The 144,179-nt window shown below is 45.7% G+C and overlaps 3 protein-coding genes across 5 annotated transcripts; 2 read left to right on the forward strand and 1 right to left on the reverse strand.

Annotated features, from left to right (window-relative positions):
* The first annotated feature begins 6,696 nt into the window (after positions 1 to 6,696).
* LOC141100466 (olfactory receptor 1E16-like) lies at positions 6,697 to 7,611 on the forward strand. Its single transcript, XM_073588973.1, has one exon. It carries the CDS (start codon positions 6,697 to 6,699, stop codon positions 7,609 to 7,611), a length of 915 nt encoding a protein of 304 aa, XP_073445074.1.
* Positions 7,612 to 28,360: 20,749 nt separating this feature from the next.
* On the forward strand, positions 28,361 to 29,302 carry LOC141100443 (olfactory receptor 1E16-like). The gene has a single exon (XM_073588953.1). It carries the CDS (start codon positions 28,361 to 28,363, stop codon positions 29,300 to 29,302), a length of 942 nt encoding a protein of 313 aa, XP_073445054.1.
* Positions 29,303 to 48,350: 19,048 nt separating this feature from the next.
* DDHD2 (DDHD domain containing 2) lies at positions 48,351 to 120,029 on the reverse strand. 3 transcript variants are annotated; one of them, XM_073588823.1, is made up of 19 exons: positions 119,917 to 120,029; positions 98,210 to 98,586; positions 85,438 to 85,648; positions 81,865 to 82,055; positions 81,496 to 81,585; positions 78,500 to 78,625; positions 77,537 to 77,621; positions 77,310 to 77,451; positions 76,012 to 76,220; positions 72,931 to 73,001; positions 72,485 to 72,607; positions 72,269 to 72,364; positions 71,948 to 72,067; positions 69,858 to 70,013; positions 69,638 to 69,740; positions 68,867 to 69,031; positions 67,614 to 67,770; positions 54,991 to 55,086; positions 48,351 to 51,029 (listed from the first exon to the last, which is right to left on the reverse strand). In XM_073588823.1, exons 2-18 carry the CDS (start codon positions 98,543 to 98,545, stop codon positions 55,005 to 55,007), a joined length of 2,463 nt encoding a protein of 820 aa, XP_073444924.1. In that variant the 5' UTR covers positions 98,546 to 98,586; positions 119,917 to 120,029; the 3' UTR covers positions 48,351 to 51,029; positions 54,991 to 55,004. The 3 variants fall into 3 exon arrangements, with proteins under 3 accessions (XP_073444924.1, XP_073444925.1, XP_073444926.1); XM_073588824.1 differs by lacking the exon at positions 54,991 to 55,086; XM_073588825.1 differs by lacking the exon at positions 98,210 to 98,586 and having other exon boundaries at positions 119,917 to 120,018.
* Between the last annotated feature and the right edge of the window lie 24,150 nt (positions 120,030 to 144,179).

Here is a 144,179-nt window from a genome sequence, read left to right on the forward strand (position 1 = left end):
TACTATGTGTTGGTATCTTACATAAAATCCCCAAAAATACATTTAAGTTTGTGGGTGTAACGTTAAAAAAGTCTGGAAAAGTTCACAGGGTAGGAATACTTTTTAAGGCACTGTATATAATCTAATATATAAAGCTCAAGTGTGTGTATGTATGTGTGTGTGTGTCCGGGTTGGCATCCGCACCGTCGCAGCTACAGCCACAAAACTTGGCACAGTCACACGTCTGGACCCCGAGAGCGTCATAGGCTATGTTGTGAGATGAAATTTTAACCCCACGCGTTCCAATTCACCAAACAATTTTGCCCCTATCTACATAATGGGGAAAAAGTGTGTGTGTATCAAGCCCCGCCCCTCATTATGATGTCATAATGGTTGCCATGGCGATGCTGATGTCATCATAGGTTGCAAGCCCCGCCGCTCATTATGATGTCATAATGGTTGACTATGGGATGGAGGATGGGTGATGGGCATATGGGCACTGGACTATGGGATGGAGGATATGTATGACGGGTATATGGGCACGGGACTATGGGATGGAGGATGTGTGATGGGTATATGGGCACTGGACAATGGGATGGAGGATATGTATGACGGGTATATGGGCACGGGACTATGGGATAGCGGTTATGTGTGATGGTTATATGGGACTATGGGATGGAGGATATGTATGATGGGTATATGGGCATGGGACTATGAGATGAAGGATGTGTGATGGGTATATGGGCACTCGACTATGGCATGGCGAATATGTATGATGGGTATATGGGCATGGGACTATGGGATGGAGGATGTGTGATGGGTATATGGGCACTGGACTATGGGATGGAGGATATGTATGACGGGTATATGGGCATGGGACTATGGGATGGCGGATATGTATGATGGGTATATGGGCACGGGTCTATGGGATGGCGGATATGTATGATGGGTATATGGGCATGGGACTATGAGATGAAGGATGTGTGATGGGTATATTGGCACTCGACTATGGGATGGCGAATATGTATGATGCGTATATGGGCATGGGACTATGGGATGGAGAATATGTATGATGGGTATATGGGCACTGGACTATGGGATGGCGGATATGTATGATGGGTATATGGGCACGGGACTATGGGATGGAGGATATGTATGATGGGTATATGGGCATGGGACTATGGGATGGAGGATATGTATGATGGGTATATGGGCATGGGACTATGAGATGAAGGATGTGTGATGGGTATATTGGCACTCGACTATGGGATGGCGAATATGTATGATGGGTATATGGGCATGGGACTATGGGATGGAGAATATGTATGATGGGTATATGGGCATGGGACTATGAGATGATGGATGTATGATGGGTATATGGGCACTGGACTATGGGATGGCGGATATGTAAGATGGGTATATGGGCACGGGACTATGGGTTGGAGGATATGTATGATGGGTATATGGGCATGGGACTATGGGATGGAGGATATGCATGATGGGTATATGGGCTCTCGACTATGGGATAGTGAATATGTATGATGGGTATATGGGCATGGGACTATGGGATGGAGGATGTGTGACGGGGATATGGGCATGGGACTATGGGATGGAGGATGTGTGATGGGTATATGGGCACTCGACTATGGGATGGAGGATATGTATGATGGGTATATGGGCATGGGACTATGGGATGGAGGATATGTATGATGAGTATATGGGCATGGGACTATGGGATGGAGGATATGTATGACGGGTATATGGGCACGGGACTATGGGATGGAGGATGTGTGATGGGTATATGGGCACGGGACTATGGGATGGCGGGTATGTATGATGGGTATATGGGCACGGGACTATGGGATGGAGGATGTGTATGATGGGTATATGGGCTCTCGACTATGGGATAGTGAATATGTATGATGGGTATATGGGCATGGGACTATGGGATGGAGGATGTGTGACGGGGATATGGGCACTCGACTATGGGATGGAGGATATGTAAGATGGGTATATGGGCACGGGACTATGGGTTGGAGGATATGTATGATGGGTATATGGGCATGGGACTATGGGATGGAGGATATGCATGATGGGTATATGGGCTCTCGACTATGGGATAGTGAATATGTATGATGGGTATATGGGCATGGGACTATGGGATGGAGGATGTGTGACGGGGATATGGGCATGGGACTATGGGATGGAGGATGTGTGATGGGTATATGGGCACTCGACTATGGGATGGAGGATATGTATGATGGGTATATGGGCATGGGACTATGGGATGGAGGATATGTATGATGAGTATATGGGCATGGGACTATGGGATGGAGGATATGTATGACGGGTATATGGGCACGGGACTATGGGATGGAGGATGTGTGATGGGTATATGGGCACGGGACTATGGGATGGCGGGTATGTATGATGGGTATATGGGCATGGGACTATGGGATGGAGGATATGTATGATGGGTATATGGGCTCTCGACTATGGGATAGTGAATATGTATGATGGGTATATGGGCATGGGACTATGGGATGGAGGATGTGTGACGGGGATATGGGCACTCGACTATGGGATGGAGGATATGTATGATGGGTATATGGGCATGGGACTATGGGATGGAGGATGTGTGATGGGTATATGGGCATGGGACTATGGGATGGAGGATATGTATGATGGGTATATGGGCTCTCGACTATGGGATAGTGAATATGTATGATGGGTATATGGGCATGGGACTATGGGATGGAGGATGTGTGATGGGTATATGGGCACTCGACTATGGGATGGAGGATATGTATGATGGGTATATGGGCATGGGACTATGGGATGGAGGATGTGTGATGGGTATATGGGCATGGGACTATGGGATGGAGGATGTGTGATGGGTATATAGGTACGGGACTATGGGATGGTGGATATGTATGATGGGCATATGGGCATGGGACTATGGGATGGAGGATGTGTGATGGGTATATGGGCATGGGACTATGGGATGGAGGATGTGTGATGGGTATATGGGAACTCGACTATGGGATGGAGGATATGTATGATGGGTATATGGGCACAGGCCTATGGGATTGTCGATATGTATGATGGGTATATGGGCACGGGACTATGGGATGGAGGATATGTATGATGGGTATATGGGCATGGGACTATGGGATGGAGGATATGTATGATGGGTATATGGGCTCTCGACTATGGGATAGTGAATATGTATGATGGGTATATGGGCATGGGACTATGGGATGGAGGATGTGTGATGGGTATATGGGCACTCGACTATGGGATGGAGGATATGTATGATGGGTATATGGGCATGGGACTATGGGATGGAGGATGTGTGATGGGTATATGGGCATGGGACTATGGGATGGAGGATGTGTGATGGGTATATAGGTACGGGACTATGGGATGGTGGATATGTATGATGGGCATATGGGCATGGGACTATGGGATGGAGGATGTGTGATGGGTATATGGGCATGGGACTATGGGATGGAGGATGTGTGATCGGTATATGGGAACTCGACTATGGGATGGAGGATATGTATGATGGGTATATGGGCACAGGCCTATGGGATTGTCGATATGTATGATGGGTATATGGGCACGGGACTATGGGATGGAGGATAATTATAATTTGCTATAACAAACCACAGTTAGTTACTATGCCAGGGCAGTGCCGGGCTCTTCAGCTAGTTATCATATAAAAAGATTTCTGCTATACCAGAACTAACTTCTATCTACATAATAAAACTCACTATGAAAACACAAGTCCAGTATTGCATAATGCCACTATAACACTTACTACTATATAATGATTGAATTGCACCATCAAACTATTACTAAAAAATAGGTAATAAAAGGATTGATATTGACATCAAACAGTGACCATATAGAAGTAGTTACCAGTCCTGACATCAATACGCGTGATTATGGTAAAGTTTCACAGTATATAGTAAATTGCAGAAAGGTTGAACTTGATGGACCTAGGTCTTTATTCAACCTACGTAATGATGTAACTAACTATATGCAGTTTTTTTTATTTGGGGTCAGTCACTTTTCCAAACTAATTCAACTTGTCCAGACCGCCATTACACGTTCTTCCGGCCACTACTTGTATTTGCAGAGTTTACAACACGGACACATTTGACTCACCATTCTGCTGCTACCTCCAATTCTGTACCTGCACCTGCTGAGGGGCTCAATGACCCCTGTAACATCAAAGATTATTATTATATTTTAATTACCCCTTCCCAAAAAAGTGATATACAGACCGTGTCCTGGAAAATAATAGTGGCAGATAGATAATGCCCATAAAAATACTTGTAGTAAACAGATGATAAATGTGCATCTCACAGTAAGTGCCAAACTCCCTGGTATATATGTCCCCCATTATGGACCCCTTCTTGGTATAGATGTCCCCCATATTGTGTATATGTTACCCATCCTGGGCACCTCCCTCATATATACTGTATGTCCCCCATTATGGGTCCTGTCTGGATATATATGTCCCCCATACTAGTATATATGTTACCCATCCTGAGCACCTCCCTGGTATATATGCCCCCCATTTCGGCTCCCTTCTTGATATATATGTCCCCCATCCTGGTATATATGTTACCCATCCTGGGCACCTCACTAGTATATATGTCCCCCATTATGGACCCCTTCTTTGTATAGATGTCCCCCATATTGTGTATATGTTACCCATCCTGGGCACCTCCCTCATATATACTGTATGTCCCCCATTATGGGCCCTGTCTTGATATATATGTCCCCCCATACTAGTATATATGTTACCCATACTGGGCACCTCCCTGGTATATATGTCCCCCATTACGGCTCCCTTCTTGACATATATGTCCCCTATCCTGGTATATATTACCCATCCTGGGCACCTCCCTGGTATATATATCCCCCATTATGGGCCCCTTCTTGGTATATATGTCCCCCATCCTGGCTCCATCCTGGCATACATATACTGTATGTCCCCCATATTGTGTATATGTTACCCATCCTGGGCACCTCCCTCATATATACTGTATGTCCCCCATTATGGGTCCTGTCTGGATATATATGTCCCCCATACTAGTATATATGTTACCCATCCTGAGCACCTCCCTGGTATATATGCCCCCCATTTCGGCTCCCTTCTTGATATATATGTCCCCCATCCTGGTATATATGTTACCCATCCTGGGCACCTCACTAGTATATATGTCCCCCATTATGGACCCCTTCTTTGTATAGATGTCCCCCATATTGTGTATATGTTACCCATCCTGGGCACCTCCCTCATATATACTGTATGTCCCCCATTATGGGCCCTGTCTTGATATATATGTCCCCCCATACTAGTATATATGTTACCCATACTGGGCACCTCCCTGGTATATATGTCCCCCATTACGGCTCCCTTCTTGACATATATGTCCCCTATCCTGGTATATATTACCCATCCTGAGCACCTCCCTGGTATATATGCCCCCCATTTCGGCTCCCTTCTTGATATATATGTCCCCCATCCTGGTATATATGTTACCCATCCTGGGCACCTCACTAGTATATATGTCCCCCATTATGGACCCCTTCTTTGTATAGATGTCCCCCATATTGTGTATATGTTACCCATCCTGGGCACCTCCCTCATATATACTGTATGTCCCCCATTATGGGCCCTGTCTTGATATATATGTCCCCCATACTAGTATATATGTTACCCATACTGGGCACCTCCCTGGTATATATGTCCCCCATTACGGCTCCCTTCTTGACATATATGTCCCCTATCCTGGTATACAGTATATTACCCATCCTGGGCACCTCCCTGGTATATATATCCCCCATTATGGGCCCCTTCTTGGTATATATGTCCCCCATCCTGGCTCCATCCTGGCATACATATACTGTATGTCCCCCATATTGTGTATATGTTACCCATCCTGGGCACCTCTCTCATATATATGACCCCTATTATGGGCCCTGTCTTGATATATATGTCCTCCCATCCTGGTATATGTGTTACCCATCCTGGGGACCTCCCTGGTATATTTGTCCCCCATTATGGGCCCCTTCTTGGTATATATGTCCACCATCCTGGTGTATATGTTACCCATCCTGGGCACCTCCGTGGTATATATGTCCCCCATCCTGGTATGTATGTTCTCTGTTCTGCTGATGTTCTTTAGCGCATAACAAATAAACCATTCTTCTTACCTCCCTCCATTCCCGCGCTGCGCTTCATCCTCTTCTGTAGCCAGCAGCTGACTTCATCGTGCATGCTTCGGGCAGCGCATGGCGTCAGTGACTTGCACGTCGACATCAGCTGCCTCTGATTGGCCGGTGGCATATTTTAAAGTGCAGGGACCCGGCAGGAACACCACTATCCTATACCATTGTATGCCTAATTAGAGAACATGCTGGGGTGACTGATACATGGTTAATCTTAGAGGTATAAACTTAAGAAAACAAGGGCTCCTCTTGTCTGGGGAGACATTTTCTATTTTATCATAATAAACAAAGAACCTTCTGAGCTGCTTCTCCCGTGTGTGAGAATCCCAGAGGTATATGATGATGAAGATATAAAATATTCTGCGTGATCTTTACCATATATTCATGACACTCAGTCCTCAGGCAAATGCTTCGGATTATTAATGACACTAAACGTAACTTTTTTTTTATTTTAAAAAGTAGGACTTGATGGAGAACCAAACAATCATTCAGCATTTCCAGATTGTGGCTTTTTCCCATTCAATGAAGAACCATCTTTTATTTTTTGCTCTATTTCTCTTCATTTATTTGATTGGATTGCTTGGTAATATCATTATAATCACGTGTGTGATCATTGATGAGCACCTCCATACACCCATGTACATCTTTCTTAGCAACTTGTCAGCGGTGGACATGATTTTTACTTCATCAACCATCCCAAAACTGATGGACATTTTACTCACCGGGAAGAACTCAATATCTTTCGGAGAATGCTTCACCCAAATGTGTTTTTATATATTTGCTGCCAGTATGGAAGATGTGCTGTTGTCTTTAATGTCCTATGACCGATATGTGGCCATCTGTAAACCATTATATTACCACTTGATTATGAAACGTAGGAATTACATATTATATCTATTGAGCATTTGGATGGCGGCCTCTGTTAACGCCTTATTTTTCACGATGACCATTTACCAGCTAGATATTTGCCATTCTAATAAAATACAACAATTTTTTTGTGATATCAAAGCACTCAACAAAATAGCTTGTGCCAATATTAAAATTCATCTGATCATGTTTTTTGAAATCATAATCCTCGGGCTTATCCAATTCATTATCAGTTTATCATCATACATCAAAATAATATCTATTGTTCTTAACATTCCTTCTACAACTGGTAGAAAAAAAGCCTTCTCCACCTGCACCTCACACCTTACAGTTTTGGGTACGTTTTATGGAGCCGGTATGTGTATGTACCTAAAGCCTCCTTCAGAACATCAAGAACTTGACTTAGTGTTCTCAACACTGTATACAGCAGTTGCTCCTATGTTAAATCCAATAGTTTATAGTTTAAGAAATAAAGAGGTAAAAGTGGCCATAAAGAAAATTATTGACTTGAAATAGGGTAATGATAAAAATAATGTTGTGCAATTATAGAAATAACAGGGACTATAGATAGATATGTTAGTGATCTGCAAATTATGGAAAAATGGAAACCTAAAAACGTCTCGATTTATTCAGTATTGAGCATGAGCGCCATGTGCAGTAATCCCCGCACATGCACGTCTTGGCTGCTATCAATTCGATTATTAATGGTTGTTGGAGGAATGTTTTGCCTCGCTGAACGCACTGAAATCAAAAAAATCCGCTGCTGCCATCTCCCTTTGCAATTACTGACCAATGACATCGCAGACGTGCTTGATGGGCGACAAGTCTGGAGACACTGCAGGCCTGTCAGTGTTTCTGGGATGTTTCTGGGATGCAGTTACTGACAGCTAGGCCATCCAATCCAGTACAGGGGCGTCCTGAAGCTGTCAGTACTTTGACAGCTTGGCCATCCAATCTGGTACAGGGGTGTGCTGAGCTGTCAGTGTGTTGATTGACAGCTCGACTATCCAATCTGTGACTGGGAGGAGTCGTCTGTCTCCAAGTGTTCACTATCCCGGGTGATTGCCTTGCCTATTTAAATGATCTGCTTCTCCCAGTCCTCTGCCAGACGTACATTCAACAAGTGAGGTTTGTGGTCCCTGTACCTTGAGTTCTGTATGCTTGATCATTTGCTGCCTGACCTTGGACTTCGTTCTGACCATCCGACTGTTTAATCCATTCTGGCGTGATCCGTTATCCTCCTGGTATTCTGACCTTGGACTCCTTGACCATTCTAACTCACAGCTTGGCCATGAGAAGTGACTAGCGTCACATTATGTCTGGCTGATATTTTTTTCTCATTCGCCAGTATGGATCCTGTTCAGACGCTTTGTGACCAGGTGACGAATTTGACGCAGATGACGGAGGATCTGGCGAAGGATTGCCAGTCTGGAGTTATCGCAATATCAGTTACAGGGACAGATAAATAAATTAATGAAAGCCCCATAACATCCAATTGCCGGCAGAGACTGTGATGTCAGTACTCTCTGATGTACTGTTGGTCTCTCCCGAACCTGTGATATCCCTCCCTGATAAATTTTCAGGAGAGAAAGACCAGTTTAGGGTATTCAGGGAGAGCTGTTATTTTTTACCCTGCTCCCCTGGTCGTCAGGGGTGGAGTTTCAGTGGGTGGGAATAATCATGTCACTACTGCAAGGGGTCCTCAGACCTGGGCATTTCCTTTGTCCCCACAAGCCCCAGAGCGGTTTTCTGTTCATGCCTTTTTTTGACAGTTTAGGTCTGATATATGATGAACTCGACAGAATCCAGGTCGCTGAGGCTAAGTTCATGAACCTGGCACAAGGGGGTCGCACAGCGGAGGTCTGCTATACTGAGTTCCGGCAGTGGTCCACTGAAGTTCTATGGAACGATGCTGCTCTCAGGTGCCAGTTCCAAAGAGGCCTTTCTGAGACAATCAAGGATGCTCTGGTCCTTCATGACGTCACTTGTTCTCTAAAGGAGGCCATGACTTAGGCCATACGAATGGACCACAGAATTCGTGAGAGACATGGTGAGGTTAGAGTTGCCAGTCTTTGTGTTGCGGAAAGAAGACGGAGACAAGATCTCAGACTCCACCTACACTGTGGTCTCTCTGGACATTTTCTTAATAATTGCCCAACTCATCCTCAAGCTATCAGACCATCTGGAGAAGGTCTGAGTCTGAATGATGACTGAGGAAGTCACCCAGACTCTCAGGTACCTTTTTCTTCCTCTGATAAAGTACTGATGAATAAGATGATTTCCTTCGAGAACCAGGTGTTATCAACATTGGTGTTCATTGACTGTGGGTCTGCTGCTAACTATATTGATTCGGGACTGGTTCTGAAGTTAGGGTTAGGGACAGTTAGTTTAGGAAGACATCGCCCTTGACAAGACACCGTTGGCTCACAATTTGGTAATGAGAGCAACTGTGGATTTCACTCTCCAAGTGGAAGCTCTCCAGTCTGAATCCAAATCCTGTTTTGTGTTGGATAATTTACCTGCTGGATTGGTACTGAGGTTTACATGGTTGCAGGTTCACAATCCTGTTATTGATTGGTGTCAGAAGGAGATTCTGAAATGGAGCCCCAAGTGTTACAAAAAATGTCTAAAAAACGTACAAATATGCTCCACTACTCTGAAGGGTCTTCCTGGGTATCTGAAGGACTTCGGAGATGTGTTCTCGGAAAAAAAGGCAGAGATGTTACCTCCCCATCGTCCCTATGATTATGCTATTGATCTTATTGCTAGCATCAAATTGCCAAAAGCTCTCCTTTACAATTTGTCAGGGCCTGAACGGATCACCATGAAAGAATATATTAACGAAAGTTTACGGAAGGGTCATATGCGTCCTTGCTCCTCCCCTATAGCTTCTAAATTTTCTTTGTTAAAAAGAAAGATGGGGGTCTCCGTCCTTGCCTTGATTTTCGAGAACTAAACAAGATCACGGTTAAAAATTCTTACCCACTTCCACTCATCCTCGACCAATATAATCAGCTTCTGGTGGCCAAGGGTGTTTTCTAAACTTGACCTTACAGGGGCTTACAATTTGATTCGCATCCGGTAGGGTGATGAGTGGAAAACAGCGTTTTTAACGTGTGAGGGTCTTTTTGAAAACCTTGTCATGCCTTTTGGATTATCTAATGCACCTGCTGTGTTTCAAAATTTTATTAATTATATTTTCTCTAATTGCATTGGAAGATATGTTGTGATTTTCCTCGATAACATTCTAATTTCTCACCAGATTTGAACACTTACCAGGAACAAGTCCGTGTTGTGTTACAGAGATTGAGGGAGAACTCTTTGTTTGCTAAATTAGAGAAATGTGTTTTTTTGTTCAGGAGATTTCTTTCATGGGGTTTATCTTGTCAGCAAAAGGGTTTAAAATGGACCCAGGGAAGGTCCAAGCCATAATTGAGTGGGTTTAACCTTGTGAGCTTGGCTTTGCAGCGTTTTCTGGGATTCGCCAGCTATTATAGAAAATTTATCAAGGGGTTTACGCAGATTGCTAAACCACTTACGGACCATACACGTAAGGGGGCAAATCTCAAGGTTTGGTTGCCGGGTGCTATCAGGGCTTTTGAAAGAGCGTTTTATGTCCGCACCCATTCTGATCCAACCTGATCTCCAAGAACCATTCATTGTGGAGGTGGATGCTTTGGAGATCGGGGTGGGGTCAGTCTTATTGCATCCATGTGCTTTTTCTCTAAAAAAAATGTCACCGGAGGAGAGAAATTATGATGTCAGGAATCAGGAGTTACTTGCTGTCAAATTGGTCTTTGAAGAATGGAGGCATTTTTTGGAGGAGGAAGTTCGTCCAGTTACAGTGATTGCAAGAATTTAGCTTACATTGAATCGGCTAAAAGGCTAACTCCTAGTCAGGCCAGATGGTCCTTGCTTTTCTCTCAGTTTAATTTTTCTATTACATTCAGGCCAGGGTCTAAGAATGTGAAAGCTGATGCATTATCTTGTAGTCTAGATTCCATTTCTCCTCCAGAACCTCCATCATCCATCATTTCTGAAGGTATTGTGGTGTCTATGGTAATCTCGTAATTGGAAGAGGAGATTTGTAAAGTCCAGTTGTTGGCTCCTTCCGCTTCCCCAGGGTCCAAATAATTTGTGACTGTGTACCTAAGATTGCGGGTGCTACAGGAATATCATGATTCCGTTTTAAGTGGTCATCCTGGGATTACTGCTACACAAATAGCTGTTGCAAGACTTTTTTGGTGGCCCTCAATGCATAATGATATTAAAGATTTTGTATCTGGTTGTGAAGTCTGCGCACGTACCAAAGTCAGTCATAGCCGACCGACTGGGGAATTAGCTCCATTGCCAATTATAGAAAGACTATGGACTAATTTGTCCATGGATTTCATTACAGAATTGCCTCTCTCTGATGGGAAAACTGCTATCTGGGTGGTAGTTGATCAATTCAGCAAACAATCTAATTTTTCTCCTTTGTCAGGATTACCTAATGCAGAGACAGTCTCCAGGTTGTTTATTTCTCATATTGTAAGGTTACATGGGATCTCTCTGAACACTGTGTCTGATAGGGGAGTACAATTTGTCTCTAAATTTTGGAGAGTTTTTTTTCTGTAAACTAGGAATTGACCTGTCATTTTCATCTGCTTATCACCCTGAAACCAATGGTCAGATTGAGAGGACAAATCAGTCTTTGGAATAAATTGTAAGGTGCTTTGTGGCAGCTCGACAGGAGGACTGGTCTTCGTTTTTACCTCTTGCTGAGTTTGCTTTTAACAGTCGAGTACATCAATGAACCGGAACCTCACCATTCTTCTGCACTTATGGTTTTCATCCCCATTTTGGTGAATTTTCTAGGATTAGCTCTGAATGCACTGGTGTATAGGTCGCCGTACAGAGACTTCGGGATGTCTGGAGGGAGGTTCAGAAGAATATTGGGACTGCTGAGATACGCCAAAAATGAAAGGCCGATAGAAGACGTTCGGTGGGTCCTGTTTTTAGGGTTGAAGATAAGGTTTGGTTTTTGTCTAGGAACATTATACTTAAAGTGCCATTGGCAAAGTTGGGTCCAAAATTTATTGGTCCATAGGAGATCCTAGAGGTAGTCAATACTGTGGCATTTAGATTAAAGCTTCCTCCATCCCTTCGCATCCTTAATGTATTCCATAAATCCCTATTAAAAGAGTATGTATCTACTGCATTGTCTCCCTCATCACCGTATCCTCTGCTTTCAGTAGACGGTGGCTTGTAGTATGAGCCTCAGAGGTTTGTGAATTCTCGGAGGGTCCGTAATTCCCTCCACTACCTCATCCACTGGTTAGGATACGGAAAAGAGGAGAGATCCTGGGTCCCTGCTCGAGATGTGAAGGCCAATCGGTTAGTCAGGGCCTTCTATCTAAAATATCCTGGGAAGCCTGAGGGTCCGGTGGCCCCCCTAGAAGAGAGGGTACTGTCACGGTTCCACCCCTCAGTGTTTCGGGGATGCAGTTGCTGACAGCTTGGCCATCCAATCTAGTACAGGGGTGTGCTGAGCTGTCAGTGGGGTGTGCTGAGCTGTCAGTGCGTTGATTGACAGCCCGACTATCCAATCTGTGACTGGGAGGTGTCAGCTGTCTCCAAGCGTTCACTATCCCGGATGATTTACACTCGTAAGCTTATCTTTTGTGTGGGTGTATAAAGCAAGACCCACAGTCTTCCCCTACATATGGGCAGAAAAAGCAGGATTCATAAGCTTTCCCTATAAATGGGCAGAGAAAGCAGGACTCACAAGCTTTCGCTATATGTGGGCAGAGGAAGCAGGACTCACCAGCATTGCATATATGTGGGCAGAGGAAGTCTGATTCCCAAGCTTTCTCTATATGTGGGCGGAGGAAGCAGAACTCACAAGTTTTCCTTATATGTGAGTAAAGAAAAGGCTCATAAGCTTCCCCAATATGTGGGTGGAGGAAGCAGGACTCACAATCTTTCCCTATATGTGAGTAGATAAAGGACTCACAAGCTTTCCCAATATGTGGGTGGAGGAAGCAAGACTCACAATATTTCCCCTTATGGAGGAATCAGGATTCGCTAGCTTTCCCTATATGTGGGTAGGGGAAGGACTCATATGTGGGGTGAAAGGAGCATAACTCCTCAGCAGGAAAGTCAATCTAAAACGCGCGTCGAGGTACATGTGCGCTCAGGACGTTAACCCCAAAAGGTATTTCATTATACATATAATTATACCATCTGGTATTTTCTTTGCACTTTGCACCTTAACTACAATTGACGCGGATATTCACTGATATACTGTACAGTTGTGTGCTCATTAACTATAATTTGCACTTTATATTTTTAACACTTATTTACATTTAGTAACACTTATTTATTTGCTTACATCCTACCAGAGGTGTCCTATATGAATTTCTATTTCCTTTTTGGGCTGCTATATATTTTTATATGAATATTTTTTATATATGGCTCTAATTTGGTCCTGTACACGCATACATTGTTTTAATCTTTTTGAATTTCTATTACTTTTTGTCACTATGTATTTTTGAATATCTTAATAAATATTAATTATTACCTAATTTCCCTGATTGGATTTCTCTGTCACCACGTCCTTACTGTACGCTTTCACTGTTTCTGCGGGGTCTGTTATGATTGAGTCACCGTAGGAGGCAGACACAAAAATAGAAGCTACGTCCAGAAAACCAGAGAAGTTGGCAACTATCAGATTGCAGACCCCTGAACCTATCAACACAACTAGCAGTAGCCGTGGGGGGTTCCTACGGTGCCCTAGACCCCTCGATCACAGCCGGAGAGCTAAATAGCCTAAAGACAGAAAAGGAAATCTAAACTGCCCCAGAGCAGACCCCAAAGTAAAAGACAGCCCCCAACATATAATGACGGTGAAGCAAGATGAAAAAACACTCACACAGATAGAAAGATAGGCTGAGCAAACGATGGGGCCCAAGCTAACTAAACAGAACAGGAAAGGAAGGTTGCTGTCTGCAATCTGCCAAAACCCTATCAAAAACATAAGCCAACAAGCTGATATGGAAAAAGACCCTGAAGCAGCTAGGCTTCAAAAACTAAATCAGCACTCAGGTATTTTCAGAAGACAGAGCTAAAGGAATTCAGCTCACCCCAACAGGGAATGGCAGAAATCCAGAAAAACAAAGCAAAACAAAGACAAAGCACAAATGCAAAAAGCCGAGCAGAAAACTTAGCTTTAGAAGAGCAGGAATTCAGACTGGTCTCCAAGGATCCCACAGAGAAATCACCCGCAGGGCAGAAGGGCGTCGGCGGCCTTATATCCAGTCAGTAACTCCACTCAGCCAGTCATCATCATTAGGCTCAGGTGTTTGATAATCAGGCTCACTACCTTTATTTACCAGAAGAGGGAGTTCATCGGGCCTCAGTAGTGAAGGGGAAAATGAACTCACAACAGTACCTCCCCCTTGAGGAGGGGTCACCGAACCCTCATCCATGCCACCAGGGCGATCCGGGTGAGCCCGATGAAAGGCACGCACCAATCTTTTGGCATGAATATCAGATGCAGAGACCCAGGAATTATCCTCCTGACCATAACCCTTCCACTTAACCAAATACTGGAGTCTCTGTCTAGCCAGACGGGAATCCAGTACTTTCTCTACCTCATATTCCATGTTACCTTCAACCAATACAGGGTCTGGAGGTGCCACCCCCGGAACAACAGGTTCAACAAACCTCTTCAACAAAGATTTATGGAACACATTATGGATTTTAAATGTGACAGGAAGAGCCAAACGAAACGAGACCGGATTAATAATCTCCAAAATCTTGTAAGGTCCAATAAATCTAGGCTTAAACTTAGGAGAAGCCACCTTCATAGCAATATTTTTTGATGATAACCACACCATATCACCAACCTTAAACTGGGGACCAATGGTCCTATGTTGGTTGGAAAACCGCTGGGCCTTTTCCTGGGAGAGAGATAACTTATCCACCACTTGGTCCCAGATCTGGTACATTCTCTCCACCACAGTGTCAACACCTGGGCAGGCAGAGGGCTCCACCTGCCCTGAAGAAAATCAAGGATGAAACCCAAAGGTACAAAAAAAAGGTGACATCAAAGTGGCAGAACTAGCTCTATTATTTAAAGCAAATTCGGCCAAGGGCAAAAATGAAACCCAATCATCCTGATCAGCAGAAATAAAACATCTCAAATATGACTCCAAGGTCTGGTTTGTTCTCTCTGTCTGCCCATTGGTCTGAGGGTGAAAAGCAGAGGAGAAGGACAACTGAATTCCCAGCTTGGAACAGAAAGTTCTCCAAAATCTAGACACAAACTGAACTCCTCTGTCAGATACAATGTTCTCAGGAATCGCGTGCAAGCGAACCACCTGTTGCAAAAACAGGGGCACCAACTCAGAGGAAGACGGCAACTTAGGGAGTGGTACAAGATGAACCATCTTAGAGAACCAATCACAAATCACCCAAATAACAGTCATCCTTTAAGAGACAGGCATATCAGAGATGAAATCCATTGAAATATGGGTCCATGGCCTCTTGGGGACAGGCAAAGGCATCAACGACCCACTAGAGCGAGAACACGATTTAGACCGGGAGCACGTCCCACAGGACTGCACAAAATTCCTGACATCACGAGACAAGGAGGGCCACCAAAAAGACCAACTCACCAGATCTCTAGTACCAAAAATACCTGGATGACCAGCCAAAGCAGAGCAATGAACTTCAGACATCACTCTCTTCTTCCACTTGTCAGGAACATACAACTTTCCACTGGGACAACGCTCAGGTTTGTCCTCCTGGAACTCTTCCAGAGCACGTCTCAAATCGGGCGAGATGGCAGAAAGAACTACCCCTTCGCCTAAGATGGTAGCAGGCTTGGTCACCACAGGAGAATCAGCAAAGAAGCTCCTAGAGAGGGCGTCTGCCTTGACATTCTTAGTTCCAGGAAGAAAAGAAACCACAAAATCAAAACGTGTAAAAAACAAGGCCCACCTAGCCTGTCTAGGGTTCAAGCGCTTAGCCGACTCTAGGTAAATCAAATTCTTGTGGTCAGTGAGGACCACGACTTGATGTTTAGCTCCCTCCAACCAATGTCTCCACTCCTCAAATGCCCATTTCATGGCCAACAGTTCCCGATTCCCCACATCATAGTTACGTTCAGATGGAGAGAACTTTCAGGAAAAGAAAGCACAGGGATTCATTTTAGATGTTACAGGATCCTTTTGGGACAAAACAGCTCCTGCACCAATCTCAGAAGCATCCACCTCTACCTGGAACGGAAGTGAGACAGGTTGCCGCAAAACCGGGGCGGAGGTGAATCTTCGCTTCAGCTCCTGAAAGGAAGAAACAGCCTCCGGAGACCAATTTAACACATCAGCACCCTTCTTAGTCAAATCAGTCAATGGCTTGGAAATACTAGAAAATTTTGCTATAAATTTCCGATAAAAATTAGCAAAACCCAAAAACTTCTGGAGGGCCTTCAAAGAAGTGGGCTGAACCCAATCGTAAATGGCCTGTACCTTGGCCAGGTCCATTTCAATAGTTGACAGGGACAAAATAAATCCCAAAAAAGAAATCCTCTGTACTCCAAAAAGGCATTTAGATCCTTTGACATACAGGGAATTCTCCCTCAAGATCTGGAACACAGTCCGAATATGTTCCACATGAGAATCCCAATCCTTGGAGAAGATCAAAATATCATCCAGATAGATAATCAAAATTTATCGACAAAATCTCGGAAAATATCGTTCATGAAGCACTGGAAGACAGAAGGGGCATTAGTGAGCCCAAAAGGCATCATCAGGTACTCAAAATGTCCCTCCGGAGTATTAAACGCCGTCTTCCATTCATCCCCATGCTTAATGCGAATAAGATTATACGCCCCCCTGAGGTCAAGCTTGGTAAACCAGCAAGCACCTTTAACTCTGGAGAATAGATCAGAAATCAGGGGTAACGGATACTGATATTTAACAGTAATTTTGTTGAGGGCACGATAATCAATACAAGGTCTTAATGATCCATCCTTTTTGGCTACAAAAAAAAAACCGGCACCTAAGGGTGACGAGGATGGTCTAATATGACCCTTCTCCAACGCCTCCTTAATATAGGATCGCATAGCCTCGTGCTCGGGTACAGATAAATTGAAGAGCCGACCCTTGGGAAATTTACACCCCCGGCTCAGTTCAATTGCACAGTCATAACTCCTATGAGGAGGCAGAGACGCAGACTCATTCTCACTAAATACATCATAAAAGTCCGCCAAATAATCAGGAACATCATGCGACTGAGGAGAGGTGGAAAACACCGGAGCCTCACTAAAGGCACACCGACAACCCCAACTCACCACAGACACAGATATCCAATCCAAAACTGGATTATGAATTTGTAACCAGGGAAACCCCAGAACAATAGTATCATGCAGATTATGCAACACCAAAAATCTGCAATTTTCTTGATGGTCTGGGGCGACCCGCATTACCACCTGGGTCCAAAACTGAGGTTTATTTTTAGCCAAAGGAGTAGCATCAATCCCCCTCAAAGGGATAGGCGTCTGCAGAGGTGTCATCGGAAATCCACAACGTTTAGCAAAATCCAAGTCCATTAGGTTTAGGGCTGCTCCCGAATCCACAAAAGCCTTGGCAGAAAATGTGGACAGGGAGCAGATCAGAGTAATAGCCAGAAGAAACTTAGGTTGAACACCACCAACAGAAAACGTGTGTGCAAAGCGTTTCTCTCGTTTAGGACAGACAGAAATAATATGCAGGGCATCTCCACAGAAAAAACACAACTTATTACGGCTTCTGAACTCCTGACGCTGCTCTCTGGAAAAAACTCTATCACATTGCATAGGTTCAGACATTTGTTCAACAGGTGGCAACACCTCTCGTGCAGTTTTGCGTTCGCGCAAACGCCGATCAACCTGAATAGCTAATGACATAGAATCGTCAAGACCAGAGGGAACAGGAAATCCCACCATAGTATCTTTTACGGCTTCTGACAACCCCTTCCGAAAGAGAGCAGCCAAGGCATTATCATTCCAGGTAGTAAGTACTGCCCATTTTCGGAATTTTTGACAGTACAATTCTGCAGAATCTCGACCCTGGTTCAATGCCAGCAGGGTCTTTTCAGCCTGATCAATGGCATTAGGTTCGTCATACAACAACCCCAAGGCTTGAAAAAATGCGTTCACATTAGTCAGAATAGGATCATCTGGTTTCAAAGAAAACGCCCAATCCTGGGGATCGCCACGCAGCAAAGAGATGACAATTTTAACCTGCTGCGCGGAGCTCCCTGACGAGTTAGGCTTCAAGGCAAAAAATAATTTACAATTATTTTTGAAATTCAAAAATTTAGACCGATCCCCAAAAAATACATCAGGTGTAGGAATCTTTGGTTCAGCAGCATGTGAATGAGCAAGGTAGGCGGAAATTCCCCGCACTTCCGCAGCGAGCTGCTCCACACGATCAGACAATTGCTTTATCTCCATTGAGAGAAAAAAAATTCCCCCTACGGCCTCAGAGATATAGAGGAAAAAATATACACACTTTTTTTTTTTTTACAATTCTTTCCTGCTATTGAGTACCCTAGGATCTGCGGTATGGCGGGTGATTCTGTTATGATTGAGTCACCGTAGGAGGCAGACACAAAAATAGAAGCTACGTCCAGAAAACCAGAGAAGTTGGCAACTATCAGATTGCAGACCCCTGAACCTATCAACACAACTAGCAGTAGCCGTGGGGGGTTCCTACGGTGCCCTAGACCCCTCGATCACAGCCGGAGAGCTAAATAGCCTAAAGACAGAAAAGGAAATCTAAACTGCCCCAGAGCAGACCCCAAAGTAAAAGACAGCCCCCAACATATAATGACGGTGAAGCAAGATGAAAAAACACTCACACAGATAGAAAGATAGGCTGAGCAAACGATGGGGCCCAAGCTAACTAAACAGAACAGGAAAGGAAGGTTGCTGTCTGCAATCTGCCAAAACCCTATCAAAAACATAAGCCAACAAGCTGATATGGAAAAAGACCCTGAAGCAGCTAGGCTTCAAAAACTAAATCAGCACTCAGGTATTTTCAGAAGACAGAGCTAAAGGAATTCAGCTCACCCCAACAGGGAATGGCAGAAATCCAGAAAAACAAAGCAAAACAAAGACAAAGCACAAATGCAAAAAGCCGAGCAGAAAACTTAGCTTTAGAAGAGCAGGAATTCAGACTGGTCTCCAAGGATCCCACAGAGAAATCACCCACAGGGCAGAGGGGCGTCGGCGGCCTTATATCCAGTCAGTAACTCCACTCAGCCTGTCATCATCATTAGGCTCAGGTGTTTGATAATCAGGCTCACTACCTTTCTTTACGAGAAGAGGGAGTTCATCGGGCCTCAGTAGTGAAGGGGAAAATGAACTCACAACAGGGGTCCCTGGACTGTTTCGCCCTGGCTCCCAGGGTTTCTGCCCAAACAATGAGGTGCCACATCCTGAGTATTCTCAAACTGTTCTAGCCCACTGATTTTCCTTTTCTGTAGCTGTGGATGGCTGAGCTACACTTCCCTTCTAGTTATGTGACCGTTGCAGCTTCCTGGGCCTATAGCCTGTGTGGACGGTTCGGGTGTCCCTAGCCCTCTACCTAAATCTAACACTGTACACTCTCTTCCTATGCAGCAGCCACTCCTACAATTAGCCATGTACTTGCTAACTATGAAATGTGTGCACTGGGATGTCCCCCATCTAGTGGCCATCCCAAGATCTGCACTTTCCCTATTATAACAGCAGATAAATATACGTATACATTACATATAATACAGTAAAGGTAAAACATCCAATGATGTAGCAGTACCAAGATGACATAGCTAAGGGTAATACACATGGTTGTGTAGCAGTACATCAACATTTCTCTAACCCCTTACATACTTCCTTCCCTTTAACTTGGTCATCCCTGACCAAGGTTATAAGGAAACTTTACTTAAAACAAAGAATACTCCTTGCAGGGAGACAACATGAGGTAGACTACATATATATATATATATATATATATATATACATTTAAGTATAACTTGGCTCAGCAATGCAGCACAGTCCGTGTTGTGCAATGAGGAATCCTGGTTCACAGTCCTCCAGGTGTCACAAAATAAATATACAAAGATTGACCCCGGCTTTGGGTATACAATACTTGAAGATGTGCTCCCCCTTCCCTTGAAGGGAGCACGGTCCACTTCAACAGGACCCAAGAATATTCAAAGCCATAGATAGTCATCAGTTCCTTAAAGAAATGGAAGTGCCAGCTTTTCAGCAGAAGGGGCACAACAGGTGCAACAAAAATATTTAAATATAAAAAATACCTTTCACTTCAGGCCATCTGGCCTCAATTCACCCTACGACTGGGGTGTTTTTTTCTTTAAGGGCTTTCTTGCCCGCAGGGACGCAGGACAGTCCCACAAGTTTTCAAGATGGCGCAACGCGTGAAACAGTTTTTCCATAGTTCAGTTCAAACAGATCAGCGGCGGGTTTCCCGTGCCACTGTAAATGTGGTTGAGTCCCATGCCCGGTTTTGGGCCGTAGACTGTGCAGCCGCAGAGGTCGATGGCTGCCACAACGCCATAGCAGTGAACTGAGTATCCGTTGGTGAACAAGCCCGCTCTGGGACGAGTCCCAGGTCATCCTCACTGCAGAGGGTGACTCCCACTGCAAAATAGCCCTGGGGCAGTCCTCTTTAAAAAAGGACACGTAATCCCCTTCATGCAGGGGCTTGCCGAACTTCACCGACGCCGTGTTTATGTATATTTTGGCCCCGGTCCCATCCTCCTTGATAAACCGCATCCCCGGTCAACGTCGGTATACATTAGCCAGCATCGACCGGCCAGAGCACCCCCCCCGGATTGGCGCAATTCCACCCAATTTTCTCTTTCTCATGCTTTTTCTTCTTTATTACATCCTCTATCCAAGCGGCCTGCTCTGGGGTGGGAAAAGGGCCCTCTGCTGACTGGTGGAAATGGGAGGCATGCAGGGACGTGACAGAGTGAGAGACAGGCCGGCCCTCTAAGGGCTGAAGCTGTGGTGCAGAGGCAGGCGGGACCTCCGTGGATCGAGGCTGTGGTGTAGAACCCCTGCCGCAATGCGTAGGCGAATGACGGCCTCCGACACGGGAGCCCGTGACACGGACCATCCCTCCGGAGTTAGGAGCTGAGGTGCACTCACCCACTCAGACGCAGAAAAGTAGGCCACGGTCGTCCCGGATATGCTGGATCCTTTCGCGGGGACACCTGCGCTGTCCACTGGTAGATAGAGCTCAGGCTCGTTCTCTTCAGGGCAGACGCCAGTTCCAGTCTCCGCTGAACTAACAACAAAAGTTCCGGTCTACAGGGCTCCTGTGCCTGACGTCGTGCCGATGGTTCCACGCGATGTTCTGCCTCCAAAGAGCGTTGAGACGATGGCTCCGCTGATTGTTCCTGCTGCAGAGGACGTCGGGGCACTGACTCCACACTCAGGGGCTCTGGTCTTCAGGATGCTGTCGACTCTGGCAGCCGCCAACTCTGCGCTGAAGAACTCTCTGGGAGCTGGTAAGTGGGGTGCTCGATTTCTACCCACTGTCTGGCGGGCCAGGTTCTTGCATCTTCCTGCCGCCACCTCCACTCCATGTGGCCTACGCCTTGGCAGCTCCGGGTGCAGGAGTGTTCCATCGCTGCCGGTCCAGGATCACAGAATGGCACCGCGCAGCCGCACTCAGGGTCATCTTCTGGGCGCCACCCGTTTCCAGATGGGGACGCCTCCGACAACTCCACCCATTTGCTGTAATTTTGTAGGGGAGGGCGAGGCTTTCTTTTCTTCATCCGCACCCACCAGGGGCGGACCGGGGGACATTGACAAGTGGATTTTGGCGCCAAGACCATGCTGTGACGCCCACAAAGGGTGAAGGCCTTGTTGTTGTTTCCTTCTTTGTCGCCATTTCCACTGCTGTCGCGATCTTAGTCGCAATAATGATGTCAGACTTCATCACAATATAAGCCAAGTCCAACTTGGTAGTCAAGTCCGGAGTTGTCACAGACTCTTTAGCAGTCAAATCCAGTGTTTCATCAATATTCACAAAATTTTCTTCTTGCAATTCTCTAAATATTGCAACCACTTGCTCCTTTTCCTTTTTGTCTTTCAGGAGCACAGCAGTCGCACACACAACATCATTAATTCTTTTCTTCGCAGAAAAAAATCTAATTAATAAGAATTTAATCAGGTAAGTCTAGTTATTCATTACACAGGTGTCCAGCAGACAGGTTACTATAAAAAGGCATTACTTAGCAAAGAAAACCCCCTCCCATTTCATGTCATCCAGGAAGGAAGTCTCTTCTAAAGTGAATGCACAAAAAAGCCCACCTACAGACCAAGATGAATGTTTTTGGAACTGATGGCTTCAAAACTGTACGGCATCATACAGGAGAGGAGTACAAAGAAAATTACATGGCGCCTACAGTGAAACATGGTGGCGGCAGTGTTATGTGGGGCTGTGTGAGGGCTGGTGGTGTTAGGGAGCTATATGTCATTGAGGGTATCATGAAATTACAGATAAACTGCTGTATATTGAAAGAGAACATGCCGCCATCACTTCGAGCCCTTGGTAGACATGCACTTTTCCAATATGAGAATGATCCATAACACACATATGTTGCATTTCTGAAGAACACGATGAAAGTGATTCAGTGGTTAAGTGTCTCCTGATTTGAAAACAACCAAACACCTATGAGGAATTTTGAAGAGACAAGTTGTCTTCATTCTCCAGCCAGCATCCAGGCTATAAAAGAGATCGTTCTTGAACAATGGAATAAGATAGATTTGGCAATGTGTCACCAACTTGTTCCTTCCATGCTTAGAAGACTTGGTGCCATCCTTAAAAATCATGGAGGTTATACAAAATACTTCCTTGGGCTTTTACCCTTACTCTGTTGGCGCTGCATTTTGTTTCTTTCATACCCCAGTATTCGTCTGATGAAAGTCTATGGTTGAGACCGAAATATTACGGTACATTATTTATGGATTTCTATAGGTAAATAAAGAATACATTCAACTTACAAGAGTGCCAGATTTTATTTTACTTAAAAATCATGGATGTCATATAAAATATTACATGTAGTAGTGTTTGATGTGGGGTATACTCATTTTTGCATCAACTAATTCGAAATCTAAAGATTTTGAAATGCCCATTCCTCAAAGCAGAACTGTTCCAGCTCCTTCAAGTTAGATGGTTTCCTCTAGTGAACAGCAATATTCAGGTATGACCACATATTCTCATTTGGATTAATGTTTGGGCTTTGACTAGGCCACTACAAAGCATTTACATGTTTCTCCTTAAACCATTCGAGTGTTGCTCTACCAGTATGCTTTGAGTCATTGTCTTGTTGGAAGAGGAATCTTCATCCCAATCTCAAATCACTGACTGATAGACTGAAACAAGTTTTGCTCAAGAATAACCCAGTATTTCGCAGCATCCATCTTCTTCTTGACTCGGACAATTTTCCCTGTCCCTACTGCCGAAAAACATCCCCACAGCATGATGCTGCCACTGATATGTTTCACTGTGGGGATGGTGTTCTTGGGATGCGCTAGGCTGGTTTTGAGCCAGACATAGCATTTTCCTTGGAGGCTAAAAAGTTTAATTTTGGTCTCATCTGACCACAGCACTTTACTCCCACATGTCTTTTTGCAAACTCAAACTGAGCCTTACAATTTTTTGTGCAAGTAAAGGCTTTTTCTGCCTACTTTTCCCTAAATGCCACCTCTAGGGAGTGTACAGCTTATTGTGGTCATATGGACAGATGCTCCAGTCTCAGCTTGGGAACTCTGTAGCGCCTTCAGGGTTACCTCTGGTCTTTGGGCTGCATCTCTGATTAATGCCCTCCTTGCCCGGTCTAAGAGATTCAGTGGGCGGCCGTCTCTTGGTAGGTTTGTTGTGGTACCATGTTCTTTCCATTTGATGATAATGAATTTGATGGTGCTCAGGGGAATTATCAGAGACTGGAATATTTTCTTATAGCCCAACCCGGACTTGTACTTCTCAATAACTTTGTCGGCGACTTGTCTGTAGATCTCTTTGGTCTTCATGGTGTTTGGTCAGTGGTGCTTCTTGTTAATGGTGTTGCAGCCTCTGTGGCCTTTCAGAAAAGGTAAAGTGCATATACTGACAGACATATGACATGTAGGAAGTCTACCTGTGTGCATCTAAGTATGTGATTTATTAAGGTAATTGCTTGCGCTGGAAGTTTGTAGGCGCTTCATAGCAATAAGGGTGAATAAATATGCACATGACAATTTTTAGTTATTTGATTCCTTAAATGTAATTTATTCCTATATTTTTCTCATTTCACTTCACAAACTTAGACTATTTAGTGATGAAGTATCACACACAAATGTGATTGTAAAAAATATTTAAACACAGGTTGTAATGTAACAAAATAAGCAAAAAGCCAAGGGGGGGAATACTTTTTCAAGCCACTGCAACTGATGTGAGGGAGCGCCAGGGCCGTAGCCATGGCTAAGACTAATGGCTCTTGCACACCCTGGTCTCCCGTCACATGCACACAATGTCCTTTTGTCAGTGTACTTGCCTTTCTGCTCTCTGCACCTTCAGGGTCTCCTCTGAGTTTCTGAAGACCCCCTCCATACGTTTGCACACAGAGACACAGTCCAGCTTCAACTGTAAGCATATAACTTCTTTCCTTTCGTAGCACGTTCATATCAAATATATCATCAGTAAAGGGTTCCATGCAATTCGCAACCTTCACTTTCCCTGTACTCTTCCCTACGCTTTTCGGTGGGTACCCGGGTCATACCGTTCCATCCAGTACCGCAGTTTCCTCCCTGTTCAGCTTTACTACGTTCAGGAGTTCCCTCATCTGTTTTTCCCCAGACAAGAGGGCATCTGCCCATGAAGTAAGCTGCCACATGTTGAGCGACCTGCGTCCCTGTACTGCTGTGGCTTTGGCTACAGCTTCTGTTCCCACTGTTGCTGGCACTGCTGCCCTTCTGGCCCACTGGCCCTGGAGGGCTGGGCTTCTCGCTTCAAATGTTGCAGAGGCAACCGTACTGTACGGGCACTAAGGCCCTTCTACCTATCAAAAGGAAAACCCTCTCTCTTATCCATTGTTGGCTCCTCCTCAATAACTATATCCACTAATGTACACCCATCTAGTGTAATAACTGAGGTACTGCACTTTCCCTATTAATAATGCACAAATAGCTAGTTACAGCAATGAATATACAATTATACATGCAAGGCAATATAAGAGGAAAGGGAGTGGAGCATCACAAAATCCCAGTACACCCCTTACACTGATAAGTATGGCCAGACTTTTTGACATTTCCCCCATCACAGACGTGACCACAGCAGCCAATAACTGTCCATATTTATGATATTCTTGGGGTCAACTGGTGGCCAGAAATGAATGAAAATGGTTAAAGGTTTGAATGGCCAATCATGTCAGATAAGGAAAGACTTATGGGTGACCATGAGACAATTTGGGAAGGGTGATAGGCGATATGAAAAGTATACATTCTGCTGATTAAAAATATAGGGCTGAAACCCCCTTTAATTTTCCTTATGTGGCAAAATACTTTTAACGAGTTAATAATCCTTTTGCGTTTTCTAAACAGTTAATTATTAAAGTTTATTAAAATGACTTTTGCTTGAAATGGAAGAAAACAAAAATAATTACGGTAGTGTACTCCAGATAATACAGAAGAGAAATACATGAACCCTCCCAGGAGATTTAGGATCTTTACTTTCTTGGATGTGTAATTTTAGTCCCTGAGTGACATTACGTTCCCTATAGAGAAGACCAAGGATGATTAACATTGAGACTTGTATATAAATCCTCTCTAGGACACTGAGAGGCCGTAAGAACCATAGATTTTACTCCAACAGTAAGGTAATATTTTTTCTTTTTCCTTCTCCAACTTTCCAATAAAAAATGTATTTTTTAGGTGTAATAATCAACTATTTCTTGTAAATATGGTATTAAAGGCTCATCATTTACTGATCGGTGGGCATTCCCGATAATTACTAGAAGGATGAGGTAAAAGCCCCTTAAGCTAGTGATTTCCTCTGAAGTTTTTACACAGATATCACCATCACAATATTATAGAAAATAATGGCTGTTCTATTGGTGGAACCTCCATCGATCAGCAGATTAGGGCATATAGTAGTGATATACTATTAATTACTGCTCTCAAAAACCCCACTAGGTGATCTCGTCTTATCAGATATTTATTTTCTGCTTCAAAAATTCAAGGCTGACCCCCAGATTTTTTGCAATGAATGTCCTACAGATTTGCAGCTTGCACTACCCAGGATCCAACCAAAGCTTTGCCCCGCTGACATTTTCCATAGATAGTACGCCAGATGCATGTGAATGGGGTTGTGGAAATGGAGTTGCAGATTCTGCACTGTTTTAGAAGCAGAATGAATAAAAATCTGTATGTAATCCACCATGGGAACATATCTTTAAATGTGTTGTCTGTTGAAAAAAAAAAGTATAGGTGACAATTTGCTGATCGCCGTGGGTCTGCACCTGCTCGGATTCGCGCCAATCATCAGAATGGGGAACTTTCATCCCTGTTAGAATGGAGAGGTAATGTGAGAGTTTGGTTTTACAGCAGCCCCATAGATAATGAATGGTGCGGCGGTCAGACGTCCAACTTGCCGTGCCATTTTGTCACAGAGATAAAAGTTTCTCATCTGGGATAAACGTTCCTCAATCTGACGTTCAGTGAAGGTCCCGGTAGTAAGACACCTACTGATCAGAAAGTTATCACTAGAGATGAACAAATACATTTCAGTGGAATTGAATTCTACTTTCACTTTACAAAAATACGCATTCACCAAAATGTTGAGTTTTGGGGGTAAGGTATGCTCCTGCACAGATTCAGCAGGAAGACCACAATTCTTCTGAACCATAAAAGGCCATCAAAATGTTAAAAAAACAAAAAACTCACCACACTGCTCACCTCTCCTGAAACCACTATCCCCACCGTCACCTGTCTGGTCCTTGTCGCATCTTTGGATTAGTGTTGGATGTTCTGAAATTCGTGAGCCATGACCTTTGCGGGAGCATGAGCAGAACCCTCCTGGGACATTCAAATCCAGAAGCCCCAAGCTAGCGTGAGGGCCCATGCATTTCAGAGTGACTGACAGTGATCCGAAGATGCGACAAAAACCGGACGGGTGACTGTAAGAAACGGAGATGCCCGACCCCCACATTTATTAAGCTTTGAGGTTTGAAGAGATCACAGAGCACAATTAGGTACATTAAATTTAGGGATAAATTTGTGTGCCACAACCTTTGCAGGCGCATGCGCAGAACCCTCCCAAGCCTATTAAACCTGCAAGTCTCAGACTAACGTGAGAGGCTCAGGAATTTCAAAGCCTCCGACGGCAATCCAAAGGGGACTTGGATAAGTGACTGTGAGGAGTGGAGGGGCCGGGAAGGTGATCAGTGAGATGGCATGAGGATTTTTTGGAATTTTTTTACATATTACGTTAATTATGCTCTGGGGTTTGAAGAGACCCCAGAGCATAATAAGGGATATCATAATAATCAAACTTTCTTGGAAAAGCCATGCAAATGGATAATTTTCTAATTATGCCAGAATGTGCTCATCTCTGGTGATCACCGTTCCTGCAGGTGATTACTTGTTTCCATCGGACAACGCCTTTAATGACTGTGTGCCTGGACCTCATACTAATGGTACACATAGTCCAAATTACGACCCCAAAGGAACAATGCTAGCAGCGGCATGCTGTCTCCTTGAGACATAGTATTCTTAAATTTAAATAGAATAAGTATGAATTGAAGGACAACCGGAGATAACCCTTAATCAATTTTTCATTCACCATTTCACACCCCAAGTATATTGCAGCATTATGAATATATATATATAGTATACGAATATGTGATGTGACGACTGAACTTTCAAAGGCCGATACTGTATATCTGTTTCCTTTTGATTTTATACAATGGCAGATAGATGATTTTTCTCATGGATTTATAGAGGCCATAATTGTATTTTAGAGAACCATAAGCCATATGCATGAGACCTTCATCTGAATTGGAGCTGTAATTGGGGATTTCTCTATTTGTCTTTTTTTGATAAACACTAAAAGTACAAAGAAACTGATAAGAATTCAAGAACAGCTAAAAAAAACCTGATAAAAAAGACAAATTATTATTTTTTTCAAGAGAAAAAAATGAAGTCATTGACCATCTGTTTCTCCATTTTATAGAGAACTTTAACCAGATGGATAGTAACGCAACAGCTTTTAAATATTTCCAAATTGTAGCATTTTTGAACACTAGAGAGCAGAATAGTCTTTTTTTCCTGATATTTTTCTGTATTTATATGTCAGGATTACTGGGCAATTTATTCATAATTTCGGCAGTGATCATTGATGTTTATCTACGTACCCCCATGTACATCTTTCTTTGCAACTTGTCCATGGTGGATCTCATCTTTATATCTTCTACTATTCCGAAACTGATGAACATTTTACTCTCAGGAAACTTTTTGATATCCTACACACAATGCTTTTCCCAATTGTATTTTTTCATGTTTGCAGCTGGTACGGAGGACATCTTGTTGTCTTTGATGGCCTACGACCGATATGTGGCCATCTGCAAACCCTTACATTACCACCTGATCATGAAAAAGAAGAAGTATGTCCTTTTCATACTGAGCACCTGGATTTGTGGGTCTGTAAATTCTTTATTCATGACCGCTTCGATCTACCGGTTGGACCTATGTCGATCTAATAAAATCCAACATTTTTTCTGTGATATTAAAGCTTTGGAGAAGATCTCTTGTAATAACGCCAGCTTCCACATCATACTCTATGTAGAAACTATATTACTTGCTTTTTGCACATTTCTCCTAAGCGTAACATCCTACGTTAAGATAATCAGGAGTATTTTAGTGATCAAGTCCACTAATGGTAGAAGAAAGGCCTTCTCCACCTGCACATCCCACCTTACTGTCCTCATTATTTTCTATGGCACTGGACTATGTATGTATATGAATCCTCCATCAGAACATTTAGAGGTGCAGGATGTGGTCTTCTCAGTGCTGTACACGGCTGTAACCCCCATGGTAAATCCGCTTATATACAGTTTAAGAAATAAAGAGGTGAAAAGAGCATTTAGGAGAATTGCTGGTAGAAAAAGACTCAATCGAGGATCATTCTAAAAAAAAAAAAAAAAATGAATTTTTTTTACATTTCTTCTGGTAAGGTAGTTATTACAGCTCACGTCAACTTTTCCAAAAATGTGGAACAGCAAATTTACCAAACCATTTAATGGTTTGTTACCTAAAGTCATCACTTCTATATCACTGAATTATACAGTAGCTCTACTATTTAGGAGCTTAGAAAATCAGGTCCTCAATACCTTTGGGGACTGTAATGGGGTACTATGGGATGCCCCCTGGTCAAGCTAAAAATAATATTTTTTTTAAACTACATGATTAAAGAGGGTAACACAAAGGGGGGAATTTATTTACTTTTCAAAACTAAAATTGGAAAGTGGGTGAGGCTTAGCAGGGGCTAAATTATACCATAAATCCACATCTAGCATATGAAACACATATGACATACTTATTAAAAACGAAATTTATTAAAAACAAACACTTATACAAAAGTCTTAATAAATGCTCTAATTTTTTTTATTACACCTGAAAAAAAGCATGAACATTAGAACATATGAACCAGCTCAACATTTTTCCTTAAGTATTTTATGTAAAAATCCAATTATTAAATTTTTTTTATATACACAGACTTTGGACAAAGATATACATAACTATTCTTATATTATTCCAATTAAATTTGAGTTTTTAGAAAAAATATTGGAAATAGTTCTTGGACAACTTTTTTTTGCAAAGTACTTTAGATGCGGAAAAAAAAATATTTCAAAATAAGAACAATGCTTTCAAAAATAAGAAAAAAATAAACTGTTAATATTTCTATCCATGAACAAAAGAGAAATCTAAATTAAATCCATATTTGGTGTGACTACAATTTGGCTTCAAAACAGATTGAAAGCATCAATTATTCTACAGTAGGTGCACTTATATTTGGATAGGAACTCAGCAGGGAGGTTGTTCCAAACATCTTGGAGAACCAACCACAGATCTTCTGTGGATGCAGTTTGTGTAAATTCTTCTGTCTCTTCACGTAATCCCAGACAGACTCGATGTTGACATCAGGATTCTGTGGAGGCCTGATCATCACTTCCAGGTTCCTGATTCCCAAGTTAAAGATCGTTTTTAATGAGATTGGCTTTAGGTCTGAGATTGTTGTCCTGCTGCAGAACCAAACATATGCCTTTAAATTTATTCTTCACTAGGACACAAAACATGCCCCAAACATACAGCGAATGTCATTAAAACTATAGTGTAAAGAACAAGGCAAAAAAAGAGCATACTCTCAGTTTCACAGCTCAAAACGATAAAATTGAGTGAAGCATCTGTGTTTTCAAAATGCACACTACATGCCTAGATTAATTCCCCTGAGGGTTGCAGTATTCAAAATGGGGTCAATTGTGGCAGGGTTCTGTCACCTGGCACCTCAGGGGCTGTACAAATTCGAAATGGTGTCCATAATCTATTCCAATCAAAATTGTGCTCGAAAAGAAAATATACTGCTCCTTGCCTTCCGAAATCTCCTGTGTGCTCATAAGTAGCATCTGACCACATATGGGTATTGTCATAATTAGAAGAAATTGCAAAACAAAATTGGGGGTCCATTTTCTCCCATTATCCCATGTAGAAATGAAAAATCTAGGGCTAAAGCATCATTTTAGAGGAAAACAAACAAACAATTTGCTTCCACATCTCAGCGTTATAAAATTCGGTGAAGCTCCTGTGGCTTCAAAATGCTCAGTGCACCCCTAGATGAATTCCTTAAGGGGTATAGTTTAAAAATAGATAGAATCATAGAATCATAAATGTGGTTACTTTTTGGTGGTTTCTGCTGTCTTGGCACTTTAGGAGCTCTACCAAATGTGACATGGTATCTAAAGTCTTTAGCCATCAAAACTGGCTCCAAAAGGCAAATTGAGCTCCTACCCTCCCCAGCCATGCTGTCCGCCCATGGCCACATATGGGGTATTGGCGTACTCAGGAGACATTGCACAATAAATATCGTGGTCCATTTTCACCTGTTAACATGTGAAAATTAAAAATTTTGAGCTAAAGGAACATTTTCATGGAAACATTTTTTCTTTTCTTGCATCCCAATATCAAACATTTGTGAAGCACTGAAGGGTGCAAAACGGTCACTACAAACCTAAATATAATTTTTTTTGTTTTCTTAGGGTTGAGGTTTGCAAAATGGGTTCATTTCTGAGGGATTTCTGACATTTAGTCACCTCGAGGGGTCTGGAAATGCAAGACGACTTCCACAATCTGATCCAGTCAAATTTACATTCCAAAAGTCAAATAGTGATCCTACCCTTCCGATCTCTGCTGTGTGTCCAAACAGTTGTTTCCGACCACTTATGGGGTATCAGGAGAAAATGGACTACATCATCTGTTGTGAACAGAATTACCAATGTGAAAATGAGAACTTTGCGGCTAAAGTAACATTTTCAAGGGAAATTTTTTTTTAATTTTTCATTCCACTTTGCACTGAAGAAGAGCTTTCACCAAATTTCTCATGTTGAACTGAAGACATGATAGTGGCTGCAGAAAGGAATAGAAGGATTTTGTTTAGTTTTTTAAAATTTTTGGAGAACCATGGGGAGAGCATTATATTCTATGGAGGACCATGGGGCGTGCATTATATTCTATGGAGGACCATGGGGAGTGCATTATATTCTATGGAGGACCATGGGGAGTGCATTATATTCTATGGAGGACCATGGGGAGTGCATTATATTCTATGGAGAACCATGGGGAGTGCATTATATTCTATGGAGAACCATGGGGAGTGCATTATATTCTATGGAGAACCATGGGGAGTGCATTAAAATTAAATGGGAGCCATGGGAAGTGCATTATATTATATGGAGGACTTGGGGAGTGAAGAATACTATATTAAGGACTATGGGGAGTGTATTATACTATATGGAGGGGCGCATTATACTATATGGAGGATTATGGGAGGCGCATTATACTATTTGGAGGACTATTATAATATTTGGAGGGCTATGTCGGGGGGCCATTATAATATTTGGAGGGCTGTGTGGAAGCCATTATACTGTATGCAATTATACAGGGTGAAGGTTTGTGTGGGGTCCATCATACTGTATAGAGGGCTGTGTGGGGGCCATTATATTGTATACTGTATGTAGGCCTATTAGACTGTATGTAGGGCAGTGTGAGGGTCACATTTATGGGATCATACTGTGTTGGGGTCACCCCACTTTGCCTTGGGAGTTGAGGTGGGGTACAGTAGGGTCATTATACTGTGCATGTGGAAGCTAATGTGAAGAAATTCACCATGGGGGGTATCATACTGTGTTTGGTGGGCACTTTTGTTGCCATCGTACTTTACGGGGTCAATGAAAGAGGAATTTAGGACTTCAGCAGGAGTAAAATTATTTTGTAAAGGCTGCAAAGTTGTGAGATATGCTCTTCTGTGATCCAGACAAATTTTTTTTTGGGATTGGGGACCCAATTAGAACCTCTGCTATGGGGCTCCATGATATCTATGTACGCCCCTGGTAAAATGTGTCACGAAAAAGAAATTCCAAACTCACTGGATTATGTGGAAGCATTCCAGAGTCATTACCATATAAAGAGAAACCTGGCTTCAGCAGGAAGGGCTAAATTAAGACAGACACTACCATATTTTTTGGACTATGCAAAATTTTGTAGTAAAGTGGGAGAGGCGTCTTGTAGTCTGGATGTAGCAGCAGCAGAGGAGCGGGTCACAGGAGGCAGAAGCGGCTGCTGCAGGTGACACCTGTGCTCGCTGCTAAAGAAAATGAATATTCACTACTACCCACGCTCATAATCCCTCACACCTCTATACACTGATGCCAGTGCCGAGAGGTGGGAGGAACTAAGGGCGTGGGGAGCAGTGAACATTCATTCTGTTTAATATCGGGCACCGTGTTAGCCGAACCCTCCGTCTTCCTGCAACAGCTGGACGATCAGTGCTATTAAGGAGAATGAATATTCACTGCTTCCCAGGCCTGGGACTATGGGAGTGGAGAGCAGTGAATATTAATTTCCTTTTAAAGCAGGCACACGTGATCGCTCAATCGCTGCAGGAAGCGGTACCGTCACAGTTAGCGATGTACCAGCGATCCCGACAACGATATGACGCGGTCAGGATCGCTGGTGCATCGCTAAGTGGTCGCTAGTGAGCTGCCACACAGGCAGATCTCACCAGCGACATCACAGGGTTTGGGGGTCGTTACTTACCTGTCAGACGAGGCGATGAAGACGTCCTCCCGCTCGCGTCCATGCGTCGCTCGTCTCCACAGCAGGAAGCCCCAGCAGGAAGCTGACGACAAGAAATGGCCCAGGCCGTTCTCGCGCGATCAGCGATAATCAGCGGGGGAGCTGGTCGGAGGTAAGTGTCGCACATAGCGATATCGCTGCTGCATCACAAAACCAGTGACGTTATAGCGATATTGCTAGCGATATCGCTTAGTGTGACGGGGCCTTAACAGTGTGCCTGCTATTAAAGAAGATGAATATTCATTGCTCCACATGACCATAGCCCCGGGCCTGGGAAAGTGAATATTCTCGCAACTGATCTCAGCATCTGAGGGCGCATGGCAGTGATGTAATGCGCTGTTACATGCTGAAATCAGATGCTGACATCAGAACAGGATGCAGCGCTGGAGAGGAAGAAAGGAGACTATAATCATTTTTTTGCATGTGTGCGCCATTATGGGGGCCATGGATACCAGGATGGGGGTATGGGGGCCGTGGACATCAGGATGGGGATATGGGGGACATGGATACCAGGATGGGGGTATGGGGGCCATGGATACCAGGATGAGGATCATATATATACCAGGATGGGGATATTAGTACAGAATTAGGGGATATTACCACTATAACAGTGTCAGCAACAGATCCCCCCATAACAGTGCATCACAATTTTTGCTTCAATTTTTTTTCCTCCTCTAAAACCTAGTTGCATCTTATAGTCTGAAAAATACAGTATGTATGTATGTATGTATCTATATACAGTTAGGTCCATATATATTTGGACAGAGACAAACCTTTTTCTAATTTTGGTTCTAGACATTACCACAATGAATTTTAAACAAAACAATTCAGATGCAGTTGAAGTTCAGACTTTCAGCTTTCATTTGAGGGCATCCACATTAAAATTGGATGAAGGGTTTAGGAGTTTCAGCCAAAATTAGAAAAATGTTGTCTCTGTCCAAATATATATGGACCTAACTGTATGTATATATATATATATATATATATATATTCAACTGGATAACCCATTTAAATCCTTTGGCCATTTACGACCATCAATTTAAAGGATAAAATGCTGCCTGTCGCAGCCACCACTAGGGGGAGCTAAGTGTAAAGCTCCTATTAATAATCACTCTATATCAAACCTGAGCAAAGAGTGGCCTTCGGGTCACATCCGGCCCTCTAGCTGTTCCAGTCCGACAAGAGGACAGGGACTGCCAAAGGACTGGAAACTGTGACCCACAGGCTGCCCAATGCGGCCACTCTCCGCCTGCCGGCATCCAGATATTACTGATATCTGCATCCTGAGTGTGTGTGAGTGAATGCGTATCGGCTCATACTGCATATCCTTGTAGATTGTGAGCCCACACATGCAGGGTCCTCTCTCATCCTGTGCCAGTAATAACTTGTATTGTTTAAGATTATTGTGCTTGTTTTTTATTATGTATACCCCTGCTCACATGTAAAGCGCCATGGAATAAATGGCACGATAATAATAATATAATAATAATATCATACTGTATATAAGAGTGGCTGTGAAGGGGATCATACTACACTGCTCTAAAAAATAAAGGGAACACTTAAACAACAGAATATACCTCCAAGTAAATTAAACTTCTGTGAAATCAAAGTGTCCACTTAGGAAGCAACACTGGTTGACAATCAATGTCACATGCTGTTGTGCAAATGGTATAGACAACAGATGGAAATTATTGGCAATTATCAAGACACCCTCAATAAAGGAGTGGTTCTGCAGGTGGGGACCACAGACCACATCTCAGTACCAATGCTTTCTGGCTGATGTTTTGGTCACTTTTGAATGTTGTTGTGCTTTCACACTTGTGGTAGCATGAGACGGACTCTACAACCCACACAAGTGGCTCAGGTAGTGCAGCTCATCGCGGATGGCACATCAATGCAAGCTGTGGCAAGGTTTGCTGTGTTTGTCAGCGTAGTGTCCAGAGGCTGGAGGTGCTACCAGGAGACAGGCCAGTACACCAGGAGACATGGAGGGGGCCGTAGGAGAGCAACAAGCCAGCAGTAGGACCGCAACCTCCGCCTTTGTGCAAGGAGGAACAGGAGGAGCACTACAAGAGCCCTGCAAAATGACCTCAGGCAGGCCACAAATGTGCATGTGTCTGCACAAACGGTTAGAAACCGACTCCATGAGGATGCTCCGAGTGCCCGACGTCCACATATGGGGGTTGTGCTCACAGCCCAACACCGTGCAGGACACTTGGCATTTGCCACAGAACACCAGGATTGGCAAATTCGCCACTGTCGCCCTGTGCTCTTCACAGATGAAAGCAGGTTCACACTGAGTACATGCGACAGACGTGACAGAGTATGGAGACGCCGTGGAGTGCAATCTGCTGCCTGCAACATCCTTCAGCGTGACCGATTTGGCAGTGGGTCAGTAATGGTGTGGGGTGGCATTTCTTTGGAGGGCCGCACAGCCCTCCATGTGCTCTCCAGAGGTAGCCTGACTGCCATTAGGTACCGAGATGAGATCCTCAGACCCCTTGTGAGACCATATGCTGGTGCGGTTGGCCCTGGGTTCCTCCTAATGTAGGACAATGCCAGACCTCATGTGGCTGGAGTGTGTTAGCAGTGTCCCAGACATGATGTCACATCACGTTGCACCATAGACTGTCCAGGAGTTGGCAGATGCTTTAGTCGAAGTCTGGGAGGAGATCCCTCAGGAGACCATCCGCCGCCTCATCAGGAGCATGCCCAGGCATTGTAGGGAGGTCATACAGGCACGTGGAGGCCACACACACACTACTGAGCATCATTTTGACTTGTTTTAAGGACATTACATTCCACTTTAATTTTGTGGGTGACTCCAAATCCAGGCCTCCATTGGTTAATAAATTTGATTGCCATTGATGATGTTTGTGTGATTTTTTTTGTCAGCACATTCACCTTTGTACAGAACAAAGTATTCAATGAGAATGTTTCATTCATTCAGATCTAGGATGTGTTATTTGAGCGATCCCTTTATTTTTTTTGAGCAGTGTACATACAAGTGCTTCTCACTAAATTAAAAAAGTTAATTTATTTCAGTTCTTCAATACAAAAAGTGAAACTCATTATATAGAGTCATTACAGTGTAATCTATTTGAAGTGTTTATTTCTGTTAATGTTGATGATTATGGCTTACAGCCAATGAAAACCCAAAAGTCATTATCTCAGTAGATAAGAATACTTTATAACACCAGCTTGAAAAATGATTTTAAAATCTGAAATGTTGGCCTACTGAAATGTATGTTCAGTAAATGCACTCAATACTTGATCGGGCTCCTTTGGCATCAATTACTGCATCAATGCGGTGTGGCGTGGAGGTGATCAGCCTGTGGCACTGCTGAGCTGTTATGGAAGCCCAGGTTGCTTTGATAGCAGCCTTCAGCTCCTCTGCATTGTGGGGTCTGGTGTCTCTCATCTTCCTGTTGACAATACTCCATAGATTCTCTATGGGGTTAAGGTCAGGCGAGTTTTCTGGCCAATCAAGCACAGTGATACTGTTGTTTATAAACCAGGTATTGGTACTTTTGGCAGTGTGGACAGGCGCCAAGTCCTGCTGGAGAATGACATTTCCATCTCCAAAAAGCTTGTCGGCAGAGGGAAGCATGAAGTGCTCTAAATTTCCTGGTAGATGGCTGTGCTGACTTTGATCTTGATAAAACACAGTGGACCTCAGGGCCGCCATCAGGGCATGACAGGCATTACACCTGTATGGGGCCCGGTGATTAGAGGGGCCCGCCCGGGCCCGGCGGCCGCGGCGGCGTCTGAGCAAGCTGGGGGCTGCAGCCTGGTCCGCGCTCGCCGCTCGGGTTCCGGCCGGGCCCCTCCTACAATTTTTTCAGCGGTTCGGGGCCCCCCGTCCTCCCCCTCAGCCTGCTCTGCCTGTGGTGTTACATTCACTCACTGTGACAGACAGCAGGGAAGGTCCGGCCAGCGCTTGGCTCCTCCTCTTCTCTCCCCCACCCCCAGTGCACCATGGTCCACTCCAGCACCGCCCCCGGCTCATGTCACACGCTGCTCTTCACTTCCTCATTCCTGAGCAAGCAGAAGAGCAGTGTGCACATGGCGTCGGCGTGGGACTGGGAGGCGAGCGGCTGCAGCAAAGCAGAAGACGTCGGTCCCTGGGCGACGGTCTGATGGTGCGGTGGACGGTGAGGGAGCAGGTAAGTCAGTGAATATTCTTTTTATGTCTGTCTGTGTCGGGGGCCCTGGCTGTGCTGATCATGGGGAGTCTGGGGGCCCGGGGCCAGTTGTTGTGATCATGGGGGGGGAGTCTGGGGGCCCTGGCAAGGCCAGGCAGTTGCTGTCTGATCATGAGGGACATTGGGGTCCTGTGGGGGACCCAGGGGCCCGGGTGGCTGATGGTGGGGGACCCAGGGGCCCGAGCAGCTGATGGTGGGGGACCCAGGGGCCCCGAGCGGCTGATGGTGGGGGACCCAGGAGCCCGAGCGGCTGATGGTGGGGGACCCAGGAGCCCGGGTGGCTGATGGTGGGGGACCCGGGGGCCCGCCTGGCTGTTCGTGGGGGACGGGGGGCCCACCCGGCTGTTCATGGGGGACCCAGGGGCCTGCCCGGCTGTTCGTGGGGGACCCGGGGGCCCACCTGGCTGTTCGTGGGGGACCCTAGGGCCCGCCTGGCTGTTCATGGGGGACCCGGGGGCCCGTCCGGCTGTTTGTGGGGTCCTAGGGAGCCAGGGGGTCCTGTGGGGATCTTATGGAGCCCTGGGGAGCCAGGGGGTCCTATGGGGATCCTGTGGAGTCCTAGGGAGCCAGGGGGTCCTGTGGGGACCCAGGGGCCCGGCTGTTCATGGGGGGGTATCCAGGAGGTCCGGCTGATGGAGTGAGCCAGGGGGCTGATGGGGTGAGCCAGGGCCCAGGGGGACAAATCTCCAGCATCCATGATTAGTAGGCACATTGTTAACTGTCTCCACCTGCAGCTCAGCCCGTAGTCCTGTCCTTTTCGTCAGCAGAGACTGTGCTGCACATGCACAGTACCAGCATGTTGACTGTCTCCACCTGCAGCTCAGCCCGTAGTCCTATCCTTTTCGTCAGCACATACTGTGTGGCACATGCACAGTACCAGCATGTTGACTGTCTCCACCTGCAGCTCAGCCTGTAGTCCTATGCTTTTAGTCAGCACACACTGTGCTGAGACCAGTACCAACATCATGTTAACTGTCTCCACCTGCAGCTCAGTCTGTAGTCCTATCCTTTCAGTCAGCATAGACTGTGCTGACAAGTACCAGCATGTTGACTGTCTCCACCTGTAGCTCAGCCCATAGTCCTATCCTTTTAGTTATCACAGACTGTGCTGACCAGTACCAGCATGTTGACTGTCTCCACCTACAGTACAGCTCATCCCGTAGTCCTATATGGGGTTTATCAGCCTACTCAGGACAAATTGAACAACTACTGTTAGGGTCCAATTTCTCATGTTACACTTGGGAAAAACAAACTTTGGGTGTGAAAAGATCATTTTTGTGAAAATATAATTAGATTTTTGATTTTTATGGCTCTACATTATAAACTGTCAAGCACTTGGGGGTTCAAAGTGCTCACCACACATCTAGATAAGTTCCCTAAGGGGTCTACTTTACCGTAGCGTTTACTGATTGTGGGAACATACCCTAAAGAGTTTTTGAATTATGACTGTATAAAAGTTAGTAAACTAAATGGGGTGATCAGCTCTTTACTCTTGACTCCTATTTTATTTTTATTTTTTTTTACATAATCACTTACAGTTACGTTTTGAGGTGTATTTACGTACTATAATTTATCGTTTTTTATTAATGACCTATAAAGATTTTTTTTGTAGTGTATAATCAGTGATGATATATGCAATAATATACACTTTCCATTCATTTGGTGGGCAGGCTGAGACGACCATTAGATTCTTCTTGAATGGGTGGTGGGCTCGGCAGCAACACTGGCTGTGTGAGTAAGTAACAAGTCCATGTAATCGTTTGTCCACCATTTCAGTATGTGATTGTACTTACCGTATATATACATTGCTATTGGGGAGTCGAAGGGGGAGGGGGAAGGAATCATTGTATAATGATTCCTTCCCCCTCCCCCTTCGACTCCCCAGTAGCAATGTATATATAAGCTATTGGATGATCCTGACCTGCTGGAAAACCAAATGCGCAATGATAACATAAGGCAGCAGTGCTCAGGATAATCCAGTAGCTTAGAAGTGAAAGGTCGGAGGGATTTTGGAAGGTTTGCGTGGTGGAGGAGGAGCTAGGGTGGAGGCGGAACTGGGGGTGGAGCCTGGGCGGAGTCTCAAGGGGGGGCCCCATATATTTTTCCAGTATGGGGCCCCGAAATTCCTAGTGGCAGCCCTGGTGGACCTACACCAGCAGATGACATGGCTCCCCAAACCTCAAGCAGCTTGGATTGTGGCCTCTCCACTCTTCCTCGACTCAAACTTTCCCACGCTAATCAGTTCATCTCCGGCCAGGCAGGGAGGCTGCGCAGACATGATTTCTTTCGTTCTGCAGTGGTTTACAGCCGGGCCGGTACCATTAGCACCGGTCTCGGTTGTAAACTAGTTAACCCCTTGTGATGGATTGCAGCGGGGGGACCTGACTGAACTGCGGAGAGGTATGGATATTGTTTTTTTTTTTTTTTCATACAGGAGAACAAGGGATTCTGTTGGATTAGCAGCATAATAAATTTGGTCAAAAATTTTGTGTAATTATTTCATTAAAATAATTTTTGATTAATGTCTGTCTTTTCTAACCCTTTACTACTAGAGGATTAATAATGGATAGGTGTCTTATTGACACCTCTCCATTATAAACCAGGCTTTCAATAGCAAGGTGACATTAACCCCTTATTACCCCACTTGCCACCGCTACAGGGCAAGTGGGAAGAGCCGGGCAAAGCGCCAGAATCGGCGCATCTAATAGATGCGCCGTTTCTGGGCAGCTCGCTGACTGCTATTTTTAGGCTGTGGGGGGCCAAGATCAATCGCCCCTTACCTTAGAATATCAGCCCCCAGCTGTCTGCTTTAGCAAAACTGGTTATCAAAAATAGGGGGCCACACACAGTTTTTTAAAATTATTTATTTAAACAATTTAAAAATAGGGATTTTTGTGTGTACTTACCGTAAAATCCTTTTCTCCTAGCAAATCATTGGGGGACACATACCGTGGGTGTTAGCTGCTTTCCACTAGGAGGACACTAAGAGAACACAGAAAAAAGTTAACTCCTCCTCTGCAGTATACACCCTCTCGCTGGTTGAGATTTCCCCAGTTCGGTGAAAACGCAGTAGGAGCATTAAACAAATAACAATAACTATGTCAAAACCTAATAATGCTACAGTAAGCCAATAGGCTAAACAGGGTGGGTGTTGTGTCCCCCAATGATTGGCTCGGAGAAAAGGATTTTACGGTGAGTACACACAAAAATCCCTATTTCTCCTATGCCTCATTGGGGAACACAGACCGTGGGACGTCCTAAATCAGTCCCTGGGTGGGGAGCATACAATTGCTAATACCCAATGTACCACTGACTTAACAATGTGATACTGCCGAATGCAGGTTGCATCTGCCAAGAGCTGCATTCACAGAGGCCTGAGAATGAATGTAGTAATGTCTTGGAAAGGTATGCAGACTGGACCAAGTCGCAGCCTTGCAGACCTGTTCTGCCGTCGCCTGGTGCCGAATGGCCCAAGAGGCGCCCACTGATCGGGTAGAGTGCGCCTTAATCCCTGCTGGGACAGGTGTGTCCCAAACACGGTAGGATTCCTGAATAGCCAAGCGAATCCACCTGGCTAGCGTGACTTGCGAAGCGGCTAGAACCTTCCTATGCCCCTCTGGAAGTACGAACAGGGCATCTGACTTGCGGAAGGGAGCCGTCCACGAGATGTACCGTCTCAGAGCCCTAACCACATCCAGGGTGTGGAGGGCCTTCTCAATGCGATGGACTGGTGCCGAACAGAAGGAAGGCAAAACAATTTCCTCATTGAGATGAAAGGAAGACACGACTTTGGGCAGGAAAGACGGGGACGTCCTGAGAACTGCCTTGTCCTGATGAAAATTCAGGAACGGAGGACGGCAGGACAGGGCCGCCAATTCCGAGACTCGTCTGATTGACGTAATTGCCACTAGAAAGACCACCTTGAGAACAGTTAGTGGTACGTCCTGCAGTGGTTCGAAAGGAGCCTCCTGTGAGGCTCCGAGAACCAAGTTAAGGTCCCATGATTCCAGTGGCCTTTTATAGGGAGGCGCCACATGGGAATCTCCCTGAATGAACGTCTTCACTTGAAGTTTGGTGGCAATTTTGCATTGGAATAGAACTGACAAGGCTGAAATTTGGCCCTTGAGCGATCTAAGCGCGAGGCCTGACTTTAATCCGGATTGTAGGAATTCCAATAAGGAAGGAATTGAAAACACCAGAGTTGATCGACCATGGTCCTTGCACCACGAGAAGGTTTTCAGGTGCGGTGATAAATGCGCATGGACACGGGCTTAATAGCACTAATCAAGGAGATCACGTCATGAGAAAACCCAGCCTGTGCTAAAATCCAGGATTCAACGGCAACGCCGTCAAAGACAGGGGCCTCGGAGTTCTGGCGATAAATCGGGCCCTGTGAGAGTAGATCCATGCGGTCTGGAAGTCGCCAGGGAACATCGGCGACCAGTTGTACTAGTTCTGCGTACCATGCCCGGCGCTGCCAATCTGGTGCGACCAGGATCACTGGCACTCCCTCTGCTCTGATTTTCTTGATGACCCTTCGGGAGCAAGGGAAGAGGGGGAAAAATGTACGCGAGTCAAAACTGGTGCCACGGCAGAACTAGGGCGTCCGCGCCGAATGCGCATGGATCGCGCTATCGAGCAATGAATCGAGGAACCTTGTTGTTTAGTCTTGAGGCCATGAGATCCACATCCGGAGTCCCCCAGCGACGACAAATCTGCTGAAAGACTTCCTGATGAAGAGACCACTCTCCTGAGGCAAGGCCAATTGTCTACCCCCGGGATGTGGATTACCGAGATGGGCGAATGGTTGGTCTGGGCCCAATGGAGGATGTGACTCACTTCGTGCATGGCCATCCTGCTCCGAGTACCCCCCTGACGGTTGATATATGCCACAACCGTGGCGTTGTCAGATTGGATCCTGATGGGGTGACCTGCAAGATGGTGGAAACTCAGTAGGGCTAATCTGATCGCTCGTATCTCCAAGATGTTGATGGGGAGACGTGACTCTCGAATTGACCAACGACCATGTGCCGTGTGGTGACAAAAACAGCGCCCCAATCAAGAAGACTTGTGTCGGTGGTCATCACCGACCATCATACTGGGAGAAAAGACTTCCCTTGACTCTCCCTTGGGAGAATTTCAGTGTCCACCACTTCAGGGCATGTCTAACCCGCAGGGACAGAAGGAACAGACGGTCCAGGGAGAACAGGTTCTTGTCCCAAGTCAACAGCAATGCATGTTGTAAAGGACGGAGATGGAACTGTGCGAATGGGACCGCTTCTATCGCTGCCACCATCTTTCCGAGAACTCTCATGCAGAAACGTATGGAGTGAGAAACCAGTCGGGAAAGAGTCCGTGATCCCTGTTGTAAGGCTCGGGCCTTGTCTGGAGGGAGAATGACCAATCTGCGGGAAGTGTCCAAGTTCATTCCCAAAAAGGAAATCTGCTGGGCCGGTGTTGGGGAAGACCTCTCGAAGTTTATCTTCCAACCCAGGTGAGATAGTATATTTATTGTGATATCCACGGATTCCTCGTAGGCTGGAAGGCACGGACCCTTGATCAGCAGGTCATAGAATCATAGAATCGTAGAGTTGGAAGGGACCTCCTGGGCCATCTGGTCCAACCCCCTGCTCAAAGCAGGATTCGCTAAATCATCCCAGTCAGATGTCTGTCCAGCCTCTGTTTGAAGACTTCCATTGAAGGAGAACTCACCACTTCTCGTGGCAGCCTGTTCCACTCATTGATCACTCTGTCAAAAAGTTTTTTCTAATATCTAATCTGTGTCTCCTCCCATTCAGTTTCATCCCATTGCTTCTAGTCTTTCCTTGTGCAAATGAGAATAAAGTTGATCCTTCTACAATGTGACAGCCCTTTAGATATTTGTAGACAGCAATTAAGTCTCCTCTCAGTCTTCTCTTTTGCAAACTAAACATTCCCAAATCCTGCAACCTTTCCTCATAAGACAGGGTTTGCAGACCGGTCACCATTCTGGTCGCTCTTTTCTGAACTTGCTCCAGTTTGTTGATGTCTTTTTTAAAATGTGGTGCCCAAAACTGGACACAATATTCCAGATGAGGTCTGACCAAAGAGGAGTAGAGGGAAATAATGACTTCACGTGATCTAGACTGTATGCTGGTCGTCCAGTAGGTCGTCCAGATGCAGCAGTACCACCACTCCCCGAGCGTGAAGAATGGCCATGACAGCCGCCATGACCTTGGTAAAGACCCTGGGGGCGGTGGCGAGTCCGAAGGCCAAGGCAATGAACTGGAAGTGTTCCTCACGAATTGCAAAGTGGAGGAACTGCTGGTGGGATGGACAAATTGGGATGTGAAGGTAAGCTTCTTTGATATCAATGGATGCTAGGAACTCTTCCTTTTCCATGAAGGCGACAACTGACCGTAGATATTCCATTCGGAATCGTTGCACCTTGACAAACTGATTTAACAGCTTGAGGTCCAGTATGGGACGCATTGTTCCGTCTTGAGGGACCGGAATGATGACTCCGTCCCTTTGCAGCGCATGAACGACCCGAAGGAAGGCTGTTGTCTTTGTCTTGGGAGGTGATGACCGTAAAAAACGTGTCGGGGGGGGGGGGGGGGAGAGAATTCTATTTTGTTTCCGGTGGACACCAGCTCCCTGACCCATTCGTCGTGAACGACTGCGAGCCAAGTGTGACTTAATAGCAGACGACCGCCTACTTAGTCGGTGTCCGCCAGATACCGCAACAAGTCATTGAGTAGAGGATCTATGGGATCGGGCTCCCCTAGATCCAGATGCTCTTGGCCTGGGTTTCCAAGAGCGGTTAGGTCTGTAAGAGACCTAAGAACCTCTGTCTCCACGCGGGGACCGGCCTGATCCGGAAGAGAAGGTTGTGGAGGACCAGCTGGAGCTGTTGCGAAAAGGTCGAAAACGAGTCGGCTGTTGATTCCGAAATGGCCGGACAGCCCTTTGTTGGGGAAGGAACGTATTCTTCCCCCCGGTAGTGTCAGAAATAAACTGGTCCAGTTTCTCTCCAAATAGGCGACCAGTTTGACAGGGCAGAGAAGTTAACGATCTTTTGGAGGTGGAATCTGCCCGCCCATCACATAGCCATAGGGCTCTTCTAATAGAGACTGCATTAGCGGCTGCCTGAGCAGCGCAATTAGCGGCATCTAAAGAGGCGTCCACTACAAAGTCCCCTACGTGAATTATCTGCCTGGCGACACTGGTTGCCTCCCGAGGAAGATTGCTACCTTGTAAGGCAATAATTAAGACTTCTGCCCAAGTGGCCATTGCCTTAGCCACCCAAGTCGCCGCAAAAGATGGAAAAAGTGCCGCTCCTGAAGCTTCAAAAACTGAGCGAGCGAGGTAGTCAATTTGACAATCAGAGGGGTTTCTGACTGAAGAGCCCTCAGAAACGGATAGAAGCGTTTTAGAAGCAAGACACGATACAGGAGGATCCACCGAGGGGGACTTTAACCAATCCTTCATTAGATCTGGAGCAAAGGGGTATTTAGCCTCGATAGGCTTTTGCCCTGTGAACCGTTTATGTAGCCGGTCCCTATGTTTCTGGACAATGTCCTTAAACTCCGGATGGCTGGCAAATACCCTGCGTACACGTTTAGTCTTCTTAAAGGAGATATCGTGTTCCGGAGCGGGAATATTTTCCTCGTCCAACGTCAGAATCTTGTTGACTGATTCTATAAGAGAATCAAGCGACTCTTGGTCATTTGGGGGATTCTGAGGGGCTGACGTGTCAGACTTGAATTCAGAGTCATGTTCGCTGCGAACATTAGGAGAGGGGGAGCAGGAGACAGAACTCGCCGATGCTGAAGCGCGAGCGTGACTAGGGAAAGCGTCATGGGTCCGCTTTCTAGAGACCTGAGGATCCCTTGAACGAGTACGGCCCCTGCTGGTGGACGGTTCCCGGCCATCGCCAGAGACCTCCTTGGGAGGTAAAGACGCGATCTGACTTAAAGAAAATTCCTGGAGGGAGTCTATAGCCTTGGTCAGTGACTCCACAGACCGTGACAGGGACGCAGCCCACTCAGGGGGACTAAACGCAGGGAGCACCGTCGCGGCGGCGGATGGCATTTGAGCACAAGCTGGGTCGCAATCCGTGCATAATGGATTAGCCTGGACACTGGGCTAGGCAGTCTTGCAAGTGGAACATGCGGTAAAGAACGCAGTGTGCTTCTTAGTAGCCCTTTTGGCTTCCTTAGATTGAGACATAGTGCCCCTGAAAGGGTTATAATCAGAGCCTGGGCTGCAGCTGCAGGGAATGTGCAGAGAAGGGGTTAAGCTTTGCTCTGAGGGCAGATGCAGCTTACCCACGGTCCTGATGCTGTGTCCCCAGGAGGAATAGCGGTGGCACTGTAGCGTCCCCAGGTGCTGTCCGTCAGTGCGTGCGTCCCCGCAGCCATCACAGAGCCTGAGGTGAAAAGGACATGGCCCCCCCAAGACTAGCAGGGTGCTTTCTCGAACAGAGCGAGAAGCGCCAAAGATGTGGGCGGCGACGCGAACGGTGGTCGGCGCTATGTAAATTGCAGCCTAGTAGGCCGAAAAGCCGGGGACTACATTTTTGGGCCTACCCGCGGTGAACGCCGGTTGAAGGAAAGAACGGAGAGGCCGCGAGGGGGCGCCAGTGTACCGCCACTGAGACTAGGTCAGCGCTTCTCCCAGGGCCCAGGACCCAACCCCGTATCTCCAATCCGGTGCTCGCGCAGGCCGCGCTGTCCAGGAGCCTGCAGATCTCATCCTCCCAGGCGATGTAGCAGAGCCAGAGGAGTTCTTAAAGGGGTATACCTCAATTGATCCTCCCTATGGGCAGGGGGATGGAAAGGCCATGGGGCTGATTCAGGGCATCCAAAGCGCTCAAAAGTCTACTCCGTGTCCTTGCCCTTGTATCCGTGTGGGGAGATCGGGACCGTAAAGGAACCGTCACCCAGAAGAATCAGGTATGCCCCAGTCGTCGCAGGAAAGGGTACGGGGAGGTGGTATACTCCGCGTTCTCGCCTGTTGTTGGTTCGGGGGAGAGCGGACCCTTGAAAGGAATCAGTCGCCCCCTTCACTCCGTTAATTAAAAACTAAAAATTTACAGAAAAAATTTCAAAAAACGAAAATAAAAACATTGGGGTCTGAAGCCAGACCCAAGTGCCTCTTACAGACACTAAGCAAGAACTGGGGAAATCTCAGCCAGCGAGAGGGTGTATACTGCAGAGGAGGAGTTAACTTTTTTTCTGTGTTCTTAGTGTCCTCCTAGTGGCCAGCTGCATAACACCCATGGTCTGTGTCCCCCAATGAGGCATAGGAGAAAAAAAGCGTGGGAACCCCTCTATTCTTGATAACTAGCCTTGCTGAAGCTGACAGCTGAGGGTTGCAGCCCCCAGCTGTGAGTTTCGCCTGCCTGGTTATCAAAAATAGGGGGAGACCCACGCCGTTTTTTTAAATTATTTATTTATATTCAGCGCAGGAGCGGCAGATGAATACTCCTGCTCTCACTGCAATTCGTGGTAATAGGTGTCAGATGATGGGATCAGTTGTCCCATCAGCTGACACCAGTGACCAGAGGTAAACTGAGCATGCTCACTTTAAAAAACTGAATCCGTTGCTGGAATCCTTCATGTGACGGACTGCGTCGGATCTGTCGCCCATAGGCGTCCATTCTAGCAGACGGACAGCGACGGATCCGTCGCTGTCTGACTTTGACGGAGGAAAAAAAAAAACAAAAAAAAACAAACGTTCCTTTGTGCGTCGTCTAAGGCCGCCGGACAGAGAATTTCCGACGGATCCTGCAAACGACGGATGAAACGTGAGGCCATCCGTCGCTAATACAAGTCTATGAGAAATAACGGATCCGGCGGCATCAGTCGCCGGATCAGTTTTTTTCAAAGTTTGACGGATTGCGACTGATGGCAAAAAATTGATATGTGAAAGGGGCCTAAGACGCTTCTGGCGTTATCTATTGGTCATGAGTGGCTTGACTCAAGGAATGTGACACTTTTAGCCCATGTCCTGGATACGTGTGTGTGTGGTGGCTCTTGAAGCAATGACTCCAGCAGCAGTCCACTCCTTGTGAATCGCCCCCAAATTTTTGAATGGCCTTTTATAACAATCCTTTCAAGGCTGTGGTTATCCCGGTTGCTTGTGCACCTTTTTCTCACACACTTTTTCCTACCGCTCAACTTTCCATTAATATGCTTGGATACAGCACTCTGTGAACAGCCAGCTTCTTTAGCAATGACCTTTTGTGGCTTACCCTCCCTGTGGAGGGTGTCAGTGACTGCCTTCTGGACATCTGACCAACATAACATGTGTGAGGGGCTGTGGGGACATCATACTGTGTGTGGGGACTGCGGGGGTCCTCATTATGTGTGTGGAGGTGATCATACTACAAGTATGTTGGAGAGCTGTGGGGCCATCATACTGTATATATTGGAGCAGTGAGGAAAACTAATTGCCCACCCCTGATCTATATATGTAGAGTGAGCTCTCTCTAGTGACAGCAGGAAGAAATGTACAGTATAATTTAATGGATGGAGTCTTCATCAATAAGACTTGATAGAATTTGATCTACTCCTAATTTCCGGTTGTAGAAAATTCAGAAGATGATATTGGTGTAAAAGAGTAATAAAACAACACTCAACTAATTAAGAACACATTTCCTTTAATTACAAAATACTACCTCTACATGTTATCACATGCCGTACTGACTTGTCTTCGTTATATATTTTATAATATATACACAATAGAAAATAAAAAGGGAAAAAAAAAGTGCAAAGAACGGCAAATAAGGCATACACAGTACTTTGCTATGGATCAACACACTGGACTTTAGGAAGCGGTTACAAAGGCTAATGCAGTATGCTGTGCTTGGTATGGGGTATATAGATGACATATAGTAACGGTATGCAAAAAGACACCATGTGGCGACTGATACTTGTGCTGCCCAAGACAGCAGAAGCAACTGCACTGACTTTCCTTGAAGTATTACATGTATTGAAGCACGGGGTGACAATACTCATATGTCCAAGACACATCTAAAAGTCACATGTGGACATAGATCCAGATTGAGACACCTTTAGAGGATTTGTACAATCACTTTCATTCACACTGTTCTTTATTAAAAAGAGGTTGTCTAGGGTAAGAAAAACATGCCTGTGTTTTTTTCAAAAAGGAAATTTTTCACATTTTCGCCCCTTAATTTTTGAAGTTTACGATTTGTATTCCGATGGTTTAATAAATGGCTGTTTAACGTTATTTTTATGCACTTTTTTATTATTATTCCATGTAATTCCAAGTTTTCTTTCTTTTAATTATTATGTTTTTTAAATAATAATGAATCGGTGTATATCCTCAGGCCACAACATTAACCTGTGCACCAATAGTACATAGGAAGGTGTTAGGGCGTATGTAACAGGAAATAGTGTGAGTTAGCCTAAGGTCTACTAAAGGGTGAGGCTTAGTCGCAATACCAACTATGGACCTTCATCAGATTGAGGGTTATTTCCTGTGATGCAATTAAAGAGAGGTCTGCCTTGTAAGGCCCCCATACACAAGACTAATTTGGGCAGAACCGGGGTTTGGCCAACGATCCAACGTGTATGGAGGCACCAGCCGACATGGTCAGGGGAGGTGTAGATCATGCATCTCCAATTTCAGACTGCCGATCACATTGTTCTCGGGGAGATAAGCCGCCAGTTGACCTGTCAGTCAGTTTCTTTCTCAGAGAACATAGAAGCAATCGGTTGGACAAGCGCTCCTGTGTATGGGAGAGTTGGCCAAAAGATCTGAAGAAGCATTCTTCTACCGACAGCCGTCTAGTGAGTATGGCCGTCCCTGATCTCTCCTTATGAATGTTATAATTTTAGAATTCAAAGTGTTAAAGAGTAGAGATCAGAGAATCTTTTGGGGTTGTCCAACTTTGAGCATTTTTTTTTTTTTTTACTTAAAGGGTTTGTCCAGAATTAGGTCTCAAGTCTGCGGTCACTCTATGTGATTGCAGACTTGTGAATCCTCACAGTGAGCGCGGTCAAGATTCTCCGATGCCGGAAGCGGGTGGCCATGTGATCGCAAGGATGTGATTTACATACTTCTGTGGGCACATTCCAACTAGACATGTCCTGCCTCGTCCATTGAACTTGTATTGAGCATGGCTGCGCAAGTCTAGTCTACATGTGACTTCATGTATGCAAATTACGTGCCCACCTACTCCAGGCGCCGGAGAATTCACAGATCGGCATTCACAGTATAAATGCAGACTTTAACCCCATCCCTGGACAACCCCTGTAAGGACATGTATTTGGGGATAAAAATTGTTTTTGCAATTAGCTTTCATTACAAATATTGCACTGTTTGGCATTTATAGTAATTTTGTTTCCTGCACATTGAAGCTTGATGTGGTCTGCAGTCATATTCAGCTGAGAGAAGCTCAGAAGACGACAAATAAGAGTTAATATCTCCCTGCAAAACTGTTATATTGAGTTCACTGACTTTTTCTCAGTTTACTCATTCTGCATTCATTATTAGTGCAATGCAAGGGCGATAAAGCGCAAATGGTGCAAACAAGTTTAAATAAAACCCTATTGGAAAAAATAATTTTTACACCCAAATACAGAAATAAGAAAAAGCAATAAAAAATTGCCCCAAAAAGCTGGACAACCCATTTAAGGCGTGGTTGTTAGGTACGGTTTCCCATAACGCCATCACAGAGCAAAGAAAAGGACAAAAACAGCTTGGCAGCAATGTCACAGTCTCAGGATGAAATATTAAATGCCTTTTTCTAAAAAGTAAGGAAAAAAATAAGAAAAGTTTTTTGGGATTATATGTGGAGCGACATGGAAATCTTCCAAATACTGTAACAAATACATTAAAAAAAATATGAAATTGACATGTTTTCTACGATTAGAAAAATGGGCCTAGGGCCCCCCTTATCCACAGGCTGGGTCTGGTATCACAGCGAAGCCTCATTTTCTTCATTACTGCAATGCCACACACAGTCTACGGACAGCAGTGGCGCTGTTTTTGGAGGAGGGAAAAAAAGAAAGAAGTAGACCCTTTTTTTCTAATTCAGAAAAACCTCTTTTAATGCTGGAATATGATGTGATTATTTTGGAGGTGGGCGTTGGGGTCATGGATTACCCTGTAAACCAACATTACTAATACCCATGAAGCACGGTGAGGAATAATATTGCACATAAATAGAAGGTTGTGAAAGACCAAACTTCAGGTGACATCAAGAACGTGTTCCCCCGGATCGTCAGTAAAATGTCCCGTCTGTCTAGGAAGTCCCGAAAAAATCAAGGATGGAGATTATCCCCGTGCACCTACAAGGGCAAACAAAGATATGAGGAGTCAATGAGTTTTCTATGGGAAGAGAAATACAGGTGCAGCAGAGCTGAGATTGTCACTTGGCTCCAATCATGTTTTATTCTAATGGGAAACACTGAAAATAAATTCTCCTTTTTGGAAAAACCTGTGACGATTTCACCAGCTGACCGTTTCGTTTGTAGGAAAGTGTTCTGAGAAGAGGGATTGGGCAGCTGCATTTCAACATGCCCCATCCCTCAGTTTTCAGAAGCGACAACGCACAATCCATCTGAAATGTCCTCCAACGGCTTACTCCATGGTCCCCGTTCAGAACAAATGCACATTCGGCTGAGCTGAGCGTGCATGTGTCTGGAGAACGCAGGTATCTAAGGTGTATGGAAAGTCTATGTGCAGGGGCTGTGTATTTATACCAGCCACCAGGAGACAAAGATGGTGTGCAGGAGAAGGAAAGGCAGGGAATTTCACATCTCCATTGAGTTTTACTTGACAAGCGACTTTTTAAAAAACTAAGTACCAATTTCAGTTTGGCTACATCTTTAATGGCAGTGAATATTCCTGGCATCGTACAGCGCCCATAAAAGACAAAAAAAAAGAAAAAAAATAATATAGCTTTATTAAGCCAAAGAGAACACTGAAATTTACTAAGTCTGAAAAATCTGCACCTTAGATAAAAAAGAAAATGATAGAAAAGTTCAAATAAAAGGGTTTCTCCGTAACAGTGAGAAATAAATGTACTACCAACTTAATTTTGTGCATTACATTGCACCAAAATGTCTTTCAGTATTGCATTGCAATTAACGTTGTAAATATATATAATATTATATTAGCGCATTTTTTGGACTATAAGACGCACCGGACCATAAGATTCACCTAGGTTTTAGAGGAGCAAATTAGGAAAAAAAAAACAAAAAAAAACTGAAGAGTAAAATGTGGTCAATTCTGTACTTAATATCCCCTATCCTTGTAAATATGTTCCCCTCATCCCTATCCTGGTACGCATGGCTCCCTCATCCCTATCCTGGTAGGAATGGCCCCCTCATCTTTATTCTGGCAGGAATGATCGCCCCCATCCCTATCCTGGTATGCAGGGCCCCATCCCTAGCCTGGTATGCACGGCCCCCTCATCCCTATCCTGGTATGCAGGGCTCCATCCCTAGCCTGGTATGCACGGCCCCCTCATCCCTATCCTGGTATGCATGGCCCCATCCCTAGCCTGGTATGCACGGCCCCCTCATCCCTATCCTGGTATGCAGGGCCCCATCCCTAGCCTGGTATGCACGGCCCCCTCATCCCTATCCTGGTATGCAGGGCCCCATCCCTAGCCTGGTATGCACAGCCCCCTCATCCCTATCCTGGTATGTATGGCTCCTCATCCCTGTCCTTGTATGCACAGCCCCCTCATCCCTATCCTGGTATGCACGACCCCATCCCTAGCCTGGTATGCACGGCCCCCTCATCCCTATCCTGGTATGCATGGCCCCATCCCTGTCCTGGTATGCACGGCCCCCTCATCCCTATCCTGGTATGCATGGCCCCCTCATCCCTGTCCTGGTATGCACAGCCCCCTCATCCCTAGCCTGGTATGCACGGCCCCATCCCTAGCCTGGTATGCACGGCCCCCTCATCCCTATCCTGGTATGCATGGCTCCTCATCCCTGTCCTGGTATGCACGGCCCCATCCCCCCTATCCTGGTATGCACGGCCCCATCCCCCCTATCCTGGTATGCACGGCCCCATCCCCCCTATCCTGGTATGCACGGCCCCATCCCCCCTATCCTGGTATGCACGGCCCCATCCCCCCTATCCTGGTATGCACGGCCCCATCCCCCCTATCCTGGTATGCACGGCCCCATCCCCCCTATCCTGGTATGCACGGCCCCATCCCCCCTATCCTGGTATGCACGGCCCCATCCCCTCTATCCTGGTATGCACGGCCCCATCCCCTCTATCCTGGTATGCACAGCCCCATCCCCCCTATCCTGGTATGCAGGGCCCCATCCCTATCCTGGTATGTATGGCTCCTCATCCCTGTCCTGGTATGCACAGCCCCCTCATCCCTATCCTGGTATGCACGACCCCATCCCTAGCCTGGTATGCACGGCCCCCTCATCCCTATCCTGGTATGCATGGCCCCATCCCTAGCCTGGTATGCACGGCCCCCTCATCCCTATCCTGGTATGCATGGCCCCCTCATCCCTGTCCTGGTATGCACGGCCCCCTCATCCCTAGCCTGGTATGCACGGCCCCCTCATCCCTAGCCTGGTATGCACGGCCCCCTCATCCCTAGCCTGGTATGCACGGCCCCCTCATCCCTAGCCTGGTATGCAGGGCTCCATCCTTTAACTATTATGATTGGCCCCCATCCCAGTCCTGGAATGCATGGCCCCAACCTGATCCTGGTATGATTTGCCCCATCCCTACCCTGGTATGCATGGTCCCATCCTTATTCTGGTATGATTGGTATGATTAAAAAAAAAACAAACAAAAAAAAAAACATTACTCTTACCTTCCTCCGCTCCCTCGCAGTGTCCTGCTCCATTGCCAGCAGCTGCTTAATGCTTGTAAGCAGCGCATGACATGGATGTTATGCGCTTCTCACAAGCAGAGCACAGGTGCCGAAACACTCACCGGGACTGTTCATTGCAGAGAGAAGTGAGTCTTCATTCCTCTTCAGTAGCGTGCAGTCTCATTCCTGCTGCTGCCGGCAGTCACGTGAGCCAATACTTAAGAGAAATTAATATTCAGAATATTCATTTCTCTTAAGTATCGGCACACGTGACTGCCGACAGCAGGAGGGCTCTGGCTGACACTGCGCTTATGAAGAGCAAAGAATACTCATTTCTCTCTGCGATGAACAGTTCAGGTGAGTATTCCGGCACCCGTGCTCTGCCACGTGCTGCTTACACAAGCATTAAAGGGGACCTGTCACCACATTTTTGTCCTACAAGCTAAAAATATCAGTCAAATGAGTGTCATCTATGCATTCCCCAACTACTCCTGAAACCCCCTGACTCCCCATGTATCACCCATAAAGACCTTTTATTATTTCTCCAGCGCTGTAACATAGCATATCAGTTCGAGACGGTCCAATGGGCATTGTCTCTGTTCCCTCACTCCACCCCTCCTCGGCTGCTGTACACAATATTTTCCGTAAATATAGCACATTGCGTACAGATCTCGTGCATGCGCATGGAAATGGTATCTCGCTCGTGCGCAGTATGCTTTCCCCAACTGCGGGCAAAGAGGAAAAGCAATACAACGCATGCGCACTACTTCTTTTTAACTTTGCCAGCAGTTAAGCAAAGCATACCGCGCACGTGTGGGATACCATTTCCATGCGCAGGATACCATTTCCATGCGCACGCGCGGGATACAATTTCTATGCGCATGCGCAAGATCTGTACTGCGATATTTATGGAAAATATTGCGTACAGCAGCCGAGGAGGGGCGGATTGAGGGAACAGACAACGCCCATCGGACCAGAGCGAACTGATAACAACATACAGCCTGGGAGAAACAAAAAAAAAAAAAAAGGTATTTATGGGTGATACATGGGGAGTCAAAGAAAAAAAATAAAAAAGTTCCTGAATCTTCCTGTGTGATGGTTTTCCATATTTTTTTCCTCTTTTACTTCTGAACAGGACCAGCAGAACTCAGATTAAAAAGCAATAAAAGGTAAGACCCGCTGCCCCCAGAAGCCGCTGCACTGCATCAGTGGATGTCATCTGTCCTCTGTTTAGCAGTGTGTAGGAAACAAAGTTAAATTGATTTCAAGGGAATGTGTCTTCAGAACAAAAATGACAATCTGTCATGAAATTGGGCACCCATAAAAACTCCCAAAAAACTGAGGTTGATGTGGCGCCCAAGCTCCGATCCATTCTGCTAACATGTGGATCTCCCCTTCTAGTAAATCCAGCAGACAAGTTTAGGTCACATAAGAGTTTTAGTAAAACCTACAGGGTGTGGGGCCGTTACTGCAGTGGTTGATCCATGCCGATTTCCATAGTTTGATATATCTCTTTAAGAAACAGCAGTGCAGTGTCTTCTGAGGTCCTAGAAGAAAAAAAAAAAAAAAATTATATATATATATATATATATATATATATATATATATATATATATATATATATATATATGTATGTATGTATGTCACAAGGCCTCCCGACTCTCTCCAGACAGAGGATGTCTATATGGATGTGATGTTAGATGCAATACACTCTCTCACTCCTCACAAACGTACTGTAGCTGGTGATTATTTGTGGACCACCAACCATCCTAAAACATCAGGCGGATCCACATAAAACTATGCGATGACGTATTAGGGTAAGTTCACACTGGGCGTTTTTGATGCTTTTTTTCTGCACCAAAACCTGATTTCTTGGCAGGAAAGAAGCTGCGTCAAAAAATAGGTATTAGACCTACCGGTAATGAGGTTTCCAGGAGTCCATCCTGACAGCACCATGGAGGACGTCCTCCTCCTCCTTACAGGGACAGGAAAGCACACGAGAGGTTAAAAGGCCCCGTCCCACTCCTTTCCCTCAGTGATTTAACAAGTACCACAGCGTGGATAATGCCATAACTCTTTTAATGATACCATCATATTACATCATATGACATAACATAACAGGGAGGGAACTACCCGTGCTGTCAGGATGGACTCCTGGAAACATCATTACCGGTAGGTCTAATACCTATTTTCCAGGACATCCACCTGACAGCACCATGGAGAGTACCAAAGCACCTCCTCAGGGTGGGATCACCGCCTGGAGAACTTTTCTCCCAAATGTGGTATGTTGGCCTGATAGCACGTCAAGTTTGTCATGCTTGCAAAATGTATTCAGGCTGGCCCAAGTTGCCGCTCTACAAATCTGCGCGTTCGGCCCAGGAGGCTGAAACTGCCCTAGTAGAGTGGGCCCTAAAGGTATCTGGTGGGCTGGCGCCTTCCGACTGGTAGGCGTCTGAAATTACTGAGGAGATCCATCTTGCGATGGATGCCTTAGAGGCTTTTCTCCCCCTATTTTTACCCCCGATGAGGATGAACATGTTTGAGTCAATACGACAGTCATTGGTGGCCTCTAGATAGCTTATAACTGCCTGTCTTACGTCTAGGGAGTGGAGACGCTGTTCTTTCTCACTGCGGGGATTGCTGCAGAAGGATGGTAGCACTATCTCCTGATTTATATTCTGGTAAGAGGCTACCATGGGGATAAATGCCGGATCTAATCTTAAGGTTATATGATCATCTCTGATCTGGAGATATGGATCTTTGGTAGACAGGGCCTGGATCTCCCCTATTCTTTTGGCCGTGGTAATGGCTACCAGGAAAGCCGTCTTCCGAGAGAGAGTTGAAATGGTCATTCTTTCACTAGGCGTGTAGGGGTCCCTACATAAGGATCTGAGTACCAGGCCGAGGTCCCAGGGCGGGGTGAGCTGCCTAATTGTGGGGCGAAGACGCTGCGTGGGCTTTATGAATCTTACCACCCAAGGATGGGAGGCTAAAGGGTAGTCGAAGAAGGCGCTCAAAGCCGAAATCTGGACCTTTAACATGCTGGGTTTAAGGCCTTTATTATATCCCGACTGTAGGAAGTCTAGGACACTAGGGAGGTCGGGGGTACCTGCCGAGAGGTCGGACCTGCCACCTTCCAGGCAGAATCTCTTCCATATTTTCCTGTAGATTGCAGATGTTTCCTGCTGGCCAGTAGAGTAGAGTGGATATGACCTGCTCGGATAAGCCCTTTGCTCTCAGGATGTCCCTTTCAGGATCCATGCAGAGAGGTGTAGAATTGCTGGGTCTGGATGGCGAATAGGACCCTGGTGGATAACGTCTCCCTTCAGGGGTAGCTCGACTGGGTTTCCTACTGCCATGGCTCCTAGCAGCGGAAACCAGCTTCTCTTTGGCCAGTATGGCACTATTAATATCACCGAAGCGCGGTCCTCGCGGATCTTCCTGAGTACTGCCGGTATCAGCGCCAGTAGTGGGAATGCATACAAGAGGGGTTCCCTCCAGGCCTGGCTCTGGGCATCCACTCCGTCCGGGTAGTCCGCCGGGTTCAAGGAGTAGAATCTGGCGACCTTTGAGTTCTTCCGGTTTGCAAACAGGTCTACACTGGGGGTCCCCCAACGGTGACATAGCTGATGGAAGATTTCTTCGTTTAGTTCCCACTCTGTCGGGCTGACCTGCTGTCTGCTTAGATAGTCTGCTACTACGTTCTGAGAACCCTCCAGGTGGATTGCCGTTATGGAGAGGACCACCTCTTCTGCCCAGGCGAATATTCGTCCTGCAAGTGCCAGGAGTGGTCGATGTCTCGGACCTCCCTGGTGCTTCAGGAATGAGACTGCCGTTGTGTTGTCGGACAATATCCGGACATGTCGATTTCTCACTACCGACCAGTTCTGACGCAGGGCTTCCCAGACCGCACAGAGCTCCCTGAAGTTGGAGGATCTGTTTCTGATGCTGACCGGCCATCTTCCCTGGAAAATTCTCCCTTCTACGTGGGCTCCCCATCCCCACGTACTGGCGTCTGTGGTGATTACCACGTACGGCGAGGTTGTCCATAGCACGCCCACCTGTAAGTTCTGGGGCTGTATCCACCACCGTAGGGATCTTTTTACCGTGTCTGGTAAGGATATGTCGAGAGAATCCTGACGCCTGTTCCATCCTGCGAGGATTTCCTTTTGCAGGGGCCTCGAATGGGACTGGGCCAATCTGACGCATGGAATGCAAGCCGTCATCAGACCCAGGACTTCCATCGCACCTCCATGAGGAGCGATGTTTCAGTAGTCCCATGACTCTGTCCTGAATTATCTGCTGCTTTTTTCTCGTTAGCCGGGATATTCTATCTCTTGAATCTAGAAGGACTCCCAGGAAGATTTTCCTGCTTTCTGGCTTTAGGTCTGACTTCTGTTCATTGATCAGCCAGCCGAGATACTCCAGTGTTCTGATCGTTCGGCTCCTGTCCTGAATGAGCCTTTCTTCTGATCCTGCGACTGGGAGAAAGTCGTCTAGATACGGTATTATAATGACTCCCTGATTTCTCAGGTAGGCTACCACCTCCGCTACCAGCTTTGTGAATATTCGGGGCGCTGGAGCCAGCCTGAACGGAAGGCACTGGAACTGGAAGTGGCAGGTCTGGGACGGTAGACCGATTGCGAATCTTAGTAAGCTTTGAGATGAGGGATGGATGGGGACCAGAGTACACATGACGGCATTCCTGTCTATAAGTTGAATTGCCGAACGTATTGATTCCATTCGAAACCTTTTGTATACCACCCAAGCATTTAGGGGTTTTAAGTTTATGATCGTTCTGGCCTCGCCAGATGGTTTTGTAATGGAGAATAGGGAAGAGTAATGACCTTTTCCCCTCTCCTGCTGCGGAACTGGCACTATGACCCCTGACCTGAGCAGGTCCTGTAGATCTGCCCACATGGTAGAGTCTTCCGGGACTACGGTAGGGGCGATGTATCTGTCGGGAGGAGGGGAATAACATTCTATGCTGTACCCTTCTGTGATGGTTCTGAGGACCCACTGGTTCTGGGTTACCTGACGCCACCTTGCTGCGAATCGTCGCAGTCTTCCCCCGACACATATGGCGTCATTGCCTTCTAGACCTGGAGGATGAGGTGAAAAGAGGGGCTTTGCTTCTCCCTCCCTGGCTCTGAGTGTTTCTAAAAGGAGCCCCTGTTGGATCTACCCTGGCTCCTAAAGTCGGTCTGTCTCCTGAAAAAGGACCCTCTACGAAAGGACTGGGGACGCTTGGGTTTTTCTTCTGGAAACCCCTTGTTTTTGTCAGACACCTGCTCTAGGATTCAGAAAGTTGTGGGAAGCAGGGTGTGTTGCAGTCCGCGCTGCTGAGATTAACAAATCACCTGGGATGCAAGATGTTGTAGCAGTGTACTCCTTTATTTCCTCCTACGCGTTTCGGCGCCCTTCCTGGCACCTTCCTCAGGGATCTTGTTCCCCCCCACCATTTTTTGTATTGATACCTGCTCTAGGATGATATCTAGAGCTGGCCCGAACACCCTTGAGCCTGAAAAGGGGATGGAGCAAAGCTTTGCTTTTGAAGCATTATCCCCAGACCAAGACTTCAGCCAAACTGCTCGCCTAGCTGTGTTGGAAAGGGAGCTGTTTCTGGCTGCGAATCTTACGGACTCAGCCGACGTATATGAAAGGAACGCAGTGGCTGATTTCATCAGAGGGAGGGAAGCTAGGATCTCAGATCTAGGGGTCTTGTTGGATAAATGCTCTTCCAACTGCCCCACCCATAGGAACATGGACCTGGCCACCGAGGTGGCTGCTATGTTAACCTTAGTAAGGGCAGCTGCCGTTTCCCATGTTCGCTTTAATAGAACATCTGCCTTCCGGTCCATCGGTTCTCTGAGACTTGATGAGTCCTCGAAGGGGATGGCGGTCTTTTTGGTCACCTTAGCTACAGGAACATCGATTTTAGGAATTTCCTCCCACAATCGTGTTTCCTCTGGGTCAAAGGGCAGTCGGCTCTTAAAGTCCTGAGACAGTACGAGTCGACGTTCTGCCTCTTTACATTCTTCTAGGACCATTGTCTTAATGTGTTCGCTTACAGGGAACACAGTTTGCTTCCGAGCAACCAGTCCCCCAAACATTAGGTCCTGTTGGGACTGCGGTTTTGGAACATCCTTGATCTGCATGGTGTTCCTTACCGCCTGCACCAAGTCATCAGTGTCCTCTAACTTAAACAGGTATTTCCTGCCTTGGTCCCTCCTGTCAGTCGGGATCTCCCCCTCCTCCTCGGGATCCGAGTCCCGGGGGTCTGACCCCTCAGGCGAGCTCGTCTCCGAGGCTAGCTTCATCTCCCACCTCGGCCGCTTCCGGCTTGGCCCCGGACTAGGGGACTGCTGCCGTGAGAGACTGGATCTGGAGGCCTGTACTTCCTCCCGAATCAATGATCGCATCTCGGCAAGGAGGGACGGCTGCTCGTCTCTTACAACCCTTGAAGTGCCGGGTCCGCAGAGAGTCTTGAAATAGGTGTCTGGCAGCTTTACCCTGCAAACCGGGCACCTGACAGATTTAGATGTGGCCTTTGCCGAATCCTTAACCTCTGTTGGGGGGCTGGGGTACCCTTCTCCTGTACGATACAGAACAGGGATAGTCGGGTCAGTTGTCCTGGGCTGCGGGGAAGGCCGTGTGGGGGTTGGATTGCGCCAGGCGCACTTACCCCTCTATCGGCTGGCGACTCTGGGTCCATACCATCGAAACAGCTGTTGCGTGCGGTGAGCTGCTGGCATGCAGTGAGCCGCTGGCGTGCGCTGAGCCGATTTCAGGTCCTGCTCTGAAGCCCCGCCCGCCGGGCGTCCTGCAATGGCGACACCCGCCCGGCTTTCTGCGGGGACCCGGCAGCGTGGCCCGGGTTCTGTCGCCGGCGCCCGCCCCGTGCGGGGACCCGGCTTACCGCGGCACTGCAGTCCGGCCTGGAGCCGAGAGCCTCCCACCGGGGGGAGCGGCTCCCTCCAGGAGCGACGTCCTGCTCCTGGCTTTGGGGCAGAGGGACTCCCCACAGGGAAGTATCGGCCCTGGGCATCCTGACAGAGGGAAGGATTGGACTGGCCGCCTGCTCCCCCTGCGCCCTCCGGTAAGCTTCCTGCTCTTCCTCTCATATGTCCCTCCATGCAGGGACTGGAAAGACACTGAGGGAAAGGGGTGGGATGGGGCCTTTTAACCTCTCGTGTGCTTTCCTGTCCCTGTAAGGAGGAGGAGGACGTCCTCCATGGTGCTGTCAGGTGGACGTCCTGGAAACACAGGTTTAGGTGTATTTTTGGTGCGTTTTTTGTTTCTTTGTGCAAGGCAAGCTAATAAAGTTGAGTGCCCTCAGAGAAAAAAAAATAACTTCCTGTAGAACCGAACCTCCTTTGAAAAGCTGTCAATTCAAGTGCAAATCACACTGACACGGAGGGGCATGGTAAAATCACACTGACACGGAGGGGCATGGTAAAAATCAATCATATTGACACGGAGGGGCATGGTAAAAATCACACTGACACGGAGGGGCATGGTAAAATCACACTGACAGGGGATGGATGAATGGATAGTGGGATGGATGGTGGGATGGATGGATGGTGGGATGGGATGGATGGATTACCTGAGGTACCCTGTTCACTGTCATTTTCCCACGGTGAAGAGTTCACCTCAGGTCAGGCCAGCAGCGAGCATAGACTCAGTGAGGTGACGTCAATGAGTCTGTGTTCGCTGCTGGCATGAACTCCTGTGACCGCAGCATCGTCATTTTCCCACGGTGCTGAGGTCACAGGAGTTCATGCCGGCAGCGAGCTCAAACTGAGTGACGTCACCACTACTCACTGAGTCTGCGCGCGCTGCTTCTCATTCATACCCCAGTAGTTTACAGCCGGGAGCAGTCACATTAGCACCGCTCCCGGTTGTAAACAGATTAAACCCCCGAGATGGATTTACGCCGTGGGACTTGACTGTACAGGCATGGGATATTGTTGATTTATCATTTTAATTTTTTTGCAGGAGAACGAGGGCTTCAGTATTGGAATAGCAGTTTAATAAAGATGGAAAAAATGTGTAGTGTATTATTTCATTAAAAGACTTTGTTCTGTGTGTGTGTGTGTGTGTGTGTGTGTGTGTGTGTGTGTGTGTGTGTGTGTGTGTGTGTGTGTCTTATTGACACCTCTCCATTACTAGGCCGGCTTAATGTCATCTTACAATAGCAAGGTGACATTAACCCCTCATTACCCCACTTGCCACCGCTACAGGGCAGTGGAAAGAATGGGGCAAAGCTCCAGAATAGGTGCATCTAATAGCTGTGCCTTTTCTGGGCAGCTGGGGGCTGCTGTTTTTTGGCTGGGGGGGGGTGCCCCCCCAAGATCAATGGCCCCTTACCAGTCTGAGAATATCAGCCCTCAGCTGTCAGCTTTAGTCAGGTTGGTTGTCAAAAAACAGGATTTTTGGTTGCTTACCGTAAACTCTGTTTCTCGGAGCCTTCATTGGGGGACACAGGAACCATGGGTGTATGCTGCTGACACTATGCACAGAAAAAGGTTAGCTCCTCCGCAGTATACACCCCACAGACCAGCACTAATTTCGTCAGTTAGTGAGAAAGCAGTAGGAGAAGTAACAAAATAAAGTGAAACAGAACAGACAACTCAACTGTAACCAACAAACATAAGAACAGGAGTTGTAGAATATGGGAGGGTGCCGTGTCCCCCAGGAGAGAAGGGATAGGGAAACTTCCCTGAGAGGTTCAAAGGGTGAACCTTGAAGAGCCTCCAGGACCAGATTGAGATCACATGGATCCACGGGAGCGCGGTACGGAGGTGCCGCATGAGCCACCCCTGAAGAAAAGTCTTGACCTGCGGTCGGGAGGATAACGTCTTCTGGAAAAGAATGGAAAGCGCAGAGACTTGACCTTTTAAAGAGCGGAGAGAAAGGCCTTCCTGGATGAACGCCAGGATAGAAGGGAGTGAAAAGGACATGGGCGGAATGTCATTGGCCTCGCACCAAGTGAAATAGGCCTTCCACGTACGTTAATAAATTCTGGAAGACGATGGCTTTCTAGCCCGGATCATGGTGTGAATAACCCGATCCGAAAAACCTGACCGTTTCAGAACCGCGGTTTCAACAGCCACGCCATTAAATTGAGCGGCCGAGAATTGGGGTGGCAGATTGGACCCTGAGACGGCAGATCTGCTCTGTCTGGAAGCTTCCAGGGGGCGTCCGCAAGCAGGTTGACGATGTCCGCGAACCAAGACCTTCTGGGCCAATCCAGAGCGATGAGAATGACTGGTACCCCTTCCGCCTTGATTTTCTTCAACAGCTTGGGAAGAAGAGGAAGGGGAGGAAACAGATAGGGGAGCTTGAACTGAGACCAGGGAATGGTCAGAGCATCAGCGCCCACTGCGAGAGGATCTCGGGCCCTGGAGACGAATTGTGGGACCTTCCTGTTCAGGCGAGACGCCAGCAGATTTACGTCCGGAGTCCCCCAATGACGGCAAAGCTGATGGAAGACGTCCGGATGTATGGACCATTCTCCCGCCTCGCGGCTGAGAAAATCGGCGGACCAGTTGTCCACGCCGGGAATGTGCACCGCGGATATCGCTGCGACTGATACCTCTGCCCAGTGGAGAATCTTGGACACCTCCGCTAGTGCCAAGGGACTCCGTGTCCCCCCTTGGTGGTTGACGTAGGCCACCGCTGTGGCATTGTCTGTCTGAATCCGGATCGGCAGACCCCTGAGAAGCCTTTCCCAGTGAATGAGAGACAGATAACATCGCCCGTATATCGAGGATGTTGATTGGCAGAGTCGTCTCTTGTGTCGACCACCGACCCTGAACAGTCTGATTGCGAAACACCGCACCCCAGCCGAGAAGGCTGGCGTCCGTTGTCACAATCTGCCAGTGAATCGGAAGGAATGACCGGCCTAGGGAAATGAGCGGTGACGTCAGCCAGAGGGACTGTTTGACCCAGGACGAGAGGCGAATTGGACGATCCAGGGAAAAGACAGACCTGTTCCACCGAGACAGGATGGCCTGTTGAAGCGGTCTCGAGTGAAATTGAGCAAAGGGAATCGCTTCGGCCGTCGCCACCATCTTTCCTAAGACTCTTATGGCTGATCGGAAAGATGGAAGCTGGGGGCTCTGCAGCGATCGTACATCCCGTCGAAGAGAGATCATCTTCTCTTCGGGGAGAAAGACCCTCAATCAACGGGTGTCGAACAATAAGCCTAGAAACACAAGACGTTGTGTCGGAACAAGGCAGGACTTCCTTTTGTTGACAAGCCACCCGAATCTGGACACGGTGTCGAGAACGATGGTTAGACTTTCGAGAGCCTGGGGAAAAGACGGAGCTTTGATTAGAATGTCGTCGAGGTACGGAAAGAGGATGAGACCTCTGATCTTCAACAGGGCCATTAACGCCGCCATGATCTTTGTAAACACTCTGGGCGCGGTGGCGAGACCAAACGGCAGGGCGACAAACTAAAAGTGGACCTGATGAATTGCGAAACGCAGGAATTTCTGATGCCCGGGAAAGATGGGGACATGCAGATAGGCATCTTGAATGTCTATTGAGCACATGAATTCCTGCGCTTCCATGGAAGCAATTACTAAACGAAGGGACTCCATCCTGAAATGTCGCAGGCGGACCCTTTTGTGAGATCCAGAATGGGCCGAACCGTGCCGCCTTTTTTTCTGCACTACAAACAGGTTTGAGTAAAACCCTGTGAATCGTTCTGTTTCAGGAACGGGCACAATCACCCCGGAAATGAGGAGAGGCGATGGATGCAAAGAAACCCGGAACTAAGGCGGGGTCTTTTGGAGGTCGGGACTCGAAGAAGCGATCCCGGGGCCGAGAAACAAACTCTATCTTGTATCCTGAGGATAGAACTTCCCTGACCCAAGCGTATTCCACCGAGGCAAGCCAGATGTTTCTGAAGACAAGGAGTCGGCCGCCCAGTTGGGAAGGCGCCTCAGGACTTTGTTGATAGTCATGCCGATGTGGACCGTCCAGGTCTGGACCTGGAGGATCTGCCTTGGGAGGAGTGAGATCGCCAGGAGGGAGTGGGCCTAAAGGAGACCTTCTTCCTATCCTGGTGGGCTTGCGGCCTTTGTTGGTTGGAAAAAGGTTCTGTCGTCGCGATGCGGCGAAAGACCGAAACTGACGCCTTGGAGGGGGTCTACGAGGTTTGGACTGAGGGAGAAAAGAGCTTGTGCCCCCAGTGGCGTCTTTAATAATCTGGTCCAGCTGGGATCCGAAGAGACGCGCTCCCTGAAAAGGCAGATTGGTAAGGGACTTTTTTGATGACAAATCCGCCTGCCAAGCCTTAAGCCAAATTGTACGCCGGATTGCAACTACGTTGCTGGACGCTTGAGCCACGCAAGACGCGGCACCTAAGGAGGCAGAGACCAAATATTCACCTGCATGGGAGATCTGGTTGGCTAGCTCGGCCAGACGCTTCAGCTGGGCTTCATCAAGAATGCCTTGGCAGAGATCCTCCGCCCAAGTAGCTATGGCCTTTGCTACCCAAGTGGAAGAAAAACCGTACTTAGCACCGTCGCAGCCGCTTCGAATGCTGACTTTGCTAAAGATTCTATGATCCTGTCATTAGAATCCCTCAGAGATGCCACACCTGAGATCGGAAGAACTGTGTTGTTAAATAGCCTGGAAACAGGAGCGTCTACAGAGGGGGAAGCCGACCAGTTGTCGGTGAGCTCTTGAGAAAATGGATACAGCACGCCGAGACGCTTCCCTCTTTGAAAGCGCCTGGTCGGATTTTCTCTTTCCCTTGTAAGGAGCTTGTCAAACTCAGAGTGAGAAGCGAAGACCTTGGAAGGTGCTTCTGCCCGTCTGAACGAAACCTCCTGATCTGACTATAACACCAGTGACTACACAACGCCCAGGTACATTACCTTAGCGACTGTACGGCTCTGGAGCACTGTTGCGTTGGGGAACGCACGTTTCCAGAGCACCCTTACACCAGTGACTGCCCGGTCATATTGCTACTAATGATTGTGCGGCTGAGGAGTACTTATTACACTAATGACTGCGCTGCCTGCATGCGAGACTGCACCGCTATAGTGCAATTCCCATCAGTCTCCATAGGAAGGGTGGATTCAATGCCCCATCACTGGACCTGCGAATAGTGTGGCCCTGCTTGATTTTACTATACGTGGAATATACTCCGCACCGTACCTGTTTAAGTCGAGCGGAGATGGGCAGAAAAAGGCTGGTCCTGCCAGGTGAAGGCACTAACAGGTCCCACGCTGGGAGCAAACAACCGCCCCTTAAGCAGTACCGGAAGGTCGGGGGACTGAGAAAATGGAGGCAGCCTAAGGGGAGCAGGGCAGAAAAACGCGCGCTTTCACTGGAAGGCCGAGTGCAGAGGAATGGGCGGAATTAACCACACTGTTAGAAGGCCCAAGATGGCGCTTTCCGAAGACAATAGGCAGGCTAGGGGGAGTGGACGGGGCTTTGCGCCGTCTCAGGGGCGCATAGAGGGAGAGAGCGATGGGCGGGCCCGAAACGGGCGGGAGAGAAGCCCGCCCGAGGATGAAGGCAGGGGGCGTGGCCGCAACGCCGAACAAGGCCCAAACTGAAGCCAGGGCCTGGAGTGAAATGCGGCGGCCGCCAGGAACGTGGGGCGGCGCAGAGGTGTCGCTGTACCGCCGCAGCAACCGCTCCCGACATGGATCCCTGCATGAAGCCCGGCTGCAGAGATGAATAAGATAGGTGCAGCCGGGGGAAGAAGCCCTTAGTAAGAAAAGTCACGGGGAGGGGGGGGGGGGGAGCCAGCATGGAGGTATTACACCTAAAGGGAGGCTGCCACAGGGAGCTGAATACTGATCCGTGATTCCTCACCCTTTTCTGAAGAGGGATCCTGGGGAAAGAGAGGTACCTCATCTTCCAGGTGAAGTAAGGACGTCCGTGATTTTTCGTTGGACGTCCGCGCTTCCTGCAAACCGATAGGCTCTGGTGGGCGAGTGGGTGGGAGACGGGGGACCAGGACCATTCTGGATTGCCTGACACACATCCGTGTTAGGGGGTCTTGGTCCTGCTGAGGAGAGCTATGAGGATACGTGGTGGCAGTACACGCAATACTCAGTCTCTTTGTGGGACTACAGATGTGACTATTCACTCTGTATCCCTCCGGAAAACCTAAAAGGAAACGACGCACACTGAGGTAGATATGGGTCTAATGAAAGACCTGTGTCCACCTCCTACTGATACTAAGCTAAACTGAATATCCTACTTCCTGTCGGTGGGGTGTACACTGCGGAGGAGGAGCTAACCTTTTTTTCTGCATAGTGTCAGCCTCCTAGTGGCAGCAGCATACACCCATGGTTTCTGTGTCCCCCCAATGAAGCGATAGAGAAAGTCAACCAGCGTATTTGCAGCATTTTTTTCACCATCCATTCAAGTCAATGGGTGAAGACGCTGAAAGAAGTGACATTCTCTATGTCTAAAAAACGCTGGAAAGCACAAAATCCTGATCACACAAAAAAAAAAAAACAACAATCTGTGTGTATGAGATTTCTGAAATCTCATAGGCTCTGCTGCTAATAAAAAAGCAGCTGAACATTAGCATTAAAAAACGCTGCAAAAACGTGTGTAAACTTACCCTAGAACATCATTGCAGAGTCAGCAGCTGCAGAATCCCGGAGCCAGTTACCAAAGACATCCAGGCTCTCTGTAGAGAAGGCAGCGATGGTTTATAACCATCTCTGTCTTCACAATCACTGTATAAACCATACTGAAAAAAGCTGTATATACAGAATCCCCCTCCGACCCCCAGTCATGGTGAATGTTTTATGAGCATACTGCTACTTGTGCCCCAGAACAAGATTCAGGCACCCACATTTCCTACTTACAGCCCCGTCACTTCCTCTCCCCTTCCGGCTCCTTAGGGTGTATTTTATTCTTGTGATTAGCAGATTGTAGGGGCTCCGTTCCAGCACATCTGATCAGCTGCAGAGCAGAAGCACGGCCCCCAACCCTGGCACCTTTTAGTGTAGTCCCTCTCCCTTTCTTCTCTACTACGGTCCCTGTAATATGTAGTGTGGGTACACAGAACGGTGACTGAGGTCGTTACCAGTAACATAAGTGACTCTGTAGTGCAAACAGATATTCGTTGAAACTCTCGATCGGCTTCTCCTGAAGAACGTAGTCGTATCGCTGACCGCCATTTAACATCCCCACATCGAGCTGTACCGGCTCCTCCTTCACAATAACCTCATCTGATGCTGCAACTGCAAAAATAAAATGTAATTAGCATCTCACATGGAATATTGCATCCTAGCGCCAAGATATTCCTTGTCAATTCCAAATGGCGCATTAAAGGGACAGTCTAGGGCAAACACAGAATCTGGGTGGGTGAAAGCAATAGGGGTCTATTTGTGAAAATGACAATATCTCAATAACTGGGGGGGGGGGGTAGAAAAATATATTTTAGGTAAATTTCCAGTTCAGAAATGTCTGAATCAGAGCTCAACATCCTCTGCATTGACAGAGCTGAAGTTTTGCTGACTGCCTGCAGTCACCACCAGAGGGAGTTATTCAGCAGCATATGCAGAAAGCGCACATGCTCCCTCTAGTGACAGCTGCAGGTAGAGAAAAAGTTATCAATGAAGTCCATGTGAATTCACAGAAACAGATTCTATATATATTTTTAACCTTTCAATCCTGTAAATGCAGCATTCTTTTATCTCGAAGACACCTTTAAGTCATTAATGGGATTGTCCACCCTTAAAGCGTTATTCCCCCAAAAAATCAAGTTATCCCTTAGAGAGAAGATGGGGAACAATTTGTTGATCGCTAAGGGCAATGCCCTTTGCGACCCCCAGTGATCTCAAGATTGGGGCTCTGCTCCTTTCAAGAAGGGGCGTCGAAACCCCAACCTTGGAGTTCCAGATGTGCACATGCCCAGCTTACATTCCATTCAGTGACTACGAGACTGGCAGATACGACGCACACTGAGGTTAGATATGGGTCTAAAGAAAAACCCGTGTCCACCTCCTACTGACACTAAGCTAAACTGAGGAAATTAGTGCCGGTCGGTGGGGTGTATACTGTGGACTAGGAGCTAACCTTTTCTGTACATAGTCGCAGCTTCCTAGTGGCAGCAGCATACACCCATGGTTTCTGTGTCCCCCAATGAAGCGATAGAGAAATAGCACTTTGCTCGCCAATCCTATAGAAAATGAATGAAGTATAACGGAGCATGCACACTTCCACTCCAAAGCCGCGTTCTCGTGATCACTGTGGGTGGACTCTCAGTGATCAGCAAGTTACCCACCAATCCTATGGATAGAAGCCTCTACAAGGTATGTGTACAGTGTCACTTACCAGGCATAGCTTCTGGGACAGGGGCCAATTCAGAAACAGGCAACTCGGCAGCTTCTACAGTTGGAGGAGGTAACGTAGGCACAGGGGGTCGGGTAAATGTCTGCCAGGCTACCCGAAGAGACCCCAAAATGTCAGTACCCATTCGCGTTAGACCTTCTTTCAGTTCTGTTAGGAAGAAATAGAACATTACTCATAAATGCACTGAAAACATGGATTCCTTAAAAGGACTGTCAAGTCTTGGAGTAAAAGTCTGCTGTCACTTTACGTGACTGCAGACTTCTGAATCCTCACAGAGTGCAAAGTGCACTGCCAGTATTATCTGGTACTAGCGGCCATGTGACCGCGAGTATGCAATTTGCATACTTCAGGCCACATTCTGACTAGTCGTGTCCGGTCTCACTCAACTCACTCGACTAGACCCTGGGCACATCTAGTCGGCATGTGACCACATGTATGCAAATCCCACGTACCCTCCTGCTCCTGGTGCCGGAACTGGAGAGTCCTGCAAAATCAAAAATACTCTTTGTTCTAGTCTTTAACCAGCCACAAAAGTCATACTTCCTTTCAAAAGTTGAAAAAAAAAGTTTTAAAATTGAGAACTCATCCAGAAACTACCTCCAGGAGGTGGTAGAGACTGAAATGAGATGCCATCCCGCACCTCTCTAGTTGCAATCCTTTACCTACTCTGATCCCCTCCGTTCCATTACTAATTATTGCTGTATTCAGGTGACCGCTTTCCATAGATAGCGGTACAGATAGGACCTCAATTACCTAGATGCATCCTCTTCCTGCCTTTATGGTGAGGGATCAGCATTGGCTCAAACTCCTCTTCCTTCAGAACCATGGGTTCAATCCTGTATGCGACTGGATCAAACTGCAAATATTGAAGAAAAATAGAAATTAAATTAATATCATTTCAGATTTTTTTTTTTTTACTGTTACATAGTGGAAAACAAAAAAAAAATAAATTGTGATATAAGAAGCTACTTACTGGATGATAGATATTGAAGAAACGCTTACAGGTGGGGAACTGGTAATTTGGGTCAAGCCGCTTCAATCCACGTACAGTCAGAAACATCCCGATTGGAGATCCCCACGCAAAGAATATTTCCGGGTTGAAATTGAGATGTGGGTAATTGATCTGGGCCTGAAAAATGGAGCAGAATGGTTTCACGTGAGCTTTTAACGATTGTCGCTGATAGAGGGTAGACCGTTTGGTACCTGGAGGACTCACTCTGGCAGAGGAGAAGGTCAATCACCACATCATGAATTGCCTCAATATTGTGGAAACTTCATGTGAAGTACATAAGTTCCACCTGTACTTGCTTCAAAACCACAGAAATTGGGAGTAATCGTGTGTGGTACTACACCGAGACCAGAGCATAAGGACCTAGAAGATGTGCAGGACCCTAAACTAGGTGCCACACTGGTAGTTGGGGAAGTCAGGTTGTAGTGTGATACATGCATGACGTTGTGGTGGACTACTAAGCAGAAGAGCGCAGGGGACTTTGCAAATAGAATGTGATTTTTCAGATGCTTTGGTCACAGACTCAACCAATGTGGATGCAGAAACAGTGTCAGGTGAGCTTTTTTTTGCTCAAATTAATAATATGCATATACTATGCATAAAAAAAAAAAAATCTACACACCCCTGTCAGGTTTTTGTCAAGTCAAAAAAAATAACATCATACCACGAAAAATCATTTCAAGACTTTTTCCACTTTTAACGTAACCAATAATCTTTTCCTGTACTTTCTGACCAAGTTTGCACACACTGAGGCAGGATTTGTGCCCACTCCTCCACACAGATTTTCTCCAGATCTTTCAGGTTTCGCTGTCACTGAGCAACATTGAGTTGAGTTTTAGCTCTCTCGAAAGATTTTCTTTTGGGTTCAGGTCTGGAAACTGGCTAGGCCACTCCAGGACCTTGAAATGCTTCTTATGGAGCCACGCCATAGTTGTCCTGACTGTGTTTCAGGTCCTTTTCACACTGGAATACCCAGCCACGACCCATTTTCAATGCTCTCTCTTACTGAGGGAAGGAGGTTGTTGCCCAAAATCTCAGGATACATGACCTCATTCATTCTCCCTTTCATACGGTGCAGTCGTCCTGTCTCCTCTGAACAAAAACATCCCCAAAAGTATGATGTTTCCCCCACCATGCTTCACGGTTGGGACGGTGTTCTTGGGGTTTTACTCATACTTCTTCCTCCAAACATGGCGAGTTGAGATGATACCAAAAAGTTCTATTTTCATCTCATCTGACCACATGACGTTCTCATCCAGATAGTCTTGGTGAACTTCAAACAGACCTGGACATGTGCTGACATGAGCAGGGGTACCTTGAGATACCTGCAGGATTTGAATCCATGACGGCGTAGTGTGTTGCTACCGGTAATGTTTGAGACTGTGATCCCAGCTCTCTTCAGGTCATTGAGCAGTGTAGTTTTGGTCTGATCCCTGACCTAGCCCCAGACCTAAGAAGATTGACAGTAATCTTGTGTTTCTTCCATTTTTTAATAATTGTCCCAACAGTTGTTGCCTTCTCACAAAGCTACTTGACTATTGTCCTGTATCCCATCCCAGACCTGTGCAGGTCTACAATTTTGTTCCTGGTGCCCTTAGACAGCTCTTTGGTCTTGGCCATGGTGAAGAGGTTGGACTGTGATTGTGGATAAGTGTCTTTTTTATGAGTCAAACAGGTGCAATTAATACAGGTAATGAGTGCAGAGTAGGATGGCTTCTTAAAGAAAATCTAACAGGTCTGAGAGAGCCAGAAGTCTTTCTGGTTGGTAGGTGATCAAATACTGATTTCATGCAATAAAATGCTATTTAATTATTTAAAAATCATATAATGTGATTTTCTGGTTTTTATTTTTAGATTGTGTCGAAAAAGTGCAAAATCGGCAGTGTGTCAAATACTTATTTTCCCATCTAACTATATACATCTGCAAAATCGTTAGTGTGTATATTTATATATTAGTTGGGAGAATAGAGTATTTGATACACTGACGAATATATAGAACACACACCTACAACTAAACGTAAACCATGGCTGAAGCACGACTGACTGTTTCTTACCTGTCCAATTCCTACATCGCATTGTTCATAATTGGCCATACTGGAAGTGGTGACAGACAGGAACGGAGGTGGTGTTGGGTCTGTCTTAGGAGAGGACTCCGGGGCTGTGCATTTAGTGTCCTAGAATTAGAACGTAAATATAGATTCTTCTGTTTTCATGAATTTTATACGACTCACCTACTGCAGAGAATCTCATTCACCAAATGTCTGAGATTAGAATTATAATATAAGATAGCTCAAAAGTATGGCATCTGCTAACATTGAAGTCAACATAAAAAAAAAAAAAAAAAAACAGCCCAACATATTGCTGAAAATACTCACCTGAAGAGGTCTTCTTTGTTTTATATAGTGGACAATTTTTTTCCTTGGTCCCAAAGGAATCCCCATATTCTCCAAGTCTTGCTCAGAGCACAAACCCTATATACACATGGGGCAAAAATATAAGTAGTAAAACACACTTCTATAGAGCCACACCTTTCAAAAAGGACAGTATCATCATGGATGAAGCTTAGGAACAGCGTGAAGGGTCAGACTCACCAAAGCGTCCATGTCCATCTTTTCTCGCTCTAACACATCAGTGAACTCCGACAGCTCCAGCTGATTCATGACGTCTTCCAGCGTCCGCTTGTTTGTCTGAAATTCAGATTTTGGTACGGACGTCTGCACAAAAAAAAAGAGAAATATTCACATTTAGGGTGTCCCAAAGTATAGGATCACCCATACCGCCAAAGCATCACCAATAACCATAGCGGCAAAAAATGTACTTCTGCTCTCGCGGCTTTCCTTTTGATTAGCCGACCTGGCGCAATATCAGACCAGCTAATCAAAAGAGCCGCGAATGGCCGGGAGGTAAGAGGTGGTACTCCCACTCCAGCTCTGTAGCCATAGACCACCATCATGTCTGATGGAATAAGACCTCTGGCAGAAGCAAAAACAAAAGGCTGAATCTACACACTGGAAATTAGGAGAGGGGTCTAGGTTACCTTTGTCTTGAGAGGAACATTTCCTTCAGGATCCACTTGGTTAGTGAGCAGATCAAACAGAATCAGAGATCCTATAGAGGAGACAGTAGTACGGTGTCACATTGGACATCAACCGGTCTATCTACAGATCATATTCCAGTAATAAGTTTATTATCCCACCCAAAAAACATCCCACTATATTGTGGCTACAACAGGATAAAACCAGGCAACATCAAAAGGGCCATAACTTTACAAATACATTGTATTACTTTTCATAGAGTCCAGAGCTGCATTCACAATTCTGCTGGCCGCCAGTCAACAAGCTTGCGATTCTACACCCCCTGAAGTCCTACAATACATAGGACAGTTTTTCCTACGTCCGCTTACTGTAGAGTGCGTGGTATAAAGATGGCACCTCCAAGACTGAAAATCAACAAGGCAGCATTAAGCCTGCAATGAATTCTGGGAGATTTCAGCTCTGAAAACTCTAAATGTGAGCAACAGAAATCTGCTTTAACCCCTTCCCACAAATGGACACAACTGTACATCCAGATTTTAAGTGATTTCCCGCATTTAGCTACATCTCCGGGATGGCGGATGGCTTGGGTACAGCAGTTGTGCCGGTGTCATGCATATCAGGAGGCGGCTATTATGCTGGGATCGGACCCAACGCCGATCTCAGCATTTTAACTCCTCCAACGCTGCGAATCAATAATGAGAGGGCTTTGTGAGGAGGACTCCCTTTGTCAGGGGATCAGCACCACTGCAGCGTGATCACGGCGTGCCGCTGTGTTAGGACTAAAATGGCCTCCCTTTCCGACATCTCCTGCTAGAGGCAGCGCCTGATGGGATGACTGTCCATCAACCGCTCACAGGTTTGATAACACAATGTAGTATATTGTATTTTCAATGCTACCAAAGGCTCACAGGTCCAAATCCACTTGTGAGACTAGTAAGAAATATATATTAAAACTAAATAAATATATAAATAAGCTATACTAATAAAAAAAATGGTTTATTTGTGTGTGCGTGGGGGAGGGGGAGGTGCGACCCAACACCCTGCAAAGCGGCTAAAAAAAAAAAAAAATTAAATTAGTATCAGCGTAATTGTATCAACCTGCAAAATGAAGTTAAAAAAAAAAAAAAAAAGTGTCCTTTAAAAACTATTTCAGTTTTATGGTCTTTCGTTCCAGATTGCTACTAAAAGACTTAAAACTGATGAAACAAAGTTGTAAGTACCCAAGAATGGTGCCAGTAAAACAACAGCTTTCCACAAAAAAAAAAAAAAAAAAAAGCCCTCATATATTTGCAGAGAAATGTAATTTATGGGTCTCCGAATATACTGACCCATTAGAAGTAAATCATTTTTTTAAAGCGTCGCTCGTGAAAAAGTTACAAAACTTTTATAAATCTAGAACTGTCATGACTGTATCAAGCTGCAGAATAGAGATAACACGACAATTACAGCCAAAGGGGCATAAAAAAAAAAATACAGATTTAGAAATTATGTTTTGTTTTTTTTTTGTTTACTTTGACTCCCATAGAGTCCATAAAAAGCGATCAAAAGTTCACCCCAAAAAAATAAGCTCTCAGACATCTTCACTGGCGGAAAAAAAAAAAAAGAACTTTGTCAATTTTTTTTTCAAAGAAGTGTATTACTTGTATAAAAGTAATAAAAAAAGAACAAAAACTGTAGAATGACAGACATTTGGCAAGAAAGCTGACGCGAGATCACATTATATGTAACAATGACTTTCTGACCCAGATTACACATGAATCACTAAACGGGCAAAGATCAACACACACCGGCTGCACAATTATATTGTCACGCCAGGTACAAGATTCAGCAGCTGATATAGAGGCTTCACATAAAGGACAACGTGACGGGCTTCATCCCCATACACAGGGAAAGGAGCCGGACTATAAGCTGGTATATGTGCAACGTGTAAGAGCACGTTCACACTGCGGCCATTTCACAATCTCAGTCGGTCCCTGCCCTTATTTATACTGACGTCGCAGGATACGTGGTAAGGGTTTAATACCAATGGGTACACCTTGTCGCGGTGGGATGGCCATTTTTGCCCAGTCTCTTTCTTATGAAGGAGTCATGAACAATAACCATAACGGAGACGAGTGAGGCGTGCAGTTCTTTGGATGTTGTTGTGTGGTCTTTTGCGGCTTCTTGGATGAGCCATCGCTGTGCTCATGGGGTAATTTTGGTCGGCCGGCCACTCCTGGGAACGTTCACTGCTGTTCCATGTTTTTGCCTTTTTTGGATAATGGCTCTCACTGTGGTTCGCTGGAGTCCTAAAGCTTTAGAAATGACTTTATAACCTTTTCCAGACTGATATATCTCAATTAGTTTGCTTCTCATTTGCTCCAGAATTTCTTTGGATCACAGCATGCTGTTTATCTTTTGAGGATCTTTTGGTCTAATTCACTTTGTCAGGCAGGTCCTGTTTAAGTGGTTTCTTGATTGAGAACAGGTGTGGCAGTAATCAGGCCTGGGTGTGGCTAGGGAATATAAACTCAGCTTTCCAAAGATGTGATAAACCACAGTTAATTTAGGTTTTAAGGGGGAGGAAATCACTTTTTCACACAGGGTCCTGAAAGTTTGGATTTCTTTTTCCCTTAATAATAAAAGCCTACATTTAAAAAAATGCATTTTGTGCTTAGTTCTTGTGTTATCTTTGTCTAATATTTACATATATTTTGTGAACAGAAACATTTAAGTGTGACAAACATGCAAAAGAATAGGAAATCAGGAAGGGGGCAAACACTTTTTCACACAAGTGTATAATAAAATAAATATATATAATTTACAAAATACATCAAATTCAAAACTATAACTCATCCAGCCCAAAAATAAAAAGAAATACAAGCCCTCATGCTGCTATATCGATGGGAAAATGGGCTGCATCCTTGAAGGTTAATGCTTAGAATACCACTTTTGTTTCGTTATTGAACTAGTACTGTATGCAGGAAATGTGCTGGGTCTCTTTCTGCACTGTACCATTAAAGGCCTCCTTACCACAATTGTTATGGTCTAATACGTGGCACATGTAAGAACCTCGGGTGACATGTTGCCCTCTCACCACCTACCAAGACTGTGTCCTGTGACTGAGATTCGCCCCTTGAATTCAGGGTTCCTCTCCAAGAACAGGCGGTAGATGCGATTCATCTCCCCACACACGGTGTTCGCGATGGTCTGGCAGTAGGTCGGGCTGTTGTAGAAGAACAGGTCCAGGATGGTCTCGTTGGTGAACTGCCGGAGGCGGCAGATGCTGGGCAGCGTGATCCTCTGGATGTCACTAGGGAGAATTATTAGAAGTCAAATTAAAACCAGATAAAAAAGGAACACTTTTTACAATTAGTGACAAAGAGAAACCCATTCGTGACGGGACGATTTTCCAATTTTTTGCACTTTTATTCCCCCCCCCCCTTGCATTCTTACAAGCACCATAACCTTTTTTCTCTGTCTACACGATGGTACGAGACCATGGTTGGTTGCAGTTTTGAATTACATTTTTCACTTTACCATATAACGTACTGAGAAACGGAAAGAAAAAAAAATCCAAAAGTATTGAGAAATGTTGTAAAAGAATTAAAAAAATAAATAAATAAATAATACTTTCGCCATTTTTTATTGGGTGATGGGGGGTTTAAGACGTTCATTGTGCGGTAAAAATGACCCGGCAGAATGATTTTCCAGGTTGGTACAATTAAAGATCTACCAAACTTTTAAGGTCCTGAGCCCGCGCCATACCTTGTGCCCATATGATATAGATTTATGTTACACGGTTCAGAAGGGGTTAATACACCAGGGACATTGTATCTTTTATCTGGTTGATAAAATTAAAGTTCCTTTAAAAGTATTACTGCCATCTCTAAGATCCTATCCCTATATATAGTAGGATTATTATTATTATTATTATTATTAATAAATGTTAGCAAATACCTTCAATTAGAAATGTAGTACAGTTCTTCTGATTAGCTATGTCACCTACTCCATGTACAGGGAACTGCAGTAGCTTAGGTATCCATGGTTACAACTACTCATATAGTTAGCTATTTAGCAGTTAGTGGTCGTAACCATGGATATCCAAGCTACTGTAACGCCCTATACATGAAATAAGTGACATAGCGAATCAGAAGAACTGTACTACATTTTCAATTGAAAGCATTTGCTAATATTATTATTATTACAAGGTCTACATATTGGGAAAGGATCTTAGAGATGGGAAGATCCCTTTTAAGTTATCTTAATCCTCTTAATTGAGATAATCTTCTGTGACAAGTTATCAAGATGGTGCGCTGCGCGTCATGGTAACCTTTGCTACTCATACCGCCCTCTTCCAAGTCACGTCTGTGGTGTCCATGCAGCGTGGCAGTGCACTTACTTGTCAACTCCGGTGGCGTCAGCATGGAGAGCGCTGTGCCAATCCACGGGGAGAAATTCTACCCGTCCAATCCGTTCTTCTTCCAAGGATTTCTTAAAGTGCGCGTGCAGCAGATTCAGAGACACAAGCCGGAAATCATTTACTGAGGAAAGGAAAAAAAACAAAACAACGGAGGTCAGTGATGGAGAGGGTGATCCATGCAGACTTCTTCATGCGACAGTACTTACCACATTGCACAATGCTTCGAAACTGCAAGTCACAGGCCGGGCCGATGCCATGAACCATGAAGACCAAGTGATCGATCTGAGGTGGCTCACCTAAAACACAGTGAATTGGGGCTTAATAGTCTGCTGGATGTGGGGGAGGTAAAGCTCCTGAATTCATGGTCCGGACACAGAGCTGGGATACTGAATGATCAGACACATTTATAGCTGTGTGATAAGAGGAGTCACTAACAAGTGTCAGGGCATAATAATCATCCCATTACCCCGAATCCATGAAACTGTGACCTAAAGGAATGTCAGGCTACATTTCCCATAGAGAGTTGATATATCAGTCCGATAATCCAGCGCCACAGTAACTAAAGGTATGAGATCTGCTGTCCTTGCTAACAGGCTGCAGTGGTAACATCACAACTACATTGAAGGCGACCACTGCAATCAATCCCTGAGCTAAACAGCCTGTGTCATGTATATCGGCAGAGCCGCTGAGCACGGTGATTGGCTGCAGTGGTCACGCACACAGTAGTTGTCAGATCACCATTGCAAGGCCAGGACCATGGTTGAAACGGAAAAAGTGAGTAACGCCATGATCGGTATTTTTAACCCGAGTATGCCGCTCTGAGTACACCCCCAGCGGCTCCTGGGAGGAAACAAGCTCATTTTCTCCCAGTAGCCGCACTTTCAGTAAGGTGGCCAGGCGACATTGCAACCCTAGTTACGTAGGTAAATAAAGTTTGTCCAATGTGACAGGTTTCCTTTAAAAACTATAAATGGAAAAGCCCTTTAAAAAAAAAACAAACCTTCAGAAAAAGTAGTTTTATGCCTAAAACAGTCCCCAAAGGGATGGAGTATGACTACCTGCGGGGTTCTCCGAGTCGTGGGGTTCTCCAAGTAACGTTTCACTTCCAGTCGCACGCACTGCGTCATTAATAGACGTCTACATCCCATAATTTGCGTGTGAAGGCAAACCTCACCTTGAGGTATCTCCACCGAGATATTGTCTACTCCTCTCTTTACAGTCCGAGGCCGACCCTGCTCACTTGGGCTGGCCCCCCATTCATCTACGATTCCTGTTGGCTGGTAGTGAACCATAAGCTGCAAAAAAAAAAAAAAAAAAAAAAAAAAAGACAGTAAGAGGACGACGAATTTAATCTGATCATATCAACATTTAGGCTGTATATACACTGCGTTCCAAATTATTATGCAAATTGGATTTAAGTGTCATAAAGATGTAATTTTTTGTTTTTCATATAAACTCATAGATGGTATTGTGTATCAGGGCTCTTTGGATCACTGAAATCAATCTCAAATTCCTGTGATAATTAGTTTACCAGGTGAGCCCAATTAAAGGTAAACTACTTAAGACTGATGTTCCACATTATTAAGCAGGGCACAGGTTTCAAGGAATTTAGGAAATAAAAAGGACCTCTCTGCTGCTGAAAAGCATCAAATAGTGCAATGCCTTGGTCAATAGATGAAAACATTAGATATTTCCCAAAAATTTAAACGTGACCATCGTACTGTTAAGAGATTTGTGGTTGATTCTGAGCACAGACATGTTTGTGCTGATAAAGGCAGAATGAGGAAGGTTTCTGCCAGGCAAGTTCATCGGATTAAGAGAGCAGCTGCTAAAAAGCCATTACAAACCAGCAAACAGATATTTAAAGCTGCTGGTGCCTCTGGAGTCCCTCGAACCTCATGGTGTAGGATCCTTCAAAGGCTTGCTGTGGTGCATAAACCTACTATTCGGCCACCCCTAAAAAGTGTTCACAAGCAGAAATTGTAGCAGTGGGCCCAGACATACATGAAGACTAATTTTCATACAGTCTTGTTTACTGATGAGTGTCGAGCAACCCTGGATGGTCCAGATGGATTGTTGGTGGATGGCCACTATGTCCCAACAAGGCTGCGACTTCAGCAAGGAGGAGGAGGAGTCGTCATGTTTTGGGCCAGAATCATGGGGAAACAGCTGGTAGGGCTCTTTAAGGTTCCTGAAGGTGTGAAAATGACCTCTGCAAAGTATATAGAGTTTCTGACTGACAGCTGTCTTCCATGGTATAAAAAGCAGAAACGTGCCTTCAGGAGCAAAATCCTCTTCATGCATGACAACGCACCATCTCATGCTGCAAAGAATACCTCTGAGTCATTGGCTGCTATGGGCATAAAAGGAGATAAACTCATGGAGTGGCCACCATCTTCCCCTGACCTCAACACTATAGAGAACCTTTGGAGTATCATCAAGCAAAAGATCTATGAGGGTGGGAGGCAGTTCACATCAAAACAGCAGCTCTAGGAGGCTATTCTGACTTCATGCAAAGAAATCCAAGCAGAAACTCTCCAAAAACTCCCAAGTTCAATGGATGCAAGAATTGTGAAGGTTATATCAAAGAAGGGTTCCTATGTTAACATGTAACTTGGCCTGTTAGGATGTTTTGGAGTTAAATAGCTTTTTTGTTCAGTGAATGTGACCTCCTAATGCTGCAAAATTCCACAAATGAACATTTTCAGTTCTTTAAAACAGATCAAATGTTTAGAAATTCTAATGTGCCTAATAATTTGGAACAGTGCAATTTGAGTTTTTATTCATTTTGGAGATTATACTGTTATCATTGGGAGGTTTCTTCAATAAAATTTGATATATACTCTAATGGGTGATGACTTTTATTAGACTGACTGTCATTTGTACTGACTATTTAGGAAAATCATAGAAAAATATCATTTGCATAATAATTTGGAACACAGTGTATTCTAATAAGAGACCTCAGCCGCCTATAATAAACCAGGTCTAAAAATCCAGTATGTGCCCAAATAGGAAGAAATGATCCAGCCAAGAAGCGGGATCCCACAGCGGTCACCCCAGCCCCTTCATTTTTTTTTACGTATTTCACACTCTAAACTTAGGCCCACAATTGACCAAGACTTGCATTTTTCACACTGGTCTTGATGAAGGGAATGCTGTACTATGATGCGTAAATTTCAATAAAAGTCATTCGACCCAACACATTTTCGCATCTTTGAGCTGCCGAGCGTCAATAGAAGTAATGTACATTTCTCTATTAATTTTAGCCACTTTTAAGGTGTCATGAATTTCTGGGCCCCGCTTAGCCTTGCCCCCTGCCACAAACGAAGTTCTACCCACTTTTTCAAAAAAGTTGGCAGGGACTGATGTAAATCTACTAAAAGTTGCAAATTCTTCACAACATTTCAAAAACTTTTTTTTTTTTTTTTTTTTAAGTCAAAATGATTGCGAAAAATGATGAATTGGAAACTTATTCCTTGCAATGACAGAGTCTGCAGGTAGTTCACACCGGCCATAGTTAGGGTGGACTGAACCTCCTAATAAAGTACACTTTACTGGCACATGTCTCCATCGTGTCATTGAAACTAGAAATAAGAAAAATTATAGAAAATAATATTATATATAATTTTATTTTTTTAATAGTTTCTGCCTTTCAAAAAGAGGAAAGCAGCCATGTTTTTTCCCCTTAAGGGTATGTGCACACGCTGTGGATTCTGCTGCGGATCCGCAGCGGATTTGCCTTTGCGGATCCGCAGCAGTTCCGCAGACAGTGTACAGTATGTTATCCTATGGGTTTTCAAATCCGCAGTGCACATGTTGTGGATTTTTCCCAGCGGAAAAGCTGCGGTTTGAAATCCGCAGCATGTCAATTCTTTCTGCGGATTCCGCTGCGGTTTGACACCTATTCCATTGTCCAGGTGTCAAACCGCAGGGGAAAACCGCTGTCCAATCCGCAGAAAAACCGCAGGTCACTTTACCTGCGGTTTTACCTGCGCATCTGCATGGAAAAATCCGCAGGTGAATCCGCAGCGTGTGCATATACACCTAATCAAGAAAAAAGTATATATATAAAAAAATTAAAAAAAATCACCGACATAGCTGCACATAAACATTTTCAGGAAATTGTGGGGTTGCAATTGCATTGATAAAGGTCTTCTTCATTCACCTTGGGATTATGCAAAATAATGAGGTCTCTAGATGGTGATTCCAGTCTCTTTTTCCACTCATTTCGGGTTACTGCCTGCATGAAGGCATCCTGGAGGGTAAAAAAAAATAAATAAAAAAGTAAAATATTAATTTACAGACATGTCTATGGAGAATAACTACTGACATATAACCTAACATACAATTTCAGCCATGAGCGATAATACCCCTAGGGTTCAACCATAGGCACTGGCTGGCCACAGCTTTCCCCGGTAAGGTCAGGTATTTGGCTGGGATGCCGGGAGCAGAGTCTTTTAAAGGAGGGTCATTTCTGATGAAGACCCCTTCCTCACAGTCTTTCATTATCTATAATAATACAATAGGAAATGACCTCTAAGATCTCACTGAAGTTCTCTGGATACGGGACATATTTGCTGTCCTTATCCCCTTTGTAGAACCAGGTGCATCTCTGTACGATGGAGTCCTCTTCGTCCCAGTAAACAGACAGTCGCCTGCGGCTGCCCAGGTAAACGTCGTATCGGCCGCCACAAACCGGCACAACAATACTGTTCGGATTCTCTCCTGATAACAAGAGAATAATAATAAAAAGAAACATTATAAAGCCAGAAATGTTAAAAAATTCAGATGGAAGAGCATCAAAATTACTATGATGGCGCCACCAAATCCCTAAGTTTTGGAGCAGCCCATGGACAGATGTCAGAATCCGCCAACAACCTAAAGTCCATGTGGCTGACGGTCCTGCGCTATATAGTGGGCAGATTTCTGCATTTTTATATTTTTATGACCCATTTTAGCTCTCCAGCATGTGGACCTGCAAGTTCAGAGCTCAGCGATCGTCTCCTCTGAAGCTACTCTCTTGGTGGACATAAACCTAACTTGCTCAGATCAGATTGCAGGAGGACCTAGCGGCCATTGTTTTTTTTATTGCAAGTATGTTAAGTAAAATTATCCTTCCAATGCACATTGGTCAGCATAGGAGCTGCATACACCAAAATAGTGGGTGAATATTAATCAAAATTATGTCATTATTATTTTAACACCAAAGAAATGGGCCTGCACACGTGTTGGTATATGTGCAATGTGTGACGTCACTATGACACATGGTAAGGTTTTAATACTAGAGGTTAGGACCATCCCGATTTGGGTCACCTTGGCGCTGGTGGAATGGCTTTTACGCTTTTTTTTTTTTTTTAATTAAAAATAGTGTTTACGAAGAACTCTATGCTATTTATATGTACTATTGCTTTTACTTACAACAGGGTATATGTTCATTTTGTCTCGGTCTTGGGGGAGCACGTTCACACTGTGGACATTAACAGACAAAACCTAGGATAAAAAGTGGAAACAGCTTTTGGAAACACTTCTTCTTTGTGGTTGTTTTTGGAAACGCTTTCCATTTCCTAAAGCTGTTTTCGAAGTGTTTGACATTTTTTTGGAGTTTTTTTCCCCCCTTGAATCACTTTTGTGTGCAGCCCATTGATAGAATCTGTTCCAAACGAGGCTCTGTTCAATCAGGAGACGCTTCAAAGAAGGGACGTGCACTTTTTCCTCCCACTGGTTGTTATTGAAAACCTGGACGTATGAAAAGCAAAGTGATTTAACGCCATGTGCACACAACGGCTTTTTCAGGTGGATGCCGGACAGGATCCGCCTGACACAGCGCCCCGTGAAATGAGAACAGTCTATTCATGTGCACATGATCCATCTCATATCACGTCTTTTAATGGCTTCAGGGTTTGGAAACAGTCAAGTGGTTACAAGAAGGAACATGCTCATTTGAAAGCCGCCTACTCATTATAATGCATAGTATAGCGAGAAAGACACAAACTATGGCAGAACTGCCTCAGGACAAACTTGGCAGCTGTGCCGGCGTCTAAATAACGCCATGTGCACATACGCTTCCAATAGAAATGAATACGAAAAGTCTTTAAAGTTTTATTTCTGACCAGACCGACTCTAAACAAACTTCATGAGCACATAACTCTTAGAGGGTTGCATACCGTGGGTGAAAAGAGGTCAAGTTTTAGGAGAAACAGACTTTTTTTTTTCCTCCACCATCCACCTGTACCCTAAGGCCGGGATCACACATGTGAGAAACTCGGACAAGCCTCGCATCTTAATACCAGGCACTGCCGCCGGCACTCGGGAGCGGAGCGTGCGGCCGCATGTATTTCTATGCAGCCGCACGCTCCGATCCCGAGTGCATTAAGACGCGAGACTCGTCCGAGTTTCTCGCATGTGTGATCCCGGCCTCATATTGTAAAACCAAAGTGCACCAATGGTGGTCACAGCTGTAGGATCACCGAGCGGCCAGATGTTACATTAGTTGACCCATTAAGGATTGGGCATGTAAAACCCAGCCTGTCCGATCCTCTAGGTCCTACCTAGAGTCTATGATCTTGAGGATCCATTACACTTTTGCTTATTCCGCGCCCGCACCTACCCACAATCATGAATTGTCTATGGGGAGATTACCATCTAGAAGATTAAATGCTTAACTAACCTACTAAACTTTATAATTAATGAGATTAAATCTCAAACTCGTAAATCCCATTACTCCGATGCCACTGGATAAAGATTCCTCCATAGCCGACAGAGGATGTTATGAATAAGCTACAACCGTAACCACAGGAATGATTTTCCCACCATTTAAAGAATCATACGTGGTCAGATTTAATTGTTTTGTCACCACAGATACACAATTCATCATTAATGGTTAGAGCTATGCAGATATTAAAGCGCTGGAATTACTGCAGTGAATATAAGGAAATATCGCGCTTGCTCTGGGGTTGCCAAGGTAGTGTCAGCGGCAAAAGATTTCTACTCATGTGACCTCTACTTGAGTGACAGTCACATGACAAGCCAGAGCAAGCATAATGTGTACAAGGGAGCAGTTAGAAAAATAGATCTTTAAAAAAAAAAAAAAAAAAAAAAAAAAATTGAAGAAAGCACAATCAGGACAGTAATTAGGTCTACTGCAAGCACGGAAAAAAATAGCACATTTTCATTTGAAATTATACAGGTTTTTACAGCATTTATCACCTATCCATAGGATAGGTCCTCTCGCTAGGACTCTCACATATCACTGTGAAGGGAACATTAGTGCTTCTTCACTTCTACGGGAATAATAACAGAAGACGGCACACTGCTCACCACCACATTCACAAAAGGAACATTCCCATCTCCAAGATCCTATCCCGATATGTACAAGATGTAATAATAATAATAATAGAAAAGAACTCCATTTAGAAATGTAGTATATTTCTTCTGATTCACCATGTCACTTATCCCATGTGTAGGGCATTGCAGTAGCTTTGGCTTCTATGGTTACGACCAATCATTTAGAGCCAGTTAGTTAGCTAGTTGCTATTGGTCGTAACCACAAATACCTAAGCTATGGCAATGCCCTGCACATGGGTTAAGCGATATAGCGAATCAGAAGAACTATACAACATTTCTAATAGGAGGCATTTCCTAATATTATTTCACCTACTACATATTGGGATGGGAATACCTCTTTAAGTAAATACATTTTCACGACGGTCTGAGGTCCGAGCATTTACATCCCAGGCATATTATATATTGGCGAGCTGTACAACTTTTCATTGCTAATCACTTAAGGGGGTCTGTTGATGCATAGACAGATACATAAACACACACAGCAATTAAAGGGGATTTCCGTCATACATATATGTTTTCATCATGGAAACCCCTATAATTGCTGCATCAGTGAAAGTTGCACAACTTTATAAAAAACCTCATGCTAAAATAAAAAAAAAAATAAAAAAGGGATGATAGAGAGATAGAAAGCACAAGGGATGTTACAAAGCTGGAGAAAATGTTAGATTGAAACCCCTTACACTCCACCTGACCTGTGTGAACGCTGCTTGTGGTAATCCTATAGGTGTACCCATATGGGAGGTCTTCTATAGGGCTTCCTTACCAGAGCAGAACGCTGCCTCCAGTGTGTCGGAGTCCTCCTTGCTGAAGGGGTTCCAGGAGCTTCTCCCATCATGTGTCCTGGCATAGAACCAGTGCGGGACCACCACCTCGTAGTACATTGCAGTCTCCATCGTCTCTGTAGAGACCGGGTACAAGATCGGTGGAGGGGTCTCGGTCTCCGGTATATCGGATATATCCAGGGATGCCATGGGCTAGAATGATAAAAGTAAACTAATGAATGAGTCAGCGGAGGCGATGCTGCACACTCACACAGGCCGGGGATCCTTCTTCTCTCTGACTAATACTACTGAGAAGACTTTGTCCCCTCCTTCCAAGGTGTTACCTAAGATCAGCTCTGTAGGAAAAAGCTGGAGGGGGTGGTATAAAAAAAAAAAAAAAAAAAACTTTGGCTGGGGTGGAGACTTCTATATTGACCATGGGAGGTTTTGACTATTGTGTTCAGAAACCAGTATGTAGAAATCAGCTAAAACTTTGCCAACTTCTTTATGGATCGTTGTTTGCACATAGAAGGGTGACTGCATTTTCTGAAAACTTCTGGCATGTTAAGAGACTTGGGTGCCAGATCCTGAGACTTCCACCAATCACTGAAATAAAGTTGTAGAAGAGCTTGGTGACACACTGCGCTCCTCCAAGACTGAAGACCAGCTTCGTTTTAGATCTTAGCTTCCGGACACCCACTGATCAAAACTTCAGACGCTTCTCTATGACATTTCAAAAGTTTAGTTTAAGGAGTTCCACCCTCTATTGATTTTATGTCTCACCAGAAATCTTACTCCAGTCAAACACTGGAGTAATGTACGCAACAGCGCATCATGAATTAGCTGTGACGTCACACCATTTTGGCAGAGCTGGGCGAAACTGGCAGAAAACCCGCAAAATTATTCGACAACCTCATGGTGCGCAAAAGTGTTGAGACTTATCAAAGTATTTCATGCTTTTTTTTTCCAGGGGGAAAAGCAAAGCTGGAGAAACAAAAAGTGCAAATAATGTCTTATAGACAAATGAAATAAAATACTGTAGGTACGCTCACCTCATAGGGTTGCGACAGTCACAAATATAAAAGCACGTAAAGGCTGCAGCCGGGCCACCAATAAGGTGCCGTGCAGAAAAAGAGGACTACGTGGTTCAGAGTCCGGGCTGCCGAAGGTTCACAGGTGCAGTCACACACAAGGTTAAAGCATGCACGCAGATTATTGCGTCATCGCCTTTCAAGGCGTATGTTAAAATTACATACTTTTGTATGTTGCTTTCACTCTGTATATGCTACAATAACATATCATATGACTTATCATTCGCTACTAAGGGCCTTTTTTTGAATACATCATCAATATACACTCACTGGCCACTTTATTAGGTACACCTGTCCCAACTGTGTGTTAAGACTTAATTTCTAATCAGCCAATCACATGGCGGCAACTCAGTGCATTTAGGCATGTAGACATGGTCAAGACAATCTCCTGCAGTTCAAACCGAGCATCAGTATGGGGAAGAAAGGTGATTTGAGTGCCTTTGAACGTGGCATGATTGTTGGTGCCAGAAGGGCTGGTCTGAGAATTTCAGAAACTGCTGATCTACTGGGATTTTCACGCACAACCATCTCTAGGGTTTACAGAGAATGGTCCGAAAAAGAAAAAAAATCCAGTGAGCGGCAGTTCTGTGGCCGGAAATGCCATGTTGATGCCAGAGGTCAGAGGAGAATGGGCAGACTGGTTCGAGCTGATAGAAAGGCAACAGTGACTCAAATTGCCACCCGTTACAACCAAGGTAGGCAGAAGAGCATCTCTGAACGCACAGTGCGTCGAACTTTGAGGCAGATGGGCTACAGCAGCAGAAGACCACACTGGGTACCACTCCTCTCAGCTAAGAACAGGAAACTGAGGCTACAATTTGCACAAGCTCATCGAAATTGGACAGTAGAAGATTGGAAAAACGTTGCCTGGTCTGATGAGTCTCGATTTCTGCTGCGACATTCGGATGGTAGGGTCAGAATTTGGCGTAAACAACATGAAAGCATGGATCCATCCTGCCTTGTATCAACGGTTCAGGCTGGTGGTGGTGGTGTCATGGTGTGGGGAATTTTTTCTGGGCACTCTTTGGGCCCCTTGGTACCAATTGAGCATCGTTGCAACGCCACAGCCTACCTGAGTATTGTTGCTGACCATGTCCATCCCTTTATGACCACAATGTACCCAACATCTGATGGCTACTTTCAGCAGGATAATGCGCCATGTCATAAAGCTCGAATCATCTCAGATTGGTTTCTTGAACATGACAATGAGTTTACTGTACTCAAATGGCCTCCTCAGTCACCAGATCTCAATCCAATAGAGCATCTTTGGGATGTGGTGGAACGGGAGATTCGCATCAGGGATGTGCAGCCGACAAATCTGCGCCAACTGTGTGATGCCATCATGTCAATATGGTCCAAAATCTCTGAGGAATGCTTCCAGCACCTTGTTGAATCTCTGCCACGAAGAATTGAGGCAGTTCTGAAGGCAAAAGGGGGTCCAACCCCTTACTAGCATGGTGTACCTAATAAAGTGGCCAGTGAGTGTATTTATTTTACTCATTGATACAGCGCCATTAATTCATACATACATCATCATCACTGTCCCCATTGGGGCTCACAATCCAGATTTCCTATCAGTAGGTCTTTGGATTGTAGGAGGAAACCAGTGAACCCGGTGGAAACCCAAGCAAACACAGGGAGAACATACAAACTCCTAGCAGATGTTGTCCTTGGTGGGATTTGTATTCCTGCAGTTTTTGAGTTGTATGCTCATTGTGGTTTGGTCCTGATGAAGAAGAGGTTTGGAAACCATGAAACGCGTTGACACAATAAACCCCATTCATGTTTTAACCTAGTGTGTGACTGCACCTTTGACCTTGGGCAGCGCAGACTCTGAACCACCGTATTCCTCTTTTTCTGCATGAAATTTCTGGCGAAGAGACTTTGATAAAATTGGGGCCACAAGTGTTTTGGCTGCAGTGGTGACATCACATAGCCCGCGCACATCCCCGCTGTAGCTAATCACTGAGCTCAGCGGGTGTGCAGAGGTAAAGCTCACCGATTGGCTACAACGGTGATGTCTCTCTTAACTGCAGAGAGGAGGACAGCCCATGAAGTGAGAGTACCTGCTAAGATTTTCACATGATAAAAAAAACTATATGTGTATAATATATATATATATATATATATATATATATATATACACACACACACACACACATATACATATATACACACACACACACACACACACACACACACACACACGGGCTTCTCACAAAATTAGAATATCATCAAAAAGTTAATTTTAGCTCTTCAATACAAAAAGTTAAACTCATTCTAGAGAGTGATTACACACAGAGTGATCCATTTCACGTGTTTATTTCTGTTAATGTTAAGGATTATGGCTCACAGCCAATGAAAACCCAAAAGTCATTATCTCAGGAAATTAGAATACTTTATACCACCAGCTTGAAAAAGGATTTTAAAATCCGAAATGTTGGCCTACTGAAATGCATGTTCAGTAAATGCAGTCAATACTTGGTCGGGGCTCGTTTTGCATCAATTACTGCATCAATGCGGCGTGGCATGGAGGCGATCAGCCTGTGGCACTGCTGAGGGGTTATGGAAGCCCAGGTTGCTTTGATAGCAGCCTTCAGCTCATCTGCATTGTTGTGTCTGGTGTCTCTCATCTTCCCCTTGACAATGCCCCATAGACGAGTTTGCTGGCCAATCAAAGTTTCCACAGTCAGTGATGGTTTGGGGAGCCATGTCATCTGCTGGTGTAGGTCCACTGTGTTTTATCAAGACCAGAATTCAGAACAGCCGTCTACCAGGAAATTTAGAGCGCTTCATGCTCTCCACTGCCAACAAGCTTTTTGGAGATGGAAATTTCATTCTCCAGCAGGACTTGGCACCTGTCCACACTGCCAAAAAGGCAGATTTTTGTGTACTCGCCGTAAAGTTTCTCTTAGCCTCTAATTGGGGGACACAGAACTGTGGGTGTTATGCTGCTGTCCACTAGGAGGCGACACTATGCTTAATCTGAAAAAGATTAACTTTGGCTCCTCCTCTGCAGTATACACCCGTGGACGGCGTCAGCCCTCTCCAGTTTTGTGCAAAAGCATTAGGAGGAACATAACAGGAATAACATAACCATGCCTGTAATAAGGCCACTATGTACGAACTCAGAAAACAATATGAGAACTCAACCAAAACAACGGCCCGTAAGGGCAACAGGGTGGGAACTGTGTCCCCCAATTAGAGGCTAAGAGAAAGATTTTACAGTGAGTACACAAAAATCTCCTTTACTCTGTCGCCTCATTGGGGGACACAGAACCGTGGGACGTCCCAAAGCAGTCCCTGGGTGGGAAGCAGTGGACGAATATTCTGTTGACAGTTCCCTAGACTTGGGGTACTGCCGCCTGCAGGACCCGTCTACCCAGGCTCGCATCCGCTGAGGACTGGGTATGAACACTGTAGTGTTTTGTAAACGTGTGGAGGCTAGTCCAAGTGTCTGCCTTACACACTTGTTGAGCCGAGGCTTGGTGCCGAATGGCCCAGGAGGCCCCTACCGCACGCGTAGAGCGTGCCATGATACCGGCCGAAAGAGAATTGTGAAGGCGGTAAGTCTGTTGTATGGCGGACCTGATCCACCTGGCAAGGGTGGCTTTGGAAGCTGGTAGGCCCTTGCGAACGCCTTCCGGAAGGAGGAAAAGTGAATCAGACTTCCGGAAGGGAGCAGTACTAGACACGTATATACACAATGCCCTGACAAGGTCAAGCGTATGCAGAGCCTTTTCCACTCTATGAACCGGAACCGGGCAAAGAGAAGGCAGTGAGATTTCCTCATTGAGATGGAAGCTGGACACAACCTTCGGTAGGAAAGATGAGACTGTACGGAGAACCACCTTGTCCTGGTGGAAAACCAGGAAGGGTCGTCTGCAGGAAAGTGACGAAAGTTCGGACACTCTGCGTAGCGAAGTGATTGCCACTAGAAAGACCACCTTCTGTGATAAAAGGCGGAGAGGGACCTCCTTAAGGGGTTCAAAAGGAGGTGCCTGCAATGCTGTCAGGACCAAGCTGAGGTCCCACGTGTCTAATGGGACGTTTGTAGGGGGGGGAGCCAACCGGGAAACCCCTTGGAGAAAAGTCCTCACTTGCGGCTTGTTAGCAATGCGCCTCTGAAAGAGCACTGAGAGCGCTGACACCTGGCTCTTAAGCGAGCCCAGGGATAGCCTGGCGTCCAGGCCCGATTGAATGAAGCCAAGAACCTTTGGGAGAGTTTAGGGGAGTGGAGTCTGTCCATGAGATTCGCACCAAGTAAAGAAAATTTTCCAGATATGGTAGTAAATCCTGGCGGAAGCTGGCTTCCATGCCATGATCATGGTTGTAATGACATCCGGTGAAAAACCTGCTTGGGTCAGAACCCAGGTCTCAATGGCCATGCCGTCAAATTGAGAGCCCCTGACTTCTGATGGAAGAACGGGCGTGTTAAACAGGTCGGGACGGATGGGGAGACGCCAGGGGGCGTCTGCTGTGAGTTGTACGATGTCGGCGTACCATGTACGCCTGGGCTAGTCTGGTGCGATTAGGATGGTTGGAACTCCCTCTTGTTTGATATTCCTCAGGACTCTGGAGATCAGGGGGAGGGGTGGAAAAATGTACAGAAGCTGGAACTGGGTTCAGTCTTGAACCAGGGCATCTGCACCGAGCGATCTTGGATCGCGCGTCCTGGCCATGAAATTGGGGACCTTGGCATTGAGATGGGATGCCACTAGGTCCACGTCTGGGGTCCCCCAGCGATGGCAGATCTGACAAAAAATTTCAGGATGGAGAGACCACTCCCCCGAGTCCATTCCTTGTCTGCTGAGGTAGTCGGCTTCCCAGTTGTCCACACCCGGAATGTGGACTGCAGAGAGTACCGACCTCGCGTCCTCCGCCCAGTGGAGGATTTGTGTCACTTCTTTCATCGCCTGGATGCTGCGGGTCCCACCTTGATGGTTCACGTATGCCACCGCCGTGGCATTGTCCGACTGAACGCTGAGTAGCAGCATGAGAGGCCCGAGGTAAGTGCCCAGAACGGAGAGCAGCGGCAGTCCTGACATGAGAGGCTGCCAGCAAGTGATGAAAGGCTCTCAATGCTAGGAAGATGGTCCGAATCTCCAGGATGTTGATGGGCATGTTCGCTTCCATTGGTGACCACTTGCCTTGCGCCCTGTGATGTAGATGCACCGCGCCCCAACCCGTCAGGCTTGCGTCGGTGGTCAAAACCTTCCATTGGCCTGGGAGAAAGGATTTTCCCCTTGCAAGCGAGGTTGGCTTGAGCCACCAGTGTAGGGACGTCCTGGCTTTTGATGTTAACTGGAACTCCCTGTCGAGGGAGAATGGATTCCTGTCCCAGGACTTGAGGATGGCCAGTTGAAGAGGTCTGAGGTGAAACTGGGCAAATGGTACCGCCTCCATTGCTGCTGCCATCCTGCCGAGGACTCTCATGGCAAACCGGAGAGATCGGGGGGGGATTGCGGAGGAGTATGCGAACTTCTAGGCAGAGAGCCGGTGTCTTGTCCCTGGGGAGGAGCACCAGACCCCTGGAGGTGTCGAATAGCATCCCCAGGATGGTCAGAGACTGACTCGGGGTAGTCGATGACTTTTGTAAATTGACTAACCACCCCAGGCGACTCAGTGTCGATTGTGACGTTGACCTCGCAGTTCTTGAAGGTGGGGGCTTTGATGAGGTCATCCAGGTATGGAACGACTACTATGCCTCTGGAGTGTAGAACGTCCATGGTGGCTGCCATGATCTTGGTAAACGTTCTGGGAGCCGTGGCGAGTCCGAACAGGAGGGCAACGAACTCGTAGTGGTCCTGGTCGATTGCGAACCTGAGAAATCTCTGATGGGCGGGAGCAATTGGTATATGCAGGTATGCGTCTTGTATGTCTATGGAGGCGAAATATTCTCCTTTCTCCATGGACGCAATAATTGACCGGAGGGACTCCATGCGAAAGTGACGAACCCGAACATACTTGTTGAGTTGTTTTAGGTCTAGTATGGGTCGGACACTGCCTCCCTTCTTGGGAACTACAAACAGATTGGAGTAGAACCCTCGGAAGCGCTCGTCTGCAGAAACTGGTACTATGACTCCTGTTTGAAGGAAGGAGGAAACCGCTTGATGGAAGGCTCGAGCCTTGAGTGGTGGTTTTGGGGGAACGGAGAGGATGAACCGGTTCGGTGGACTGGTAGAAAAACTCGATCTTGTATCCGGAAGACACCATTTCCTTGACCCACCTGTCTTCTGTAATAGGCAGCCAGACCTGCTGAAAGAGTAGCAGTCGTCCGCCTACGAGTGGGGTGTCTTCCGGAAGCTGTGAGTCATGATGAGGAGAAGGTCTGAGATTTTCCTCCTTTGGACTTTGCCTGGCCTGCTTTTGACTGCCAGGTCCTGTCTGGCCTCTCTGCCGCTCTTGTGTTGTCTCTGCAGGGGGGGGGGGGGGGGAGCGGTTACGATTTTGTGCTGGGCGCGAGACGGACCAGCCTGAAGAATTCCGAAAGGATCTGAAACGAGATTGGTTACGTCTTTTAAACGTGCGCTTTGGTTTTAATTGAGGGAGTGAGGTACTCTTACCCCCAGTGGCGTTGGATATCATTGTGTCCAACTTTTCACCGAAAAGACGCCCACTGAAGTACGGGAGATTTGTGAGGGACTTTTTTGAGGCCGCGTCCGCTTTCCATTCCCTCAGCCGGAGGATACGCCAGATCGTGATGGCGTTTGATGCTATTCTCGCTACACCTCTTGCAGAATCCAAAGCTGCATGGATCATGTAATCTGCTAATACTGCTATTTGAACCGCCTGGTCCGACAGCTGAGGATTTGAAGCTTGGAGGCCCTGTTGCAATTTTTGAGCCCAGGCTAGAATGGCCTTGGCCGCCCAGACTGAAGCAAACGCGGGAGCCACAGAAGCTCCTGCCGCTTCGAAGACTGAACGAGCCATGCGTTCTACCTGCCTGTCTGCTGCGTCCTTGAGGGTTGAGCTGTCTGGCAGTGAAAGAAGAGTCTGTGCTGCTAGCCTAGAGACTGGGGGGTCCACTTCGGGTGGATCTGTCCATTCCTTAGTGTCCTTCTGTGGGAAGGGGTACTTTGCTTCTAAGTATTTGCGAATTTTTTCTCAGGCTGCGAAAAATGCTTAGAAAGTATTTTTTGAAATTCCAGGTGATTAGGGAAGACCTTAGGTGGTTTCAGAACAGTCTCAAAGCAAATCTTGTGTTCTGGGGTTGGATCAGAAATGTCCAGCACCCGAAGGATGGAGGAGATTATATCCTCAACTAGCGCTGTATTACTAGGGGGACAAGGTATCAGAGGATTCTCTGTTTCGTTGTCTGAGTTAGAGTCACATATGCCTTCTGAGTCTTGCGCATCGCTAAGGAGCTCCCTAGCAGGTGAACTAGGGAGGAGGTCTTCTGTGGTCGGGGATCGTTGTGGAGATCCGCGTTGTCTGTCTCTGTCAGGGGGCGGTGAAGGTGATCAAGAGCCACCGTGTCTCTCCCTAGAGGGGGACGAACGAGTGCTATGTGAGGACGCGGATGAACGCGACATGTGGGTCCGCTTTCGTCTAATACTGTCGGAAGCGGCATGTCCCTGAGACGGGCTGTCCCTTTGCTGGGTAACGTTCATAGCCGAGACATGCCCCTTCAGAGCCTGCAGTAATGTCGAGATCAGGTTATTCATAGACTGTGTCATAGACTGCAACATCTGTGTAGCCCATTCCGGCGTGGTCTCAGGCGCAGAAGCGTTGGTAGGGACGTCTTGGGGTTCGGACCCAGTGTTTGGGGTACAGTCCCGGCAGTGCGGGTACGTGCTGCCACTGGGGAGAGTGGACTTGCAGGCTGTGCAGAATGCATAAAAACAGTCTTGCCTGGTCTTTCTTGAGCCCGACATAGTGCTTAGACGCTGGCTAGCAGGGGAACGTTATAGGTAATATAAATTCACAACTGGGTAAGGGAACCCAGCTGTGATCTTACCTCACCGGTGTGCCCCTAGATCCAGCACCGACAATTGACAGTCCTGTGCCCCCCAGAGACTGCTGTGCTGCTTCAGCTATGTTTTCTGCTGCAGCAAGATGGCCACCGGGATTCTGAGGTGGAGGAGGAAGGGGGCAGAGAGCTGAGAAGGGCACGCTGAGCTATGTAAAAGCGCGCCCTTCCTGCCTTGATCCGCCCCTTCTATGACACTGCAGAGTGTCATTTTCGTCATCCGGAGGGCAGGAATAAGGCGCGACTTCGGCTAGGCCGAAGCCGCGGCCTAAATTTGAGACCTCATGCCCAGAAGGGCTCCAGGACGGCGCGGTTGTCCGGGGGGTGGTCGGATTTAACCCAGACCACCCTGGAATGAAAGTAAGGCTAGCGGGGCGTCATGAGCGCGAACGGGGCCCTGTGGAGTGCTATGCGGCTGGTGCTGCCGCAGCGACAGGGGTGCAGGGAGCCCAGTCTCTGACAAGTGCCATGCCTGCCTGCACCTCCCCCAGTCCCAACAGGAGCCCGCAGCTGGGCTGGGGTCCCTGGGTCTGTAAGCGGTCCAATGGTGCCTGATACAAGCCCTACCTGCGGTATCTCAACCTAATACCCCCAGAGGAGGATTAGGGTGGGTGCTGCTGTCACCGTCAGGGGGCTTCACCCTTTCCTCGCCCACACCCAGAGCTTGGGGAAGAAGGGGGGGGTCTCGACTTCGAACCAGTACCCGAGGGACTGGGGAAGGAGCGACATGGGGAATAGCCACCTCGACATCAACCGGGTACCCCTAATAGGGGACAGAGGAGGGAGCCATGCCAGGAGTCTCGATGGAGACCCGCTTTTCTTCATCTGTAGTCCGCTGGAAGAAAACAAATAAGAAAAAACGGAGTAAAAATTTTTAGGTGTGCCTCCTTGCGACACTAAGCAAAAACTGGAGAGGGCTGACGCCGTCCAGGGGTGTATACTGCAGAGAAGGAGCCAAAGTTAATCTTTTTCAGATTATGCATAGTGTCGCCTCCTAGTGGACAGCAGCATAACACCCACGGTTCTGTGTCCCCCAATGAGGCGATTAAGTACCAATACCTGGTTTACAAACAACAGTATCACTGTGGTTGATTGGCCAGCAAACTCGCCTGACCTTAACCCCATAGAGAAACTATGTGGTATTGTCAAGAGGAAGATGAGAGACACCAGACCCAACAATGCAGACGAGCTGAAGGCTGCTATCAAAGCAACCTGGGCTTCCATAACACCTCAGCAGTGCTACAGGCTGATCACCTCCATGCCACGTCGCATTGATGCAGTAATTGATGCCAATGAAAACGAGCTGAAGGCTGCTATCAGAGGATCCTGTGAGCCACACCGCCTAGGTAAAGACTATAAAGCATTCACACTATGTAAAAAGAGCCAAAAACAGAAAAAAAAAAAAAAATTCTTGGTGGGAGAAGACAAGTAAGAAGAGATCAGGTGAAGCATGCACAGGACATGATCTACCGCATCTATTGAACTGAGTGGATGAAGGTAATGTGAAGGCTATCGAAATTGCAGCATCAGTGATTTCACTAAAAAGTGAGTTAATTACAAACGAAAGAATAAAAAAAAGTTAAAAGTTATGTGCACACAGAGTCTTTATTCCGAGTTTTCACAGCAAAAGCACAATATTTTGAGATTTGAAGAGATTCTGATAAAAAAAAAAAAAACCCTCTGCACATAACCTAAGTTAGAATGCGCTAATAAGATATTAGAAAATAGATTTTAGAACCCAGACAAGCATTTTATGTGATCATTGACATAAAGCATATTTTACGACACTGAAGGCCAGATATGGTGCCTGAGATGGACACTGTTCAAAATTTTACAATTTAGGTTTGTATTCAAACTGGCGTCTCAAGCCCAAATTTTAAGACAAGATGAAGATTGCAAATTCATAGTCAACTGGTTAGATGTTAAATGACAATCTGTCACTGGAGGGCAGTATAATGTAGGGACAGAGATCCTGATTCCAGAGATGTGTCGCTTAATGGGCTTCTTGCTGTAGTTTTGGATAACAGATTTTTCTGCCGCAGCTCTGCTAGTCCTCTCGATGAGGAGCTCTGTCTATCCCCCCATCTGTATCTCCACAGCCAGTATTGGTCATCAGCTTCCTGCCTACACTGTGCAGTATTAATGTTGTCAGTGGGGGTTAGACAGACTCATCAATGAGAAGACTAGCAGATCTGCAGCAAAGAAAATAGTGATTTTATCAAAACTACAGGAAGAAGCCGAGTAAGTGACACTGCACTGGAATCAGTAGCTCGGAGACTGAGAAGTATAACCTCATGACAGAACACATTTAAGATGGCCAATGATTGTATTCCGGCTGACCACACAGTTGTGGCTTTCCTTTAGCGGATATTATTATTATACATGAAGTCACAAAAGTACCGTATTTCTCGGATTATAAAACGCTCCAGATTAGAAGACGAAGCCCAAATTTTGAGAAAAATAGGAAAAAAAACTTTTTTTTTTTTTAAATTACATGGTTGTGCTTCTTATTATCCATGCGTCTTATTGCTTACCGGGGGTGGTGGCTGAGGTGAAGCGGGGTCCCAGGGTTGCTGCTGGAGGAGGCAGGAGTGGAAGGTTGCTGCACGCCGGGATGAGGGGGTGTTCCGATGCTGCCGCTGTGCTCTATCGCCGGGTGTTGCTGTCACTGCGCTCTGTCCCTTGTGCTGCCGGGTGATGCTGCAGCGCTGTCCCCCGATGCTTGCCGCCACCGAGCTCTGTACCGTGCTGCGTGGGGGGCTCTGCCGCTCCATCCGTGCGTGTGCGGTGGATTCCTTCCAGGAGAATGGCCGCCGGGAGGCAGCGCATGCACAGATGGAGATCTCGGCACTGAAATCTCAGGGGACAGAGGGCGGCAGCAACCACCAGGGGACAGAGCACGGCAGCAGCACCCGGCACAGAACGCGGCGGCAAGCACCGGACATCCGCAGCACAGATAAGGTATATCCCCATTGTAAGACGCACCCCCATTTACCCCCCAATTTTTTTGGGAAAAAAGTGCATCTTACAAAGCGAAAAATACGGTATGTTCTTCCTAAGCAGATATTTTAATTCTGATACATATATCGATTGATATGAAGGGGGACAACAATGAAATTATATTTTTTTCCCACAACGCAAATTGGGATCAGCTTACTAATGTGTATGGGGGCCTCTCGATAGGTGGTATTTCAACGAGATAAGCCACCATCAAAAGGTGTCTGGTAGCGGCTTCCTACCCTTTTCCAACCAAGAACACATGCACACCTGGCAAAGCGAGCGTGCGTATGGGGAGACATAGCTAATCGGCTAAACGAGCAACTAGTCATTAGTTTACTGGTAGCTCGTAGATTGATGACTGGAAATGGTCTCAGCATCTATTTAAAGCCAAATGAAATAGAATTCCAACAAGGTACTGAATACCAAATTAGTGAAAAGACAGGTCAATTACGAAAATGTTGAATCCACACCCAAAACTATAGGGAAAAAAAAAAAAAAAAAACACACAACACACATTATCAGGGGTAGCGGTGTATCCTTATAGCCTACTCTTGTGGATTCTAGCTAAAAAAAAAAAATGGATATTTCCCGGACTAAGTTCGTCTATCCAACAAGCTCTATTGCCTTATCTTCAGAAGCAGGATTTCGAGAAACAAAGAAGTAGGATTATAAAGCAATTTTTGGAGGGGAAAAAAACAACAAAACACTCACATAAATTTGGCGTTTTTGTAAGGAACGACTTATTGTAGATGTGTGAACATTGACTCCCATCAAAGAGGCGGCATTCTGAAGGTCTTTCAGAGTCGTCAATGGCTGCAGCGAAAAATCCTCAACTAACTTCCTGCGTACTCGGCTGCACAGCTTAGGAGGGCGACCTGACCGGGGTAGAGTCTCTGTAGTGTGGTGGGTCTTCCATTTGATAACGATACTGCGCACTGTGCTTACGTGGAGAGTCAGTGCCTTTGAAATTTTTTTGTACCCTTCTCCAGCTTTGTGGAGCGCTACAACTCTATCCCGCACGTCTTGAGAAAGCTGCTTGTTCTTCATGTTGCTTTGGATGACCACCGAGGAACAGTACCGAGGCTTATCTACAAGTTAAACAAACTTTAATTACACAGCGAAGAATATGGGTTGAGATCTAGAAAAAAAAAGAAAAAAAAAAAAAAGAGAATGGTCTCTTATTTAAGGTACCTGGACCTTCTACAATACTGAAGGCAATGTTCGATAACTGCCCCTATATCAGAGCTTGTGTTGGCTTAACGTGACACACTTGCCCCGAGAATGCTTTCAGTCCTAAAAAGAGACTTATAAAAGGTCGGCCATTCTTATCTGCAGGGAGCTCTTGTATGGCCAGATCAGAGGACTACGGAGCAACACCCATTCCATAACACCTCTGATGGACGTGTTGGCAACACACAACTGATTGATGAAAGTGAAAAAAAAAAGAAGGTAAATTTAAACACGGCACTGGCACCCAAAGTAAGACCTGACATGAGTTAAGTCCACTTCTCCTGCAAGGTTGTAGAACAAATGCGACAATACGTAAGCAGATGTTGGTGGGACAACACTCCAGCCTTGGACTCTACCAAAGTATTGGAAGTCTTGCCTTTTCTAGGATCACGAAAGTGTTTGAAAGTCAAGCATCTACAAACAATGGCTGAAACAATAAGTTCAGCATCTACTCATCACCTTCACTTTTGGCACCAATCATCTAAAAAGGTATTGGAAAACTATTTACAGGATATATGCAGCTTGTACCGATAGCCTATATCTTCTGCCGGCCAAGCGACAAGGCTTGTGAACATGAACAAGTCAAAAACAGTTAGAGATGTACGGAAATGGACATCATGGATGTTTACGGTGCCACAGACTCAACAAAAAAACAAAACAAAACAGTGCTAGAGATGGAAACTATCCTGGTTATAAAACCCACACGTTGACCAGAACTGCTTGATGTAAGTAGTCTTATACATGTATGGTACACGGCAATCTTTGGCCGTGTAGTGCTGAAGTTGAGCTGCCCAGATGGCCATCGATTCTAATTGAAAACTTTTCAAAAGGATATTTTAATCCTAAAGGAGAACTTGAACTCTGTAGAAATATTTAGTACTTAAAAGATTCTCTCTCGACAGTGTAAGCCAACAATAGCTTCCCATCTAGACCTGACCAGAAGTAGGTGGCTCAACAAAGACCTATCTAATAAGGTCGCAACATACAGTGCCTTGCAAAAGTATTCGGCCCCTGGTACTTTTCAACCTTTTCCCCACATATGATGCTTCAAACATAAAGATACCAAATGTAAATTTTTGGTGAAGAATCAACAACAAGTGGAAGACAATTGTGAAGTTGAACGAAATTTATTGGTTATTTTAAATTTTTGTGTCAATTCAAAAACTGAAAAGTGGGGCGTGCAATATTATTCGGCCCCTTTAACTTAATACTTTGTTGCTCCACCTTTTGCTGCGATTACAGCTGCAAGTCACTTGGGGAACAGTTGTGGCCAAAAGTATTGACACCCCTGCAATTCTGTCAGATAATACTCAGTTTCTTCCTGAAAATGATTGCAAACACATTCTTTGGTATTATTATCTTGATTTAATTTGTCTTAAATGAAAAAACACAAAAAGAATTGTCCTAAAGCCAAATTGGATATAATTCCACACCAAACATAAAAAAAGAGGGTGGACAAAAGTATTGGCACTGTTCGAAAAATCATGTGATGCTTCTCTAATTTGTGTAATTAACAGCACCTGTAACTTACCTGTGGTACCTAACAGGTGTTGGCAATAACTAAATCACACTTGCAGCCAGTTGACATGGATTAAATTTGACTCAACCTCTGTCCTGTGTCCTTGTGTGTACCACATTGAGCATGGAGAAAAGAAAGACCAAAGAACTGTCTGAGGACTTGAGAAACCAAATTGTGAGGAAGCATGAGCAATCTCAAGGCTACAAGTCCATCTCCAAAGACCTGAATGTTCCTGTGTCTACCGTGCGCAGTGTCATCAAGAAGTTTAAAGCCCATGGCACTGTTGCTAACCTCCCTAGATGTGGACGGAAAAGAAAAATTGACAAGAGATTTCAACGCAAGATTGTGCGGATGTTGGATAAAGAACCTCGACTAACATCCAAACAAGTTCAAGCTGCCCTGCAGTTCGAGGGTACAACAGGGTCAACCCGTACTATCCGTCGGCGTCTGAATGAAAAGGGACTGTATGGTAGGAGACCCAGGAAGACCCCACTTCTTACCCCGAGACATAAAAAAGCCAGGCTGAAGTTTGCCAAAACTTACCTGAAAAAGCCTAAAACGTTTTGGAAGAATGTTCTCTGGTCAGATGAGACAAAAGTAGAGCTTTTTGGGCAAAGGCATCAACATAGAGTTTACAGGAGAAAAAAAGAGGCATTCAAAGAAAAGAACACGGTCCCTACAGTCAAACATGGTGGAGGTTCCTTGATGTTTTGGGGTTACTTTGCTGCCTCTGGCACTGGACTGCTTGACCGTGTGCATGGCATAATGAAGTCTGAAGACTACCAACAAATTTTGCAGCATAATGTAGGGCCCAGTGTGAGAAAGCTGGGTCTCCCTCAGAGGTCATGGATCTTCCAGCAGGACAATGACCCAAAATACACTTCAAAAAGCACTAGAAAATGGTTTGAGAGAAAGCAATGGAGACTTCTAAGGTGGCCAGCAATGAGTCCAGACCTGAATCCCATAGAACACCTGTGGAGAGATTAAAAATGGCAGTTTGGATAAGGCACCCTTCAAATATCAGGGACCTGTAGCAATTTGCCAAAGAAGAATGGTTTAATATTCCAGCAGAGCATTGTAAGAAACTCATTGATGGTTACTGGAAGCGGTTGGTCGCAGTTATTTTGGCTAAAGGTTGTGCAACCAAGTATTAGGCTGAGGGTGCCAATACTTTTGTCTGGCCCATTTTTGGAGTTTTGTGTGAAATGATCAATGTTTTGCTTCATTCTCTTTTGTGGTTTTTCATTTAAGACAAATTAAATGAAGATAATACCAAAGAATGTGTTTGCAATCATTTTCAGGAAGAAACTGAGTATTATCTGACAGAATTGCAGGGGTGTCAATACTTTTGGCCACAACTGTATGTCTCTATCAGTTTTGTACATCGAGAGACTGAAATTCTTGCCCATTCTTCCTTGGCAAACAGCTCGAGCTCAGTGAGGTTTGATGGAGATCGTTTGTGAACAGCAGTTTTCAGCTCTTTCCACATATTCTCGATTGGATTCAGGTCTGGACTTTGACTTCGCCATGCTAACACCTGGATACGTTTATTTGTGAACCATTCCATTGTAGATTTAGCTTTATGTTTGGGATCATTGTCTTGTTGGAAGACAAATCTCTGTCCCAGTCTCAGGTCTTTTGCAGACTCCAACAGGTTTTCTTCAAGAATGGTCCTGTATTTGGCTCCATCCAGCTTCCCATCAATTTTAACCATCTTCCCTGTCCCTGCTGAAGAAAAGCAGGCCCAAACCATGATGCTGCCACCACCATGTTTGACAGTGGGGATGGTGTGTTCAGTGTGATGAGCTGTGTTGCCTTTACGCCAAACATATCGTTCGGCATTGTTGCCAAAAAGTTTGATTTTGGTTTCATCTGACCAGAGCACCTTCTTCCACATGTTTGGTGTGTCTCCCAGGTGGCTTGTTGCAAACTTTAAATGACACTTTATGGCTATCTTTGAGAAAAAGCTTTCTTTTTGCCACTCTTCCATAAAGGCCAGATTTGTGCAGTGTACGACTGATTGTTGTCCTATGGAAAGACTGTCCCACCTCAGCTGTAGATCTCTGCAGTTCATCCATAGTGATCATGGGCATCTTGGCTGCATCTCTGATCAGTCTTCTCCTTGTATGAGATGAAAGTTTAGAGGGACGGCCGGGTCTTAGTAGATTTGCAGTGGTATGATACTCCTTCCATTTCAATATGATTGCTTGCACAGTGCTCCTTGTGATGTTTAAAGTTTTGGAAATCATTTTGTATCCAAATCCGGCTTTAAACTTCTCCACAACAGTATCACGGACCTGCCTGTTGTGTTCCTTGGTCTTCATGATGCTCTCTGTGCTTCAAACTGAACCCTGAGACTATCACAGGTGCATTTATACGGAGACTTGATTACACACAGGTGGATTATATTTATCACCATTAGTCATTTAGGACAACATTGGATCATTCAGAGATCCCCATTGAACTTCTGGAGTGAGTTTGCTGCACTGAAAGTAAAGAGGCGGAATAATATTGCACGTTCCACTTTTCAGTTTTTGAAATAAATTTCATTCAACTTCACAATTGTGTCCCACTTCTTGTTGATTATTCACCAAAAATTTACATTTGGTATCTTTATGTTTGAAGCATTATATGTGGGAAAAGGTTGAAACGTTCCAGGGGGCCGAATACTTTCACAAAGGACTGCATCTGTCTCACCTTTATTATGTGACACATTAACGATGAAGAAACTTTTTTGCTACCGTGGATGTAGTTATCGCTCTCTCTGTAAGTGAAGGAAGCAACACAAAGCAGGAGAAGGGTACGAGAAAATTCCAAAGTGTTGGTCCACCACCAAGGTGCACTGTAGTTATGGTTGCTTGCAGACAATCACAATACTTATCTTTGGGACTGTTGGTTCTTCACAGCTCAATAGACATTTGGATGTATTGTAGACTTCGATTCATCATTTATGGGGTTTTCTGGTTAAGTAATCTTTAGCCTTGTCTTTCTTTTCGCACTGGTGGATTTTGCACAAAATCAGTCAATATGGGGGTACAATGTTTGATGAATCAGGACAAGTTCAAAATATGATTATTCTTTTGGCTCTTTTGCACCTTTTAAGAGTAAAATAACAACAAAAATGACTTGATCCTCTAAATAATCTTTAAAAAACAGTTAAAAATGATGGCCATCTGGATAACCAAATCCACCCCCATAATCGTGAAGAAAAAAAAACAGAAAAGACCTAGTAGAGATAACATTAAAAAGACGCAAAGTTAGAACCATTTCTACTCCAGAAAAAGGGTGCAAAAAGACTGATAAATCGGCCCCTATGTTTCTTCTTCTTCATGGTGCTAGGCATCCTAAAATAAGGATTTTTGTGTACTCACCGTAAAATCCTTTTCTCCGAGCCAATCATTGGGGGACACAGACAGTGGGTGTTATGCTGCTGGCCACTAGGAGGACACTAAGTAAACCAGAAAAAAAGTTAGCTCCTCCCCTGCAGTATACACCTTCTCGCTGGCTGAGATTTCTCCAGTTTGGTGAAAAAAGCAGTTGGAGCATAAACAGTAAACAATAACCATAACTAAGTCCAAGTCTAAGAATGCTACAGTGAGCCAATAGGCTAAACAGGGTGGGTGCTGTGTTCCCCAATGATTGGCTCAGAGAAAAGGATTTTACGGTGAGTACACAAAAATCCCTATATCTCCTATGCCTCATTGGGGGACACAGACAGTGGGACATCCTAAAGCAGTCCCTGGGTGGGGAGCATACATCTGCTAATACCCCATGTACCACTGAGTCAACACTGAGGTACTGCCGATTGCAGGATGCGTCTGCCGCGAGCTGCATCCGCAGAGGCCTGATAATGAATTAAGCAATGTTTGTAAAGGTATGCAGGCTGGATCAAGTCACAGCCTTGCGGACAGGCCCGAGAATGAACTTGGTAATGTTTTGTAAAAAGTATGCACACTGGACCAAGTCGCAGCCTTGCAGACATGTTCTGCCGAGGCCTGGTGCCGAATAGGCGCCCACTGACCGGGTAGAGTGCGCTATAATCCCCGCTGGGACAGGCGCGTTCCTGACACAGTAGGATTCCTGAATCGCCAAGCAAATCCACCTGGCTAGCATTGCTTTTGATGCGGCTAGACCCTTCCTATGCCCCTCTGGAAGCATGAACAGGGCATCTGATTTGTGGAAGGGAGCCGTCCGTGAGATGTACTGTCTCAGCGCCCTAACCACATCCAGGGTGTGAAGGGCCTTCTCAATGCGATGGACTGGCGCCGGACAAAAGAAAGGCAAAACAAATTCCTCATTGAGATGGAAAGAGGAGGCGACCTTGGGCAGGAAGGACGCGAACGTCCTGAGAACTACCTTTTCCTGATGAAAATTCAGGAACGGAGAATGGCAGGACAGGGCTGCCAATTCCGAAACTCGCCTGATTGTCGTAATTGCCACAGACAGTGACACGTCCTGCAGTTCGAAAGGAGCCTCCTGTAAGGCCCCGAGAACCAGGTTAAGGTCCCATGATGCCCGAACTTCTATAAGGAGGCGCCACATGGGAAACTCCCTGAATGAACGTCTTGACCTGAAGCTTGACGGCAATTTTTCGTTGGAAAAGCACTGACAAGGCCGAAATGTGGCCCCTGAGCGAGCTAAGCGCGAGGCCTGAATTTAATCCAGATTGAAGGAATTCCAATATGGCGGGAATGGAAAAAACACCAGAGGTGATCGACGACGATCCTTGCACCACGAAAAGAAGGTTTTCCAGGTGCGGTGGTAGATGCACCTGGACACAGGCTTCCTAGCACTAATCATGATGGAAATCATGTCGTGCGAGAACCCAGCCTGTGCTAAAATCCAGGATTCAATGGCCACGCCGTCAAAGACAGGGTCCCGGAGTTCTGGTGGTAAATCGGGACCTGCGAGTGTAGATCCATGAGATCTGGAAGTCGCCAGGGGACGTCAGCGACTAGTTGTATTAGTTCTGCATACCATGCTCGGCGCAGCCAATCTGGCACAACTAGGATCACTGGTACTCCCTCCGCTTCTTGATGACCCTCGGAAGCAAGGGAAGAGGAGGGAAGATGTACGGGAGCCGGAACCAGTGCCACGGCAGAACTAGGGCGTCCGCTCCGATGGCGCATGGATCGTGCGATCGGGCAATGAACCGAGGAACCTTGTTGTTTAGTCTTGAGGCCATGAGATCCACATCCAGAGTCCCCCAACGATGACAAATCTGCTGAAAAAGTTCCAGATGAAGAGACCACTTCCCCAAGGCAATGCCTTGGCGACTGAGAAAATCTGCCACCCAATCTTCTACGCTTGGCCCATTGAAGGATGTGACTCACTTCGTGCGTGGCCATCCTGCTCCGAGTACCTCCCTGGCGGTTGATATATGCTACAGGCGTGGCGTTGTCGGATTGGTTCCTGATGGAGGTGACCTGCGAGGAGATGGTGGAAACTCCGTAGAGCTAATCTGTGCAATATACTAAAGGAACAGAAAAGCGCAATAGGGTCTTATCCGAGTTAATATTAAAAGATTAAAAGAAATTCACTCACCTATTTGTAGGAGAGATCAAGCACATAGGATTCGTAGTCAGATGCTGCACGTCCAAAGGTCAAACCGAGTGACCGCTGATACATCAATTCTTATGGAAATAAATTTATAGACTTCCATGCGCTGCTTGACAAAATGCAGAATCCCACTTACGGTGAAAGATCATTTATTCCCAACGCGTTTCGAAGGACTACTGCTTCCTCAGGGGATGACAATCATCATGACATGTTTGTCAGCCCCTGAGGAAGAAGTAGTCCTTACTTCGAAACACGTTGGGAATAAATGATTAATCTTTCACCGTAAGTGGGATTCTGTATTTTGTCAAGCAGCGCATGGAAGTCCATAAATTATTTCCATAAGAATTGATGTAGAGCTATTCTGATCGCTCGTATCTCCAAAATGTTGATGGGGAGACTTGACTCTCGGGTTGACCAATGACCCTGTAACGTGTGGCGACGAAAGACCGCACCCCAGCAAAGGAGACTTGCGTCGGTGGTTACTACCAACCATCTTACTGGGAGAAAAGAGCTCGCTTGATTCAGGGAGGTCCACAGTGTCCACCACCTGAGGGCTTGCCTGACCCGCAGGGACAGAGGGATCCGACGGTCCAGGAAGAACAAGTTCTTGTCCCAAGCTAACAGCATCGCGTGTTGTAAGGGACGGAGGTGGAACTGTGCAAATGGAACTGCTTCCATCGCAGCCACCTTCTTTCCGAGAACTCTCATGCTGAACGAATGTAGTGAGAAACCAGTCGGGAAAGAGTACGACCTGCTTGTTGTAAGGCTTGGGTCTATCCTGGAGGGAGAATGACCAACCCGCGGGAAGTGTCCAAGATCATCCCTAAAAGGGAAATCTTCTGAGCCGGATTTGGGAAAGACTTTTCGAAGTTTATCTTCCACCCCAGGCGAGAAAGTGTATTTACTGTTATCCATGGATTCCTTGCAGGCTGGAAGGAACGGACCCTTGATGAGCAGGTCGTCCAGATACGGTAACACCACCACTCCCCGAAAGTGGAGAATGGCCATGACAGCCGCCATGACCTTGGTAAAGACCCTGGGAGCGGTGGCGAGTCCGAAGGGCAAGGCAACGAACTGGAAGTGTTCCTCGTGAATTGCGAAACGCAGGAACTGCTGGTGGGACGGGCAGATCGGAATGTGAAGGTAAGCGTCCTTGATGTCGATGGATGCTAGGAACTCTTTTTCCATGGAAGCGACAACTGTTCGGAGGGATTCCATTCGGAATCGCCGTTCCTTGACCAACTGATTTACGGTAACAGTTTGGGATCCAGAATGGGTCGCATCGTCCCGTCCTTCTTTGGAACAACAAAAAGGTTTGAATAAAATCCCCTGAACCTTTCGTGATGAGGGACCGGAATGATGACTCTGTCCCTTAGCAGAGCCTGAACAGCCTGAAGGGAGAGGAAAATTCTATCTTGTATCCGGAGGACACCAGCTCCCTGACCCACTTGTCGTCATTGGGTAGATCTATGAGATCTGGCTCCCCTAGATCCAGAAGCCCTAGGCCTGAGTTTCCAAGAGCAGTTAGGTCTGTATGAGACCTGGGAGCCTCTGTCTCCGCACGGGGACCAACCTGATCCGGAAGAGAAGGCAGAGGAGGACCAACCAGAATTGTTGCGAGAAGATTGAAAACGCGTCGGCTGTTGGTTGCGAAACGGCCGAACAGCCCCTTTTGTTGAGGAAGGAATTTACTTTTTCCCCCCGGTAGTATCAGAACTGAGCTGGTCCAGTTTCTCTCCAAAAAAAACGACCCGTTTGAAAGGGGAGAGAAGTCAACGATCTCTTAGGTGTGGCATCCGCCCGCCGCGGAGCCATAGGGCTCTTGTAATGGAGATCACATTAGCGGCAGTTTGAGCCGCGCAATTGGCGGCATCAAAAGAAGCGTCTACTACAGAGTCCGCTGCGTGAATTATCTGCCTGGCGACAGTGGTTGCCTCCGGAGGAAGATTGGTGCCCTGGAAGGAAGTAATCAAGACTTCTGCCCAAGCGGCTATTGCCTTAGTGACCCAAACTGCTACGAAAGATGGAAAAAAAATGCTGCTCCTGAAGCTTCAAAAAAAACTGAACGGGCAAGGTAGTCAATTTGACGATCAGAGGGGTTTCAGACTGAGGAACCCTCAGAAACAGATAGGAGCGTTTTAGAAGCAACACGCGATACAAGAGGGTCCACCGGAGGGGACTGTAACCAATCCTACATTAGGTCTTGATGAAAAGGGTATTTAGCCTGATAAGACTTTTGCCCTGTGAACCGCTCATGTGGCCGATCACTATGTTTCTGGACGGCTGGTAAATAACCTGTGCACACGCTTGGTTATCTTAAATGAGCTAGGGTGTGCTGGAGGGGGAATATTTTCCTCATCCAACTTCAGAATCCTGTTGACTGATTCTATAAGAGAATCAAGCGACTCTTGATCAGTTGGGGGATTCTGAGGGGCTGACGTGTAAGATTCGAATTCAGAGTCGTGCTCGCTGTGAACCTCAGGAGAGGGAAGCGAGAAACCGGAGTCGCCGATGCTGAGGCGCGAACGTGACTAGGGGACGCATCATGGCTCCGCTTTCTAGAGACCTGACCATCCCTTGGATGAGTATGGCCCTTACTGGTGGACGGTTCCCGGCCGACGCCAGAGCCCTCCTCGGGAGGTAAGGACACTTTCTGACTTAAAGAGTCCTCCCGGAGGGAGAATATAGCCTGGGTCAAAGACTCCACCGACCGTGACAGGGACACAGCCTGCTCAGGGGTACTAAACGCAGGAGGCCCATCAGCAGCGGCGGCGAGGTACGTTGGAGCGCAGGTCAGGGCGCATTCCGGGTCGCAGTCCGTGCATAACGGATTAGTCTGTGCACTGGGTAAAGCAGACGTGCAATTGGTACACACGGTAAAAAACGCAGTGTGCTTCTTAACAGCCCGTTTAGCCTCCTTAGATTGAGGCATAGCACTCCTGTAGGGTTAACGGCAGAGTCTGTCTGCAGCTGCAGGGAATGTGTAGGGAAGGGGTTAAGCTTTAATCTAGAGGGCAGATGCAGCTTACCCACGGTCTTGTGCTGTGTACCCCGGGAGGAAAAACGGTGGCCCTGTGGTGTCACCCGGTATCCGGCTGCCCAGAGCAGGCATAGCGCTCCTGAAAGGGTTGGGCAGCTGAAGACATGGCCCCCCAAGATTAGAATTGCGCATCTCGTAAGTAATGAGAGGCGCCAAGAGGAGGGGGCGGCGACGTTAGCGCGGGCGGCGCTATTCAAATTGTGGCCTAGTAGGCCAGAAAAGCCGGGGACTAAATTTTTGGCCTACCTGAGGTAGGCGCCGGGGAGGGGGCGGCGCTAGTGGGCGGAGGTCTGCTGACGTTAAGTCAGCGCTTCTCCCGGGGGCCAGGACCCGACCCCATACCACCACCCCTATGCTCAGGCAGGTTGTCGCTGTCCGGGGTCTTCCAGCTGCATGTGTGTGTCTCATCCTCCGGGCGATGTAGCAGAGCTGGAGGAGATTTTAAAGGGGTACTGCTCAATCGATCCACCCTGTGGTAGGGGGATGGAGAGCTATGGGGTTGATTCAGGGCATCCGAAAGAGCGCTGCTCAAGTCCTTCTCCATGCACTCCTGTGCTACGTCCTGTTGCTCTTGCCCTCATATCCGTGGAGTACCGTCGTAAGGGAACCATTGTCAGAGGAATCAGCCCCATTCATCGCAGGAAAGTGTATGGGGAGGTATACTCCACGTGCTTGACTGTTGTTGGTTTGGGGCAGAGCGGACCGTAGAAAGGAACCGTGGCCCCCTTCACTCCATTAATTAAAAAAATAATTTACACAAAATTCAAAATTAAAAAACGGTGGGGTCTGAAGCCAGACCCAAGTGCCTCCTACAGACACTAAGCAAAGAACTGGTGAATTCTCATCTAGTGAGAGGCTGTATACTGCAGGGGAGGAGCTAACTTTTTTCTGGTTTACTTAATGTCCTCCTAGTGGCAGCAGCATAACAGCCACGGTCTCTGTGTCCCCGAATGAGGCGTAGGAGAAAATGGATTATCTGTTTGGGAAAATCAGTTTCTAAATACTCTATTGGGTAATTCTGAGTTATGAGAGTAGTCCCCAATTTTACGTACTCATCTCTTGAGGCCACCATGCACATTAGATAAAAGATGTCCAAATCCAACAATTTCAGAAGGACTAGCCTCTCATGTGATGTGTATGGAGGCCACCAGACTTTCACCGACAAATGATATTGAGGAAAATCAGCATTGAACAGTTGAAATTTAGCTTTCGTTTTGGGAAGATAAACCTAGTTTTTGGATAAACATCCAACTGAGACAAGCGTTCATGTGTATGGGGAAGTATGGAAATATAGCTGTTATGTGAACATCTCAGTGCTTTGTCAGAGTATTTTGTCCAGAAGCGGCTTGACCTTGTCTTCAACTGTAGAAATCTCGGCCAGAAGTTAGGAGACAGCAGAAATGTTGAAATTGGTGCCATAGGTTAGGAGAAAAAGGCTCCGTATAGGGAGGGAATACAACATCAGTGTTAGAGAAGCTGTGCCAACGGGAACCTGTTCATGAACATAGGACATGGTAGATCAGACTTACGGACCAGCACAGCAGACGGAATAACAGCACAGATAAGGCGGAGAGCTGTCAAGAGGAGCCACTTGTGTGCTAGAATCAGTGGCCATAGTCCGGCACAGGTAATAGAGGAAGACGATCAAGCTTCGTTGTAGAAGCGGGGAAAGTTTGTGGGTCTAGGGACACTTGGATGTTGCATCTATTTGAGCACTAATATAACCTGGAGTTGTGAAAAAAAAAAAATCGGCACCAGGGCTGACACCGAATAACTTGCAGGTAAAGACCTATACCCATTTCGTAATGTGAAGACAAATTGCTAGGATATGTCATGACTTTATGATCGGTGGGGGACCGAGATCTTGGACCAACCAACGATCTTTATTAATGGTGCTCCCTTTACTGGGATATTTCCATCCACCCTCTACAGAACGGTCCTGTAAGGGTAAATGTGGCCACAGATCCCCATGCGGGGAGGTGGCCGGGAAACCTGATGCGCCGAGAAACAGAGAAGGTGACAGATCACTTCATCTCTTTATGGGAGATGGGAGCACGCCTTGACCACCAAAAAAGTTGCTGGTTATTCACATCGGTAAAATGGTGGTCTGATTGCGCACTACCAATTAGCCTCATGTGCGTGTCCCCCTATGTCTTCGTCACATGTTTTTTTTTTGTAGCATTTAAGAATGGAAACTGAAGTGTGATATGGAGGACACACAAGGCGTAGGGCAGAAATGTCTCAGTGATGAGTAATTCAAACTGTAAAAAAAAAAAAAAAAAAGAAAAATGAAGAAGAACTTCTGTAAAGACCTAAAAAAACAACCAAAGATGTAGAAATAAAGTATGGCAGACGAACAGGCATGTTGTTATTAAGTGGCTATTAGCTACGTATGGTATCACTGATCTGCATGACGTTAGGCTACGTTCCCTTGATGAGCTTTTGATTTGCAGATTTTCTGGCCCCATTAAGTAAAATAGGTTAGATGCATTTTTTTGAAAAACGCAGAGTAAAAAAAAAAAAAAAAAATTCATCTAAAACTTAGCTTTCAGGGGTTATTCCTCCCCCGAGATTGGGGCTTAGCATTCCTGAATGGAGTAGAGATATGCAAGCTCGTCGTCCACGCCATTCATTGTCAAGAAGAAAAAGTCAAATACAGTGCTGAGCCGTTTCTGGCAGTCCCGTAGACAATGAATGGAGCGGAAGATGAGCATGCGCACCTCTGCTGCAGGCAGGACGCTGTAGGGGTTCTAGAGTCCTAACATTGAGATTGTCATCCCCTATCCTACAGCCAGGCACAAATGGAAGAGGGCCCCTGTGCAAAAATAGTATATGGGCCCTTTGTACTCAAATAACGAGTTTGTGACAGAAGCGGATTTCGAAGTTGAAGTGGACCAGTTACCTCTTGAGTCTCTTTGGCAGCTGCACATGCTGCACCAATGGCAAATCTTCTTGCCTGGATAACTTTTTTTTTTTCTCTGGAAAAACCCTTTAAGATCATGAGGTTTAGGCCGGAGTCACACTTAACGTATAAAAATACGGTCCATTTTTTACAGATGAGAATCGCAGAAATGTTCCCTGAACAGTGATCCATATGTCATCCGCTGGCAATGCTAGGATGCGATTTTCTCGCATCTAAGCATCCATGTAACATCCATATGGCGAGATATTCTCGCCGGCTTGCAAAATGGACATAGCCTCAAATATTCATGAAAATATTTTTCTCGCATAGCACTCGACCGTATTTCTCGCTAGTGTGACTCCGGCCTAAAAGTCAAAAATGTATCTCCCCTCCAGGATCCCGTTGCGATTTCCCCTCACTTGTAACAAAAAAAATCTCTTTCCCATTAATAGTTATTAAAATCCACTAAAGACAGTCGGTAGTTTCCCAACATATCAACTTTTAGATCCACAATCGATCACAGAGGTCCCCACTACTAGCCTGGGGACCATCACTGAAGCGATGAAAAATCAGTCCCAGCCAACCTAACACGTTTCGCCTTGACAGGCTTTCTCAGGAGGCTGGGCTTATAATCTCATGTACAGCAATAACATGGATACTTACCTTATGCTTTATTGTGGAGCCAAGGACTGCAGCCGTGGACAGTCAGTATTTCTAGGAATTGATTAGGATAGCTGACATAAGGTAGGAATCTCCAATATAGGAGTCACAGGATCACTCTAGCAAATATTAACGTTATTGACCACTTTTTTAATTGAGATTCAATAAAAGTCATATTTTATCACATCCCTTAACATGGGGGTCTATTTATCCGTTTGGGTAAAGGTAACTCGTTGTAAAATTTTTTTTTTTTTCACAGACCCATAAGACTTGCATTTTAGAATTTGTTTCAACCCTCGGATCAAAATCTGAAACGTCTCCATCATTTTAAGAGGATCACTTGGTCCATGAAATATCGCAGACATGTCAATGACCCTTTTCAATAATATACAGTTGTGGCCAAAAGTATTGACACCCCTGCAATTCTGTCAGATAATACTCAGTTTCTTCCTGAAAATGATTGCAAACACAAATTCTTTGGTATTATTATCTTCATTTAATTTGTCTTAAATGAAAAAACACAAAAAGAATTGTCCTAAAGCCGAATTGGATATAATTCCACACCAAACATAAAAAAGAGGGTGGACAAAAGTATTGGCACTGTTCGAAAAATCACGTGATGCTCCTCTAATTTGTGTAATTAACAGCACCTGTAACTTACCTGTGGCACCTAACAGGTGTTGGCAATAACTAAATCACACTTGCAGCCAGTTGACATGGATTAAAGTTGACTCAACCTCTGTCCTGTGTCCTTGTGTGTACCACATTGAGCATGGAGAAAAGAAAGAAGACCAAAGAACTGTCTGAGGACTTGAGAAACCAAATTGTGAGGAAGCATGAGCAATCTCAAGGCTACAAGTCCATCTCCAAAGACCTGAATGTTCCTGTGTCTACCGTGCGCAGTGTCATCAAGAAGTTTAAAGCCCATGGCACTGTGGCTAACCTCCCTAGATGTGGATGGAAAAGAAAAATTGACAAGAGATTTCAACGCAAGATTGTTCGGATGTTGGATAAAGAACCTCCACTAACATCCAAACAAGTTCAAGCTGCCCTGCAGTCCGAGGGTACAACAGTGTCAACCCGTACTATCCGTCGGCGTCTGAATGAAAAGGGACTGTATGGTAGGAGACCCAGGAAGACCCCACTTCTTACCCCGAGACATAAAAAAGCCAGGCTGGAGTTTGCCAAAACTTACCTGAAAAAGCCTAAAACGTTTTGGAAGAATGTTCTCTGGTCAGATGAGACAAAAGTAGAGCTTTTTGGGCAAAGGCATCAACATAGAGTTTACAGGAGAAAAAAAAAGAGGCATTCAAAGAAAAGAACACGGTCCCTACAGTCAAACAAGGCAGAGGTTCCCTGATGTTTTGGGGTTGCTTTGCTGCCTCTGGCACTGGACTGCTTGACCGTGTGCATGGCATTATGAAGTCTGAAGACTACCAACAAATTTTGCAGCATAATGTAGGGCCCAGTGTGAGAAAGCTGGGTCTCCCTCAGAGGTCATGGGTCTTCCAGCAGGACAATGACCCAAAACACACTTCAAAAAGCACTAGAAAATGGTTTGAGATAAAGCACTGGAGACTTCTAAGGTGGCCAGCAATGAGTCCAGACCTGAATCCCATAGAACACCTGTGGAGAGATCTAAAAATGGGAGTTTGGAGAAGGCACCCTTCTAATATCAGGGACCTGGAGCAGTTTGCCAAAGAAGAATCAGGGACCTGGAGCAGTTTGCCAAAGAAGAATGGTCTAAAATTCCAGCAGAGCATTGTAAGAAACTCATTGATGGTTACCGGAAGCGGTTGGTCGCAGTTATTTTGGCTAAAGGTTGTGCAACCAAGTATTAGGCTGATGGTGCCAATACTTTTGTCTGGCCCATTTTTGGAGTTGTGTGTGAAATGATCAATGTTTTGCTTTTTGCTTCATTCTCTTTTGTGTTTTTTCATTTAAGACAAATTAAATGAAGATAATCATACCAAAGAATTTGTGTTTGCAATCATTTTCAGGAAGAAACTGAGTATTATCTGACAGAATTGCAGGGGTGTCAATACTTTTGGCCACAACTGTAGGTACGAGCGATATCTGTGAAAAAACACAGAACTTGTAAGGGAAAAAAAATGGGAGTCTGAATGAGAAGTTACAAATAATAATTCAATCCTTTTAACATCTCACATAAGTTTTAGCCTTGGGAAAGAGGAGACAGGCCCCATTTGACTTTCAGCATTGTTACTGACTTAGACCAAGGGTAACCGGTGGCTCGGCGAATCTTCTGTTTTTTTTCCCAGGAGGATATTGGAATGGCTCTTATTGTCCCATGTTAGTACGGCTTTTTCAGATGCCAGTGTGTCCATTACACGTGGTGACAGTTTTCACATGTACCGGAGACACTTACACATGTAAACTCATTCAAGTGAATGGGTCTGTGGACATGTCAGTGTGTGTCCATGGACCATGTGTCCGTGGGCAAAATAAGCTGACATATCTGTTTTTTAAAAGCAGCACGGGACGCAAAACGTCACTGTTACACACGCACAAGTGCACACTGATGACATCAGTGTGACACGTACCAGCGTCTGAGAATCAGCAGTACTGTTCGCGCTGTTCCACGGCACCGGGTGCTGAAGAAGGTTCTCATCATTCTCCCCAGCTCTGCCAGGGATCAGCACCAGCAGGGGACAATGTTGAAGTTTGTATACAACTGACAGCAGCGATAGCAGGTGGTGGCTGATGGGGGTATTCATCTGCCGCCACTTGCAATTTAAATAAACAAAACAAAAAAAAAAAGAAGATGTGGGGGTTTCCCTGTAGTTTTGATAACCAGTCTAGCAAAACTGACAGCTGTCAGCTTCAGCAAGGCTGGTTATCAAGAATAGAGGGATTCACATGTCGTATGTTTTAATTATTTAAATAAATCATTTAAAAAAAAAAAAAAAAAAAGGCGTGGGACACCCCCATTTTGACAAACAACCAAGCTAAAGCAGACAGCTGGTATTCTCAGGCTGTTAAGAGGCCATGGATATTGGCCCCTCTCCAGCCAAAAAATAGCAGCCCACAGCCACATCTATTAGATGCGCCAATTCTGGTGCTTTGCCTGGCTCTTTCCACTTGCTCTGTAGCGGTGGCAAGTATCAGGACGTGTGAAAGAGCCCTTAAGTAGTTTTTCTATAATTTAGCTCACTTAATTATCTCAGGGGTTTGAGATAGATTTTAGTGATCCAAAGACACCATCCATTGAAAAAAATATATATATTAAAAAAAAAATAATAATCACATCTTTATGACACTTAAATTCAATTTGCATAATTTGGAACGCGAGGTAGGTGGCTGCATGAATACACCAGTTACATGTGAGCTAGGCCTGGCGTCCAAGTTTCAGAAGGCATGTGTGAATGAATGAAGTTGTTTCTGAGAGTTCTCATTCCCTAACGAACAAATAGTGACTGTAAGAACTCAATATCCATTTTTTGGCCAAGTGGGGTAACAACAATATGACTGCCGGGAATACCTGTCTCTGATCACTTCTATAGAGATCTGCTGTCTTGCGCGTGTGAACGACAAGTATCGAGCATCCGGTTTATTCTAATGAACAGGAAAGGTGCGCGTTACCTGCCACTTATGCATGAAAGCCAGCAGATATGCAGAGTGCACATTAAGGAGAAAAAAAAATGAACTTTTTGGAATTTACCAAATGGCTGCAATGAAACAAGAGTGAAAAATTTACAGGGGTCTGAATACTTTCAGTACCCACTGTACATGCCCATCTGTACCCCCTGATGTTGAAGTAGGCAAAACAAGAATACCCCCTTTAAAGGACGCGTCCAGACAGACTGGACCCCCTGCATGAGCCGCAGTGGAAAACACAGAAAAAAGGTTCTGTCTCTGGGAATTTGGGGTGACCATGTGTTCCCTCTACCAATTCGGGCAGGTAGCAGCCGGAGGATCCCTGTTATCAGCTCACTGCTGCGGGAACCTACAAAAGTATGGGGGGGATGGGACGGCCTCTTCATGGCGTGCATGCACGACTGTAGACCCTTGATCCTGACATGAGGCTGTATAGGAAGGTATAGTATAACTAGATGCATCTGTCACTAATGTTCACAAGAAGATTTTCATTTTGGAGTTTTTCTTTTCTTAAAGAGCTTTGGAAAAGTTTTTCCCTTAGGTATTTTTTTTTCTTTGCAGCCCTCCAATTGGCGAGTGCCTAGTTAGGATTGGATTCCATCAGGATCCGCTTCAAATTGACGTGCACTTTTTTTTCCCCTCCTACCGGGAGTTTTTCAGAAGCCTTTTCAGAAAAAAAAAAAAAAAAGTTGACAAAAGACACACTTCAGCAAAACGAAAAACCCTTCCGAAGAAGGAGCGTTTCATGAAGAGGAGTTTATGGAGCAGAAAGGGCAGGTATAGATTCCGATGCACAGGGATAGTTTTAGAAGCAGAAGATGCTTCAGGAGAACGCAAGAGGCGTTTTTCCTGTCTTTGTGGCTTATTAAATGTCAGGAGACCTGCGGACAGTAAATCGAAGGCAGCTAAAAGCTTAAAAAGAAGGACCGTGTACGCAGTCCTAACATGGCTTCTTTTTTGTATTATTGGCCAATTCATGAGCCCACCAGCCATGACAAGGTGACCTTTCTATGATGGGACCCGAAATCTAACATTTATCAGACATGCCTCAATGGAACTAAAAACCTACAAATGTAAGATCCAGCCCCAAGATGAAGTCATCCGTGCAAATTTGGTCCAATCTCAGACTGGCCATGGCTCTCGCAATCCGAGCACGACATCTGAATAGAAATACATGAAACTGTCACGCTCAGGTCAGGAGAGCAGCTGCCAGTCCGTGCATTAGACTTTTTCCCCCACCAGACGTTTATTTGTCCCCCCCCCCAAAAAACTCTTCAAGTAAAGCTTTAAAAAAATACTCATTAACCGCAAGGATATGTGCACACAGTGTCTTTTTCAGGTGGATCCTGCCTGGAACCACCTGAAAAAGTGCTCAGTAAATGTTACAAATAATGAACATATGCACTGTAACGTCAGAACGACTCGCCGTGCACATATGACGTCTTTTCTCACTTCTATTACCCGCTGCTGTTGGCTATGAAAACCAAGAAGTGACCTGACCATTCTTCTGCTGGTTTCTCAAATGAGCAGTGAGACACCACCCTGCTGAGTGACGGTCAGGGAAGCCATTATAGATGTCACTTAGCCAACATATAGAATTAGAAAACAGCTGAGTGACCCTGCAGACAGACGAGGACGAGTCAAGGACTTATATTACAATCTATCATTTACAATAAAGTTGCTACATTTTTATAAAAAAAATTTCTTACTATTCTGACATTGTTTTTACTAGTAATTACTAGATTTTATATTTTATGTGCAAGAGTATTTAACCCCCGTTTAAAGGCTATTCATAAAATATTAGGATATCCCCTAACCCTAATATTCTGATCACTGGTGAGGAGAGGGGTCCGTCCGCTGGAACCCCCTTACCCCCAATCCTGAGATCATGGCTTTGGAACTCAGGTATCAGGCTCCACAATAAAAACAGCGGTGGCAGACTACTGCTTTGATTGGCTTCAAGAGCTCCACCTAAAAAGAAAAAAAAAAAAAAAAAGAGAGGCTGTCCCTTTTAGAAACACCCCCCACCCCTGAAGTTTTCCTTCATTTTATTTTTATAATATATATAAAATTTACTCTCTTTCCCTGGGTCCAGGTCTCTGCTGCTGCTCCCAGTGTGACTGTCTGCAGCGTTCACGTCAATAGCGAGGCAGCCAATCAGTGAGTCCAGTAGCCCTTAGCAGGACGGCGTGTCTAAACGGGCAGGGTCACTAACTGGCTGTGGAGCTGTCGACGTGACGAAAACGCTGCAGACAACACCAGAGACCAGGAGTGGCGGCGGAGACTCAGAGCTGGACCTGAGGAGAGTGACTTAGGCACATTTTTTTTTTCTTCTCTAAACTGCACCCTGGAACTAGAGTTTTCTGAAAAGGGGACAACCCATTTAAAGATTGGGGAATAACCCTTTTAAAAAAAAAGGTAAAGAAATTATAACAAACAACCCTTTTCTATATCTAACAAAAGCCCAATTTTTTTAAATTTTTTCTTACATTTATCTTCATGTTTCAAAATAAAAAAAGTAAAAAAAAAAAAAAAAAAGAACACACATATATATATATATATATATATATATATATATATATATACACACACACACATACACACAAACCATGGTGTCTAAACAAAAGTGTTTAATTTTTTTTTATTTTTTCTATATAAGAAAAAGCATAAATACTAATAACTTACTTAATGAAAAAAGTTTTTTTTAAGGTTTTCCCAACAGTTTTAATAAAATAAGGCTGGGTTCACACGTAGCGGAACTCTCGCGGAAATTACCACGAGAATTCCGAATTCCATTCTGCGGGAAAAAAAAAATTGCATTTTAAAGTCCCGCGATTTTCCTGCGGAAAAACTAGCGTTTTGCAAGCGTAATTAGCTTGCAGAATTGCTAATGTTTTCCAAGCGATCTGGAGCATCGCTTGGAGAACTGATTGACAGGTTGTCACACTCGTCAAACATAGTGTTTGACGAGTGTGACCAGGTTTTTACTATTGAGGCGCCTATGCGGCATCAATAGTAAAAGATAGAATGTAAAAAATAATAAAAATAAAAAAAATATTGTTATTCTCACCTTCCGGCGTCCCGCCTCTCTCCACGCTCCCGGTCCCAGTAATCCTTTGCGACAATTACCGCGACGTCTGGTCTCGTGGTAATTCGCGATGATGTCGCGCGAATGACCGCAAGACTTCGCGATCCCGCAAGAACGGACGTCATCGCTCGCAAAGGATTACTGGGACGGGGAGCGTGGAGAGAGGCGGGAAGGCTGCGCGGGACGTCAGAAGGTGAAAATAATATTTTTTATTTTAAATTCTAGTTTTTACAGGGATATGATACTAAAGCCCGGAGGACAGTCTCCTCTCCTCCGGACCGTGGGTACTATCTGCAATTGTTCTGCTCACTTTCCGCATGGTGTGCACAGCCACATGCGGGAAGTAAGCGGAACAACGCATTCCTATGAGCATGCTGCGTTTACCGTGAAGCGATTCCGCCGCGGAAAAAACCGCAGCATTAGCACAGCATTGCGGAATCCCATAGGAATGCATGGGATGCTTATTTTTCGCAGCAAAAATCGCTCGGTTGAAAACGCGGAAAAAACGCCACATGTGAACTCAGCCTAAATATGATGGGTTGTTTTTTTTTTTTCTAGGGGGTTGAATACTTTTGCACGGCACATGACATACAGGAGTGTGTGCACACTGAGGCTAGTCCTACATAAAGTGATGATACACTACATCGCACTGCACACGTACACACACACACGACATGGTGCGGATTTTGTTGGTCACCCCAGTCAGTAAATCTGCGCAGTCGCACAATCCTTCCCCCCGGCCTATAGAGGGCGCCCTCCTAGCACTGAGGGCTGTGGGTATAATAGTACAGTTACAAGCACTTACCACTAACAGGCCGCCATGTTGAATCAAGACGCTCTTGCTCCGAGCGCCGCCCACTGGTCCAATTATCACGTGATCACGGACTCCAGGCCGTTTTACGTCGTATTGAAAGGGTCACGTGATATTTTTTCCTTTCTTTTCCCCCTTTGTGTAGAAAGGAGACGAGTTCTCGCGAGACTTGAGCGTTCTGAGGCGAAAACGGCCATTACTAGTCAGGGAAAATAGCCAGCACTACAGCTCCCACTTTCCTCTTCGATCAGTATAACATGTTGAACAAGTCACACAGAGATATGGGCAGTGGGGGATTTATATATTTTTTTTTTAGAAAGCAGATTTAAAAAAAAACAAACAATGGCAGCCATATTGGTTGTCAAGTTGGTTCTGAAGCGATGACTGAACACGACGTATTTTTCCACCGTCATACTGCGCTTTTTTTCACACCACTTTTTATGAGCAGAAAAAATGAGTAAAAAAGAAAAACCGCAAGCAAAATTAATTTTATATGGGAAACCGACGTACTGCTCACACGTTCAGGCTTTTGAACCCTCCTTTTTTCTTTTTTTTTCCTCTCCTGTTCGAATATTCATGACTTTTTTTGTAGACATGCGAAGGCTTGTATTATTTATTGTGGGATGGTTTTTAGTTACGCTATGTTACCCTATAGAGTAAGAAAAAAAATGACAAAAATAATTCCGAATGCCGTGAAATGGTGAAAAAAAAAATAATTCCGCCTTTTACGGCGTTAATGGTGCAGTAAAAAATTGACCCGGAAACAGGATTCTCCTGGTCAGTACAATTACTGCAATATTAAACTTGATAAAGTTTTTTATTTTTTTTTTTAGTATTTTAATGGCTTAAAAAATTTGGAGCTTTGTAAAAAAAAAAATTGAATAATTATTTCTGTCTCCATTTTTCTGAGACCCGTAACTTTTTTATTTTGCCATCAGTGGAGCTGTGTGAGGGCTTATTTTCTGCGCAGCAAGCTGAAAATTTTATCAATACCATTTTGGAATACATAGAACATTTTGATAGCTTCTTAAAATAATTTTTTTTCGGTGTTGCTACAAGTAGAAAAAAAAAGCAGTCCCTTTAAAGGGAATCTGTCACCTCATTTTTGGCATATGAGATGCGGCCACCGCCATCAGGGGCTTATCTACTGCATTCTGTAATGCTGTAGGTAAGCCCCCGATGTAACCTGAAACAGAAGACAAACAAGTTATATTATACTCACCCAGGGGCGGTCCGGTTTTGGTCCGATGTTTGTTGCAGTCCGGTCCGGCACCTCCCATCTTCTAGCGATGACTGTTATGAATTCTCTTGCTCGAAGTTCTGAGCCGAAGCTCCCTCTCCTCCCTCTGGTGGTTACTGAGAGTAGTGGAGCTGGCCAGGTGGATGGAAGTTCTCCACCTGACGACAATAATTGGGAACCTGGGATTACTGGCTGGGAGCATATAGTTGAGCTGGCTGCTCTTGGAGGTTGCTGGTGATTTCCTCTGTGTGCATTTGGAGTTCTTTTGTCCCCTGCCTGATCTGCATGGTTCATCTAAGTGATTCTTTTGCTAATCCTTTGCATCTAATCTGGCTGTGTCTTTTTTTTTGCTTTCTGTTTTGCTGCTAGGGTTCAGCGTGTTCCCTGCTGGGGGCAGCCCTGGGCCATGCTTCATATCTTGCAGCTTGTTCAGTTCCCTGTTATGTTAGTATCTTTTTGCTTTGCTGCCAGTTTATACCAGAATGCTGATCTACCGGGGGTGAGATCGTGTGATCTCAGGTTTTTTGTATATCAGAAGTGTTGGACTTTTTCAGGGTTTTGTGCGTGGTTGCAGACAGTATCTTTTCTGTCCTGTCCTGTCTAGACAGCTTGGGCCCCACCGTTTGCTCAGTCTGTTCTCTGCCTATGTTTGTGTCTCATCTTGTCTCACCGACAATATATGTTTGGGGGCTGTCTATTCCTTTGGGGATCTGCTCTGGGGAAGTTTAGATTTCATCTTTCTGTCTTTAGGCTTAGTTAGTCCTCCGGCTGTGACGAAGCGTCTAGGGCATTGTAGGAACGCTCCATGGCTACTGCTAGTTGTGTGGATAGGATCAGGGGTCTGCAATCCGCTTAGTTACCAACCTCTCTGGTCTTCTGGTGGCTCAGCCTGTTCTTGCCATCCTCCTCGGTGACCCATTCATAACAGAATCACCAGCCTATCCGCAGACTCTAGGGTACTCAAAAGAAGGAAAGAATTGTAGAAAAAAAGTGTCAGAATTTTTTTAATATATTTTTTTCCTCTTTTTCTCTGGGGCCGCAGGAGGATTTTTTCTTTAATGGAGACTAAGAAGAGGGCCCAATACTGACCCCCGTGGTACCCTACTGTTAGCTAGGATCCAATCTGAAGGTGTTCAAAGAATATCTATCCTCTGTTTGCTATCACTGAGCCAGTTGTTAACCCAATTGCACAAATATGTCGCGTCTCTGAGATGCAAATATATTTGAACACTGTAGTGCCTCGATCATCTCCCCACCCCAACGTGCAGTAGCGTGTTTAGGTCAACACGCTGCAGACCTCATCACTCTGCTACAGCGATTGCTGTGCAACAGAGGTGGCAATGATGTGTCAGGGAAGTGAGTGCACATTATGGGGCAGTGGGGAAAATTGTGAGAGGGCAAGCAGCGTGGGGGGTGGGTGAAAAATATGGAGAAGTGGGGGACAGTATGGAGAGAAGGGATTAGAAGCAAAAAGTTTTTTTCAGCTCACCCTTAATAAGCTCTCGACAAACTTGAGGAGAAGCACGGAAACAAGTCTCTACCTGATGTCGGAGTAATCACTTGTGGAGAAAAAGGAAATCCAGCATCATCCAATAAAATCAAAGAAAAACTTTATTTCTGTTCCATATTTAAAGTGCACTTGTCACCTGTTTTGGCCGCTATAAGATGCGGCCACTGCCTTTCTGGGCTTATCTACGGCATTCTATAATGCTGTAGATAAGCCCCCGGTCTGACCTGAAAGAGAAGAAAAATAAGTTTTATTACACTCTCATGGGGGGCGGTCTGATGCGGTCCGGTCCGATGGGTGTCGCAGGTCCGGATCCAGCGCCTCCCATCTTCTTGCGATGCCACCTTCCCTTCCTGCTTGCTTCATCGCTCCCCAACATCGCGATTCTGCACAGGTGTACTTCTCTGCCCTGTTGAGGGCAGAGCTGACTTCTGCAGTGCGCAGGCGCTGGGTCTCTCTGGCCTTTCCCAGAGCCTGCGCACTGCAGTACTTTGCTCTGCTCTCATCAGGGAAGAGAAGTACACCTGTGCAGAAGCGCGATGCCGGGAGCGAGGAAGCAAGCTGGAGGGCGGCGTTGCAAGAAGATGGGAGGCCCTGGACCTGCAACACCCATCGGACTGGACCATTCCCCTGGGTGAGTATAATAAAACTTATTTTTCTTATCTTGCAGGTTGGAACGGGGCTTATCTACAGCATTACAGAATGTTGTGTATAAGCCCTGAAAGGCGGTGGCCACATCTTATAGCGGCCAAAACAGGTGACAGGTTCCCTTTCAAAAAAGCAAAATGCTGCTAGGACATATTGTACTAGTTCAAGGGAGGGTGGTAGTAACTACTGAACGCGTTTCAAACACAGTGTGTTCTTAACCTCAGTTACTGGGAGACAATAGGGATAAGTGGGGGGACAAGATGGAGAAATGGGAGCGCGGGGTAACTGTACGGCGAGGTAGGGGCACTATGGAAAGGTAAGAACAAGGGGGACAATATGGAGAAGTGGGGGCACAGTATGAGGAAGTCCGAAGTTGGATTCTTGTACTGATAGTGGATCTGCTAATGAATTCAGTAACTGACCGTGGTTCTGATGAAGTACAAGTGTAGCAATCCATAACTGATCAGATGTTATCACCTTGCTGAGCTGATCAACTTTCTGCCACTGTCACCCTACTGGGGCTGCTACCTTACTGAGTCCACCACTTGCTACCATAATCACTCTGCTGCCGAAGTGAGAAAGATAACCGCGCCTTATAGAGCCAAAGATTACAGGCACTTTTACTGTATATGAGGGATGTTAATGTAAAGGCACAGTATCATGTGGGCAGTATGCAGAGGAGAGAAAGTGTGGTTCTAGTGCTCAATTAATCTACTGATGGTGGTTGTTGAGCTGCATTCGTTTACCAATTGTGCCTCTAGTGCTGCATTCATGTACTGACAGTGGTTCTTGTGCTGCAGCCATGGACCAACAGTGGTTCTCGTGCTGCATTCATTTACCAACAGTGGATCTGGTGCTGTATTTATGTACTGACGTTGGTTTTGTGCTGCATTCATGTATTTTAAAACAAAAATCTTTTTATTATATTTTTGGCACAGATAAAACAGAAAAACAACACCAATCAAGAATTTTTTTTTACAGATTACAGCCTTAGTTAAAAGAAATTAATATTACATTTTTTTTTAACCACAGACATTGTATTCTTGGTATTTATACAACATGTACAGTGAAGGAAATAAGTATTTGATCCCTTGCTGATTTTGTAAGTTTGCCCACTGACACAGACATGAACAGTCTATAATTTTAAGGGTAGGTTAATTTTAACATTGAGAGATTAAATATTAAAAAAATAAAAACCAGAAAATCACATTGTATAAATTATATAAATTTATTTGCATTTTGCAGTGAGAAATAAGTATTTGATCCCCTACCAACCATTAAGAGTTCTGGCTCTTACAGACCAGTTAGACGCTCCTAATCAACTCGTTATCTGCATTCAAGACAGCTGTCTTACACAGTCACCTTTATAAAAGACTCCTGTCCACAGACTCAATTAATCAGTCAGACTCTAACCTCTACAACATGGGCAAGACCAAAGAGCTTTATAAGGATGTCAGGGACAAGATCATAGACCTGCACAAAGCTGGAATGGGCTACAAAACCATAAGTAAGACGTTGGGTGAGAAGGAGACAACTGTTGGTGCAATAGTAAGAAAATGGAAAAAATACAAAATGACTGTCAATCGACATCGATCTGGGGCACCATGCAAAATCTACAACGTTTTTCACAGGTCTTTGCTCAAGAGATGTGTGGAACACCTTGAGCCCTCACCCCTACCGCCTCCCCCAATAATGATTGATGGAAACCTAGAGTTTCAAATTTCGAGGATTATAGATTCTCGCCTTCAACATCATTCCCTACAATTCTTGGTGCATTAGATGGGTTATGGTCCAGAGGAAAGGATGCGGGTATCTGTATCAGAGGTGAACGCCCCAGGCTGGTTCGTTTGTTTCACACCTCTGGTCCTGAGCATCCGGAGGCCACTCATTGAATGTGTGTCGCGGGTGTGTCAGAGGCTGCAGATCGTTGCTTGCATCTGCCTGCAGAAGGTCTCAGCAGTTTGCTTTGCATACTTCTTCCTGGCCCTTCTCACTCTAGGACCCAATGGCAGCTTTCCCCAGCCTAGTTGACACACCTGGACCAGGGTGTTTATAACTCCCAGCCTGCTGCTGGAAGTTGAGGGTGATATTTCCATTTGCCTATTGAGGCTTGGAGCTACAGCAGTCGGCTCTCTTCCTCCTTGGTGTTTGGAGGACATCTATGTTTCTTTCCGAGCCTACTCTACTTAGTGTTCCCTTTGTTTGTGCATCCCATCAGTCTTTAGTGGTAGTGGGGATTGACTAGTGCCTGTCCTGTTCATACCTATGTAGGGCTTATCGCCAGGGTCAGGCAGGGGTTAGGTATCCTGCTCGGCGATATAAGGATGCTTAGGGCAGACAGGGTGACATTAGATCTGCTTAGGGTTCTCAACACCCCCCTTCCCAAGTGTTCCTACACTGTGCGTGACAGTAGCATGGGGAGGCGTTGTTCGTACTATGCCTACCCCTCCTGCAGTGTGGACTGTCAGCCCGGTGAGGGTCTGTAGGCATGTTTTATAACAATACATAGGGTACTGGTGTCAGGACTCTTGTACTCAGGGAATTTTATGACCCTGGTAAGGGCCACACTTGGGTGTCCTCTGTATTCAAGGGGACGCCATGGACTACCCCGTTTCCAGAGTGTCTATAAAAATGAACTGTGTGGCTGAGACCCATGAGGTCTGGGTGGTTAAGGACCTACTACACACGTTGATAATAGAGAGAAATTTTAGCTTGTTTTGGGACTTATGGCAGAAGCAAGGCCGGATTAAGGTTGGTGGGGGCCCCTGGGCAGAAAATCTGGTGGGGGCCCCCCATATCATTAACATTTTAGCCATAACAGTAGAGCGCGAACTGTAGCACTTAGATGTACAATCTAATCTTATCCTCTTGTTCTGCCACATTCAGATTTACAGTACTACAATAGAGATACAGTCCAGGATAACTGAAAGCAGTCCAATTATAGACAGAAAGAGTTACTCACATTTTTTTTTATTGAACCCAATGTTAAGACAGCCAAGGAATAATAAAAATGCAGAAAGGGAAAGTTTTCACCGGCAGCAATTGTTGCTAACTACTGTATAACAATATGCTCTCTATTGTATTATCTCCGCCGCTGACCTGTGTGGAGCCGGCCACGATCCCTGCAGCATCGCTCGTCCTCCTGTCTGTGCCGGCCGCGGCTGTGTCTGGACACGTGAGCACAGCGATGACGTCATCTCTGTGCGCACCACTAGTCTCCACACACAGCCGCGGCCGGCACAGACAGGAGCTATATATAAATATATAGCTAGCTGGAGCCTGGAGGCAAGGGGGTTAATCACCGTGGCGCTGCAGAGTTGATTGGCGGGACCGTACACAGCAGGCGGCGGACGCACGATGCTCGTGAACGCGGCGAGCAGGCAGAGCAGATCCACAGGACAGGAGGCGTGACAGGAGAGGAGGCGTGACAGGAGAGGATGAGGCAGTACCGGTATGCCTAGTTCATCTCAGCGTGACGGCGTCTAATATTTATCCTCGCGCTACGTTAATAAAATGGCGGTCGCTGCCCAGTGGTGGGGGCCCGCCCGGGCCCCCTTAGAAGCTCTTGTGGTGGGGGCCCCGGGGCTGAAGCCCCGCCTGCCCCTCCTATAATCCGGCACTGGGCAGAAGTACCAGGCAACTCAGAAAGGAACCATTTCCACCATGATGAATCCCATCGCAGTTGGAGGTGGATGAGTTACTCCTGTGTGTCCTTGCTTGTGCCAAGGACGAGATGGCGACCAATGAGGCAGAGATTCCTGAACTGGGGGTTTCTGGGGAAAATTTAGTGACTGCTCAAATGTGTGATTTTACTGCAAAAGGGGCATTTGACAATGTAACTGTGATAAATGGGGTCGGTCAAGAGTCGAGGGCTGACACCAGGTTTCCACATTTTGCTTTAAATGAGGAGCAGCTATCGATATAGCAGCTAAACTAAGAGAGGAAGTCGTAGAGCACTTGTGAGTACCGGGTCCTTATAGGCTTAGGGTATTAGACCTGGACCATTCTCATGTCTTGGGTGGGCATCTGGGAGTAGACTAAACTCAAGAACTGGTGCTTCAGAAGTTCTAATGGCCTGGATGTCACAGAGATTGTTAACTACTGCGGGTCCTGCCCCACCTGTCAATTATGTCACGCTTACCGGTCCCGCCGCCTCCACCGCCACGCTTACCGGTCCCGCTGCCGCCGCCTCCACCGCGCTCGCGGCTCCTGCCGCTGCCTCTATTCATGGGCACGCACTGCCTGCCACCTCCTGGCGCGCCCACCGCTCCCGGCACGCTCCTGCAGCAGGCGCACGCCCGCCTGCACTCCTGCTTCCTGCCCCGCGGTCAGCCTCAGTGCGCATGCGCATCTTGCACCCCAGATTGCAGCACAGGCTGGACCGTCCCATCTCACCGCCCCCGTGACTCTGGAGGTTCCTGACCCGGAAGTCCTGCTCCCCTAAGTCCTATATAAGGTAGTTTCGCCTCCTGATCACTGCCTGATTATCTATTGTGCCCACGACAGATTCTCGGGTCCACCTTCGCCTACATTTCTCCTGCCTAGCGCTCTGCCCTGTGCCTGTCACCTGTCTTGCCTCTCCAGCTGACCTCTCACCCCCTTTGTATTTTCCTTTTAGAGTCCGCCGTTCCAGTCTGTTCCTATCTTTGCCCATGTGTGCCGTCCCTAACCGTTCCTGTCCGCTGCTGTGCCTCCTGCCCTTCTCTCCGTCCAGTCCTGCATCAGCCCCTCCTGTGTCCACCAGTCTTCCCTGTCTACCTTCCAGCCCGGTGTCCGCCTGTTCACTCCTCCAGTTGTCCCCAGGTATCAGCTTCCACGGCGATAGTCTCCTCCGGGCCTGCCCCTAACGCTCCCTGTATAGGGGGTGGTACACCTGACCCGCTCGCCCGGGGGCAGGTTCGTCGTCGCGGTCCTGTGGGTTCACCCTTTGAGTCTTCCCAGCCTCACAAATTAACTGCTCCCGTATCCCACTTCCGGAGTCCCCTAGTGCCGTTGCCCATTATAGAGGTTGCATTTGACCAGATTGCCATGGAACTTGAAGGGCCCCCAGTTAAGTCCACCAGGGGGCACCAATACATTCTAGTGGTGATGGACTACGCAATACGGTAACCGGACGCTTGTTTGGCTTAGATAAAAGACGCCTCAGAGGAGATCTCATTTACATGTAAAAATATATGTGTGGTCAGTACAAAGAACTAGCACCTGACTTATTCCTTCCAAGGACCATACTGAGGACTAGCAGGCACTTTTTACGGGTGGGAGAAAGGAGATTCTGGCAGCTAAATAGGAAATGGCTCTTTACAGTTAGAGCAGTCAGACTGTGGAATGCCGACCACAAGAGGTAGTGTGGCGCCCCTGAGGATTCAGCTGCCACAGAGGTACTGCACCTCCTCCTGAGGTGTGGTGCCCCACCATCCAGGTAGGTTGGAGGCTCCTGACCACGCTCCAACACCTGCATCCCACATAACACAACACAGTAGTTCAGCAAAGCACATTGCGGCTCCCTGCTTGGAGTGCAGCAGAGCACCTTTGGTGGCTCCCTGCTTGGAACACGAAACGTGCTGGGAGGCGGGTGGAGTTAGAATACATAAAAGAGCGGGAAGGTTTAGGATTTTAGGTCAGTCAGTAGGAGAGAGTGAGGAGGGAAGATCCCTGGGAGAGGGATGGAGGAAGGAGGTGCTGCAGCAGACCTCAGTGACCTAGGTCTGCTGGCATGGGAAAGGAAAGAAGGAGAATGACATTGAACAGAATCCTGATCTTCCATAAGGAGGAGAGACTAGTACGGAACGAAGGAGTAAAAGGGAATAGAGGACGTGGGTTAGGAGAGAACCCTGCCTAGAAGTTCTAAGCACAAGGCCGGGGCCCGGTCCCCGAGGTTGTATGGATACTAATGGTCCTACAGCAGACACCGGTGGAGTAGTGAGCTGTAAATGCACTACTCCCATCTAAGACTTGGGGGCACAACAGCAACTTGGATAGTGAGCCGGAACTCAGGAGTAAGGAGTCCCCGAAGCAGGCTACAGCTGTCTGCTGTACAGGTATGGTTCTTGGGAACATCTGTCAAGAGGAACTCCAGTGTAACTCAGTACTAGGAGTACTTCACACCAAAGGCGCTATAAGAGGAGACATTCAGAAAGATACATGTTGACGGAGTGTTGGGAGCATTCCATCTGACCTGGAGGTTGACTGAGTCCTTGACCCGGAGGACACAGCACAGAGGCAGGCACCTGTGTGTACTACAGCCTGTGATTAAAGCTTTGGAACTACATGCCCTTGTGTCCTCCAATTATTCCTGCGCTAACACACCCTGTACTACTACATCGGGGTACCAGCTTCTACACCGCCTGTGCCTCTCCTCTACCCCTACATCTACACTGCCCTGGGACTACAGCTCCACCTGTGGGGAGCTTCACCATCTCGGCTGCACCACACCACCAGTCCCAGAGGATCTGCATGCAGCGTCGGCTTAACATCTCACTTGCCGAACACCACAGGTGACGTCACAAACTATTCATTTAATCAACTACATTTCACCATTCAAACTTCCCCTTTTAATATGGCGCCCAAGGCCACGGACCGGGTCACCGCTGCTGTGACACATCCCGCTGACACCGGCGCGGTACCGAGTACCCCACAGCCCTGGGAGGGTGACCCAGTAGTAATGGCGGACACTACTGTATAACAGCTTTTATAAAGGGTCTGGATTATTTCCTCAGCACATATAACATTGTGGGTTATAGTTAATTTAGTGACAATATACTGAGAATAACCTGAGAAAGGTTGAACTTGATGGACCTGGGTCTTTTTTTAAACTATGTAACTTGCAAATTCCCAGCAGTAAGAACACCTCTGTTCCTGTTCCTGAGCTCTGGTCTCTGAAATGCCCTGTAGTAGAGATGGATCAGTGGCTGCATGTGCGGCTTCCATCCTCTGTGGGACTGCCAGAGTTTACAACAGTACCACAGAGAATGAATGTAATGGTGAAAGTGACTACTATACAGCAGTAGCACCAAGTCTAGCCCCGATTTGGATGCACATATACTAGCCATGGGGGTGGAGAGATAAATATGGCAGACTGGAGATAGGATGGTAACACCATGTAAGGCCGGGGTCACACTAGAGAAAAATACAGACAAGTGAGAGGCGTAAAAAAACACGCATTGCACATGGACCATTGATTCTATATGGGGCAGCTCCCATCAGCCGTATATTTCTATTAGTTACTATTTTGGCCAAAGCAGATAGGCTCGTAACCCAACGTCGAGGGTCCCCAAATTTTGCGAGTCCCTAACACTAAATCTGAAGAGCGCACATAAGGAAAAAATTCCCAAAAATTCAAAAAAACACATTTGAAAGGTAGACTCACCAAGACCCTGACTAATGCACTAGCAGGATGCAGTAGACCTCCACTGATAAAGGCTGGGGCAGCACAGGTGGAACCCACTGATGAAGACAACCAGTAACCCAAAGTGGTCTGGCTGCCTAGTGGGAAAAAAAAGATTAAAACCTGCCCTCACTCACCTGCTTTACCTCTCTGATTGCGATTTTGCCGCGGGAGCCCACGCATTTTTTTCCAACGAATTAACCCCTTAAATTAACACCTAGACGTCCCCAAATTTTACACACAAACCCTAATCTAATTATTAGTCAGGGACATATAAAAAAAAAACATGAAATGAAATGGTTTACTGTATGTAAACCATGTGTCATTTCATCTCGGGTTGGGGAATGATTTTACAGAAGCCGGCAATTGAATTAGCGGCTATTCTGCTATGTAGAACTCTATGAAATGTAAATATATATATATATATATATGTGTCTCAAATATATATATATATATATATATATACACATACACACAGTAAAGACCAAAAGTTTGGACACACTTTCTCATTCAAAGAGTTTTCTTTATTTTCATGACTATGAAAATTGTAGATTCACTCTGAAGGCATCAATGCTATGAATTAACACATGTGGAATTATATAATTAACAAAAAAGTGTGAAACAACTGAAAATATATCTTATATTCTAGGTTCTTCAAAGTAGCCACCTTTTGCTTTGATTACTGCTTTGCACACTCTTGGCATTCTCTTGATGAGCTTCAAGAGGTAGTCACCGGAAATGGTTTTCACTTCACAGGTGTGCCCTGTCAGGCTTAATAAGTGTGATTTCTTGCCTTATAAATGGGGTTGGGACCATCAGTTAAAGTAATGATGGCCACTCGTTTTTCTTTACTTAGCTGCTTTTTTCTTGCCATAATACAAATTCTAACAGCCTATTCAGTAGGACTATCAGCTGTGTATCCACCAGACTTCTGCACAACAAGAAATGAAGGTCAGTCAGTCCAAAAAATTGGGAAAACTTTGAAAGTGTCCCCAAGTGCATTGGCAAAAACTATCAAACGCTACAAAGAAACTGGCTCACATGAGGACCGCCCCAGGAAAGGAAGACCAAGAGTCACCTCTGCTGCGGAGGATAAGTTCATCCGAGTCACCAGCCTCAGATATCGCAGGTTAACAGCAGCTCAGATTAGAGACCAGGTCAATGCCACACAGAGTTCTAGCAGCAGACACATCTCTACAACAACTGTTAAGAGGAGACTTTGTGCAGCAGGCCTTCATGGGAAAATAGCTGCTAGGAAACCACTGCTAAGGACAGGCAACAAGCAGAAGAGACTTGTTTGGGCTAAAGAACACAAGGAATGGACATTAGACCAGTGTAAATCTGTGCTTTGGTCTGATGAGTCCAAATTTGAGATCTTTCCATCCGGTTTGTGTTTAGTTGGACCATCATTTATTTTTCAACAGGACAATGACCCCAAACACACCTCCAGGCTGTGTAAGGGCTATTTGACCAAGAGAGAGAGTGATGGGGTGCTACGCCAGATGACCTGGCCTCCACAGTCACCAGACCTGAACCCAATCGAGATGGTTTGGGGTGAGCTGGACCACAGAGTGAAGGCAAAAGGGCCAACAAGTGCTAAGCATCTCTGGGAAATCCTTCAAGACTGTTGGAAGACCATTTCCGGTGACTACCTCTTGAAGCTCATCAAGAGAATGCCCAGAGTGTGCAAAGCAGTAATCAAAGCAAAAGGTGGCTACTTTGAAGAACCTAGAATATAAGACATATTTTCAGTTGTTTCACACTTTTTTTGTTAATTATATAATTCCACATGTGTTAATTAATTGTTTTGATGCCTTCAGAGTGAATCTACAATTTTCATAGTCATGAAAATAAAGAAAACTCTTTGAATGAGGTGTGTCCAAACTTTTGGTCTGTACTATATATATATATATATATATATATATATATATATACACATTCTATGTGTCTATATCTATTCTTTCGTTTGGTTTCTAACCTGTCATAGGGCTCCATTATATGTCCGTTTTGCAAGTCTGCGAGAAAATCTCGGCATACGGATGCCATACGGATGCCATACGGATGCTTACATGCGCAAAATACGCGACCACACCCTGACAACGGATGACATACGGAGCACTATTTAGGGACCATTCATGCGTATTACGACCGTACAATACGGTCCGTATTTTTACACGATGTGTGTGACCCCGGCCTAAGAAGGCTCCTCGACGGCTACCCCTTCTAGCCCTGTAGGGCCATATGTAGTGGAGCCGGGAAAAAGATTTTGCAGCCAAAAATCAAGACACCATGGAAATGTTAAGCAGAAAAGAGATGCCAAGTGAGTATGAACCTCACTAAAATCAAGGGTCAGAAGATCTGTACACAGCAATGGCCTCAAATACAATAAACTGCCAGGTGCATAATAGCATATATTGGAAAAGGGGGGGTGGCATACAAGGATCGTCACATTGTCTGTGTGTATATATATATATATATATATATATATATATACACATACACACACAGTATATACATGTATATACATACAGATGACCGACCAACCTAAGAGGGTGGGGATTATTTGTCCCTTGTGCTACCCCTGCCTACCGGCAGAGGTTGGCACCCTATACATGCAAAAGTGGCGCCCCGCTCATCGACGTATGACCCTTCTATCTCTGTTAGCACAATTAATGGTGGGGTACGGACCGATTCGTCAGACAAAGATATAACATTTAAAAAAAAGTGCTTAGTGCATCGGATACGAGATATATGAAATCCTATCTACTAGATAGGCAGTTCAACAGTATGGATTAAATGGATTGGAGAGTTTACAAAAACTAACCATATTCCATCTTTAAAGAGGTATTCCCATCTCCAAGTTTCTATCACAATATGTAATAGGTGTAATAATAATACTATTAGCAAATACCTCCAATTAGAAATTTAGTATAGTTCTTCTGATTCGCTATGTCGCTTTCTCCATACAAGGCACTGCAGTAGCTTAAATATCCATGGTTATGGCCACTGATGTAGTGAAAGATAGTTAGACGCTAGTAGTCATAACCATGGATACCTGAGCTACTGCAGTGCTCTGTATGGGGAAAGTGACAGCAAATCAGGAGACCTATATTACATTTCTAACTGGAGGTATTTACTATTTACTATTATTATTACACCTACTACATATTGGGACATTATCTTGGAGATGGAAATACCCCTTTAAGTATATTATCTGGTCTGCCATGAAAGCTCCTGATGTCAATGCTAAATGTGTCTACAACCGGGTCATGAGCCCTGTCGATTAAAAGGTTCCTACTCTTATGTGTTTATGGGTCCTTGGCAGACATAGGCTTCTTGGACTAACCAGTTAACTCTCACTTCTGCATCCAGGCTGACGCTTTCAGGAAGTCGACCTGAGTCAATGCTTTGACACATGCCGATTCAGCTCACAATCCAGCCGCCATTAGGGCCGTGCCGGTTGGACAGTTCCTAAGAATGAGATGGATCTGCTCCTCGAACGACAAGTTCTAGATGCAGGCGAGTGATTTGAAAGAGAGATTTGAACAGAGGGGGTATAGCTGGAGAAACATAAGACAAGGATAGAACAAGGCAAAAGCCACCCCTCGGAGTCAACTCATACCAAAATAAGAATAAAAACAGAAACAATGACGACAAGATTAGATTCACTTCCACTTATAATCACGAGTGGACCAGTCTGAGGGCAATTCTTCCCGAACATTGGCCCATACTCAAGACCGAACCCTTCCTGGTACCCTTCTTAGGCAGTCTACTATTGATGGCACCAAAGATATCCAGACATTTGAAGGATCGGTTGGTCAAGAGCCACTATGACCCGGAGAAATCAAATTTCTTTGGATCAGGGGGGTCCAGTTACGGGATGCTTTCCTTGCAGCCATTGTCTTGCCTGCGCCATTGTTCTTCACGTTTGACTCAGCAAAAGGTGACAAACTTTTCAGATTGGGCAACGTATATATCGTACAGCAGCACGAATGTCACTTATTATGTGGCTGCCAAGTCATATACGTGGGCCTAACATCTAGGGAACTTAGAACGAGGGTACGAGAGCATGTGCGGGACATTGGCATGGCCAGGACAGTGGGCGACCCTTCAAAATTAACCCCTTACTGCCATCAGACGTACTATCCCGTCCATGTGCCCTGGGACTTAATTCCGAGGGACGGGATAGTACGTCATAGCGATCAGCGGCGCCCACGTGGTGAACGCCGCTGATCGCGGCCGGGTGTCAGCTGATTATCACAGCTGGCACCCGGCACAATGTGTCAGGGGCGGTCACGGACCGCCCCGACACGTTAACCCCTTGTACACCGCGATCAAACACGATCGCGGTGTACCGGGGGTTAAAGGGAAGCATCGGCAGGGAGGAGGCTCCCTCCGTGCTTCCCTGAGTCCCCCACGGCAGCGCAATGTGCAGCGCTGCTGCGGGGGACTCCTTCCCTACAGGCCCCCGGATCCAAGATGGCGACGGGGACCTTCGGGGGCCTGTAGGGAGCTGACTTCCTCACTGCCTGCAAAGCGCAGGCATGAGGAAGTCTGCAGCAGTGCCTGTGACAAAAAAAAAATCGCTAAATAAATTAGTAAAAAAAAAAAAAAAAAAAATTCCCCAATAAATTCTTTTTTTGAAAAAAAAGCAAAAAAAACAATAAAAGTACACATATTTGGTATCGCCGCGTCCGTAACGGCCCGCCCTATAAAACTGTCCCATTAGTTAACCCCTTTAACGAACCCCTTAAAAAATAAAAATAAAAAACGAAGCAAAAAATAATGATTTATTATCATACCGCCGAGCAAAAAGTGCAATAACGCGCGATCAAAAAGACGCATATAAATATCCATGGTAACGCTGAAAACGTCATCTTGTCCCGCAAAAACGAGCCGCCATACAGCATCATCCGCAAAAAAATTAAAAAGTTATAGCTCGCAGAATAAAGCGATGCAAAAATAATTATTTTTTATATAAAAGTTTTCATTGCATAAAACCGACAAAACATAAAAAACGACCTAAATGAGGTATCGCTGTAACCGTACTGACCCAAAGAATAAAAGCGCTTTATCAATTTTACCGCACGCAGAACGGTGTAAACGCACCCCCCCAAAAAAATTCATGAAACGCTGGTTTTAGTTCATTCTGCGTCCCAAAAATCAGAATAAAAAGCGATCAAAAAATGTCACGTGCTGGGACATGATACCAATAAAAGCGTCAACTCGTCCCGCAAAAAATAAGACCTCACATGACTCAGTGGGTCAAAATACGGAAAAATTATAGCTCTCAAAATGTAGTGATGCAAAAACTATTTTTACAATAAAAAGCGTCTTTCAGCGTGACAGCTGCCAAATATAAAAACCCGCCATAAATAGTAAATCAAACCCCCCCGTTATCACCCCCTTGGTAAGGGAAAAATAATAAAATTAAAAGAAAATGTATTTATTTCCATTTTCCCGTTAGGGCTAGGGTTAGGGCTGAGATTAGGGTTAGGGGTGTGTTGGGGTTAGAGTTGGAGTTATAATTGGGGGGTTTCCACTGTTTGGGCACAGCAGGTGCTCTCCAAATGCAACATGGCGTCTGATCTCAATTCCAGCCAATTCTGCGTTGAAAAAGTCAAATGGTGCTCCTTCCCTTCCAAGCTCTGCCATGCGCCCAAACAGTGTTTTACCCCCACATATAGGGTATCAGCATACTCTGGAAAAATTGCAAAACAACTTTTGGGGTCTCCTGTTACCCTTAGGAAAATAAAAAATTGGGGGCAAAAATATCATTTTTGTGGAAAAAAATGATTTTTTTATTTTCACGCCCAGGCGTTATAAACTTCTGTGAAGCACTTGGGGGTTCAAAGTGCTCACCACACATCTAGATAAGTTCCGTGGGGGGTCTAGTTTCCAAAATGGGGTCACTTGTGGGGAGTTTCAATAGTTTAGGTACATCAGGGGCTCTCCAAACACACATGACACCCGCAGACCAATCCATCAAAGTCTGCATTCCAAAACGTCACTACTTCCCTTCCGAGCCCCGACGTGTGCCCATACAGTAGTTTTCTCCCACATATGAGGTATCAGCATACTCAGGACAAATTGGACAACAACTTTTGGGGTCCAATTTCTCCTTGTACCCTTGGGAAAATAAAATAATTGGAGACTAATTGATCATGCTTGTGGAAAAAATACGATTTTTTTATTTTCATGCCTGGGCATTATAAACTTCTGTGAAGCCCTTTGGGGTTCAAAGTGCTCACCACACATCTAGATAAGTTCCTTAGGGGGTCTAGTTTCCAAAATGGGGTCACTTGTGGGGGGTTTCCACTGTTTAGGTACATCAGGGGCTCTCCAAAAGCAACATGACACCCGCAGACCATTCCATCAAAGTCTGCATTCCAAAATGTCACTACTTCCCTTCCGAGCCCCGACGTGTGCCCATACAGTAGTTTTCTCCCACATATGGGGAATCAGCGTACTCAGGACAAATTGGACAACAACTTTTGGGGTCCAATTTCTCCTTGTACCCTTGGGAAAATAAAAAAAATTGGTGACTAAAAGATCATGTTTGTGGAAAAAATACGATTTTTTTATTTTCACGCCCGGGCGTTATAAACTTCTGTGAAGCACTGGGGGCTTCAAAGTCCTCACCTCAATTCCAGCCAAAAACATCAAATGGCGCTGCTTCCCTTCCGAGCTCTGCCATGCGCCCAAATAGTGGTTTACCCCCACATGTGGGTATCAGCGCACTCAGGACAAATTGCACAATATCTTTTAGGGTCCTGTTACACTTGGAAAAATAAGAATTGAGGGTGAAAAGATCATTTTTGTGGAAAAAATATGATTTTTTAATTGTACGGCTGTATGTTATAAACTTCTGTGAAGCCCTTGAGGGTTCAAAGTTCTCACCACACATCTAGATAAGTTCCTTGGGGGGTCTAGTTTCCAAAATGGTGTCACTTGTGGGGGGTTTCCACTATTTAGGTACATCAGGGGTTTTCCAATGGCGACATGGTGTCCGATCTCAATTCCAGCCAAAAACGTCAAATGGCGCTGCTTCCCTTCCGAGCTCTGCCATGCACCCGAATAGTCATTTACACCCACATATGGGGTATCAGCATACTCAGGACAAATTGCACAATAACTTTTAGGGTCCTGTTACCCTTGGAAAAATAAAAATTGGGGGTGAAAAGATCATTTTTGTGGAAAAAATATGATTTTTTAATTGTACCGCTGTACGTTATAAACTTCTGTGAAGCCCTTGTGGGTTCAAAGTTCTCACCACATATCTAGATAAGTTCCTTGGGGGGTCTAGTTTCCAAAATGGGGTCACTTGTGGGGGGTTTCCACTGTTTAGGTACATCAGGGGCTTTCCAAACGCGACATGGCGTCCGATCTGAATTCCAGCCTATTTTGCATTGAAAAAGTCAAACGGCGCTCCTTCCCTTCTGAGCTCAGCCATGCGCCGAAACAGTGGTCCCCCCCCCACATATCAGGTATCAGCGTACTCAGGACAAATTGCACAATAGCGTTTGTAGTCCAATTTCTCCTGTTACCCTTGGTAAAATAAAAAAAATTGAACCTGAAGTATTTTTTTTGTGAAAAAAAGTTAAACGTTCATTTTTTTTTTTTAAATATTCAAAAAATTCCTGTGACGCACCTAAAGGGTTAATAAACTTCTTGAATGTGGTTTTGAGCACCTTCAGGGGTGCAGTTTTTAGAATGGTGTCACTCTTGGGTATTTTCTATCATATAGACCCCTCAAAGTGGCTTCAAATGTGATGTGGTCCGTAAAAATAAAATGGTGTTGCAAAAATGAGAAATCGCTGGTCAATTTTTAACCCTTATAACTTCCTAACAAAAAAAAATTTTGGTTCCAAAATTGTGCTGATGTAAAGTAAACATGTGGGAAATGTTAGTTATAAGTTTTTTGTGTGCCATATCTCTGTGATTTAAGGGCATAAAAATTCAAATTTGGAAAATTGCGAAATTTTCTAAATTTTCTCCAAATTTCCATTTTTTTCACAAATAAACGCAAGTTATATGAAAGAAATTTTACCACTAACATGAAGTACAATATGTCACGAGAAAACAATGTCAGAATCATCGGGATCCATGGAAGCGTTCCAGAGTTATTACCTCATAAAGGGACAGTGGTCAGAATTGTAAAAATTGGCCCGGTCATTAATGTGCAAACCACCCTTGGGGCTTAAGGGGTTGAAGACTACCCCGACACTTCAAGGCTTACCTTGACTGTGACAAGTCTCTCATGGTTAGGGGCATTGATATAATCCATGTCTATTTATACTAATCCCACCATTCTTTCTTTTAAAATCAGTTGATTTTATGTGTCTTCGTCTTTTCACTTTATTATTTTTATTATTTTTTCCTTTAGATTACTTTTTAGCTTGTTATAATGAAATTAAGCCCCTTTTTTGACATTGGATATGACTCCAGCTGGCTACATGGGATCTTCAGCACTTTGGCAAAGATATCGTAATTCAAGTTCGGATTTGTTTCAAGTGTTGATGAACATTCATAATTAATGGTGTTAACAGATGTATTGCCCCATATTTTTTTGCTGATATAATTGTTTGAGCATACAGTATAAATATGTACCATACTTGTTGTTATGTATGCCAGGCTATCTATGGAATATCTTCTTCCGGCAAATGCATTACTACGCCTGGTCTTGTGATAACTGACTACATTGTTTTAATACCCATCAGGTAACATAGAGTATCACTTCCCTCTTCCCCCATTGGTGCTCATGTGCCAGCCTTGCCCCTGTTGATCGCGCTGCGTCTCTCAGCATCTTGATGTCCAACGCACATGCCCGGGAGCTTTGGCCTTTCCACGCTTAATCTCTGGGAGGTACTAGCGTGACCCGTATGCGCGAGCAGCGCCATTGGGCAATAGGGGGATCACATGGATTTTTGTGTGACCATTTGTCATGGTTACAAAAAGGTTGTTCTGTCCACCATTTCTATATACCACCCCTTGAGAAAGCAGGGATAATAGCCATGCGAAGCGTGCGTTGGGGATTGTACCTTTCCGGTTTTTGACCAATTTTAGGGTAAGATGTTGTGCCATTACTAGTAGGTTTTCTCTGTATATGGTACAATGTCTCCAATGGTCAATGTGTTGTTCGAGTGCTAACGAGAGCTTCTCCGCAGCGCTCGAATACTATATTTGAGTTGTCGCGGCTGTTTGACAGCTGCAACACATGCAGGGATTGCCTATTAGGCATTCCCTGCACATTTGCTCATCACTAGTTGCCAACCTTGCGTAAATTTCTGTACAATCCCTTAAATAGGGTAATGAGGGGGGGGGGGAGTGTCCATGATCATTTCATCTTCATTATCTTGGTAGTTGGCAGCAGATTTTTTTTTTTCAAGAATGTCTCTGTACATTTCTCCTTTCATCCTACTTCAAGTATATGAAGTTTTGCTGTGCTGTATGCTGAAAAACAGTCCCACCAGCATGAAGTTCCCACCTCCAAACTTCACAGTGGGTATGGTGTTTTTCTGGTGATTTGCAGTTCCTTTTGGCTTCCAAATACAGTGTATTATGGCATCCAAAGAGTTCAAATTTGGTCTCATCTGACAAGACTACATTGTCTCACCATTTCACAGGCTTTTCTAAATGATGTTCAGCAAACTTTAAAACACACTTGAACATGCTTTTCGTTCAGTAGTGTTTTTCAAGAAGTTGCGAGCATAATGAGAGTGAACGGCAAACTTAAGCATTTTCCAAGAAGACGAAAAAATTCTCTCTCTCTGCCCGGTTCAAATAGATAACTTACTTACGGGGATCGAGGATCAAACAGTGCCAAACAGGCTCACCCATCAATATTGTTCAGCAATGGAGTATTGCGTGGTGAGTGTGAGTACAGGCTATGGCGGTTGAGTGCATTACTTATAGTTTTGTACAATTGTACTTCCGATTCCTGGTCTTACTGTAGCTCCCCACAGGTGGCCCTTGGCTCTTGGAGAACTCTCCTGTCTGAAATTTTGCAGGTAGCACCTGGTTTTGGCTGGTTTATGATACTTTCCTGATAGGCCTGTTTCACACTTCCGTTTGTGACCATCAGTCAAGATCCGCCGATTTGAAAAAAAAAAACGGATCCGACATTTTTCTTGGCGGATCCGTTTTTTTCCTCATAGACTTGCATTATCGGTGGATCTTGACGGATGGTTGTCCGTTCAATACACTTTTGTATGGATCCGCCAAGATTTTGGCGTCCGCTCAGCGACCCGGACGGAGCATGTGACGTTATTTTGTTCTCCGGATCCGCTATTTACTAAATTAATCCGCATTTCTGTCTGGCTGCTGGTTAAAATATTCTCTCTCTCACATACCCCTCCACATCGCCGCTGCTGATCTCTCTCCTCCACGACATACTCCTCCACATCGCCGCTGCTGTCCCGCAAGATCTCTCTCCTCCACGACATCGCCGCTCCTTTAAGGCACCTTCTCCACAACAGCGCACCTACTGATGCCGCGACCACCGCTGCTGCTCCCGCTACTTCACCGCTGCTGATCCCGCCGTGCCCACAGCTCCCACGTCACCATGCCCGCTCCCGGACAGTGCTACATCGCCGGTATTTTTACTTTTTTTTTCACAGGCGCGGTTCCTTTAATTTTTCAACTTCGGCGGATCCGTACATCCGATGCCACCCGTTCCTGTCAGTCCGCCTGCGGATCTGTTTTCCGCTATTTTGGCGGATTCGGACTGACAGGAAAAACTGAAGTGTGAAACAGGCCTTAGGTGTCGGATTCCTGCAGCTGCACAGCAGGAATCCAGAGCCATACATCCAGCGGTCTCCCATTCCATTCCGACTGCTCAGGGACCTGCAGAGCAATCTCGGCGATCCAGGCGCCCTGCTCAGACCAGCTCTCTGGGCCTGGATGTTGCTGCCACCTCTGGACCAGCAATGGTAGCGCAACCTGCTTTGCCGGAAACCACTCCAGAGGCTAAGTCCTCTCGACGCGCTACTGGGCATGCCCACGAGACGATCTCCCAGTGGAGATCGGGGGTCACGTGCTCAGGTCCTAGTCCTGATCTGATTGGCCATTTTCAGAGGTCTGGAAGGTCCCGGAAGCGCATTGCTATAAAAGGCCCGAATGGCCGCTCGCCCATGCGCTAGTATAGACTATACTTGCTATGTGTGAATGGTGATGGATGTATGATTCTGGTGACGGACGCATTATGAAACCACTTCCCTCTGATATTACGCATGTGGATAGGGAATTAGAGTTATGGTCAGCGCCAGTCAGTGGCAAGCCATACGCCACAGTGCATACCGCACCGCTACACTAGCGTCCGATAGTGTGTTGCCTCACGGCACTGTCGTACAGCGGCAGTAGTTACCGCCACGCTGCAGTTAGCAGCACTTACTGGCGTCCGTGGTAGCGACGCCACACGCACGGTAGGTCAAGTCGGGCACTGACCTCTGTCTTGGGCCATGTCCTGTGACCATATACCGTGTGTGCATGCCAGCTGAGACTTGTGAAGCTAACAGGCTCGGCGTTTATGCTTTATTTGTACTAAAGCGCCTCTGTGAGCTTAACAGAGTCCACTCTGCGCACCTCGGGTGACGTTTAACCCGAGCGCAGTATACCGCCATATAGCAAGTCTACCATTACTCAGCAGCCGTTGTTACACCTACTGCACGGTGGACCCCGGGTGGCGAACGCACTTCCTATTATTTATATTTAGTGCATTTTGCTGTCCCTAACACTTTCCAGTGCCAGACTATGGTCCCAACAGTGAAAACAAAAAGCAAAAAACACAAATATAACTAAAAAGTGAAAAATATACTGCAAATAATGCATAAAGGTAATGATAATAATAAGGGTATTTAGTAAACATAATTTTGATCAAAATAATGTACAAGCCATCCCGCCACGTCACGGCAACCCTCGTGGGACAGTCCCTACTCTAGTATTTAAAACCTTTTCACTTGCCAAGTGGCGTGAATGTGAATAAGGGTCGAGCGACTGAACCACTAGTAACAGCTTAGGCCAGACTGGATGGCTTTCCCAGCTCAGAAAGAGGGCGGTCACACCCATATATGCACTGAATGCACAATGAAATGAATAAAAAACAAATCTGAACTGAGAAAAGTAAGTTAATGTGTATGCACAATGTAAGTGCATATTAACACATGACCATTAACCAGAGAAAACAAAAAGCAAAAAACACAAATATAACTAAAAAGTGAAAAATATACTGCAAATAATGCATAAAGGTAATGATAATAATAAGCGTATTTAGTAAACATAATTTTGATCAAAATAATGTACAAGCCATCCCGCCAGCCTAAGCTGTTACAAGTGGTTCAGTCGCTCGACCCTTATTCACAGTCACGTCACTTGGCAAGTGAAAAGGTTTTAAATACTAGAGTAGGGACTGTCCCACGAGGGTTGCCGTGACGTGGCGGGATGGCTTGTACATTATTTTGATCAAAATTATGTTTACTAAATACCCTTATTATTATCATTACCTTTATGCATTATTTGCAGTATATTTTTCACTTTTTAGTTATATTTGTGTTTTTTGCTTTTTGTTTTCTCTGGTTAATGGTCATGTGTTAATATGCACTTACATTGTGCATACACATTAACTTACTTTTCTCAGTTCAGATTTGTTTTTTATGGTCCCAACAGTGCTCACTGTCGAGGTAGCTATTTAGGGAGGGCTAAATTAACCCTTCACGGTTCAGCCAGTGATTTCCAAATTATTCCAGTGTTGCTAGCAACTCAAATGACCACACAGAGACTGGGGTCTCTGTACGGGAGGATCGAGGCAGATCACTAAGCCCCTTTATTTTAGTCACATCTTTTATAATCTTTTGCTTAATTATGCAAGGTTCTCAAGTACCAATAGCATCATTTCACTTTATAAGCCAATAATATTGCAAGAAAACCGGAAACTACATATATGTCCGTACTAGCGTTGAAAGTAGTATAATGGCATATTCTTCAGAGTTTAACATTCCCACCTCCCTTATCTTTGCACCTGATGAGAACAATCTGGTTTCATGACAGCCCATGCCAATTATAAAAATTTATCTTACAGCAACAAAAACGGAGAAACGAAACCTCCAGAGAATGGCTAAAACGAAACTTCAACTCTGATTTTAGTATTAACCCTTCACATTCCCCCCTAGATAAATTTTTTTTAACACATATGCAGCATCAGAGGTGCTATCCCAAGCTAACAGCTTGAGGGGTACTGGTCTTCACATGACTGATGCCGTGTTATCTGTCATGGCTGTCGCGGCGCACCCGTCCCCCCTGTATACTGCAGTTCACGAATAACAATTTTTGATGACGGTGGTGGAGATCTTTTGTAGGTAGCCATGTGCTTGGCTTCAACATTTTCATCAAGTAGCCTTTTGAGATCGGTGCAGAGAAGAGCAGGGGCAAGGACACCTTTGGTATCATCATTAGCTGTCTTAGTGCAGAATTTCCTAATACAT

The sequence above is a fragment of the Dendrobates tinctorius genome, unplaced genomic scaffold, assembly GCF_039654945.1.
Source record: "Dendrobates tinctorius isolate UK_male_01 unplaced genomic scaffold, ASM3965494v1 ptg000104l, whole genome shotgun sequence".
In the NCBI taxonomy this organism is placed as follows: domain Eukaryota; kingdom Metazoa; phylum Chordata; class Amphibia; order Anura; family Dendrobatidae; genus Dendrobates; species Dendrobates tinctorius.

What these genes read in the sequence shown, in the direction of transcription:
- LOC141100466 (XM_073588973.1), top strand. Translation starts at nt 6,697, where the DNA reads ATGGAGAACCAAACAATCATTCAGCATTTCCAGATTGTGGCTTTTTCC.
- LOC141100443 (XM_073588953.1), top strand. Translation starts at nt 28,361, where the DNA reads ATGGATAGTAACGCAACAGCTTTTAAATATTTCCAAATTGTAGCATTT.
- DDHD2 (XM_073588823.1), bottom strand. Translation starts at nt 98,545, where the DNA reads ATGAAGAACAAGCAGCTTTCTCAAGACGTGCGGGATAGAGTTGTAGCG. An exon ending in ACTTCAGTGAGATCTTAGAG is followed by an intron (nt 81,586 to 81,864) that starts GTCATTTCCTAT and finishes TTTACCCTCCAG; the next exon opens with GATGCCTTCATGCAGGCAGT. An exon ending in TCTTCAATATCTATCATCCA is followed by an intron (nt 69,741 to 69,857) that starts GTAAGTAGCTTC and finishes CAATATTTGCAG; the next exon opens with TTTGATCCAGTCGCATACAG.